Consider the following 144,179-nt stretch of genomic DNA (forward strand, 5'->3'; position numbering starts at 1 on the left):
TAAATCAGGAACAAAAACAAAGTTGCTGGAAAAGCTCAGCAGGTCTGGCAGCATCTGTGAGTGTAAAAAGACAGAGTTAACGTTTCGGGTGCAGTGCCCCTTCCTCAGAGCGACTTATTAAAACCCCAGGATCGCTAATGTAACAATCTTTCTCATCCAGTTCTCAGTCTCATTTGTCTCAAAATGCAACATTGTGACGACCATCATTTGCTTCTGACAATAACAACACAAAACACTGCGCATGCTCCAGCTCATAATGGCGTCTGGATGATTGATGTCAGTGCGCGACCAATACGAGCACAGAGATGCTGTGCAGGGCCGGGCGGAAGTCCCTGCCCTTCTAGCCAATCGGAATGAAGAAGGGGCGGGATCGGTGAAAACCACGTGACCATCCACGAGAGCGGTCCAGAGTCGCTGAGATAATCAGAACTGCAGATACCAGAGACTCCGAGATAACACGGTGTGCAGCTGGATGAACACAGCAGGTCAAGCAGCATCAGAGGAGCAGGAAAGCTGACGTTTCGGGCCTAGCTCCTTCGTTGAGACCAAGATTTGTGCAATTGAGGTAAGAGCAGGACACGGTAAAGAAAGCAAAACGGCAGAAAGCGGGAGGGGAGTGATATTCGTATGGATTTGGAAGTTTTAGAAACACTTAGTGCACGTCGGAAAACACACGCGTTTGAAACTCCCAGACTCACGTTTGCAGAAAAGAAATCAATGCCTCAGATGGCGATAGGCCCGTGTGACCGCCACCATCTTTATTAGGGGCAATGATCCGCCGGGCGCATGCGCGGCAGCTTTGAAACTTTGGAAGGGCCAAGCTCAAGCTGGGCGCATGCGCAGCCGCCTCTGGCTTAAAGTGAGAGAACAAGCTGTGGGGCTGGACGACCACAGCAGGACAGGCTGCATCAGAGAGGGGCAGGAAAGCTGGCGTTTTCGGGCCTACACCCTTCAAAAATGGGAGAGGGGAAGGGGTTACTGAAATAAATAGGGAGAGAGGGGGAGGCAGGTGGAGAGGAGACAGACAAGTTAAAGAGGTGGGGATGGAGCAGGTAAAGGTGAGTGTAGGGAGGGGATAGGTCAGTCCAGGGAGGACCAACAGGTCAAGTGGTTGGGATGAGGTTAGCAGGTAGGAAATGGGGGTGCAGCTTGAGTTGAGAGGAGGGGATAGGTGAGAGGAAGAACAGGTTAAGGAAGTGGGGATGAGCAGTTGTTTCGTGCGACCTGAGCGTAGAAGTTCTGTAACGTGGTCCCCAAGCCTCTGCTTGGTTTCCCCGATGTAGTTGAGGCCACAAAGGGTAGAGCGGATGCAGTATACCACATTGGCACCTGCAGTCCCCATACAGATGGCCTAAAAGCCCTACGCTATTTTCTGTCCTGCGGGTCTGATCAGTACCCCTCCACTGACCACCCCCCTCCCCCCAACCTTAGGTGCTTTGCCAAACTCATTCTCACCCTCAACAACTTCTCTGTCAACTCCTCCCACACCCTACAGACAAAGAGGGTGGCCATGGGTACCCGCATGGGCCCAAGCTATGCCTGCTTCTTTTGAACAATTCCTCTTCCGTACCTACACTGGCCCTGAACCCCACCTCTTCCTCCAGTACACGGATGACTGTATCGGTGCTGCCTAGTGCTCCCATGAGGAGCTCGAGCAGTTCGTCCACTTCACCAGTACCTACCACCCCAAACTTTAGTTCACCTGGACCATCTCTTACACCTCTCTCACATTCCTGGACTTCTGTTTCTGTCTTGGGCAACCATCTAGAAACCTATATCCATTTCAAGCCCACTGACTCCCACAGCTACCTAGAATACACCTCCTCCCACCCACCGTCCTGCAAAAAAGCCATCTCCTATTCCCAATTCCTTCACCTCCGCCGCATCTGCTACCAGGGTTCCACTCCCGTACATCTCAGATATCCTTGTTTTTTAAGGACCGCAACCCCAGCCCCCACTTCCCCTCCCCCCCCGGAAGTAATCAAGAACGCCCTTCACTGTGTCTCCTGCATTTTTCAACAACTTCTCCCTCACAGCCCGTCCCTGTAATAACAACCGAAAAAGAATCCCCTCTCATCCTCACATATCACTCCTCCAATCTCCGGATCCAACGCATCATCCTCTGACACTTCCGCCATCAGCAATCCGACCCCACCATCCAAGACACTTTCCCCTCCCCACCCTTGTCAACATTCCAGAGGGACCGCTCCGTACGTGACTCCCTTGTCTGCTCCGCACTCCCCTCCAGCCCCGCCACACCTGGCACTTTCAACCGCAACTGTAGGAATTGCTGCACCTGCCCCCACACCACCTCCCTCACCCCCATCCCAGGCCCCAAGAAGACTTTTCACATCAAGCAGATGTTCAACTGCACATCTGCTAATGTGGTATACTGTGTCCCCTGTACCTGTTGTGGCCTCCTCTACATCGGGGAAACCAAGCGGAGGCTTGGGGACGGCTTTGCAGAACATCTACGCTCGGTTCGCAATAAACAACTGCACCTCCCAGTCACGAACCATTTCAACACCCCGTCCTATTCCTCAGACGACGTGTCCATCCTGGGCCTCCTGCAGTGCCACAGCGATGCCAGCCGAAGGTTGCAGGAACAGCAGCTCGTTTTCTGCCTGGGAACCCTGCAGCCCAATGGTGTCAATGTGGATTTCACAAGCTTCAAAATCTCCCCTCCTCCAACCGCATCCCAAAACTAGCCCAGCTTGTCCCCACCTCCCTAACCTGTTCTTCCTCTCTTGTATATCCTCCTCCCACCTCAAGCTGCATCCCTGTTTCCTGCATACTAACCTCATCCCACCACCTTGACCTGTTCGTCCTCCCTGGACTGACCTATCACCTCTCTACCTCCCCGCCTGTCCTCTCCTTCACTTGCTCCATGCCTGCTTCTTTGACTTGTCTGTCTCCTCTCCACCTATCTTCTCTCTCCATCTTCATTCTGTCTCCCCCTCTCTCCCTACTTAGTTCAGAATCCTTTTCCCCTCCCCCATTTCTGATGAAGGGTCCAGGCCTGAAACGTCACCTATCCTGCTCCTAAGATGTTCCTTGGCCTGCTGTGTTCATCCAGCTCCACACCTTGTTACCTTGGATTCTCCAGCATCTGCAGTTGCTATTATCTCTTATCCAAGTGTTTGTTCCTTCTGGATTTCTTTCCCAGAGTGTGGGATCATAGCAGCTCGCACTGCTCCTACTCAGGTCTGTGCTCCCTGATCACCTTTGTCGGTGTCGGTCTCTAATGATGGGTATATTTGATCTCTGTAGTATTTTACTGTTAATTCCTTTACCTTTTTTGTGAAGAAATTTTCCACTGCTGCCCACCCCCTCACCATCTGCTGCTGTCTTACCAGATTAATTTTTGAATGGTATCTTTTACAGCCAGGACACACATTCCCAGAAAGAGAGTGCATTTTTCTTCCATTTCAGACCACCAAATTCGACAGCATTTTTGTTCTCGTCATTAAATTTGCACTTCAACATTTGCTCTGTTTCTCCTTCCACAGATGCCAGCGATCGTTGCCAAAGCCCTGTTGCCTGTGGAGAAGGTGATATTTAACTTTTGTGTGCTGCTGCAGTTCGTATGATGAAGGTGCTCCCACAATGCGGTCATTTGAGAAGTTACAGATCGTTCATCTCCGATACTGAAGAGCTGATGGTGTGTCCAAATCAACAAACAATTTGTATTTTTATCATGTTTTATAATTTCACAAAAATATTGTCCAGAAACTTTTGACATAAGGCCATATTAGATCAAGTGACCAAAAAGTTACCAAATTTGCAGGTTTTCCTGACTATCTTAAAGAAGGAAAGCAAACCTAAGATGTTTATCATGGGAATTCCAGACCATGTTGCCTGGCAACTGTAGAAACAGCCTCCAGTCGTGAAGCAATGACAAAGCGCATTGTTGGAGTCGGAAACTAAATGAATTGTCGAAGCCTTGAACGTTGTGTAGTGCAGGGAGATAGGGCTCATCACAGCCAGGAATTAAATCAAGGATGAGAATTTTAAATTGTTCCTTATGAATAGGAGCCTTTGTGGGCCAGGGAGCACAGCAGTGATGGTGAACAGGTCTTGGTACAAATGAACTTGTGTGCAGCAGAATTTTAGGTATTCTTGAGGTTACAGGGACGTCGAATGTGGGAGGCCAACTGGCAGTGAGTTTGGGTAGTTACGTCTAGAGGTAACACAGAAATAGATGAGAGGTTCAGCAGATGAGCTGAAACTAAGGTGTCACTGTCAGATCACTTCCACTGAAGTGGAAATAAGTGGTTTTTGTGCAGGGCTCTGCAGTTACCCTCACCTCACCTCAGGAATTCAGCTGTTTGTGAATTTGTGGATCAAGTCTGTAATAAGATCAGGAACCGACTGCCCGCTGTGACCCAAACTGGGTGTCACTGAGCAGGTTACTGCTGAGTAAGTGCTGCTTAATACCGCGGTTGTCAACACCTTCCATCTCTTTACTGATAGAGAGTAGACTGCTTGTGGGGAAACTGGTCGGGTTGGATTTGCTGTGTTTTTGTGCTGAACAGACCTGGGCAGTTCTCCAAATTGTCAGTAGATGCTAGTGCTGTAGCAGGACTGAAACAGTTTGGCTTGGCGCTAGCAAGCTCTAGAGCACTAGTCATCGGTCCTATTGCCAGAGTGTTGTCAGGGCCCATAACCTTTGCACTATCCATCCATTTATTAATACTATTTGAAATGAATCAAATTGGATGAAAACTCATATCTCTGATGTTGGGGACCTCTGGAGAATGCTGAGATGGATCATCCGGTTGGCACTTCTGGCTGAATATTGCTGCAGTCTTATCTTTTGCATAGTTTGGGCTCCTCTGTCAGTAAGGATTGGGATTTTTGGCATGCTTCCTCCAGTGAGCTGTTTTAATTGTCCATCACCATTCACAACTGTGTTTGGCAGAACTGCAGAGCTTACATCTGATCTATTGGTTATGGGGTGGCTTAGCTCTAATTCTATCAGTGATAATGGGAACTGCAGATGCTGGAGAATCCAAGATAATGAAATGTGAGGCTGGATGAACACAGCAGGCCCAGCAGCATCTCAGGAGCACAAAAGCTGACATTTCGGGCCTGGACCCTTCATGAAGGGTCTAGTCCCGAAATGTCAGCTTTTGTGCTCCTGAGATGCTGCTGGGTCTGCTGTGTTCATCCAGCCTCACATTTCATTATCTTAGCTCTAATTCTTGCTGCTGATGTTATTTGACATGCAGATAGTCCTGTTTGGTAGTTTTACCAGGTTGGCACCTTATTTGTAGGTATGCCTTGTGCTGTTCTTGGCATGCCCTCTGATGCTATCCATTCAACCAGTGTTTGTCCCCTGGATCAATGGCTGACTGTAGGATATGCTGGGCCATGAGGTTACAGATTGTGCTGGAGAAGGTCTGCTGCTGTTGTAGTCTCTCACAAAGCCTCATAGATATCTGGTTTTGAGTTCCTGTGTCTGTTCAAAGTCTGTCCTTTTCAGCCAAAGTTCGTGCCACCCAATGCAATGGGCGGTATTCTCCAGTTTAAGATGAGGCTCTGTCTCCAAAGGACTGTGCGGCGGTCGCTGTTATCAATCCTGTCATGGACAGATGCCTCTGCAGCTGGGAAATTGGTGACGATGCGATGAGCTATGTTTTCCTCGTTTGGTGCGTCACCACCTGCTGCAGTCCCAGCCAGGCAGCTTTGTCCTTTAGGACCCGACCAGCTTGATTGGTAATCCTCCTGCAAACTACTCCTGAAGGTGGGCATTGAGTACATTTAGTGCCATTCACACTCAGTGCTTCCTCCAAGAGCTGTTCAACATGGAGGAGGTTTTTTTGTTTATTAAATTTCACTCTTGGGATGTGGAAATCACTGGCTGGACCAGCATTTATTACCTGGAAGGCAGTTAAGAGTCAACCACATCGCTGTGTTTCGAGTCACATGTGTCATCCTTACCTGGTCTGGATGACATTTCCCGCAAGGACGTAAGCGAACCAGATGGGTCTTTCCTGATAATTGGCAATGGTTTCATGGTCATCATTAGACTCTTAATTTCAGATCATTATTTAATTCAAGTTTCACTATCTGCCATGGAAGGATTTGAACCCCGGTCCCCAGAATGTCGTCTGGGTCTCTGGATTAATAATCTAGCGATAATACTGCTGCCGAATTATCACCAGAGGGAGGATGGTTCATGGTAATCAGGAGGAGCCATGAGACTTCCAGGCATCAGAGTCAATGAGTACTCCCAGGTCAAATAATCCAGTTGGAATAGCACTGTTCTGCCACGTCTGCCGGGACAGGCCTTCACTAAGGACAGTGATGGTGATGTGTGTCATTGTTTGTAAGGTGTTTCCATGAGCCTGACGCTGTTTCTTGACTCGTCTGTGAGTCGGCTCTCCAAACTTTGCCACCCCAGATATTATTAAGCAGGAGTTTGGGGGGTCGATAGGGCTGATTCTGCAGTTGTCTTTCCTAGCTCCCTGGTAGATGCCAAGTGGTCCACCCAGTTTCATTGATGAAGGGTCTAGGCCCGAAACGTCAGCTTTTGTGCTCCTGAGATGCTGCTTGGCCTGCTGTGTTCATCCAGCCTCACATTTTATTATCTTGGAATCTCCAGCATCTGCAGTTCCCATTATCTCTCTCACCCAGTTGCATTGCTTTGTTGAGACTTTGCAGTGATTTGCAACTGAGTGGCTTGCGGAGGTTGGCAAATTTCTTTCCCTGAAGGACAATAGATTTTTTTTGTTTTCTGCCATTAGCAATAGTTCAATGGCAACAGTTGATTCTTAATTCTATTTTTTTAATTAAATTCAAATTCCACCTGATTTCATGAATTCAAATTTCATCTGCTGAGATGGGATTTGAGGCTCGACTTCTGTCGTACATTTTAATATTCTGGATAAAAGTTAAATTCAACAGGTTTGTTAGCTCATTTTTAAATATCACTAACACAGGCATTCTTTGCAAAACACGTCCATCATCCAGTCTCCTCCATCCTCCCCTCCAACAGCAAGTGAGGGAGACACATGGAGTTTCTATGTCACTAAGATTGAGACAATCCAATCAGCTGCCTCTGCTGCTTCCCTCTCTTCCACGAGCCCACCAAACCAAATTGCCTGGCACGTTGCTCCTTGTTTTCGGCTTAAACTTGAATCTTTGTCCAGTCTCATGTCAAGCCTTATCAGAGCTCAACTTAACCCTTTGCCCTATTCTCGCGAAATTACAAATATTCCAACTCTTATTTCTTCGCCTCCTCCTCCTTGCCTCTTCCCCCATGCCAATTCACAGATATTAGAACATAGAACAATACAGTGCAGAACAGACCCTTCAGCCCTCAATGTTGCACCGACCTGTGAACTAATCTAAGCCCCTCCCCCCACACTATCCCTTCATCATCCATATGCTTATCCAAGGATTGTTTAAATGCCCCTAATGTGGCTGAGTTAACTACATTGGCAGGCAGGGCGTTCCACGCACTTACCACTCTCTGAGTAAAGAACCTGCCCTGACATCTGTCTATCTATCACCCCTCAATTTGCAGCTACGCCCCCTCGTACAAGCCGACATCATCATCCTTGGAAAAAGACCCTCGCTGTCCACCCTATCTAATCCTCTGATCATTTTGTATGTCTGTATTAAATCTCCTCTTAGCCTTCTTCTCTCCAATGAGAACAGACCCAAGTCCCTCAGCCTTTCTTCATAAGGCCTTCACTCCAGACCAGGCAACATCCTGGTAAAGAGATAATGGGAACTGCAGATGCTGGAGAATTCCAAGATAATAAAATATTGTTACTTGTTCTGTCTGTTTCTCTTTTCTGGTTATGTCCTTCTCGCCCATTCTATTTAAAACCAATGTTTGACCTCACCATCACTGGAAAATCCCACTCCATCTCCACTCTCTCTTTCCTGTCTGAAATCCACGTAGTAAATGCCCCTCAAGGATCTATCCTTGGCCCATGCTGTTTCTCACCAACATACTGCCAGGAGCTGAGATCTTCCACAAACACACTGTTAACTTTCACATGTATTCTACAATGTTCAGATCTGACTCGTCTCCATCACTTTGCTCCACTGTAACCCAATTATAAAACTGCTTATCATGCTTCCACTACTTGATTAGCTGAACTTTCCTCCAATAACACTTTGTGATAGTTAAACACATTGCCTTCAGTTATTATTACAAATTATTTTTCCTTAGTACTGTACTGAATCCATCCCTCTCACTGGGAACTGTCTGAGGCTGAACTGCACCCTTCTCAATGTTCTCATGTCTGGTCTCAAGATGAACATCTTACCGTACATCTTCTCAATCACAAATGCCAGAAATTTCAATCTCTCAAATGCTCCTTCTCTCCACCTCAGTCCGGCTCATTTGCGACTGAAACCCCTTACCCATGTCTGTGTTGCCTTAAAACTGACGATTCCAAAAGAGAACCGTCTCTTCTCTGCCTGATCAAGAATCCGCTCCCACAATGAGAAATATTCTCTCAGCATTTATCCTGTCAACTCCTTTGAGAAACCTGTATTTTTAATTAGATCATCTCTCATTCTTCAAAAAAAATCTAGTTAGTATACTCCAGGCCTGTTTAGTCTTAGCTTAAAACATAATCCCTCCAAACCAGTGATCATCTTAGTTCATCTTCTTTGAAATGCCTCCAGTGAAGTTATATACTTGCTCGAATAAGTGGACCAAAAAAGCTACTCACGTTCTTCCAGATGTGGTCTTGCCAGCAAGTTGTACGTTTGTCCTGAGACATGTATTCCAAACTCTTATACTGCAAACACCTTGACATAAGGGATAACATCCCATGACCCTTCCCGATTACCTGTTGCAACTGTGTGCTCGCTTCATGCTTCCTGCGCAGTTATTCCTGAATCCTTTTTGTGTTGCAGTTTTCCACAGATTTTACATTTTTAAATAACACTGTTCTTTGGTCATCTCAAAAATTAGCAACTTCACGTTTTCCCATATTATACTCCATGTGCCAACTTGTCGCCCATTTATCAATATCCGTTCATAAACTCTAACCCTCATGGAACTTGACCGTTATCCCTTTTTATGAGATCCTTCCTCATTCTTCTCATCTTTTTGTTGGGAGCACTGGGCAACATGACACATATGTAATTGCTACCTTTTTAAGGGGCGTTTTTTCAAATGACTGGGAGAAGCTGACTGCCCATTTCTCAGAATCGAGACAACTTGTTCATCAAGTTGCATTGGGCTGGAAAAGCTAATGTCTCATTGTGGCAGTGCAGCAGCACAGAAGGAAAGAAAAGGAAGCAAATCCTGCTGCCTGCATCTCACTAAATCTTGGCCATTCTTTGCCATCTGTCAAAAACCTGTTGATCTGTTCAGTGACGTGAAGCCCCAATGTGGAAATTCCTAGAAACCCAAATAGATTTTCCGCGAATCAACTGTTGACCTCCACAAGGAATAATGTGCAGCAGGAACAATGCACAGTTATCCTCGGCCAGGAGGAAGGGATGTTGTGAATTTCTACTCGGACTGTCAGTGATGGATTTTATGAATTTATGTTACAGGATATTACAAGTGGACTTTCAGGTGGGAAGCTCAATAATTATAACACCAAACTGACTGAATTACTCACTTCTTCAGGATCTGGATATTCACATTGTGTGTGAGTATTGTGTTCCTGCTCATTCCCATTTGCCATGAAAAATTTCTCTCTTATTACTCCATTCTCTCAATAGATCTTTCCTACAACTTTCAATATATGTCCTGTAGTCCTTTTTATGGCCAGTTGTGTACGTTTTACCATTCTAATGTTTATCTTTTCAAAACACCTCCTATCAAAGGTCCCCTCAAAATCCTTTGTTACAAGGAGATCAATCTTAGTTTCTCCAAGCACCTTATTCCCCAATGACTGTTTGTTTCCTGTGTGTAAGGCACTCATCCGGATTGTGTTGGAACATTTTCCACTTCCCTGCATGAGCACAGCCCCAACAATATTAAAGAAAGGTAACATCCTCCAGGTGATGCAGTGTCAGTGTGGTATCCCATCTGCCACATTCAACATTCCCCCCCCCCCCCCCCCCCCCCACACACCACCGAGGCACAGTGGCATCACTGTGCCAAAGGTAAAGTTACCATTGTCCTACCTGACCATAGGGCTGGTTTAACCTGAAGATTACCGCACCCCAGGCGAGGGGAGAGGTTGAGAAGGAGAGTCCATCTACAATAGATGGACATTCTCAATATGTACCAGCAATGCCTAAGTCAGATGAAAGAATAATGTTTTAAAAACAACTCTAACCATGCAACTAAAAACCTTCTTCCCTACAAACCATTCTGTTAAATCTCCTCTGCCCCCTATCAGGGACCCTCCCGTCCTTCACAGTGTGTGGGGGATCTTTGGTTTGCACAGACTCAGCTCGTCTCTGCTCCTGTCTGTGATATCATCATGCTGTGACAATGGCACTGAACCTCACTGTCTGTGAGGGTGGTAGGCACAGAGATCCTCATAGCGTTTAAGGCATATTTAGATACACACTTGTGATGCCAACACAGACAAGTCTATGGGCCAAGTGCTGGAAAATTAGATTAGAATAGTTAGGTGGGGTGGTTTTTAACTGGCACAGGCTGGATGGGCCTCAGAGCCTTTTTCTGTACTGTAGACCTCCAAGACACTTCACATAGGAAGATGCCCAGCAATATTTCAAGCCATTTCAGAAAATGAGATATCAGAATAAATGACTCATGATTGGTCAGTGTTTTCGGGAGAAAAGTGAGGTATAGAGGTAAAGCAGTTTACCGTGAAATTCTGGGGCCTGAAGCCCAGGAAATTGAAAGTACCGCCATCAAGTGGATGAATAAAAAAATAAGGATTGTATTAGAGGAAAGAAATGTCGTTCTTGTGTCATCCATTTATGAGGCTGGACAATATTAGAGACAGGAAGGGTTCTGAGACTGGAGAAGACTACACAAATAGGGAAAAGTGAGCTTGGATTACAGAAATGGGGAAGATTGTGAGGCTGGAGGAGACCTCAGACAAAGGGAGGTTTGTGAGGCTAAAGACAATTATAGAGCTACAGAAGTTTGTGGGCTGGAGGAGATTAGAGATAAGGTGGTTTGTGAGACTGGAGGAATCTGAATAGATGGTGTGAGTTGACACTAGTGGGGGATTCCAACGATAGGCAGGTCGTGAGGCTGGAGAGGGATTCCAGAGATGTGAAGCGTGTTGAGGCTCGAGGGTGATGCCTGCAGTAATGCAGGTAGTGAGGCTGGAGGGCACGATCGGGTGGGTAGTGAGGTTTGAGGTATGATGCCTGCAATAGGGAGGGTGGTGAGGCTCCAGCGCGGATTATCATCCAAACAGCACAGTGGTGTACTTCCAGCAGATGGAGTGCAGCAGTCATAGAAAGTACCACTTTCTCCAAATCGAATAAAAATGGGCAATCAATATTAGTCTGGGCAGCGAAGACCACATCCCATAAGTAAATTAAAATTATGGTGGGTCTCTGGTTTCGAGAGAGCTAACAGAAGCTCAGATAACTCTCCATTGTAGCAATGTTTGGTAACCATAGAATACAACATTCAGATAATTGGCAAATAATGCAGGGTGAAAATGTGAAGATTACTCGACTCAGCAAGTTCCCTGGATCTGGAGCAGTCTGAATGGCAGCTGGATGCAGATTTAGCAGTTATTCCCAAGAGAGTTTTCAAGGAATGATGGACAAATGGCGGGGGAATTGGGTCAGATTTGCAGCACCTCCCAGAGTGAGTGTGAAGCCTTTGACCGGGTTCCACATGGTAGACTAATGAGTCAAGTTAGATCTCACGTGATTCAGGAAGAGCTCGCTAATTGGAAGCGGAGTTGGCTTAGTTGTCAGAGAGAATGTGGTGTTGGGGGATTTTTCAGAGTGGAGTTCTGTGACCAGCATGTTCCACAGCAATCGGTACAGGGGCCACTTTTGTTTCTCGTTTAGATTAATGATTTGGATGAGAATTTAAGGGACAAGATTAGTAAGTTTGCAGATGATACTAGAATTCGTGGTTTGTGAAGGTTAACTAAGATGACAGGGAGATCTTGATGAATTATGTCAATGGGTTGAGGAGTGGAGGATGAAGTTCAACCTGAATAAATGTGAGATATTGTATTTTGGTAAAATGAACAATGGTAGGACTTGCACAATTGATGGTTGCACGCAGGGTAGTGTTGTGGAACAGAGAAATGCTGAGATTCAGGTACATAATTCTTTGAAGTTTATGTAGACAAGTAGTCAGGCTGGTTAATATGTTTAGCACACTTGCTTTCATTGCTCAGACCTTAGAGTCTCAGTTGGGATGTTATGTTGAGGTTGTATAGGACATTGTTTAGGCTTCATGTGAGGTATTGTGTGCGGCTCTGGTCACCCTGTTACAGGATGGACATTTATTATTGAACTGGAGACAGTTCAGAACAGACTTGCTGGGATGTAGCCAGGAATGGAGGGCTTGATTATCAAATAGACGGCCAAAGCTAGGACTTTTCTCACTGGAGCATAAGGGGTTAAGGTGTGACCTTACAGAGCTTCATAAAATCATGAGGGCACAGATTATGCGACTAGCAAGGGTTTATTCCCAAGGTTGGGTGATTTCAAGACAAGGGGACGTGTGTAAGGTGAGAGGAGAAAGACATATTTAAAAAGACATGAGGGATATTTTAATTTTTACGGAGTTGTCCATGTGTGGAACAAACTTTTAGAGGAGGTGGCAGATACAGGTACAGTCACATTGTTTAAAAGACATTTGAATAAGGACATAAATAAGAGATGTTTGGAGGAGTGTATGCCAGATGCAGGCAGATGTGATCAGTTTAAATATGAAACTTATTTATTTAATGTACATTTCAAAATTCTAAATTGGAGTAAGGCCAACTTTGACATTATTGAGCAAGAACTTGCAAAAGATGATCGGGAGAGGTAATATGCAGATCAAGGAATGCTTGGAAAGTGGGAGGCCTTCAAAACTAAAATAAGGAGAGCCCAGGCACACTATGTTCCTGTTCAGGTGAAGGGCAAGGCTGGTAAATGTAGGGGATACTGGCTGACTGGAGAAATTGAGGCTGTGGTCAAGAAAAAGGCGGCAGCACATGTCGGGTATTGACAGCAGGAATTGGGTCAGTCGCTTGAAGTATAAGGGCAGTAGGAGTATACTCAAGGGAAATGAGGACGGCAAAAAGGAGACATGAGCTATCTTTGGCAAATCGAGTTAAGGGAAATCCCAAGAGATTCCGAAACTTTACTTGGGACAAAAAAGCAACTAGGGAGAAAATATGGCCCCTTTAAAGATCAACAAGGCTGTCTGTGTGGAACTGCAGGCTGAGATAGTAAATCAGTATTTTGCATTAATATTTACTACAGAGAAGGATATGAAAGTGAGAGAACTTGGAAACATAAATAATGAGTTGCGAAAAGTGTCCATATTACAGACGTCTAGGTGCTGGACGTCTTAAAATGCATAAAGGTGGATAGGTTCCTGGCACCTGATCAGGTGTTACCCACAAACTCTGGGAGAAGCTGGGGAAGTAATCGCTGGCCCCTTGCGGAGATATTTGTATCTATGACACTAGCGAAGTGCCAGAAGGCCGGGTGGCTAACATGGTGCCATTCTTTAAGGAAAGGCCAGAGGACCATCGACCGTTGAGCCTGATGTCAGTGGTGGGTAAATTGCTGGAGGGGATTCTGAGGGACAGGATTTGCAGATGTTCAGAGAAGCAAAGATTGATTAGGGATAGTCAACATGGCTTTGTGAGTAGGAAATCTTGTCTCACTGACTTGGTTGAGTTTTTTGAAGAAGTGACAAAGAAGAATGCTGAAGGCAAAGCAGTGGACACTGTCTATTATGGACTTCAGCAAGGCATTCACCAAAGCTCCACGTGGTAGACTGGTTGGCAAGATTAGATCAAATGGGATCCAGGGAGAGTTAGTTATTTGAAACAAAGTTGGCATGAAGGTAGGAAACAGGATCATGGTGGGGGGAGGGTTTTTTTCAATCTAGAGGACTATAAACAGCAGAGTGCTGCAAGGATTGGTGCTGGGTCTACTGCTTTTTTTTAGCGTTGATACAAATCATGTGGAATGAATATTGGAGGGATGGTTGGTAAGTTTGCAGATGACACTAAAATTGTTGTTGTAGTAGAAAGCAAAGGAGTTTACCTCCAAGTACAATGGGAACGTAAACAGATGGGTCGATGGGCCGAGGAGTGATAGAAGTAAGTTTAGCTCAGATAAATGTGAGCGATTGCATTATGGTAATGAAAATCAGGGCAGGGCTTAAATAGTTAATGATGAGGCCCTGGGGGCTGTTATGCAACAGAGACTCCTTGGGGTGCAGGTGCACGGTTCCTTGAAGGTGAATTGCAGGTACAGAAGGTAGTGAAGAAGATATTTGCTCTGGTTGCATTTATTGGTCAGTGCATTGAGTGTAGGAGTTGGGAGGTCAATGTTATAGGCTGAACAAGGCACTGATTATGCTGCGTTTGGAATACCGTGTTCAGTTCTGGTCTCCCTGCTGTAGGAATGATGCTGTTAAACTTGGCAAGGTGCAGAAAAGATTTACAAGGATGTTGCAAGTGATGGAAGTTTTGAGCTGGAGGGAGAGATTGAATATGCTGGGGCTATTTTCCCTGGAGCATTGAAGGCTGAGGGGTGACCTTATAGAGGTTAATAAAATTACGGTGGGCATAGGGTGTATGGCGAAGATGGTTTTCGCAGGTTAGGGGAGATGAGAACAAATAACACTGGCTTAAGCTGACAGGGAAAGTCTTAAAAGGGAACCAAAAGAACTGCAGATGCTGTTAATCTGAAAAAAAAAGTGGCTGGAAAAGCTCAGCAGGTTTGGCAGCATCTGTGGAGGAGAAGTGTTTCGGGTTCTGAGGAAGGGTAGCCGTTCCCGAAACGTTAACTTTTTTTTTCCTCCTCCACAGATGCTATCAGGCCTGCTGAGCTTTTCCAGCAACTTTCTTCTTTTTAAAAGGGCAAATGGGTGGTGCCTGTGTAGAATGAGCTGCCAGAGGAACTGGTGGAAGCTGGTACAGTTACAAAATTTAACAGGTATCTGGATGGGTACGTGAGTAGGAAGGGTTCAGAGGATAATGGGCCAAATGTTTGCAAATGGGATTAGATCAATTTAGGATATCTGGTCAGCATGGACAACTGGGACCAAAGGGATTGTTTTGTGCTGTACAACTCTGACTAAGCATTTTATTTTGTTTTCATTTCAGATTTCCACAATTTTACTTCTGCACCATTATTCGTCTTTGAAGGATCGAAAGGTTGAGTTACAGATCTATACAATGCCTGTCCTTCCTCCCTGGCTCTCCCACCTCTCTCTCTTTTGGTAGTTTTGTGCAAACATTGACTGGATCCTTTAACTGGAGGATATTTATGAATTGAATTTGTTCTAATGATAATCCAGAATATTCCCCAAGTATCGCTCCACAAATGTCCAGAGAATTTCTGTTTCACAATCTGTGTTCGTCTGGTTTCTTATTCACTGCACTTAGTTGCTGTTTGAAAGTATAGTTGGACAAACTGGCAGAAAGCTAGCCACCACGATACATGAACATCAACTAGCCACAAAACGACATGACCCACTATCACTCGTATCCTTCCATACAGACAAGGAAGGACACCACTTTGATTGGGATAACACATCCATCCTAGGACAAGCCAAACGGAGACACTCACGAGAATTCCTAGAAGCATGGCATTCCAACCGGAACTCCATCAACAAACACATTGATTTGGAGCCAATCTACCATCCCCTGAGAAAAAGAACAGGAAGTGACATCACCAATGCAGGAAAAGACATCACCAACCCAAGGCAACCTAACCAGATAAATAGAAAGTGGGACATAACACCAGCGCTTCGTCGGAGGCTCACTGATGATGTTACCTAGAATGGTGACGAAACGTCTGAAAACTAACCTTGCAGCTCAGCGATCAAACTCACATCCAGTATAGTCTGCAGTTGGAGAATTCGAGCAGTTCCACATCCAGGTCTGACAGTCACTTTGTTTATCACAGCCTAATTTTCTCAGGATTTTGAACATTGAAGGAAAAAGCAGCACTCACATTGGGGAGAAATGCACACGGTCTGTGTGTCGAAGAGTCTGTAAACATTCATCTGAAATGCCCGCATACCAGAGTAGTGATACTGGAGAGAGACTGTGGAAATATGCAGATTGCAGGAAGGAATTTCTTCATTCATCCCAGCTAGAAACTGACCACCAGAGTCACACTGGAGAGAGACCATTCACCTGCTCTGATTGTGGAATGGGATTCACTCAGTCATCAAACCTGCTTAAACACCAGAGAGTTCACACTGGAGAGAAACCATTTACTTGCTCGGAATGTGGGAAAGCATTCACTCAGACACTTCAAATGCTGATACACCAGTGAATCCACATTGGAGAGAGAGTATTGACCTGTTCTGTGTGTGGAAAAGGTTTTGCCGACTCGATTCCCTGCTGATACACCAGCGACTTCACTCTGGGGAGCGACCATTCATGAGCTCTGAGTGTGGGAAGGGATTCACTGTCATCCAAGCAGGTAACACACCAGCGAGTTCAGAGAACCACAGTGAAGGACTTTGCTGTCACTCTCACTATCAAATGAAACATGGTTTTGGGCTGTTGGTACAGATGTCACTGATCCCTGCTCAAGTAAGGGTGCTGGTATTGTGAATAAAATGTTAGTAACAGTTGTGTAAGGTAGAGCTTGGAAATCGTCACGTTGTCACGATACAGTCACGCTGACTGAAGATTATCCACCCGCACAGTATGTGAAAAGGGATTTCCCGGTTCATCAGGACTGGTTAACTACCAGCAAATTTCTGAATGAGTTGATTGGTTTGAATACAGCTAACAGCAGAATCAAAAACCATGTGTTTTGGGCTTGTTTCTAGAGATCATAGAATCCCTCCAGTGTGGAAGCAGAACACTTAGCCCATCAAGTCCGCACTGAACTTACGATGAGTGTCCGACCCAGACCCTGCCTGCGTGGGTTTCCTCCAGGTGCTCCGGTTTCCTCCCACAGTCCAAAAATATGCAAATTAGGTAGATTGACTATGCTAAATTGCCCATTGTGTCAGGTGTGCAAATCAGGGATAAGGTCGGGTGTGAGTGTAGGTGGGATGCTCTTTGGAGGGTTGGTATGGACCGAATGGCCATCTTTCACACTGTAGGAATTCTGTGATGATCTCGATGGCCCTTTTGTTAGTTATGTCTGCACACCTTTTACAATGACGGATTTTGTTGCTCTCCACAGATACTTGTTTATTGGAAGCAATGTAATCTTTCATTTTGTGGATTAAAAATCAAAGTTTTTTTTAAATCCAAACAAAGGATTGGGATGAGTCATGTACTGTTATCCCTTATTGCATTTTCCCAATTGGCTATGAAACCTGGTGACCATTGTGACTCTGTCCGGGGGGTGGGGGAATGCAATCTCTTCAGCTCTTTACCTGGCGTCTATAGCAGTCACGGATCTCATGGTGAATACATAAACCAAGACACTATGATTTCTAGTATATATTTTCTATTTAGTCTTCTGTCAGTTACTCCCTAAGGACTGAGATACCGTTCTGGGGACCTAGGTTTGAATCCATCTGAAAATAAGAATCTGACCGTGAATCCATTGTCCTTTAGGGAAGGAAACTGCCATTCTTATCCAGTGATGTCATCATCCCATGACAGATTTTTTTTTAAAAATCAATTTTAAAAAAAACTCCTGCAAATTTACTTATCTCTCTTAATTTATTTGACAGCTAACAGTTCAAACTGCTTGATGGTCACTTTTGATCAAGTTGTGGCCATTTCATGGTTGAAACCATAGCTGTTCTTGTAGGAACAATGCATGCTCTGACATATTTGAAAACAAAATCTCCTCCCACTTACGAGCCAGATATCCAAGTTGACCATATCCCGATGCTGCGTACCATGAAAGTGAAATTCTTCACCGTCTTATCCACTTGTGTTGCTATTTCAGAGAGCTATGGACTTGAACCTCCCAAACTCCTGAACACCTTTTGAGAATTTCATCAAAATGACCCCCAGTGGCAGGAACGGACAGGGTCAGCTTGGATTGATGCTCATAATTCAGGCTCGACAAGTCTACTGGAGCATTTTGAGAGTGTAATTAGTGGTGAGTGTGGCCACTTTGCTGTACTGTAGTGATACAGATTCCCTGATCCAGATTAGCCCCAAATGGCTGGCTGACAGTGTCAAAGTCCCTGGGCTGATATCGAATGATTCCTTGGAAATGCTATGTCAGGATCTCGTGACTGAATCCTGTCTCCCTTGCCCTGACTGAGAACTGTTTCCCTGAGAATTTGAGATGTGACCATTTGTTTGAAACAAATGCATTTGTTGCCACAGCTGCTGACCAGCCCTTGACTGACTGCTGGTAATAACAATGCTAAGCTGCCTGGCTTATGCCTGTGATAAACAACCAGGCAAGACAACAGCACTGTGAGACATTAGGTTCTAGTTGAAACATCAAACTGCAAAAATGCCAGGGAAAGACAGAGATCTTGTGCCAGGCCCTGAGCAGAACATGTCTCAGGTGCTGAAAAGCATGTAGAGTTCTGACAGCAAGAATGCACTTTGTGGACAGGCATTTCTGCATCTTGATGTAGTATTTTTATTTAACTCTGGCTCATTTTGTGAGATGTGCAAATATCTATTGGTCTGGCTAATGTGGGAATTGGCTTTCGGCGTAATAAGCCACTGACTTGGTCATTTGCAATTGTGTCCCACATCAGTGAGTCAGTAATCTGATTAAACTCACAGGCCTCGACTTGAGAAAAATGAAGCAGCCACATGCACACCTGTTTGATTGCTCTTGCACTCAGTTGAAAAACATGCCTTGCCTATGTCATAACCTTTCCTGGCTCAGTGTTCTCAAAATCTATCGTTCAATACATCCAAGTCATCATCATCAAATTCAAAATTAGTGAATACTTCGATAGCATTTTTTTCTGAAATGCTATTTGTAATGAGGTAGCGTTGGCAGGTGATTTTCTTTGACTTCTGATGCCCTGTGTGAATATTCAGGGAGGGTGTTGGGGGGAAGGTGCAGCATGTACCAGGGATGAGGCGATAACATTCAGAGCAAGTGCTGAACATGCAGAAAAGGAGAGATTGACGTTTACCTTGGAACAAGCATATTTAGAGAAAGTTGGGTGGAAGTACTGAGAGAAAGCTTTTTGGTGGCACGGTGGCTCAGTGGTTAGCACTGCTGCCTCACAGCACTCTGACCCGGGTTCGATTCTACCCTTGGACGACTGCTTGTGTGGAGTTTGCACATTCTCCCCATGTCTGCATGGGTTTCCTCCCACAGTCCAAAGATGTGCAGGTTAGGTGGACTGGCTATGCTAAATTGCTTGTTGTATTCAGGGAGGGGTACATTAGGAGGGTTAAAGGTCTGGCTGGGATGCTGTGAGGTTTGGTGTGGACTTGTCGGGCCGAAAAGCCTGTTTCCACACTGTGGGAATTCCCTGATATTGGTTCCAGAACATTGAGCATATCCCAGCATAGAGTTCTTCCAGGATAGTAGGAACTTCAAATGTTGGAGAATTTGAGATTACAAGGCATTTAGGCTGAGGATTTTTCAAGTTTTGATCAGTCTGCTTTTAAAATTGGTTTAATAAGGCGCTGAGCCTGACACTGTGGCAAAGAAGGGAAGAGGGCAGAATAGAAAAGTACTCGTGGTAGGGGACTCTATAGTTAGGGGAATCGACAGGAGATTTTGTGGTCAGGATCGGGATTCCCGGAAGGTATGTTGCCTCCCTGGTGCCAGGGTCCGGGACGTCTCCGATCGGGTGTATAAGGTTCTAAAAGGGGAGGACGAACAGCCAGAAATCGTGTTACATATTGGCACTAATGATATAGCCAGAAAAAGGATTGAGGATATAAAAAGTGATTTCAGGGAGTTAGGATGGAAGCTGCAAAGCAGGACGAACAGAGTAGTGTTCTCTAGTTTACTACTGGTGCCAGGTGATAACGAGGTGAGGCACAGAGAGCGGGCGCAGCTAACACGTGGCTGCGCAGCTGGTGTAGGAGGGAGGGCTTCAAATATGTAGATAATTGGGATGCCTTCTGGGGAAGGTGGGACCTGTACAAGAAGGATGGGTTACATCTAAACTGGAAGGGGACCAATATCCCGGGTGGAAGATTTGCTGGAGTAGTTCCAGAGGGTTTAAACTAGTATGGCAGCGGGGTGGGAACCTGAGCTGTATACCGGAGGTGAGAGTTGATGCAGGTGAGCAAGAGGTAGAACAGCTAGTGGGAAGGATTTTCCTGGGAAGGAACCAAGGGATCAGTTAAAGTGTGTTTGCTTTAACGCAAGGAGTATCAGGAATAAAAGTGATGAACTTAGAGCATGGATCAGTACCTGGTGCTATGATGTTGTGGCCATAACAGAGACATGGGTTTCTCAGGGGCAGGAATGGTTGCTGGATGTTCCAGGGTTTAGAACATTTAAAAAGAATAGGGAGGGGGGAGAAAGAGGAGGGGGTGTAGCACTACTAATCAGAGAGGGTATCACAGTTACAGAAGCTTCCATTGTCGAGGAAGATCTGCCTACTGAGTCAGTATGGGTGGAAATTAGGAACAGCAAGGGAGTAGTCACCTCGTTAGGGGTTTACTACAGGCCCCCCAATAGCAGCAGGGAGATTGAAGAAAGCATAGGTCGGCAGATTTTGGAGAAGTGTGGACGTAGTAGGGTTGTTGTAATGGGTGACTTTAACTTGCCTAATATTGATTGGAACCTCCTTCGATCAGAAGATTTGAATGGAGCTGTTTTTGTAAGGTGTGTTCAGGAGGGTTTCCTAACTCAGTACGTTGACAGGCCGATGAGGGGAGAGGCCATTCTGGACTTGGTGCTCAGAAACGAGCCAGGGCAGGTATCACATCTTGTGGTGGGAGAGCATTTTGGTGATAGTGACCATAACTGCCTCACATTCTGCATAGCTACGGAGAAGGAGAGGATTAGGCTAAGTGGGAGGATATTTAATTGGGGAAGAGGAAACTATGACGCGATTAGACATGAGTTAGGAAGCATGGACTGGGAGCAATTGTTCCATGGTAAGTGCACTATAGACATGTGGAGACTGTTTAAGGAACAGTTATTGCGAGTGATGAGTAAATATGTCCCTCTGAGACAGGCAAGAAGGGGTAAGATAAAGGAACCTTGGATGACGAGAGCGGTGGAGCTTCTCGTGAAAAGGAAGAAGGTAGCTTACATAACGTGGAGGAAGCTAGGGTCAAGCTCAGCTCGAGAGGATTACACGCAGGCGAGGAAGGAGCTCAAAAATGATCTGAGGAGAGCCAGGAGGGGGCACGAGAAAGGCTTGGCAGAACGAATTAGGGAAAACACAAAGGCATTTTACACTTATGTGAGGAATAAGAGAATGGTCAAAGAAAGAGTAGGGCCGATCAGGGATAGCATAGGGAACTTGTGTGTGGAGTCTGAGGAGGTAGGGGAAGCCCTAAATGAGTTTTTTGCTTCTGTCTTTACGAAAGAAACGAACTTTGTAGTGAATGAAACCTTTGAAGAGCAGGTGTGCATGCTAGAATGGATAGAGATAGAGGAAGCTGATGTGCTGAAAATTTTGTCAAATATTAAGATTGACAAGTCGCCAGGCCCGGACCAGATTTATCCTCGGATGCTTTGGGAAGCGAGAAATGCAATTGCTTCGCCACTTGCAAGGATCTTTGCATCCTCTCTCTACTGGAGTCGTACCTGAGGACTGGAGAGAGGCAAATGTAATTCCTCTCTTCAAGAAAGGAAATAGGGAAATCCCTGGCAATTACAGATCAGTAAGTCTCATGTCTGTCGTCTGCAAGGTGTTAGAAAGGATTCTGAGGGATAGGATTTATGGCCATCTGGAAGAGCATGGCTTGATTAAATGCAGTCAACACGGCTTTGAGAGGGGCAGGTCATGCCTCACAAACCTTATCGAGTTCTTTGAGGATGTGACTAGAAAAGTTGATGAGGGTCGAGCTGAGTTGGAGAAAAGGAGGAGGAGTGGGGACCTAATTGAGGTACACAAGATAATGAGATGCATAGATAGAGTTGATAGCCAGAGACTTTCCCAGGGCAGAAATGGCGAACACAAGGGGTCATAATTTTAAGCTGGTTGGAGGAAAGGATAGAGCGGATATCAGAGGCGGGTTCTTTACGCAGAGTTATGAGAGCATGGAATGCGTTGCCAGCAGCAGTTGTGGAAGCAAGGTCATTGGGGTCATTTAAGAGACTACTAGACATGCATATGGTCACAGAAATTTGAGGGTGCATACATGAGGATCAATGGTCGGCACAACATCGTGGGCTGAAGGGCCTGTTCTGTGCTGTACTGTTCTATGTTCTATTAAAAAGGCACATTAGCCAACTAAGCCTCAGCACCACACAAGCTGCTTCAGCTCCCATCCATATGTTCATGAACTTAAACACCCGAACACAGAAACTTTTTTTCTATCTCAATGTTAATCAGTGAGAATTTAAGTCAAGCACCATTTTTTTAAAGACAGACAGTTCACAGTTGAACATTTCCAGTGAAAATGCACAGAAAGATACAATCTCCTCTTACACTGCTTTAAAACCGATATTTTCACAATTTAAACTGGTGGGATAAAGCGGATGTGTTCATCCTCTCTGTACCCATTAACACCCGTTAATACACACAGACGAAACCTCGCAAACTGCATTCATTCCTCTTCTCCCTGCTCAAGGAAAGATGAAAGTGTTTCCAGAGAAGTTGCCAGGGTTGGAGCAGATGATCCGGAAGGAGAGGCTGAATAAAATCGGGTTCTTTACACTGGAGTGTTGGAGGCTGAGGGGTGACCTTATCGAAGTTAATAAAATCATGAGGAGTAGCGATCAGGTCTTTTTCCCAGGGTAGGGGAGTCCAAACTTCAGGTTATAGGTTTAAGGTTTGAGGGTAAAGATTTTAAAGGGACATAGGGTGTAATGTTTTGACACACAGGATGGTGTGTGTATGGAATGAACTCACACAGGAAATGGTGTAGGCTGGTATAAACACAACATATAAAAGGCATCGGCATGGATACATGTACAGGAAGGGTTTAGCGGGATATGGGCCAAATGTTCAAACAGGAGGAGATAAATTTTGGAAATCTGGTCGGCATGGACGAGAATGACCAAAGACACACTTTCTGTGCTGAATATCTCTCGGACTCGATAATTGCTTTAAGTTTAGAAATGGTTCACTCAAACATCCTACCTGCTACACACCAGTGAGGTCACACTTAGCAGATGTCGATAAATGCTCCAAGTGTTGGAAGAGATGTAGCCAGTCTTTCCATCAGGTCTCACACCAGCGAATTCACACAGGAGAGAAACCATGCATTTGTTCTGAGAGTGGGAAAGGATTCAATCAGTCATCCCACTTACTGAGACACCTTGGTCGCCACACAGATGATAAATGTTTTAGTGGCCTTGATTGTAGTTGTTCATTTTTATCAAATATTGTGTACACATTCTTTGGTGACTGGAGAACTAATAACTGGACACTTGCAGACACCGAGCAGAGTAAGGAACTACACACCCATAATGTTGAACTCTGTAAATAATCTGTGCCAAGAAAAGAATGGCTTCTGATTTTTGCTTCACTGTAAAGCCCCTTTTTTGTGAAGGTGATAAATTTCAGAGAAAAATGTTTCCATAACTGTTCAAAGAGGCAAAAGATGCATTTGGGGTAGGATGTGGGATGTGGGTCATTTAGTTCTGGTAATGTGCAATGTGGCAGGTTTAATGAATTACATCAAGTTAAAAGATCTCTGAGAGAACAGTGCCCATCAAATAGTGTACATTAGAGTACGGTGGGTGAGTTGTGGGGTGTGGGTATTTCAACATGAAATATACCCTTTAATCCCGATTCTGTGTGTTCTGTTAATTAAACAATAGGAAGTCCATGCTCAATTATTAGCCAACACCATGAACTCTGACCTTGTGCTATGATCTTTTTTGACCCCTTTTTGAGTGCTGTGGAAAATTCAAGTAGTCTTCATCTGCGGGCTCCCTTTATAAACTCTGCTGTTAATATTAACAAGCATCTCTTGGTTAATTGTTAAGGCAATGGATTTCAAATCCATTTGGGGTGTTTTTGCACGGGTTCATATCCTGCTGACTGTGGGCAAAAGCTGGGAATGAATGCGAGGGCTGTTTGCTTCCTCCGTTTTGCTTGTGACAGGAATCAAAGCAGCAGGAAAAAAACATTTCACTCAGACCACCAACAGTGGGAAAAGGTAATTCACTGCCTGTCATAGCAGAACCAGCACAAACCTTCATAAAAGTTAAAGAGCTTTAAGATATCCACTTGCCAGGCCAACAGGTGAGGCTGTGAGCCATGTCCTGGGAAATAAGTCTAAAAAGTCAGTTCTGAGAAAGGTTCACCCAACCCTAAACAGTAACCCTGATTTTCCTTCACAAATACTGCCAGACGTATTGAACTTTTCCAGCAATTTTGGTTCTTTTCCAAGAACAATCAAGGTCAAGGGATTATGTTCAGGAAACTGTTTGATCCTTGGAATTCCTGAAGCATTGTGGGATGTACGTCACGCAAAGCGAGTCCCAGCTGGTTGAGGATTGCCCCCTGTGGTCTACAGATGGCTCGTTGGTCCAGGGGTATGATTCTTGCTTTGGGTCTTACAGCATTTATAAATGCCAGAAGTCCCAGTTTTACATCTAAACAACCACACGTGTTTCGCCAAAGTACCCAATTAATTATCTCAAAAAGCAGCTTCGTGAAATGAAGTTGAACTGCCTGACTTTGGGATAGGGTAGATGTCCCATTGCAGCGAACACGGCCAAGGGATACACTTGTTCAAAGGAAGAACAAGAGTTTTAGAATGTTAACACAGGCAATCCGACTCTGAATGAATTCTTAGGCTGAAGCATTGCTAATCATGAACATGAAACCTCAGAAAGTGGGAAAGTGAAGTGATTGGGGATAGTGCTGAACAGGTTCATGTGAATTGTAGACAAAGAGGAGACTGGAAGAACAAAACAGTCCAGGCCGCATCAAAAGAATTGTTTCTGGAGGCAGAGAAGGTGTTGTGAGTAAGGAGCATCGAAGATAGGTCCAAATATTGAAGGTTTAAAATGTATCTGTATGTCAGAAATGAAGATGGGTTGGAAAGTTGAGACAGTTCTCCTTGGGGAATAGAAGGCTGTAAAATGATCCGAACGAAGCTGTCCAAGTCACGAGGGGTCTAGACAGTGGAAATAAACGCGTGAAAGTTCTACCACACCACGCCTGAAGGGATTGAGAATGATTAGGCAGATATTTGACGGCACGAGGAAAACGAAGTGAAAGTGACTTGAGGAAGAACGTTCTCACACAAGGAGTGGTTCGGGTCGGTAAATCACGATCTGACAGCAACAGAGGCAGATTCAATTAACAAAAATACAATTGGACAGCTATGTTAAAAGGACCTGTGCAGATGTTACAGGGAGAAGGCAAAAGATTGATACTGAAAGTGATAATTAGTTGCTTATTGGGAAGACGTGACATAACTAAGGCAGGGTGTATGGCCTCCATCTGAGCTGTGACAAGTTTTGTGATTCTGAGTGAAATCATAAATCGACCAACAGAATGTGGGAAATTAGACAACGGTTAGACTTACACAGCTGTGACACGTCTGTGCACGACAGTGAAAAGCTTTGAACATCAACATCGAAAGGAAATGCTGCACTCCAGATGGAAAGCTGAATACTTGCCTGAGACACAGGTGGTTCATGGTAGCAGAGTGGCGCAGTGGAAGTGTGCTGGGCCCATAACCCAGAGGTCGATGGATTGAAACCATCCCCTGCTATTTTCTATTGGTCAGTGCTGTGGCTTGCAGTGAACTGCACTGTGCATTTTCATCAGCTGCCTGCTTCCCTCCGCTTCACGTATCTGAAATAAATACCTCATGTTGATGCACTGGCCAAGGCCACACAGGACAGCTGATACACTTGCGAAGATCTGAATGGTCTTCTCCTGTTCTCAGTCGGTCTGTTCCAAACGGAATGTAAAACTTCCTCTCTGAGATGGGAATAAACCGATGAAGTGGAAACACGTCGCTTGCAATATTTTTGTCACAGTGAGTTTTGAGAAGATTTGTAGCTCAGGTTGAGGTTCTGGATGTGAGTTTGCTCGCTGAGCTGGAAGGTTAGTTTTCAGACATTTCGTCACCATTCTGGGTAACATCATCAGTGAGCCTCCGACGAAGCGCTGGTGTTATGTCCCGCTTTCTGTTTATCTGATTAGGTTTCCTTGGGTTGGTGATGTCATTTCCTGTTCTTTTTCTCAGGGGATGGTAGATTGATTTGGAGCCAATGTGTTTGTTGATGGAGTTCCAGTTGGAATGCCATGCTTCTAGGAATTCTCGTGCGTGTCTCTGTTTGGCTTGTCCTAGGATGGATGTGTTGTCCCAATCAAAGTGGTGTCCTTCCTTATCTGTATGTAAGGATACGAGTGATAGTGGGTCATGTCGTTTTGTGGCTCGTTGATGTTCATGTATCCTGGTGGCTAGCTTTCTGCCAGTTTGTCCAATGTAGTGTTTGTCACAGTTCATGCAACGTATTTTGTAGATGATGTTTGTTTTATTTGTTGTCTGTATAGGGTCTTTTAAGTTCATTAGCTGCTCTGTTAGTGTGTTGGTGGGTTTGTGGGCTACCCTGATGCCAAGTCATCCGAGTAGTCTGGCAGTCATTTCGGAAATGTCTTTGATGTAGGGGAGAGTGGTTATGGTTTCTGAGCCCGTTTTGTCTGTTTGTTTGGGTTTATTGCTGAGAAATCGGCGGACTGTGTTCATAGGGTACCCATTCTTTTTGAATACACTGTATCGGTGATTTTCCTCTGCTCTGCGTAGTTCCTCTGTGCTGCAGTGTGTGGTGGCTCATTGGAATAATGTTCTAATGCAGCTTCGTTTGTGGGTGTTGGGATGGTTGCTCCTGTAGTTCAGTATTTGGTCCGTATGTGTTGTTTTCCTGTAGACGCTGGTTTGAAGTTCCCCATTGGCTGTTCGCTCTACTGTGACATCTAGGAATGGCAGTTTGTTGTTGTTTTCCTCCTCTTTTGTGAATGTTATGCCAGTAAGGGTATTATTGATGGTCTTGAAGGTTTCCTCTAATTTGTTTTGTTTAGTGATGACAAAGGTGTCATCCACATCGCGGACCCAAAGTTTGGGTTGGATGATTGGCAGAGCTGTTTGTTCGAGTCTCTGCCTTACTGCCTCTGCGAAGAACCCTGATATCGGAGATCCCATGGGTGTACCGTTGGTTTGTCTGTAGGTTTAGTTATTGAAAGTGAAGTGGGTGGTGAGGCATAGGTCCACTAGCTTGATGTTTTGTCCTTGCTGATGAGGTTGGTGGTGTCTGGTGTATGTGTCTTCTGTTCTTCGAATAGTGTAGTCAGTGTTTCTTTGGCCAGGTTGATGTTGATGGATGTGAACAGGGCTGTTACGTCAAAGGAGACCATTATTTCATCCTCTTCTATCTTGGTGTCTTTGGTGTTCAGGAATTCTTGGATGGAGCGAATGGAGTGGTGGGAGTCTTCTACTAGGTGTTTTAGTCTTTGGTGTAGTTCCTTGGCTAATCTGTAGGTTGGTGTTCCAGGTAGCGACACTATGGGCCTGAGGGGGGGCTTCTGGTTTGTGAATTTTGGTAGTCCGTAGAGGCGTGGTGTGTTGGATCCATCTGGTTTCATTTTTTGGATGTCTCTCTTGTTTAATTCTCCAGATTTTTGAAGTTTTTTTGAGTAAGGCTGTGATTCAGTTCTCTAGTTGTGGGGTCGGGTCTATCGCCACCTGTTGGTAAGTGTCGGTATCCGCAAGCAGTGCGTTCGCTTTCTCAACGGAGTCTGTTCGGTTTAAGATGACTGTCAAGCGTCCTTTGTCTGCAGGTAGGAGAACGGTGTTTTTATCTTTTTTGAGTCCTTTCAGGGCTTTCCTTTCTTGTGTATTGAGTGTGTGTCCTTCCTTTTTTCCTGCTTAGTGTTGGTGCGACTGTCTGTCTGATGGTTTGCTGGGTTTCTTCTGAGAGTTTGTTGTCTTTCAGTGTTGTTTCTAACGCTGCTAAGAAATCTTTCTTGTCCGCATCCTGGAAGTTGTAATTTAATCCTCTAACTAAGACGGCTTTTTCAGTGTCTGTTAATGGTCGGTCAGACAAGTTTTTTTTTTCCATGTTTCTGTGTTGTTATTTTGTGTGAGTTTGTCTGGTTTTTTTCGTTTTCTGTGTTTGCCGCTGTCTGATGTCTATGGCTCGTTGTGCTGTGCCTGTCCATTCATGGTCTGTCGCGTTAGTGAGTAAAGATTTTTGGCGCGAAATTTCCCGGTTGTATTTACGGAGTCTGTTGTGGGCATCATTGATCATTTCTCTAAGCATTCTGTGGCCGTTTTGCTCTGCTATTCTTTTGGCTAGTGGGGTGTTAAGGGGAGGTTTGTATTTGAGACATTTAGGTAGTACCTGTTTCGTTAGGCATTCATGCAGCATGTACAGCTGTTCGCGGGTGGCACTCTGTCAGATGGCACTGGTTTCCCATCTTCGGGCCAGTTTTAGCGTATTGCGCCCATAGGTGCGAGCGAGTTTTGAGAAGATTTGTAGCTCAGGTTGAGGTTCTGGATGTGAGTTTGCTCGCTGAGCTGGAAGGTTAGTTTTCAGATGTTTCATCACCATTCTAGGTAACATCTGAAAAGATGTATTTCCAGTTCTCAGTCTAGCCGACATTACCACAATTCCCACATGACCAACTGGGAAATCTCGAGGAGGTGTAAATGACAGGAGGTCATCCAGGAAACTAAACTGTTTAGAGCATGCTGCAGAGATAATGGGAACTGCAGATGCTGGAGAATCCAAGATAACAAAGTGTGAAACTGGATGAACACAGCAGGCCAAGCAGCATCTCAGGAGCACAAAAGCTGACGTTTCGAGCCTTGACCCTTCATCAGAGAGCATCTTCATCTCTCATGAAGGGTCTAGGCCCGAAACGTCAGCTTTTGTGCTCCTGAGATGCTGCTTGGCCTGCTGTGTTCATCCAGTTTCACACTTTATTATACGGGACTATCAGTTTTTTTTTCCATGCAGTGTATTTCAATGGCAAATAACTGTGGACAGGACAGATACAAACCATGTGCAACCTGCCTTAGCTGCAGTGAATCTTACTTATTTTCTGATAAAAGCTTGAAACATATGTTGTTTGCTGTTCCAACTGTTTCAGCTGCCTCTGCAGAAATGGACAATACGTGCTGCGACAATGCGATCCTCTTCCAAATTATTTTTGGTTTTCAGTTCTTCATTCGTTCACTACACCTAATCACTATAGAGGCCAAACCAACCCTGTATGAAGAACTGAATATCCTGCTTGCTGCAACTCACATATTCCAACAAAAATTTAACAGGGATGAGGAATGGCTGTTTCAATAGTTAAGGGTCAGCTGTTGAAAGGCTGATGTTTTCCAAGCCGTTTGATATTACTGGGACAGTTTTTTTGTAATATGCAAAAAACAATTAATCAGGCCTTTCACAGGCCAACTCAACCTAAATGTAATTAAGCAAAATACTACAGATGCAGGAAATCAGAATGTGGGGAAGTTGGGGAAAACAAAGTGCTGGAAATACTCAGGCAACATCTGTAAAGAGACAAAGCTAACATTTCAGGGTTCAATCCTTCGCCCTGCTTTGGTCCTAGATGCATTTTCCAATAAAACAGCTGACCCACCTCAGAGCTCAAACTGCAAAAATGAACATGCAGCTTTTGTTTCAAGAAAAGGGAACAAGATGTAAGCAATGAGCATCAAACATCATTTTGATAAAAACCTTGTGACCAAAGCTTCTTCACCAGGGGGTAGCTAATGCTCTAAACAGAGCTCAGTATACAGAAGTTATAAAGAGCAGAATTCAACTGCTAATCTTGAAGAATAATTTCTACTTTGCAGAAAATATTAAGGTTGTATGGACAGGGAGCCTTGCTGAGGAATTCAGTAACGAGCAGGAACTGGTTGGGGAGCTTTATCAAACATATTGTGATCAGCTGATTTGATAAATACCATAATTTGCCTTCATGTACCTGCCATTTGTGTTCTGAAACTGTGCTGATGACTGCCAAACGTGATGCAGCGGAGATTATATCAATACACCCATGTTGGAATTCTTGAGAAAATCCCCCATATCAGTTGCCATGGGTCACCTTCACAACTTGAGCAATTAGCTGGATCCCCTGCAGAACAGGACACATCACATTTGCCACTGCAGTCAAGTTAAATCTTTTAGTGGGGATGTCTGAGCTCAGATTTTTGCAAACATCTGTATCAGGCCATGGGAAACATACATGACTGAAAGCAAGTTTGCATTTCATATTTCCACTTAAGGATTGCAGGAATATCCACTAGTTCCAATAATGAAGGGTGGTAATATAAACATTCAACCTAGAGCATTTATTAGAGTCTCAGAGTTATACAGCACAGAAATAGACCCTTCAGTCCAATTTGTCCGTGCTGACCAAGTTTCCCAAACTGTACTAATCCCATTTGCTTTCATATCCCTGTAAAGTTTTCCTCTTTGGGTAATTGTCCAAATGTCTTTTAAACTTTGTAATAAGCAGAATTCAGCTGTACATGTATGCGCCAATTCCTCTGGCAGTTCATTCCACATGCGATCCACCCTCTGTGTGAAAATATTGCCCCTCAGGTCCCTGCTGCTTCCCTCATGCAAATAATGTGTTTGGGCCTTCAGAAAACATCAGTAAGATTTTGAAAAATATAATTAAATAGGTTATTACTCAAAATTAGACCTTGGGATTGGGGTTAAATATCAACACTTATTGGAAATTTCTTGAAGGACTTAAATTTGACACCAGGATTAAACAGGTTTGTTTGTGGATGATATGAGGGACTTAAGGGGAGGAAAGAGAGGAGGGGGAGTGGTGATTTTGGTTTGGGATAACATTATGGCTGTACTTAGCGAGTACTTAGGGAAGATTCCTGGGAGTTTGCCCAAGGAAATTATTTGTGTTGAACTATGAAATAAGAAAGGGATGACCATCTTGTTGGGATTGTACAAAAGGCACCTGCAGTAGTCAACAGGAAATTGAGATGAAAATATGAAAGGAGATCTCAGATATCTGTGAGAATAACAGGGTTGTAATGGTTGGGGATTTTAACTTTCCAAACATAGACTGGGCCTGGCACAGTGTTAAGAGGTGGAATGGGAAGGAATTTGTTCAGTGTATGAAAAAAAACTTTCTTATTCAGTCTGTGGATGTACATACAAGAGAAGGAGCAAAACTTGACCTGTTGGGAATAAGGCACGCAAATGATTGAGGTGACAGGAAGGGAGTACTTTGGGGCAAGTGATCATAATTCCATCAGTTTTAAAATAGTTATGGAAAAGGACAGACTGATCAAAAAGTTAAATTGGAAAAAAAAAACAATTTTCATGGTATGAGGCAGGAACTTTCCAAAGTTACGAAAACAGAAATTGCTGGTAAAGCTCAGCAGGTGTTGCTGCATCTGTTGAGAGAAATCAAATGCTCTTTAGTGACATTTAAGGAACTGCTGGACATGCACATGGACAGCAGTGAATTGAGGGGAATGTAGGTTAGGTTATTTTATTTTTGTATTAGGGTTAATCCACAGCACAACATCGTGGGCCGAAGGGCCTGTACTGTGCTGTACTTTTCTATGTTCTATGTTTCAGGTCGATTGACCCTTCCTGAGCTCTGAGGGAGTTTCAATCGATCTGAAACACAAACACTGATTTCTCTCCGCAGATTCTGCCAGACTTTTCCAGCAATTTCAGCTTTTGTTTCCAATTTAGAGCATCCGCAGTTTCTTCCGCGTTTTTACTTTCAAAATTTGACGGGGAGAGATTATTTGCAGGTAAAGATTGGGAATCAGGACTCCTTTAAAAAAGAGATAAGGAGAGTCCAGAGACAGTTTGTTGACGGTAATGTGGAGGGCAGGGCTGGTAGGTGCCGGGAATGCTGAAAATAGAGAAATTGAGGGTCCGCTTAAGAAAAACGAAGCATGTTGTGTTGTGACAGCTGGGATTGAGCGAATCCCTGGACGAACATAAGGACAATAAGTGTATATTTAGGACCGAAATCAAGAGTGCATAAAATGGACATGAAATAGCTTTGGCAAGTACAGTTAAGGAGCATCCAAAGAGATTCTAGAACAATAATAAGGGCAAAACAGTAATGAGGGAGAGAGTAGAGCCCTTTAAAGATCAACAAGGCCGTCTGTGTGTGAAACCGCAGGAGATGGGTGAGATACTAAATGAATATTTCACATCAGTATTTCCCCTGGAGAAAGACATGGAAGCTAGGGAACCTGGGGAAATAAACAGTGATGCCCTGAAAACAGTCCATATTACAAAGGAGGTGCTGGAGGTCTTAAAACGCATAAAGGTGAATAAATCCCTGGGACCTGTACAGGTGTAACCCAGAGCTTTGTGGGAAGCTCGGGTAAATTACTGGGCCCTTTGCTGAGGTATTTGTATCATCAAAAACCATGTGCAAGGTGCCAGCAGACTGGGGGTTGGCGAACGCGATGCCATAATTTCAGACAGGTGGTAAGAAAAACCCAGGGAACTATAAGCTGGTGAGCCTGACTCCAGTGGTGGATAAGTTGTTGTAGGGGATCCTGAGGGACAGGATTTACAGGTATTTGGAAAGGCAAGCACCGACTGCAGATGGTGAACATGGCTTTGTGCATGCGGAATTGTCTCTCACGAACTTGTTTGAGTATTTTTTAAAGAAGTCATGAAGAAGATTGTTGAAGTTGGAGCAGTGGATGTTGTTTATATGAACTTGTCAGGCATTCAACAAGGTACTGCATGGGTAGACTGCTAAGCAACGTTTGATTACGTGGAAAACGGGGACAGCTAGCCAGTTAGGCACAAAATTGGCTCAAAAGTAGGAGATAGGGTGATAGAAAGTTCCTTTTCGGACTGAAGGCCTGTGACCAGTGGTGTACTACAAGGATTAATGCTGGCTCCACTGCTTTCTGTCGTTTATGTAAATGGTTTGGATGTGAACACAGGAAGTATGGATAGTAGAAATGTGGATGACACTGAAATTGAGGTGTAGTGGACAGCGAAGAAGGTTACCTGAGAGTACAACAGGACATTGATCAGCTGGGCCAGTGGGCCAAGGAGTGGCAAATGGAGTTTAATTTAGATAAAGGTGAGGGTCTGCATTTTGGAAAGTCAAATTACAGCAGGGCTTATAAACTTAGTAGTAAGATCCTGGGGAGTGTTGCAGAACAAAGAGACATTGGGGTGCAGGTGCATTGTTCTTTGAAAGTGCAGTCGCATGTAGATAGGCTATAGGAAAGATGTGAAACTTGACACGATTCATATACCTGTCATTACGAGGATTCATTACAAGGATGTTGCCAGGTTTGGAGGGTTTGAGCTATCAGGAGGGGCTCGGGCTATTTTCCATGGAATGTCAAAGACTGAGGAGAGAGATTTTTAAAAATCATGATTGACATGGGGAGGGTGAATAGCCAAGGTTCTTTTTCCCAGGGGAGGGCAGTTGAAAACTACAGCACATAGGTTTAAGGTGAGAGGAGAAAGATTTGAAAAAGACCTAATGGGTAATGTTTTCACGCAGAGGGTGTTGCATGTATCGAACAAGCTGCCAGAAGAAGTGGTGGAAGTGGGTACAATGACAGTTAAAAGGAATGTGGATGGGTATATAAATAGGAAGGTTTAGAGGGATATGGGCCAAATGCTGACAAATCGGACTCGATCAGTTCAGGATATTTGGTTGGCATGGACAATTGGACCAAACGCTCTGTTTCAGTGCTGTACAGCTCAATGACTCCATGAGTACCAGAGACCAAAGTCCTCCTCACCTCAGGCTTAGGCTGAGGAGTAGGACCTGTCCACTCTGTCCATTTCTTTTCTGTTTCTTCCCTTTTTTTTTTTTGCTGCTTTCTTCTCAGTAATGTCCTGAATGTCATGCCTCAGTGTGGGTCCGGCAAGGTGATCTGTCAGCTGACATGCCCTCAGCATGGACTTCTGGCCTTGAGGTGATTCCAGAGCAGTCTCCCGGCCTCGAGAGGCTCAAAGTGAAGCCTGGCATGGTCAGGTGTCAAAACTCAAACTGGAAGCTCGGTGCCAGCGCGAACTGGGTTAAAACGACTGACATTCTGAACTTTACATTTATATTTTAAAATTTATTCGTATGATCTATCATGGTGATTTTTTAAAAATTTACTGTTCTCACTTATTCCTCTGATCTATAATCCTGGAACTTTTCTTTCTTTATTTTTCTAATTGTCTTCCTGACCAAGACTTTGTACTTAAGAATCTTAACCTGGGTACTTCTGGACCTAAAATGGCCCAGTACTTGGCATTTGAGTACATGTGACAATAAAGCTACTTCTCAGATTCATTTCTCACATGGCACCTTATATTTGGGGACTACGCCATCTGGTCATATAGTCTCCCATGAAGGGAATATCCTTTCAACATTCACCCTGTCAAGCCTCTTAAGAATCCTGTACAATTCAACAAAATCACATCCTCGTTTTTTTTTAAATTCCAGACAGTCGTGTCCCAATCTGTTCAGCCTTTGCTCATAAGGCCATCCCAACACCTTGGAGATCATCTAGTGAACCTTCTTTGTGCTGCCTCCAGTAAAATGATATCCTTTAAATAAGGGAGGAAAAACTGCTGACATAGTCCAAATGTGTCCCACCAGCACACCTCCCTCGTCTTACATTCCAACCCCTTCAAGTAAGGGCCAATATTCGATTTGTCTTCATGTTTACCTGCTGCATCTGTGTGCTAGCTTCCTGTGTTTTGTGCACAAGGAACTCAATTACCTTTGTTGCAGATTTGTTTTTTTTTTCATTTGAATAAAACAACTCCTTTATTCTCTTTCCAAAAATACCAAATTTGCACTTTCCCACATTATAGTCCATTTACTTTTTGTCTACTCAGATAGCAATATTTCATTGTGAACTGTTTGTATCTCTCTCACAACCCGCCTTTCTACTTATTTTTATGTTTTCTGCAAAGTCGGCCCAGGTACTTACACTTCATTACCCCAAGTTATTTATATTTGTTGTAAACATTTGCCGTCCCAGTACTGATCCCTGCGAAACTCCACTGGTCACCAAGTTGAAAAAGAACCTCTAATTCCTGCTCACTGCTTCCTGGCTGTTAGCCAATTCTCCATCCATGTCAACTTATCACCTCCAACACCATGGTTTTTATTGTGAGGCACCTTGTTGAACGCCTGCTCGAAGTCCAAATACAACAGATGTACTGGTTCCTCCCTAACTGCTCGGTTCAGCATTCTTCAAAAAACTAATAGTAAGACATGATTTCTCTTTCATGGAGTCATGATGACTCTGTTTAATTAGATTATTGCTTTCCAAATGCACTGTTATTATTTCCTTAATGATTGATCCCAACGCCTTTTCAACATTAAATGTTTGGCCTAACGTTACCTGCCTTTTGCCTTCCTCTCTCTTTTTGAATAGGGGTGTCACATTGGTAGTTTTCCAGATACTTCCCCAGAATCCAAAGATGAGGAAAACTACAACAGTACAGCCACTATTCCTGGAGCTAACTCTTCTATCTGTCCCACCAATGCTTGTGCCAGCACGAGTTGCCCCACAGCGCTGATGTGACAGTCACTGCAAACACCATTATACAACAGTCTTGCACAGAAATTCTTTGAAAGTGCATCTAGGCCAATGTGGCCTTTGCACTGAAGCTTGCATTTTACAAATGGCATGGGGTCAGTGATGCAAGTGAGCAGATGGATGTCAGAGGCCGTTTTTAATGGAGGCACCTTTCCCACACATTGCAAACAAACTGTTCCAATCCTGGCAGAGCCATTATTTTTCAACCAGTTTCTCCATCAGCTGCACCCCCCCCAATAGAGATTTCCTGTGTGGTGCCAAGGTACCTGCCTTGCTCTCTAGGATTATGACTGTCAATTGCCCAGATACATGGTTCGTGGAGTGAGCTCTCAACACAAATTGCTGATCGGAGGTTATATTTAGTGAAGCAGCGCTAATTGGAGATGAAGTATACTCCATCAGCCCAGAATTTGTCTTCTACTTCAAAAGAATGAAACAAAAGATTGCAATTTAAGTTTTTTAATTTAAAACAAATGTACGAACATTGAAAACATTTACTGAACACTATTTTTAGAAACGAAACTTAGACAAAGAACTGAGATAATTTCCTCTTCTACCTGTGGCTGGTATTGTTGGCATAGCCTCGATGTTGAACCATTTTGGTTTTAAAGTGGTTATGTGTAAATGTCTAATTAGTGAATCCTATATCGAGCACCAAGTGATTTACAGAAGGAGAAGGAAATAAAATATATCCAACCTCTCAAAAATCAGGGCGGTGAGCTCCTTAAAGCCCTTCCTCACCAGAGCTCATTGATTCAGATTGGGAAGGAGGCTTGAACATTGCCTGTGGAAGAAAGGAATGCCAGAAATGTTAAAGTGTTTGGTGTTCCTGGCGTTAATTTATACATAGTGCAAATGTGAATTTGATAGAAACTCAAATACTGTTTAAAATTCCTGACATATTGCTACTTTGAATGGATTATTGTTTTGGATCCATTTGAAAAGTGAATATACATAACCAACGTCCTGCACGTGAGATGTGATTGCATGAAGATGAAAAGGTCAATGAATGAGTGTCAGATTAGGCTGTTAACCAATGAGACCCACTTGAAACAATGACAGGTCTGAGTAATGGAACATGAGCAGATAAGCGAGGAACAACAAGTGTATTACAGTATTCATGTCTGAGGTGATCTGGTCCCCTGTGCATCTTTTAAATACCTGCTATCCCCAAAATGGTTCGCACTTTACAAATATATATGTTCTCTTACACACGCGCGCACATCTCACAATATAACCATTCAAAATAAATTCATTATAAAGCTGAGCATTAATTAAAGTCTCAAACAAGTACAATACCACTAGCAATAATAAACAGTGCTGTTATTTCTTGCAGTTGCAGTGAGTTCAAAACATATCAATGGTTTTTTTAATCCAGAATTAGTTAAAACCACTGGAAACAAAAGGTTGGCTGGAGACTTTAAAGGCCAAGCCAAACAGTCCAGCTGAAGTACTCCTCATCCCCCCCTAATGGTCTGGATAAATGGTTAGTTTGTTAGTTTTTTTTCCCCCTGAGATGGCATGCACTTTACTGATATATCCTCTCATACACACACTCTCTCACTCTTACACTCTGACAGTTTCATTCAGTCTCACACTTACGCACATCGTCTCACTCAGCCTGTTATAGTCACTCACACACACTCAGTCAGTCTGACTCACACTTCACGCAGCCTCACTCACACAGTTTCACTCACAAATAATCGACTCATTCACACACGTGGACTGACTCACTTCCCACACACGTGGACTGACTCACTTCCCACACACTCTCTCACAGTCTCATTCACACTCAGTCTCACACAGTCTCACTCATACAGTGTCACGCTGACTTTGCAGTTTCACTCTCAGAACTAAACGCATACACATCAGTCTCATACGTAGCCTCAATGACTTTTTCACTCACGCACATGGTCTCAGTCTCACACATACAGTCCCATACTGACTTTGCACAGTCTCATTCTCACTTCATACAGTCTCACACACGTAGTTTGACTCACTCCCACACAGACACTGACATTGTGTCACACGCACAAACTCAGGGTTAAACACACACATGCTCAATCTTGGCTCTCACACACCAACTCAGTCTCACTCACACAGGCTGTCTCTGACACTCTTAGTCAGTCTCACTTTGATTGCGCAGTCTCAGTCGAACACAGCCCCACCCACACACAGCCCCACCCTCAAACAGCCCCACTCGCACACACATTCTTAGTCACACACATGGTCTCACTCTCACAAATGCATGGTCTCATTCACATACAAATCCCGATTCTCTCTCTCTCACAGTCTCACTCACGCACATGCTTTCACTCACAGTCTCACTGACTTCATACAGTGCCACTCTCTCACACCCACTCACACGGAAACTCTCAGTATCGCTCACACACAGTCTCATACTCACTGTCATTCAGTCTGACTCACACACACGGTCTTACTCTAACTTCACACAGTCTCACTCTTACACATCAGCTCACTCTGACTCTCACTCACACGGTCTCATTAATGCATACCGTCTCACTCTGACTTCCCATAGTCTCTCACACTCACACACACACTTTCACTCTCTCTCACTGACTTGGCACTCACTCACACACATGGTCTGACTCGTACTCTCACAATCTCACTCACGTAATCTCACTCTCACACACTTGGTCTCACTACGTAGCCCGTATAATAATTTTATATTAAATTTCTGTAAAATTGAACATTAAGTAAAAACAGTTAAAGTCTCAAACAAGTGCAGTATCACTGGCAGTAATAAACAACTCTATTATTTCTTGTAGTTGCCCTTTGTTGAAGGCATGTCAATGGCATTCTCTCCAAATTAGCTTAAATCACTGGAGAAATAAAAATATTGAAGGCAGGAATGGAGTACTGAAGAGTTTAAAGGCCAAACCAAACACTTCAGTTGAAGTATTCGTCATCCTGCCATTGGCTGAACAAATGGCTGGTTTGCTTTGTAACCAAACAACCATTGAGGAAACCAAGGAAAATTCAATCACAATTGGTCAACAAGATTGATATGTAAAAGATTCTTTTTCTCATCCAACCAATTGATACATGACTGTGATGTTCATAGAAGACAGGCAGTAGGGTTCAATTCTCCAGCCCTCCAGAAAAAATAGCTGATGTGCAAGATGTTTGAAAAGGACAAACAAGCACTGGACTCAAAAGTTAATGTTAAGCAATTGTCTGAAGTCAAGTCACTCTATCCAAATTGTCCAATAATTTAAAGTAGAAAACTGCCAAAGTAATTTATTCATATATTGCAGGGTTTTTGATACTGAGCAGAGATTTTAGATCCAACAGAGTCCCATGAAACATAGAACATAGAACAGTACAGCACAGAACAGGCCCTTCAGCCCACAATGTTGTGCCGACCATTGATCCTCATGTATGCACCCTCAAATTTCTGTGACCATATACATGTCCAGCAGTCTCTTAAATGACCCCAATGACCTTGCTTCCACAACTGCTGCTGGCAACGCATTCCATGCTCTCACAACTCTCTGCGTAAAGAACCTGCCTCTGACATCCCCTCTATACTTTCCACCAACCAGCGTAAAACTATGACCCCTCGTGCTAGCCATTTCTGCCCTCGGAAATAGTCTCTGGCTATCAACTCTATCTATGCCTCTCATTATCTTGTATACCTCAATTAGGTCCCCTCTCCTCCTCCTTTTCTCCAATGAAAAGAGACCGAGCTCAGTCAACCTCTCTTCATAAGATAAGCCCTCCAGTCCAGGCAGCATCCTGGTAAACCTCCTCTGAACCCTCTCCAAAGCATCCACATCTTTCCTATAATAGGGCGCCCAGAACTGGACGCAGTATTCCAAGTGCGGTCTAACCAAAGTTTTATAGAGCTGCAACAAGATCTCACGACTCTTAAACTCAATCCCCCTGTTAATGAAAGCCAAAACACCATATGCTTTCTTAACAACCCTGTCCACTTGGGTGGCCATTTTAAGGGATCTATGTATCTGCACACCAAGATCCCTCTGTTCCTCCACGCTGCCAAGAATCCTATCCTTAATCCTGTACTCAGCTTTCAAATTCGACCTTCCAAAATGCATCACCTCGCATTTATCCAAGTTGAACTCCATCTGCCACCTCTCAGCCCATCTCTGCATCCTGTCAATGTCCCGCTGCAGCCTACAACAGCCCTCTGCACTGTCAACGACACCTCCGACCTTTGTGTCGTCTGCAAACTTGCTGACCCATCCTTCAATTCCCTCGTCCAAGTCATTAATAAAAATTACAAACAGTAGAGGCCCAAGGACAGAGCCCTGTGGAACTCCACTCACCACTGACTTCCAGGCAGAATATTTTCCTTCTACTACCACTCGCTGTCTTCTGTTGGCCAGCCAATTTGATACCTGGATTAAGTGTGTGATAACATGAGGAAAGTTTGTACGAATCAGCTTGTAGCCATCGGAGTCTGGAAGAGCGTGAGGGATATCTTGACTGCACTGCATAAGATCCTGAACGATCTTGACAAAGTAGAAAGTGAAAAGGATTATGTCTCTTGTGAATGAATCTAGAACTAGGGAGAATTGTTTGAAAATCAAGAGTCGCCCTTTTGAACAGAAGTGAACAGATGTGATGCTTCTCAGAACTTTCAAGGACATTGGAACTGTCTCCCTCAAAACAGTGGTCATGAGGTCAAGGAATATTTTAAAGACGGAAGCAGATAAGGTTCTTGTTATGCAAGGTAATCAAAAATTATCAAGGTAGCTGGAAATATGGAATTCACATGAGAAACACACCACCCAGGTTCCTGCTGAGTGGCAAAGCAGGTTCAAGGCACCAAATGGCTTACTTCTCCTCCTAATTCATATGTTATTTTGCATAACCTTAACAAATTCAGCCCACATTCTCAAAATAAAGCTGAAAACCTTGAATCAAAACTAAACTCACTTTTCAGCAACAGGTTTGGCAATATTTTCAAAAATTTCCTCTTGTTTTGCTCCTTGATCAATTCTTACAGCTAAAACTTGCATAGACATGAAGATCTTCTTTCAGTGAATCTCAGGATGAAGCCATGATTCACTTTCTTGTTCATTGCATAATACAGGATGGCATCGGCCGGAAGAATGAGCACTGAAAAAGCAGAGGGAAAGCATATTATTATTCACACGTGTTTTCATCATATTGATTGTGCACAGGTCCAACTGCTTCCTGGATATGGAAATATCGATGGCTGGGAGGAACAGAACAAATGTACTGCAAGGATTCAGAATGTATTACAAAACACAAGAGAAAGTCTTGGAGTTATACCATCCTTAGGTAAACTCAATAACTGAAAACCATTATATCTGAGACCCATTCTAAGGATGAGCATTGTTGGCCAAGACTAAAATCCATTTCAAACCCCTCGCTCTCCGATGGCACAGGCCTTCTTCATGACAGTTTGTACAATTGACTGGCTTTATTAGGCTACATATGAGGCTATGAAGAGTCAGCCAAGCATACAGTAGCCCAGGTAAAGATGTCAGATTTTCCTCTTAGAACAATGCAAAACCCCAACTGATTCACGAATGACCCAGCAGCTACAAGGTCACTTCTGCTGATACCAGCATCAAACACAAAAAGGTGCAGTGTGTTCAACGTGAAAACACTGAGAAAAGCTATCCTCTCCTTCAGCATTGTGTTGGAATCTTGAAACTAACACCACTGAGGGCACCTAAATCAAACACGAGTTAGTGATCCAGTGTATGGCCATTTTCTGAGGGCAATGATGGATGCAGAATAAATACCAGCTTTGTCAGTGAGGCTTGCATCCAGGAGATTGATTTTTCTTTTCTGTGAAAACTGACAGGGATCGCATGCTGCAAAGGCATTGGGACCTTTCATTTTCATAAGGCATTCTGCTTAACACAGCCTGGATGGCACGTATTAAACCCATGAGTCCTCGTTTCTACTTTTCACCAGGAAATGGAGTTGGGGGAGGGTTGCGACAGATTAGCAACTTGACAGCAGGGACCCCATCCATGTTTCTGGTCTCTCAGCCACGGGCCAAAAAGAGGCGAAGAACAGATTAATTTCAGCAACAGGAAACATTTATTTTGGAATCACCAGTTAAAATAAGAATGAACAAAGCAATGTGAATAATGCCACAACCAAATCCTGATGTACATCCTTCACTCAATATGGCTTTAAGTAGCTTTACAAAGGGGCTACTGGACTCCAAACACTAACCCTGACTTCTCTCTACATGTGCTGCCACTGCTGCTGTGCTTTTCCAGCAGTTTCTGATTTCCAGCATTTGCGGTTCTTTGTTCTGATTTGGCTTTGGGGCAATCTGATGAAATAATTTGCTTTTATTAGGTGCAGGTATTAGTTGTTTATTGGCTTTACATTCCTCAGAGTTGAATCCTGCTGAATATGCTTGGGTATGTTCAATGATACAAATTTAGATATCTTCACCTTTTTGGTGAAATCAAAAGAAAATATCAATTCCCTTGCAGTGGTTATGCTGTTCAGAAATAGATTTAACTTAAATTGAAGCAATTTCCACTGCTCACCTTTATTTGGTTCAATGATGTGTGCTAGAGCAAATTGCTGCGGACTCTCGGGTTCAAATTTGAGCGCGGTCATGGCTTTGTTGAGAACTTCAGATACACGATCTTGATTAGTCACCTAATTAAAACAACATTCACTTTTCATTAATGCATTATACACACACACACACACACACACACACACCAAATGAAATATGTAAAGCCTCAATTTCCAAAGGGCTTATAAATATAGCTGCTTTCACCCAGAAAACTAATTGGGACATTACAATGAAAGCTGTAAAAGTTACATTAATAAAAGAATATCTGGTAGGACTGTTATTGTAAAATCTGCATTCGATGCTCCATAACACAGTTACTGTGAACAGTAAAGGTTGGAATTTGATTGGAAACAGAGCCCAGTGATCAAGTTTACCTATACACACAGTTTGAAACAAGTAACTAGTGATAAAATTCATAATTTAAATAATCCACTTCCAGCCCCTCCCACCCAAAACCCCCCATACCATTTGAGATAATGGGAATTGCAGATGTTGGAGAGTCCAAGATAACAAAGTGTGGAGCTGGATGAACACAGCAGGCCAAGCCGCATCTCAGGACCACAATAGCTGATGTTTCGGGCACAGACCCTTCAACAGAAAAGCTTTGTTTCAAGGCTGAAGAGATGACAAGAGAGTTGCAGTGGGAAAGAGATCCACTGAGGTTTTTCCGGAGGGACGAGTGTAACTTCTTCAGGTTAGGCATCCCTGGAAGAGGCTTCGCAATGAGGTTAAAATTGTATCAGAGATAATGGGAACTGCAGATGCTGGAGAATCCAAGATAACAAAGTGTGGAGCTGGATGAACACAGCAGGTCAAGAAGCATCTTTGGTGCACAAAAGCTGATGTTTCAGGCCTAGACCCTTCATCAGAAAAGGGTCTAGGCCTGAAACGTCAGATTGTGTGCTCCTAAGACGCTATGCTGCTTGGCCTGCTGTGTTAATCCAGCTTCCCACTTTGTTACCCCCATACCATTTGCCTGCTTTTAACATTTATTGTCATGACAGCAAATGGCTCAATGTTGTTTGTGAAGTCTGACATTTCCTAATGCAATGCTTATTCGTACAAATTATTCATAAAATTGCTTTAACAGTTTGAAACATTTAGCAATTTGTGATTTGAAGATAGTACAAATATTTAATATTCAATCAATGTGGCTGTACAGGAATAATATTTGATAGGCAGGATATTGAGAAGACCAACTTTTTGGGGCAATTGTCTGCTTTTGTTTAATTCTGTGTTATATTTGGAGATTGCTTTTCTCAGCTCAAATTTGAGCAATGACCTGGAAGATGAAATGCACTCGCAAATTTTCTGTTTCTTCTGGAGAACTCCAATGTTTTCTGGTTGAGTAGACTCACACTTAATTCTACTTTAATTGTGCTATAGTTCATGGCGAAAAAAAATACTTTTGCCACCCAGTCAAAAGCAAAGATCATAATAAATATATTAATGGATAACAAATCTGAAAAATCCAACAAATGTAGTGGAATTAAATTCCTGAGGAAGTGGCAGATGTAGACACAATTACAATGTTTAAATGACATTTGAATAAGTACATAAATAGGACAGGCTTGGAGGGATATTTTGTTCGGTATGTCTCTACAATTCTATAAGTGGCAGAGTCAAATATTACACAACTAGAGATTAGATGAACTACATTATCTTTCTAAAGAAGAGTCTAGGCCCGAAACGTCAGCCTTCCTGCTCCTCTAATGCTGCTTGGCCTGCTGTGTTCATCCAGCTCGACACCTTGTTATTTTACATGAACTAACATCCCCAAAAGTGATCTTTTTTGAATTACCAATACCTTTTCCACTCTGTATGCTCACACTTTAAATGATTAATCACTAATTTTAGTGATTAATTAGTGATAAATTGGATTTTCTAAATTATGTTCGAAGAAGTGCCACACAAATGTGCAAGCAAAATTGAAGCCTGTGGAATGAAATGGGCAGTGGCAGTATAGACACAAAATTGGGTGAGGATTAGAACATAGAATCATGAAGAACAGTCATTTGCTCAGGCTAACTAAAGTAAATGAGGGAAACTGTTTACTGGTCCTTCTGACACTATGTACTAAGGTCAAAATCTAAGGTCATTGGTGGGGAGAAAAAGCAAAAACAAAAAAGAATTCTGCTTTTTCCAAACCGCAATATCCGAATAGGTGGTTAAAGCAGATTAAATAACTTTCTAAAGACAACTGAATAATTACATGGAGCAAAATTTGCAGGGCAGGGGTAAAAAGGGCAATGGTGTTGGTGGTGGTGGTGGAATGGGGGGGAGGTGGGTGGCAAATTTAGCTACTTCTTACTGAGATTTAGCACAGACACAATAAGTCAAGCTTTTTTTTTGCTTTGTGATAACATTCCACAATTCTCTAGTTGGCCTCTCATGACTGTGTTAGTTGGCAACAATTTGTTGCACATTCATCAGGAGACATTATCGTCATTTTGGTTGAGAATTTTGTTTTCTGTGTTTCATAGATGTCCAATTTAAATAGGCTGTTTGCCATTTGCTTATCCAAATTCTGCCTCAGATCTTAGGCTGGTTCTGCCCCATCTCCAGCTCACTGACAAGCTAACAAATATTCTCTTCACCAGAGTAAAGAGGCGCTGTTTGTCAACAATATTTAAACACCAGAAGCAATTTCCACGCATCACACTGACCTCTGTGGAGGAACAATCAGAGTATGACTGATCCTTTCAAGGAAAATACATGATCAAACAAAACAACCTATGTGCCTTCTAATTTGGCCAATATTCCTTCGGCTTTCCTGAACTAGCCAGTAGGCAGCTATTCTGTTTTGGATTGCACTCTTGCTATTGGAACACTTTGCTTGCAACGGTAGTAGATTCGCCAACTTTAAGTACATTTAAGTCGACATTGAACAAGCATATGGATGTACATGGAATAGTGTAGGTTAGATGGGCTTCAGATTGGTATGACAGGTCGGCACAACATCGAATTCCGAAGGGCCTGTACTGTGCTGTAATGTTCTATGTTCTTCTCCAACCCATTTTTGATGTGCTTTCTTCCATGTACCAGCCTTTTAAATTTCACATGAGCCAAAACCAGGAAAGAAATATTCAATATCTCTGCTAATGTTACTCGATTAGTTTACAGATGGGCCAAAGTGCTTGTGGTCAGCTAACTGAAGATCTGGTACGTCATTGCTGATTTATTGTACAGTTAATGATACGTGTTAGTTTGTGATATTTCCTCTTCAATAGTTATCGGTTCATCCACAAAGTGGGGCAACAGAGTGCTGCACCTTGCCAGGAGAAATGCAAGGAAAATGTGTTCAGGCCTAAAACCTAAACATTACTAGTGCATTACAAAACAGGATCAAAATGACGGTCAAAGCACTCCTATTGACCAAAAAAGACTTCAGCAATGTGGAAAATACACAATGAATATGACTGCATGGCAACAAATAATTGGGATAAAAAAAAGTCCTCTTGCGATACTGGCAGAAAGCAATGGCAATTATTTGGACCGAGCATGACGAGAGCAAACAGTCCAGGGACTTACCAAAATCATTTTGAATTGTTGTGCTCTGTCCTCCTCTAATCGGACTCGGATGAGGCAGCTTTTCTCATTCTGGCGGTTGTCCCTCCGACGTGTTGCACACCAGCAGCTGCCCAAACCTGCACGCCTACCAGACTTGGCTGTGTCATAATTTGGTTTTGCTGGTGCACCACTGTTGGATGAACCTCCAGAGGAGGCAGGATCCACGGATTTTAATGACTGTGGAATAATTATTTTGTTTAAGAAGACGTTTGTCAATTGTTGCATATTAGAAACTTCCCCCTTTCCAGTTATATTTATTATTACACAAAATATGCTCTCCTGCTGCCCAGAAAGGTGAAGGCATTCTGCGCAAGACAGCTTAATTGCAAGAACATGATGTTGTACATGAATTCTTGGTCGTTGCTGTCTTGTGAAATTTTTTACTTGCAGTTCTTTCCTCTACCAGTAAAGATCACTTCTGAGGAATTATAGTCCTGTTTGTGTTTACTGGCTGTTCAGTCAACATCAACAATTCAGTACACAGCACACCCATAAATTACTAATTAGTTTCCCTCAGCACAATAACATTGTGGTCATTTCACTTGACCATGTAAACTGGTGCTTCAAATCTAAGTTTGTCAGATAAACCCTTTGGGGTTTCAGTTTGCACTCAGTATGTGAACATGCTTACATAAATATTTATTTGCCCACTTCACCCTGCTACGCACAGAAATCTTGAATACAACTACAATGTTTGAAGTTAAAACACACATTTATGAAGTGTGGGTGACTGCGAATGGGCCAACAAGTGTATGGTGCAGGTCAGAATGTGTGCGGCACAGCACCACTGGCAGAAAGAAAGAGAGAGATAGCAACAGCAAAACACAGAGATAGAGAACTAAAGAAACCGGAAGCGAAATCATCCAAGTCACTGCAGCTCTTAGTTTATTATTAATATAGAGGCAGTCACAACACTAAACAGGAGAATCTATAAAAAGGAAGAGGGTATTTTAAAACAAAAAATACTACTCCAAAACACCCAAATGTGACCTAATAATACTTAGCCCAATTCATGGGAGAATACATTGCGAAAACATTCCTGGGACAAGTCCTAGACATATTCTATAAACAATAACCATAACACAACTCTGATAATCATCCAGAATACAATGGTGTTTGGAAGAGAACACACTAATCAACAGCTCAAAGCCCAAATATTGAAGAAAAACAAAACATGCAGTCACGAGGACTCCATGCAGAGAGCTGCATTACTTTGTTGCAATTGCTGGATCAAGACCTGTCCAACATACTCTAAATACTGTTTTTGTGGGCAGTGCGCTTCAAGCTGCGACAGATGTACCCCATGCACTAAAATTTACTGTGTAGAAATTAAACATGCTGTGAATAATTAAAGATGAAATATTTTGGTTATTGATATGGCGATCTTTAAAAAAAACACGTACAGCTTCCTTTGTACATTGTTAAAACCATATAAAATATCTAAACAATACAAAGCAAACCACACCTGAAAAAAAAATCAGCTCTCACTTCATGAGCGAATAATATCTTTTCTGGAATCAAATGCTTCAGTAACCAGCACAAAGGTTGAATTATGCTGGGAATTGCACAGCTGTCTTGCCTTCGTTCTGAAAGCAAGTAACCCAACTTTGGCAAGTGGGACCTGGGATGGAAAATTGCTGGCAGCAGCCAATTATGAAGATGCTTGATGGAACGGCATTCAAATTAAGGATTTCAGTCTGGCTGAAACATCAAAATGGCTATTAGGCTAATAGCTCTTAAAAGGAGAAGGAGATTGGCCAGGCAGTCATCCAGCTCCAGTGGCTGGGACGGTATCACTGAGTACCCCTGTGTCCTCTTGACTGCCAAAGTGTAGTCAGGATAATAAACGGCAGGAAGACAGAAGAAAGGAAGGAAAGAAAGAAGAAAAAAAGTGTCTGGACATTATTAAACAAACCAGTGTCTCCAAGAACAACATATTTTATGTGATGAGTGCCTCGCTGTCTCACCTTTTTGCGAGGTGCTTGGCTCTTCCATTTCCAAGTGTCTGGCTGAGGTAATGCTCTCGTCTGAATCCTCATTCCGAAGGGATGCTGGCTGCTCAGAGCTTTTAGTTGGAGCGCTGTGTACTTTAACACCTCTCCTTGAAAACAGGCTGCACAAGGGAAAGGGGACACAACAAAATTATGGAAACGTCATTGCATTCTAGACAAACTGTCAAAAAAATTAAACGAGAATGAAGGTATATTGATGATGAGAGTACCAGGAGTTTGATGTTCGCCACATTTGACTTGTGAGAAATTAATAGTGGCACACTCATACCAAGAGCTTGCATTACTAGTACTGAACACCGTTACATTGTCTAATAGTTAGGGAGTATATGAATAGGTGATAATGTTTGCATATTCAGATGGCACGAAAATCTGGACTTCTTGCAATGTTATTCAACCTGCTATCAACCTAGATCTTATGAAAGGCAAAGTGTAGACTTGAATACCCAGAGAGTGGAAAATTTCCCCCAACCTGGCCACATGCTAGTGTGTACATAATTTCTTCCCGAAAGCTGAAGTTTATTAAAAATAAAACATAAAACGTAAAACACAGTAACACCATTGATAATTGATAGAAAACTGTACACAGCACTTTGTAATGTAGGACAGTGAACTCTGAATTTGGCCTTCAGTATATTGGTACTGCAAACGTTAGGATTTCCATTCAGTAACTTTCATTTATATTGCACGTTTAACATAGAAAATTTTCCAAAACTCTCAAAAGAAGTACAGCAGATGGCATGATAAAAAATTCCCACACTGAAAATCCTGATTGTTGGTATATTGGGCATTAAATAGTACAGGGAGCAAGAGCAGATGGCTGCTGAAATGTGAGATTGCACACTAATGCTGCAATGTTGATTGCCTGCACTTCGAGAATCACAATTAAGCCATGGAAGCCTAAATCACATCCATGTAACATCCACACTCAGGTAAAGAGAAGATATCCCAGGAAGTGAATAAGTGTTTCCCTTCTCTTTCTTGGTTTCTATATAACAATAGTCACATGTCACAGTCCAGATCGCTGCAAGGCACAACACAGCAACAAGGCATGGTTTTTTTCTCTGAAACTCTACATGGGTAGGTGGGGGAAAAACCTGACTTTGCTGAGTTCTGGTCAGTCCTTGCCTATTGAACAGAAATATAAGATAATATCTCCAACTCAGGAACATTACTGAAAACAATAACTTTGAAGTCTTTACACATGTATGCGTGACAACACAAACACATAATTTCATGTCAACTTCTACATGGAAAGAGATTTGAGTTTTGAGGTGGAGTTTCAAATGTGAGAAGCATGGCTGATAATTTTTCAACAGAAGATATTTCTGCTGCCTGCTGACCCACAAAGTAGCACACAAATCTGATTTTTCACTCAAAATTGTTAAACATTGCTAGTTTTCATTATACAGGCCCACAAATATGCAAATTTAATTCACTGTAACACCTTTTTTGCTTACTTGTCTCTCATAAACAAATTCATAAATTTAGCCATGGTGCAGATACTTCTCAGTGGATAAATGAGAATCGCGAGGCAATACCAAGCTCATCACAGGTCCACATTCTACATTCATGGCCATAGCAAAGAATCTGTATCAATCAGTCTACACTAGACACATGCACGAGGTGAGAATAACACCACCACTCCTTGCATCGTCTCAAATTACTCGACCAGTTACTAAAAACATCCCACTCCAATGAAACAATATTGACCACGCATCAAATGTCTCTATTTGTCAAGGAACAGATGTACTTATCTTTCTGTCCAATCATCCTGATAAAAAAGGAAATAATGAGATATCTGAGGTGCTTAACATGGGATACTTACCAGCTGAGGCGCTTCAACACACTCTTTTTGGGCTTTGGCGGTTTCTCGAGTTCAGAGGAGCTGCAGGACAGCAGATAAACATGTTCAGACAAGATTCATTTGAAAAGAATCAGGTGCCTTTGTTCAATACTCTCAATATTTTTGGCAAAATGAATCATTTGCAGAGAATTGAAACTGCATGAATGATAATTTTGTTTGCAAAAGGCACGTGTTTTCAGGCAAGAAAACACTGAACATTACTTTGACTTATGAGCAACAAAATCTCTTCTGCGGGCACATCAATCTTTTCTGCTTTATGAACAGCAGATCAAGACAATAAGAATTCTGAAGAAGTGTCACCAGACACGAAAGTTAACTCTGCTTTCTTTCCACAGATGCTGCCAGACCTGCTTAATTTTTTTCAGCAATTTCTCTTTGTGTTTCTGATTTCCAGCATCTGCAGTTCCTTTGGGTATTTTTTTTTTACCAAAACGATAACCGTCTTAATCTTTTTGCAGAACACATGGAATTGAAAAAAATTTGATGCAACATGACAGAATTGATTCATTGAGCAACTGGCTTTATCCTCATAGGTCAGAATTCATTGTCAAAACTTTGAAACCAAGGAAAAGGAAGACAGTAAGTAAACTGGCAGCTCACTAGCATTAAACAGCAATTATAACTGGAGAAGATTTCACACACAACCCTTAACTGTTTTACCTGCACACTCTTACAATACCAGTTACGTACTCGCTATCCTCACTTAAGTATTGTTGCATAAAGAACAAGTCTAGAAAATTCTCGTTTGAACGAAGGGTGTATGATGAGCAAGCAAACTGCAGGGATTTGATACCCAAAATTATTTCATATTCCTGAAAGAACACAAATAAATAATGAACTGTTAAAGAAAGTTTAAACTGCTATAATTGTTCCTGCTAAATCCTAGTCCGTGGTATTCTGAACAGCATCGATAACTTTATTCAAAGTGCACAGTACATCATGTCACAAAAATATTTCTGCTTTGGAAATAAATGACACGAACGTGATTTTTGAAGGAGATATTTCTGTACAAATTATCCAGGATGGTTTCAGGACACTAATTCCCAAAACAGTGCTTCAAAGATGGATTTTTTTTTTAAATGATTCACTTAAGAACAATACGCTGATTTCGGGTGAAGACAAGAAATGTAATGAAAGATCATTCATCGACGCAAAAGGAAGTCTGCCAAGTACAAAATATGTGGCTGATCTATAGTAACTGGTACCAAGACAGACGGTGAAAATGTTGAGTTAATTTTTCAAAGTTGCACCACCACGAAATTGAATGGACCATGAGCAGCTTGAAGTTACTGGACTATTTTCTTTCAACCACAGTGGCTTCTTGGTTGAATCTTGTCACGATTTGACATGTAAAAAGGGGCAGGCCTCTCTAAGTCAAACTCTGACAACATGTTACTGCCAAGTTGTAAAGTGCCAGCCAGTTTTCAACAGGTCAGTGAAAAGAAACACTTGACTACATCCACATCAGCCACTACAAATGGCGGGCCATTTGACAGATTACATTCCAAGCAGGTGAATTGGAGTCACACAGCGTTGGATGCCTATTTTGCCACCCAGCTGATTTTACATCACATGGCCCAGTTTGGCAAATTCAGCATCAGCTGCTTCTGATCGGAACCTATTCTATCCATAGGGATCTCAAGTTACAGCTTTGTTTGTCATAAGGTCAAATTCCTCTGAAATTAATATTCCCAGGTTGCCTGCTGAATGTTGCAGTACAAGACGAAAATACAATCTGTGTGGGTTTCCTCTGGGTGCTCTGGTTTCTTCCCAAGGTCCAAAGATGTGCAGGTTAGGTGGGTTGCACATGCTAAATTGCCTGTCGTTCCCAGGGATATTTACGTTCAGTGGGTTAGACGTGGGGAATGTGTCTGGGTGGGACGCGCTTCAGAGTGGCCATGTGAACTTGTTGGGCCGCATGGCCTGTTTCCACACTGTGGGGATTTGATGATACCTTCAACAGTAACCATGGCAACAGGGATGTTTGAGAATTTGGTATTACCAAATTCAGAAATATGGAGTAAAAAATACTGCCCAGTCAGTGAGAACCCCAACAGCTGCAATCCCTCAATTTCTGACATCCCATGACGAAATGATGCCTCTCATCTAAAGGAAAATACTAATATGGAGAGATTGTTTACCCAGTGTCTTCAATAATGAAATAGCTTCCATGACACTGAGATTAATTGAACAACATCTTCACTCACATAACGCCTGGCATATCCTGTACGTGGCTGTGACTGCTCAAAGGTAAATTGCAGCACATTAGCAGCGCAAAAGCAAGCCATTTGGCTGAACTGCTCCATGCTGATCTTAACACTTCTCCCACCTTGCTTCAAACTCTTAATATGCCTCTTTGTGTCCTTTCTGACAACTAACTTTCTCTCAAATACATCTGTGCTCATCCTCTCAACGAGTCCTGGTAGCAGCAGCTTCTGCAATCTGGCTGCTCTGAGCAACAAAGCATCTCCTTAATTCTTTATTGGATTTATTAGTGACCATATACATTTAGGATGCAGTTGTAGACTCCCCCTACACCCCCATCAAGCAAATAAAACAGCACAAGAGTGAAAAGCATGCTTTTCCCCTTTCAGACAATTCCAAACATTTTGCACAATGCAATTTTCAGTACTAACTTTTTGTCTCTTGTCAAAGTTGATCCAGCCATTCTGTAAGAGATAAACAAGGACAAAGAAAATTAATTCAATATGGACAAAGATCAAATGGTACTACACGATCATGAAATTTAAAAGATCAGAAGTGAAATACAAGCTCTGTAAACTTGGTTGCATTTTAGAATATCGTCAAAGGTCAAACACAAATGATCTATCATACCACCAGGTCCAACTTTGGACATTACATAGAGCCCTTTGCTCCAGTCAAGTAGGTCAGTGCCAAGCTGGTGGCATTCTCAGCTGCTTAACTGCTCAATAGGCAGTGACATCCAGGTACCAAATTTAGCTGTACAGAATAAAAATGATTTGCAACTTATCCAACTTTTTGTAAAACTCAACCCATATTCAATTAACTGCAAAATGAATTGAATATTCCTTTGTTTACAAATTGTTTGATTCACAGCACAAAGCATCAAATTAATCTGATCAGGGTGATTAATCAAATTCAATTGTTTTTTTTTGTTGCTTTGATTCTCATCTACAAGCAGTTTGCAATGAAACTGTAACAATAGCGGTCACCAGCAAATAAGGAATCCAAATCTTGTAAAAGAGACTTACTGAATGGTAATTAGGGAAAGCTGAATCCAGCACTGAAAACTCTGTTAAGAAAGTTCCCAGGTACGGCACAATTCCCTGAACTATATCCTAGAAAAAGAGAGGTGAATTTGTTTAATCCATTGTGAATTCAGTGTCATATTTCCCAAACATACGACTCCATGTCTTATTTACTCCCTTGATCATGCAACTAAATCTATTTAGAATCAAAACTTAGAACTCAAAATTTTAGACTGTCATACGGTGGAATGCAAAGTTGGAGTTATAAAGGCCAGACAAGTTCAACATTTGATCCCTGATCTGTGAACTGTAAACCAAACTCAATATTTGAGTAACTTCATCATTGGGAGATTGGAAATTTTCTATGTAATGTGCAATTTCGCCTGAAGATAAAAACAATTTACCTCACCAGATCTCCAAAACTTTGCTCAACAAGTTTAAATGTAATTTTTTTATAAACTCAAGAATATAATTCTTCTCAATGTCTTTTCATAGGACACCTCTCTTACCCAAAGAAATAATTTAATGGTCTCAGACGATGGGTTGGTTAAGAACCTAAGAGCCTAGGAGATCTATCGGAATTGGCAAATTGGAACCAATATTGGGTTTGTGGCAGGAAGTAAATGCGATTTTTGAGGGGCTTTTCGGCAACTTGATGCTTTCATCCAGCAGCATACCAGAGGGTACAGTAATAGTTCTTACTGTGCGTACATTAATGTTGAAGACACGAAAGCTCCAAGTATGAACAGCCGGTTCACAGATGACACAAGAATTGGACGGTTGTAAACAGCAAAAAGCCTTAGTCTCTCGGGTTACACATATGGGCTGGTTAGAAGGCTTGAACAGAGGCAAATAGAATTCAATCCAGAAAAGTGTGAGGTGAAGCATTTTGGGAGTCTAATAAGTCAGGAGAATAGATGTTTAATGAGATAATAAGGTGTGGAGCTGGATGAACACAGCAGGCCAGGCAGCATCAGAGGAGCAGGAAAGTTGATGTTTTGGGTCTGTATGACAGAGGATCAGAAGGACCTTGGTGTGTGCATAAACATATTCTTGAAGGCAGGAGGACCTGTGGATAAGTTGATAAAATATTGGATACTTGCCTGAATATAAGAGCAAAGGGGTAATGATGGAACTGTAAATAACATTAGTTGAGCCACAGCTGGTACAATGTGTGCCGAGAAACTAAGGCATTTTGCTACTTACTACCGCTCCAATTCTTGTGTCATCTGTGAACCTGCTGTTCATACTTGGAGCTTGAACATTAATGTACACACAGCAAGAACTATTGCGGTGCCCTGCACCACTGCCAAAGCACATTTGTGTAAGATGCTGAAAGATTAGCAAACCATGCACTGTAATTCACTGCATAATCTGGGAGAAAGCTTTATGGAAATTATACAACTGTCCAATCATGAACTCACATTTTCCCCGATATACTTACAGAATTTTGCACCACAAAAACAATCATCATGCAGAGCACACATTTTTGATTATAAAAGCAAACCTACTTTTAGATTCAATCTAGATCAGAAAAATATGTTGAAATTCTGCACAGTGCACCAATCACAACACACAATAAACAAAGTGTGACAGCAGGGCAGTAGAAATTCTGGGGCAAACATCTGGAAAGCAATGTAAAAAGATAGTTCACTGCAACTAGAACATTGAGCAGTTTGAAACATGGAGTGTCTGTCAAACTGACAACATGCTAGCATGATTACTGCATTTCTCCCTCTTCAAACACCAGCTTAAAAATGCTTCAATTCCATCTAAGAATGATTTAGAGAATAAGAAAACTTTGACTATTTTCTGAGCTGGACAACTAGTTTGGTAAAGTGGCACCAAAATATTTATATCTGACCAATTATTTTGTTATTTTGTCAAATTCAGGAGCAAAATGAGTGGACAAAGAGCATGATAAAAGGAGTGAGGAGGAATGGCTAGAAACTTGTCAGTTTTGGTCCAAGCTAGTTGAAACGAGACAGTTGATGTCTGAAATACTGAACAAACAAAGAGATATGAATATCTCTCCATTCCTACGCAGCAAATAGTTCTTACTGCGGAGAACAATAAAAGGAAGACATGGTAATTGAGTAAAAACACTTATGAGAACCAGTTAAATCTCTTAACGATTTGCCTTGGCCTTTATTAATTACAAGGCCCTTGAAGTGTACAAAGAAAAAGAAATTGGCACATATTGCACTTTAGACATTGCTTCAGTTCAAATGTCCAAGATAATGAACACTGAGAAAGATAATCTATGAAGGCTGCATCACTGCATCATAGACATCGCTTCAGTTCAAATTTCCAAGATAAAGAACACTGAGAAAGATAATCTATGAAGGCTGCATCACTGCAGTATAACCAAATTAGATGTTGATTAAAATGTTAACTGCAATATCATCAGCAATTACAAGAATCATGTCAAAACAATCTTGGAAGACTTGAGCCAAACTAGACCACCTGGACTGCAATACACATATTCCTGTTGCATTGTTGATTGACAGCATCTGTACGCATTCAGTCACCAACTTAGTTCATTGCAGATATTTTACTTGAAAATGTTGATCGTGCCCTGAATATAGTCACACTGGGCCAAGTGCAACACCTTACCTCCATTAGCAGCTCTCTACTTGCTATAAAGTTATCTTCTTCATTATTTGAAAGGTCTTCAAATGTTGTCTTACGGCTCCTAGTCAAGAGAATGAGACAAATTACTCTTGACAGAATAGAGTCAAGATAACAAACAGCTGACATAGAATCTGACAAATGAGCAAGTAATACAGACAGTGAACGGCAGTGAAGCATTTTTACAGTAAGTATTGTTCAGAAATGTTTTGGCAATCTCTGGGGCAGGTAGAACTTGAACCCTGATTGTTGAAACCCAGGGATGGGGATACTACCATTGTGCCGCAAAAGCTCTTGAGTGCAGTCGTTTTGGTGAATCTCATTGTAGCAAGAGAGATTTCATTCCCAAGCTGCCTACAAAAACACAACCACAATGGTCTGAGGCACACGAACACAAACTACAGGTGTGCACTTCAAAGTGTTATAGAGTGCTTTCTTGGGAGATTAAAATAATTGTTGTCTTTGTATTTTAGTATCCCACACAAACCTCTGGCTTATATCACCCCATCACAGCATATCCACAGGAAACTGTGTTACGTTCCATCCAACAGCAGATCAGTTTTGGAACATGATATTGAAATATTTCGAGTTGCCAAACAGTTTTCTTTTTCCACTTAAACAAATTAACTCTTTGCTCCTTCGTGTAAGAATGAAAGATTCTGCCAATTAGCCAATTGTTAGGATTGCACTGTAGTGCCTCTGGTAATCCTGTTAATGCACCGAGCGTGTGAAGCTCACTTGTGCAAGTAAACCTGGAGGTCAACCTGCAATTTCCTACCTCATAGTTATTAAATAAAAATTACATGGCTCTTTCTGAACAATGACTTACTTTGACACAGCTGCCCAAGTCTTCTTCAAATTGAACACACTATTCGATTGCAATGCCGTGGTAATTGCATGCACTGACGAGAAATTCTGCAAAATCCTACATTCCTGTCAGAGAAAAAAAGCCGTGAGTTCTGTGGAAAAAGCAGTGACTCCCCACTACCCAACACCTCAGACTTTTTAAAAAGGTTCTATCAGAAAACTGTTAGCTGAGAAAATAACAGCAACAAACTTTTTGACGGAAAGAATTCCATGATTCTTGGCAACTCAAACCTTGATATTCGTTTTGTATCCCTCTGAGACAACCTTTTCAGTTCCCTTGCTGCCAGCCTGTGACTGATTAGATATGATTACTGACACCAAAGGAGAGCTTAAAATGAGTAGGATTGAGACATGGACATCTGAGTGGTAGAAGTGGCGAAGGTAGAGGGGTGGAGGCGGGGTAATCATCTTTGTTATATCCATCACATTTAGCTCATAAATGAATGATAGGTTGTATTATCTGTCAGAATAGGAGGGCAGGACCAGTCACGTGAGATACTCATTTGAGGCAAAACAGACAAATCAGGAAATTGGGTCTACTTTTATGAATCACTACGTTATTGACACTGAGTTAACTAATCTTACATAGATTAGCAGCTGAATGTCCTTCATCTGTTTGCCACCACCCCCTGCCCAACTTGTTGGAGGTAGGGAGAAAACTGGATCAAATCAAACCTCCCAAATGTGTACTTTGGGGTGTGGTGGAGATGAGGAGGAAGCCTGTGAGTGTTTGTTATCAGGTCTCAAAGCCACTTCTGCTTGGGGAGGAAGGCCAGGGAGGGGCAGGGTGATCACACCATTTGGGATTTCTTTCGAGGTGCGTCAATTGGCATAATCATAAGTGCCTTATCTGATTAAGGCCAGCAGGTATGTTCTCCAGCCCAGAGTCTTCCGGCTTCAGGGAAATAAAGCTGCTGCAGTAAAATGGAAGTAATGAAGGGCACTTCAACATGGAAGCCACTCCTTGCCAACTATTATAAAAACTCAAAATCAGAACTAGAAAAGTCAGCCAAGTGATCAAGTGATTCCTCTTCAGAATAGCCTTTGATAGCGTCAGTGGCTATGTCAGGAACTCTTTCATCCATGTCTACTACTGGGAGTCAGCCTACATTCGGTTGAACTGCTCCATATTGTAAAACTGGAGACAGACTTTCAAATCCCCATCAAGGTCCCATTAATGCCTCAAGACTCTTAATGAGTCAAAACTGATGCAGGCAGTGTTGCCAAGACCCAAACCAGACTTCTCTAAATTAGCTGGCAACAGAATTATTGTGAACTTTCATTCCAAACCTTACTAATGAATGAATATTTTGTTGTCATGTGTATACGGGAAAATACATTGAAAGTACAGTTTTGTTGCAAAATCCAGTGCAATTTTGGATTATAAAATCAGTAAGAATCAATTACTTCCTTTACTTAATTAGTTAATTACTCGGTTCCTATCCTGATCCTTTCCAAATGTACGAGTGGGAATGCCACATGTTGGCGACAAGTACAAACCTGGTATCAGATCTGACAGCCCTTCCTCACTCTTTTCCCGATTGCTGACTAACGTGCTGAGACAAATTCCTTTGGCAAACACATAGGAGACAACCAGGCAAGTTACTGAAGGGCCGTCATGTAGGCGCACAGAATGCAGAACATTGGGAATAAAATGTACACTGTTTCATAAACTGATTACCGCTTGGAAGGGAGGCAAATAACACTATGTAATGCCCAATAACTAACTTCATTTTTGAAGGGCCAGTAAAAATCTGAAATCAGTTTGCCTTTTTTATCCACATAAATATTTTTGATTAGAAAAAAATACATGAATATTTCAATGCAACTGTAAACTGAGGCAAGAACGATTAGCAGCCAGCACTACAGAAATTATGAATGCGAGGATTTTCCATGAAGCATTCAACTCTTATTCAGAAAAGTATTCTGCTTGCCAATTCAAGAGGCTTTCAAACCTCGGACATATCAACACATAGTGTTAATGGCTTGCTCTCTTCCACCATGTTGTTTCATGCACTGTGGACTTTAACATGTCACAAAGGCTAAAAACCAATAAAGAATTGTGTACCTGGGCAACATCAATCCATTTCTCAATGATTTTAGCCGCCTGCTGTGGTTTCAGCTGTTGAGGTCTTAATATGGTGCTGGTGACATATTTTGTAACATTATTGAACTGTGTAATGGTGGCCTGGACGGTTGATACCAGATGCTGTTTTGCTTCCTTCCCTCGTTGAGACCAGATGGACCCTAAACATTGGCTGGGCACAAGTTTCCGAAAAAGATCCTGATCAAAAATAAAAAGGAAACAAAGGTTAAAGGTGTCAGTCGTGCCATGTTTTAAGCAATGAACGACAAACAAGATTTGTCCGTCCATGGGTACATTCGTCCTGCTAGTTTGCAATTGTACATTAAAACTACATGCTATATTGTCAACGACTGGGTACATACTGCTCACATCAACACACAAGGGCACATAGGCTATTCAGACAGATCAAAACCCTTGAATTTTCAGTCATCTGCTCCCTATTTGTAAAATCACTGGTTATCTCCACCCAACTCCGACTGTTGGCTCCACGCACTCCATCAATGCACGGCTCTGCTGGCAATAGTCACTGCTACTGATGCTCAGCCCTGGTGGCCCACAGGCTAGACAGGCTGGGCATCAGTATAGCGGCCCTGCATTACGTCTACTTCTCACACCAAGGCAGGTTGACAGAACACAATGGCAGCCTGGACCTCTGTTGGTTCAACAGACCTCAATGTCAACACTTCCCCACTGTTGGTTTTATGCTGAACACGAATATTGCCAAACGTCCAAGCTTGTCATCTGGCCATTCAGATTACATTGTGTCCTTCTGTCTCCCTCTTCAAGATGAGCAACTCCCATCAACAATTATGCTCCGACAGTGAACGTTAACACAACCGGCAAATAGCTCCTTCAGATCCCCGTAAACTCATTCAGAATGGAGAAATTTGTCAGTCTCATCACTTTCAAAGCCAGAGTTGGCTGTGACAGGCTGCAGTAGAAAGGAGTGCTCAGAAACCATCGAGTGGCAAACTGTTGCATGTTTATGCAAGCATGGTGGGCTCTCACTTTTAACAGTCTGATCACGTCAGCGATCATTTCTGGCAAGGAACAGCTTAGGCTAACCCTGCTGCCTCGACAGTAAACTACACAATAAAACTCCTGCTGTTTAACATTTCAGCCCCCTGGCCCTGCATGGTAAAGAAAAAACCTAGTGATGAGGATCAAAAAAACCGCTTTAATATTCACCAGGTCAAACCACTGATTTGAAAAAGACTCACAGCCCTCACTGCAGATCTCGATGGTTCAACAAAAGAAAAGCAGCTACATTCCTCAACAGACACCCAGCGAGGTTGCTTCCCACCAAAAATGGCTGTTGTCATCATTATGTCACATGATGAGACTCTAAGTGTCAGTCGGTATATACATACACATATGCAACAGAGACTGCAGTCAAAACAGACAGTTACCTTTGGAACTCTGTGCAGAAAAGCAGCTGCCCCTAAACAAACTGAGATAACAAAGTGTGGAGCCGGAGGAACACAGCAGGCCAAGCAGCATCTTAGGAGCAACTGTGCTCACCCAGCTCTGCACTTTGTTGTCTCGGGTTCTTCAGCATCTGCAGTTCCCATTACCTCTTATCCCATAACCAAAACCTACTTTTGACAAAGTGGTCACTTCCAGATGAGATAGCTGCACCCCTGTTCTGAACACTAACATACGCTTGGGATTTTTGAGACCAAGAGGACTACTTACATTCTAGAGTCACACCCAATGCTGTCATACAGACCACTGAACTTCCACTTCAAGCCTAAGCCTATGACCAGACTTTGACATAACTCAAATTTTGATTCAGCAACTACGAGTCTCATTTTGTAGAGGTAGACATCAAGCCACCTTGGAGACTAGACTGGAATACCCCGTGGCTGATCCCACTCCAGAAGATTCTGGGAAAACAACAAAATTGCCATCTTGGATACTTCAAACAAAATCAGTGGACTCTTGAAGAAACAGTGACTGCAATGATGAAACAATTAAACTTTTACCCTGAAATACTATTCATTTTGCAAAGGCTCAACACTAAGTTACAAAGGATTTTCAGTGCTCTCTCGGGTCACTTATTTCACATGAAGTTCATTCAAAACAAATGACAAGTGTTGAAGTTTTAGTTGGTAGGTATTTCAAGCGAGATACTGAAGTTACACATCAAACAACACATTTTAACATCTTGGAAGACTGCATTTTTAAGGGAATTCAGTTATAATGACCGGTGGAACAGTAATAGCAGTAAACAATACAGAGAGATTCAGATGCATACTGCTGACTGAAATATCTTATTCAGAATGACTGGGCCCCAGATTCCTGTTTACTCACAGCATCCATAAAAGTCAGCTGCTCTGAAATGAAGCGTGATGGGTAGGACAGGAACTTTTCGTCAACTTGTTCGATGGTTTGGTCGTGTTCTTCTCCCACAGAGAATCTGACTCTTCCACGGTAGCCTTCTGTGCAAGTGAAGATAGACATTTATTTTGTGCCCAAAGTTCACGCTGCTCTAAAATATCTCACAAACTTGTGAATAGAAGTCATGCATTGGTTTACAATAGTTATCTAATATTCATACTTCTAAATCTAGATTTGATGAAATTAATATGATGTTGCACTGAAATCCTCTTGTTGGGAGCATCTCAATTGCAAAAGAAATTGTATTTAATGACAGATTCCCATCCCAATTTCTGGCTTCAGGAAATCTTCCGAATCACAACCTATTGTTTCACAATAACTTGCAAAATTATTACATCTGATTATAAAATAAAATGTCATTGACGGCAACAGTTCAAAAGGAAATTGTCCAGATAGTCGCATCACATGCTGCTGGGTCTTATCGGACCATATTAGAGTATCAATTCTATGCAGAATTTGGTCTTGTACATCATGCAATTAGTACAGGGGTAATCACTCAGCAATAATTTTAATTAACTTCGTTTACCCAAAAATTTGGAAGTAATTTTGAAGCTTGTCAAAGGAAACCAAAATGAACTAAATCCTGAGACAGAGGGGCAAGCCGCACACAAACTTGTAGGGAGGCTCCCAGAATTAAAATCACATTTTTGCAACATAATTATAAATCTTACTGAACATCTCTTTCTCCGCTGTTTCCTCCGCCAAAAAACGACTCAGGAGTTTCTGGGCCCGTTGTTCAGCATCTGACCCTGGCACTGTCTGGTTCAAGTAGGAAAGTACCTTCCGGAGACAAGAGTAAGTTGGAACTTGACGAAAGTCTTCGGCAGACTCCTCCAGCCAGATTTCGAGAATTTCATGAATAGCACTGGAAATGAAGTCAGAGTTAACAACTGTTCATCGGGGAAGCAAATCGTGTGGAAAAAAAATACTTCTAATTCTACAAATGTAAATGCAATAGATTAAAGTTGGAATATGGGGTCATCATGCTCACACAGGAGATGAGCTGCCATCTTGAACTGCTGCAGTGCACATGGCAATGGTGATCCTGCTGTGCCATCAGAGGGGGGCTGTGTGGCACTTTGACCCAATGATGAAGAAATGACTGTCCAAGTTCGAATTACGCTAGCCATGGATGGAAACTGCAAGTTGCCCATGTTTCCAAGTTTTCTTCTTTGTAGATTGCACAGGTAAGCTTAAGGGTCACATATAAAGTGATTTCATATGTGACTGAGGTTACTTATTACACCAGCAGGACCTCTTGGTGTTTAGAGTTTGCTAGTAAAGAGAAAGTGAGCTTTAACAAAAAATCTTCTTTATAAAAGTCAAATGGGACAAATCAGATGAACAAAGAAAAACACAAGGATAATGATGATTTGTTTGTCTTTGTTCTGGGAGTTGCATTGCCAGCAGTTGGATACCTCGGGAACATGGATACATTGGGTCCAGCTGAGGATGAATAATGAAATACTCCAAATAAGTCAGCTTTCAATTCACTTATTTTAACTGCCTGGCTAATACTGAGAGGCCACGTAGCATTATTTCACAGGTAAATCAATGGTTACTTTTTTGCAACAAGACATCAGCTGCACAGAGAAGTCATCACACCACTGAAATCGAACCCTATGCACAGACAAACTCCCCAGGGCACTTCACAGCAGATTAACCAGACAAAAACTGACAAAGGAGGCGATATTCAAACAGGTGACCAAACATTTGGTAATAGTGACTTTTCATGAGTTTCTTAAAGGCGAGAGATGGTGATGTGTAGAGGAAGGCACTATACATCTGCAGGAAGTAGCACTAACGGTGGTGGGCTGATGAAAAAAATAAGAAGTACACAGCACACTGGACTTGGCAGAACAGAAAAGTTCCAGGCAAAGTTTGGGACCTAAAATAATTCCAGACAAAAGCAAAATAAGAACATGAAAGGATGTGAACACAAGAATTGAAAGTTTTTTCGAAAAAAAATCTAAAGTTCAGACATTGGTCAACCGAGAGACAACGTGGGCCAGCAAACATCAGAATGATGAGTCTTGTTGTGAATTAGGAGATGGACTGAGTTGCAGCTATGGTCTATGATGCAGTAGGTAGGAGAAACCTTTGACTTTCCAAAGACTCCAAAAAGTAAACATTTGTTTGATTAGCATCCCCAATTTACATGGAATATTTTACACTGAAAGTGCTGTTCTAGTTTTTAATTTGGAATTTCCTTATCTGCAGCCTTACACTGAAACAGATGATCACTTATTTGAGTCCGTTCATAATAGATCATTACAGCACCGAAATTATATGATGTGAAACGTCACTCACAGACATTGGGGTTTGACTCAGACTTGACAAGCTCCATTCCTGTTAAACAGTGGTTGGTGTAGGAAGTGCTCGGCAGCCATAGTGCCATATGCAGCAATAGCCTCTTGTTGTTTGAGAAAGATATACGACTTAGAAATAGTTTACACTGGAGGGACTATTTTGACTTCATCTGCTTTCAGATCAGTTGGCATAGGTCGTAATCTTTTGCAATGATTCAAAAACTCAGCTGGCCCACACTGGTAAAGTGCTGAATGATATTAAGTAGTGAACATGGCAAATTATGAAATGAGGTGACTCATTTTTGGAAATGTCAAGAGATTGTTTTTCAGTGAGGTCAGAAGAATTATAAAAAGCTTGATGAAAGGTGAAGTTTTTAATCAGCTTTTTAAAAAATGGAGAAAAGCATACAGTGTATTTCAGATTTTAGAGTCTAAACAGCTGAAGCCATGGCTGGTAACAACAGGACAAACATAATCTGGGATAGGCAAAGAAGTGAAACTGGACAGGAAAAACGAGAAACATCTGAAGTGGACACAAGGAAATTGCAGAGATGGAGGGTCAAGTCTGTAGAAATGTTCTTTGTTATGTCACCTCTCGGAAACAGTGACTAACTGAAACACACTGGAAACGTGACCTAAGGAAGTTGCCTGGGCTCATTTGGTCCTGAATCTTTCAGAAATGCTTAGATCACATTACAAACACTTGAGCAGTAACCCTCCAAAAATATATATAAAGAAAAATCAATTCAAAAGATCACAAAACCAAAAAATTCCATATCCTACTGAAAGCCTTCGTGGCTGGGAAATAAGTTGCTGAGCTAAAGAGCCTCTACCCTGCTGACAATATGGTAGAACTTAATTAGGACTGTGCAGAGTCCAAAATTTGACCCAAAACACTTTTCTGTCGTCCCACTAGAATTAAAGTCTCTGTTTCCAATAGATTCATTAACAAGTTACTACATCCCTAACGAGTAATCTGAAACCTCTCATCAGCTGCAGTGTACAACATCATTTCATTTAATTACTCGTTATCATCCTTCCACCATCTAAAAGGATCATTTCCTAAAGCGAGCACAACATAATCTTAGATTGCAAAGGCACTGGAGAGAAGTGTATTCTTAAAGTATCAGAGTATTCCAGAATTGAAATAACTATGTACGGGTGCACTTTTGTCTTTCTTTTCAATTCTGGCCACTTGCGCATCTGAGATTAATTGTTTCACCGATGACAACTTCACTGGATATATTCCTGCCACTTCTGCCCTCACTCAAGATGTTCCTTTAAAACCATGCTTTGACCATGCTTTTACTCAACCCCTAAATATCTGTGTTTTCTTCAATGTCAAACTGACAGGTTGTAAGCTACTATTCTGCAGAAAACAAAAATGATAATTTTCTACTTTACTCAACCCAAAAAACTTGAATTCAAAAGGAGATTAACATACCAAATAACATACCAAACCAGCACATTACTTTCATGAGGATTACACTGTTCTCAATCGGGGATCAGGATAATTTAGGTTCCTTCATACACTTCATCCCCATATGTCCCTTGAGACATTAGTACAGGAATATTGTGAAATTAATCAGGACCAATTTGGTATCCACAATTAGCTGTGTTCATCCAAACACGAATAGCTAGGTGTTGGAGAAAAATGTCCAGATAACTACTAATCCCTGTGGCTTAGATTTCTAAAACTTTGTTTCATTTACCCAAAAAGACAACTGGGTGGGTTAGAGTGAATAGCAATGCACAAGGCATCCCAACTGTGTTCTGAGTTAGTAGGTACTGCTGATGCTGGAGTCTGAGATAACAAGGTGTGGAGCTGGATGAACACAGCAGGCTAGCAGACTAGGAGCTCAGGAAAGCTGGCATTTCAGGTCTGGACTGTTCTTCAGAAAATTTCTGGAGGAGGGCCCAGACCCGAAACATCAGTTTTCCTGCTCCTCTGATGCTGCCTGGCCAACTGTGTCCTATTTGTTTGATGAACAAGAGGGATTTTTCCTTTGCTGCATTTTTCATAAATTGTTTGAGCTTTCTTTCAAACTTCAGTGCAGCCCAGTTGTGAACGCTTGCTATTGACTCTGAAGTAAAAATATTCCCTGAAAATCCTCACTCCCTCAAATTGACCATTTTTCTCAATGCAATACCGCAAAAATTTGCCTTTATATTTGCTCACAAGTAACTTATCTGTGCTTGGCCTTTCAGGCATTGGCTTTCTTGATTATAAAAACGACAAACAATATCAACTCAAGAAAACAAAATAAATGAGTAAGCAAACCATGTACAAAAGAAAATAAATCACTGTATATATAAAGGTAAGAATCTCAAACTTTGAAGTCCCCAAGTCCAGCCCAGCACTCAAATCTATTGGATAAATGTTCTTTTGTCTCAATCGAAAAGCACAGAATTTAATCGAACGGCCAGACAAACCAGTATAATCCCATCTTTAACCCCATGCTGCCAAAGTGTCATGCAGGGCAGCATGGTGGCTCAGTGGTTAGCACTGCCACCTCACAGCTCCAGGGTCCCGGGTTTGATTCCAGCCTTGGGCGACTGTCTGTGAGGAGTTTGCACATTCTCCCCATGTCTGAGTGAGTTTCCTCCAAGTGATCCAGTTTCCTCCCACAGTCCAAAGATGTGCAGGCTGGGTGGATCAGCCGTGTGCTAAATTGCCCTTCGTGTTCGGGGAAGGGGTCTGAATGGGATGCTTCAAGGGACAGTGTGGACTTGTTGGGCCGAAGGGCCTGTTTCCACACTGTAAGTAATCCAATCTTATTCAGAGCAGTAAAACAACCTCAGCAATCTGGTACAGCTCAAAAGTAACCAGACTTCCTGCTAGAGATGCATTTGTGCGATGCTTTCTACAGTCAAATATCTTTGAATGCACTTAGTTAACAAACTTCAAACATGAAAAATCATTTCACAAGATCATTTGGATTTCATAGATTCAGGAAGTATTAATTCAAGATCAATTATGTGCAAAACGTACAACAGCAGCATGGAGTCGGAGGGTTACCAAAGTCAGGACACCACAAACAAACCACTTGCCAAGTATATGACTGCTCTAGATAGCAGTATCATTCGGTTTCAACTATTCACAGGACGTTTGCAGGATAACTTCTAATAAAGTGGTGTGAAGAGGAAAACCATTCCTGCAATAATGCATCATTTGAGGGGGTGCACAAAACATTCACAAAAAATATTACCAGAGATGACAAACTAGACAGCCCTGTGGACAGGCTGAAGAAGCTCGGGCTGCACTTGGAGAAGACTAAGAAGTGATTTTAAAAGTGTTCAAAATCATAAGGGATTTGGTTAGAATGGATAAGAACAATCGGTTCCTTGTGACAGAAGGCTCAAGAAGAAAAGGACACTGATTTAAGATGATCAGCAAAAAGAACCAATGGTGACAAGGATTTTTTTTTTTAAATAGCATCATTAGAAACTGGAAGCTCTGCCTAATAATATGGTTGATGCAGCTTCAACTGAGGTCTTCAAAAGTGAACTACAATTTTCTAAAGGAGAGCTTTCGCAGTGTTACACAGTAAAAGGACTTAGGAGTGAAGGTAGGCAAGTCCCTCTTTGAGAGCTGGTACAAACATCAAATCATTGTCTCTGGGCTAATACCATTTGATGGCTGTATAACATTGCACAAACTGCTAGCTCCCCAGCTATTTCCTACCGCTTTGTCATATTTTGAATAATGATTCACTTTGTCATGCATGCAATTAAACTTACTCAGCAATTATTTCGCTGGATCCTGAAGAACTACAACTTCCATTTTCCTCACCATTTGCACTGTCAACATTTCTAGAACTGCAATTGATCAAAGAGGACAAATTAAGTCATTTAGAACAGGCAAACTCATCCAGAATTAAATCCAACCCAATTCAACAACAAAAAATCACAGTCTTGAGAGAGGGGTTCTTTTGACTTCCACAGGATGCCCACAGGCCTTCATACTGAGGCAGTGCTGGGGTGGAGGTTGGAAGAGACAGAGCAAGGCAATAAGGAGAGAAAACCATTTCTTCAGTAGAAAGTTGAAAGTTGTTTCTGCGCTGTGCAAGAACTTGATACTGAAAGACAAGCAAAATTCAGTCTACCATTGAAAAGCTTTGAATGCTTTATGCTAATTCAACATTATTCCGTCTCTTAAAGTAAGCCAAACATTGCAGAAGCAGTCAAGCAGTTGCTTCATGTGATTGCTATTGTCTAGATTGGTGCTCACTGCACTGCCAATTGGGGTATCTTCCTGAGGCAACCCTGACATAATCTGACAGCAAATCCCAACAGTTTGCTTTCACAGTATTAGATCTCAAATACTGAACAACAGGTTTAATCTGACGTCACATCAAATTTACTTGTCAATTATTCCTTCAGTTTCTGACAAACTTAGGTTTCCACCCACTACACAGTGTGACAAGTCAACATTTTCACAGCTGCAACTGGTCACAAAACACCAAATAAATCATTTTACTTGTGCATGTGATCACATTTTTAATTACTGGCACTCTTATCAACATTGGGATTTTTGGCTGTGATGGGGAGCCAGTGGCTAGATGAGGAGTAAAGAGGACAAATAAAGAACCTCCACACTGGGACAGACAATAAACATCCCAAAAGAGACGATTTAAGTTTAACTTCCTCATCTCTGACAAAGAAACTCAAGCTCTTTACAGACTATTGACAATTCAACCCTCACAAGCACAGCTTGTAACTCATAGTTTGATTCGGAGCACTGATGTAGGAATTTGTCATTGCTCAAATTCACTGAAGCTTAAGGTCAGATTAGTCACCATTGGCTGTTTTGCTAAAAAAAAATCATTTTTCTTTCCTGCTCCTTTAACAGTTCTGAGTTTCCTTAAAGACCTGGACAGAATAAACTCAGGATTAATTCCAGGTCTCTGACTTCGGAAAGCGCCTGACTCCATGGATACAAATGGCAGATGGCCAACTTAGATAATTCAAAATGCAAATTATTCAATGGCAATATTGTATGGGAGAAATACCAAGGCTCGGACACGGGGAGCAGGTCACATTCTTAATTGTAGAAATATTTCTTCAAATGTCATGGAAGTTTGGAGGACACTTCAATGAACTTGGAGGACGTTTGTGGGGAGGGTGCAGCTGAAGCAGGAAGGAGGAACACAGAGAAGTGCTGAGGTGGGGTAGAGGAGATTAACACATTTCTTTAGCATTTTTACCATAGCCACATTGTCCAGAAATATAACCTCAATATTGATCTGAAAACCATTTCCCATCTAAGTGTTTTAGATGCTTCAATGGTGATGCTTTCATTTAAGACAACAGTCTCTGTTATAAATTTTCTAGGAAGGCAGCCCAGCAGACACTTTAATGTGAGTGCTATAGTCTGGAGTGGCATTCATCACATTGCACCAAAAATGTTGAAGAAATCAATGATTCTCCATCATTCCCTTTTCACACTGCTGCATTCCAAATGAAGCAGAATTAAAACACGTCAAAAGTATTTCCGATCAACCTTGCTTCCTCATGGTTTCACAGATGCCTGGCAAACTTTGATTCCCACCCACAAGACAATATATACGGCCAAAATATCTGCAGCTGTAAGTGCACATGAAGCACAAATTAAGAAAAGGATTTGCATCTACAACTGACTTGTAAACATTGAAAATAAATTTTGAATCCGAAAATGCTCTGTATTTCAAGTCCCCATTAGGTCAATGTCCAGATGAATGACTACACTAGATGGTTTGCTTTCCACATTTTCAGAGAAAATATGTAGGTCACTCCAGTTACATAGGCTGGTGCATTTGAGGGGAGGTGGGAGGTTTCGCAGTTTAGCATTGTTGCAAGTTAGACCACCAAGATTTGGATGTTGAGGGCCAACCAATTTTTCACTGAACATTTTTGAGTGTTTTCTATGGATCAAAGGCTGAAATGTGTCATTGATTTAATTACTGGCAATGGCCGCAGAAGGAGTAAAGCTGTTTCTTTCATGTGATTTTTATCATCTCGAATGACGACATAATCTTTCAAGAGCTACTATATTCACAGCAATTTATTTTCATGTTATGTACTATGAATGAAGCAGAGAAGGATGAAACTTATTCTGAAATTTCTGCAGTCGCTTTTGGTGAACTTGGTTCTTCAACTTTATCAGAGTTTGGGCCGTCAAAGGTTTTGGACCTGCAATTAGTTAAGACCATAAGACATTGGAGCAGACATTAGGCCATTCGGCCCATTGAGTCTGTTCTGCCATTCAGTCATGGGTGATAAGTTCCTCAACACCATTCTCCTGCTTTCTCCCCATAGCCCTTGATCCCCTTGATAATCTGTCTCAGTTTTAAATGTACTCAATGATCTGGCCCCCACAGCCTTCTGTGGCAGTGAATTTCACAGATTCAACACTCTCTGGCTGAAGAAGTTTCTCCAAATCTCCAACTGAAAAGATCTCCTCTTTATTCTAAATGTGGGCCCTTGGGTCCTAGTCTCTCCTACCAATGAAAGCATCTTCCCAACATCCACTCTGTCCAGGCCATTCAGTATTCTGAAAGTTTCAATTAGATACCCCTCATCCATCTAATCTCTAATGAGTATAGTCTCAGAGTCCTCAAAAGTCCCTCATATTTTAAGCGTTCCATTCCCTGGACCTTTCTCATGAACCTCCTCTGAACCCGTTCCAGGGACAGTGCATACTTCCTGAGATACGGGGCTCAAGTCTGTACGCAGTACTCCAAGTATGGCCTGACCAGAGCCTCATAAAGCCTGAGGTACAGCCCTACTCTTACATTCAAGTCCTTTCAAAATAAATGCCAACATTACATTTGCCTTCCTGACTATATAAGGCAAAAATTAAAGACATTGTAAACAAGCACTTGCACCCAGAAATGGCTTCCTTACTAAACGAACATTGAAAAATTTCATGTGGAATCTATAAGACCTTAAGATATCTGGGCAGAAATAGCTCATTCGGAATACTGAGTCTGTTTTGCCATTCGATTCTGGCTGAGATCTTTCTCAAGCCCAATTTCCAGCTTTCTTCTCGAAACCTTGATCCTCTTATTAATCAAGAACGCTTCTCTCTCTCTATCTTAAATAGACCTAATGACTTGGCCTCGATGGCTTTCTGCAATGTTTTCCTCAGATTAGCCACTCGTCGACTGAAGAAATTCTTTCTGACCTGAGTTCTAATGGTTGGTCCCTTCACTCCACGACTGTGCCTGCATGTCCTAATCTCTCCTACTCGTGGAAACATCTTCTCCGTTCCACGTGCAAACCTTCCAGGCCTCTCGGTATGCTGTAAGTTTCAATGAAATTCCCTCCCATCCTTCTAAACTCCATCCTGTACAGAACCAAAAGCCTCAACCACTCTTCAAATGAGAAGCCCTATCAAGTTTTCAAGTACTTATCAACTGGATTTGTTAAACAGGCAACATTTCTGATGTATGTAACTACAATAGATCGAGATTTGTTTTTCCCTTCCAAGCTGTAACTGGCGGTATACAAGTGATTGTGACTGAGTCTGGAAGAGTAGCTGGGGGATGCTGCAAGGAAGAAGGAATTTCACCTTTCACACAAGTTTTCAGAACACCACGGTCTGATTATTTTTGGGCAACGGGAGGAGGTGGGGCATGTAATAACACTGGAAAGCAGAGAGTTAGAGAGTCAAGTTTTTCAATACTTTTACCTGCATTGCATAGTCCAACGTTTGGAAAAGAAACATTCCATTAAAGATCGTGGGTAATGCATGCCCAATTATTCACTGGCAATTAAATTGAAGGTGAGAGGATCAGGATAATGGCAGGGAGGGAGTTTACCACCAACACATTGCAAAGCTATGTTGACATGGGCCAGTTCTCTTTGACACCTGGACTCTCCTTGACTTCTAAGGACTGCCTCCCTCATTTCCCTGATGGCACCCACATACACAACCTCAGTGACAATCAGCATTAACAGTTGGGCTGAGAAAGATGCTGATCTGCCATCCCCTTCACTGGACCAGCAGCTGTCAAAACTGAGCCAAACCGTCAACTGGTGAGTAACGCCGGCAGCAATCTCTGTATTGGTCACCGCTGGAATCGGCCAAGGCATCCAGGTTTCAGATCCAGCAGAAGGCCTGCAGGAAGAACCACAAGCTTCCATCTAAAATTTCTTTTTACAACACTAAGAACAGAGCAAATATTAGAACAACAGCCAACTGTTTCTTTAATGTCAAAAAAAACAAACTACGGACACCGACAACCGGAAAGAAAAGCAGATGTTTCTGGAGAAACTCTACAGGTTTTGCAGCATCTGCAGACAGAAAACAGAGTTCAAGTGAAGCCAGGTGACACTTCTTCAGAGGTGTGAAGTTCTGAACAGGGGAACCTTAACTCAAAACGCCCACTCTGCTTTCTCTCCACAGATGCTGCTCAGTTTCGGGAGATACCCTCTCCGTAATGCTCCTGAAAATGCCAGACCTCCAGCAGCTGCCCTTCACATAGTTGTATTCTGATTAAAGCATCATTTCCTCACACATTGGATCAATACTTACTTTCTGGTCTCAGCAACTGTCTCTGGAGGAATTGGATTTTCAAGCTCCTCACAGCTCGGAATGTTAGCATTGTTCCCGCTGCTGAAATTAGTTGTGAAGAATGTCATTTTAAACAAATACTTGTACCCAATAATTCTTAGCTCATCGGCAGTTTGCTTTGTATTCCTTGTACTCTGAATAAAGCAAAACCTTAACCACTTATTGTATTCAAATTTACTCTTTCATGACAGATTTTAGAGTGCACGGTCTCCCATCTACCTTGTAGTTTGCACTTTCAGGTGATCTGCAAATGGTCCTAAAAGTGTTATCAAGTAAATTTGAGCAAACATCCACATCAACAAGAAAATTATCTTCATACGCCTGAAAGACATTGAGTCGGCATTTGGTACCATTGACAGCTAATTTTCTAACAACGGGTCAAGACGCAACTACAGAATATGATGATTGGTCTTCCCAAAGCCCTCAACGATAGTTTGCAGGATAAGACCATGAGACTGGAGTGTGGAAGTAAAGAGAGAGAGAGAGAGAGAGAAGGATGCAACAAATCCATTTCTTCAACATTTTATATTTGTTGCAAAGTCTAAAAATATCTCAAACAAAGAGCTCCAGGCCCAAATATAGAAAGGCAACTAACTTTCCAGTGAAGAATTTCAGATAGCGTCTCTACATACAGGGCTGAATTTCCCAAGTCAACTGGCCTTGGCCTGAGACATGACATTCTTGGCAAAGTGGAGGGGAGTTCAGGAGGAAAGCTGAACTCTCTTCTGCACCATTATACTGTATTGTCAGCGGTGGGCAAAGTAGCTGGTTTAATGACTCACTGGGCATGAATCACGTCACCAGCTGACAGCCACTTGTGTCTGTCTGTCTATCTGGTTAATATTAGAGTTCCTCAACTCCTGCAGTGGACATTGGCCTGCAAATCTCTTTTGTATAAGCTCGGCAATGCCAACTGTAATGACAGCAAAGAAAAGATTGCAGCTCTGCCTCTATTTCATCCTTTTGCCAACTGTTTTTATGAAAAAGATCACCCTCCAGGTTTAGTGTGTTCATGGACAGCAGTAGGTTTTTCTTCAAAACCTTCACAGGAGATTTGAAAGACACCACAGGCAGACTGAGGGGAGGGGAGGAGGTAGGAACCTCAATTCTTCGACATGTTGTATCCTTAATTCAAAGTTCAGCTATCTAAATGTTTGGCGACAAATGGAGATCTGAATAGTGAATGGATAAGCAATTTTTCACTGAACACTTTTGGATCTTTTCTGTTGATACAACTTTTCTTTTTAAACAAACAAAATCTGTGTAGATTTTTGATACAATCAAACAACTTTGTTAATGTGACTGCTGCTGTCTAGTGTTTGCTGCATTGCTGTGGGAGGAAGGCCCTCCACAGATCTTACAGGAAGTGCCAGCAGGTTTTTTAACATTGTTGTATTTTGGATGAAACTTAATTAAGTCACACATTAGACTAAAGCTTACTTTGTGCTCACTGAATCGATTATTGGAATCTCTTCTGCCTCTGAGGTGTCAAAGCTTCCATATCTGCAATTGTTCAGACAGCACAAACTAAGTGATTTTAAACAAGCTTGAATCTGCAATTTGCATTCAGCCACTGAAAAACATCTGAAGGTTCAGGGTTTCGGCATTTGAAGCCTTGATTACCAAGTTTGTTAAAACTTTGCATTGAAACTCCAATTTGGCATTTTACAGCATACCTGCCTCATCCCCTGCCACAGAGAAGAGTAAAAGATTCAATGTGGTTTTGTCTCATCTGATCGTAATTTCAAATCTACATTCCTGCCTCTCCTAATGACCTTTCACCTCCTCTCCCTCAACACGTATCTGTTTATCTTTGCATTTACAATATTCCAGTGCTCTGCTTTTACCATCTTTACAGGAAAAAAACTTAAAAGAATATCCACATTTTGAGATTTTTTAAAAATCACTGTTTTAAATTGTCAACCACTGAATTTTAGACACTCACCCTTCATTCTAGGCTCTTCTGTAAAAGGAAACATTGTCTCCATATCTATCCTGTACAAATGCTCAGGTTTTTTTCTTTCAATCACATTGTACCTTCCTCCCTAAACATCGACTGATGCAAGACTTGCCTATGCAAATTTTCCTTGTGAGGCAAGTCACTTAGTCTCGGTATTATTCTGATAAACCTGCTCTGAACTGCCTCTCATATATTTACGTCCATCCTTAAAAAAGACTGACCAATACAAAGAATATCATTCAAGATGTGGGCTCACCAGTGATCCCTACTTTAGTGCTTAAATTCCTTCATGATAACATGAAAACATTTATTTGCTTTCCTAATTACTTAATGTATCTGTACATAAGCAATTTGTGATTCATGCATGAGGATACCCAGAATCCACTCTAAATCAGAGCTATGCAATCTCCTTCAATAATAAAAACTGTTATTCTTCCGACCAAAATGGACTTCAAATTTACCCATGTACTACTGTCTTTTGTCAGATCTTTGACTACTTGCTCAACCTCTCTTTCTCTGCAGTATTTCAACGTTCTCTGAGGTTAATTTTTCAATGCATCTTTGTCTCTTCAGCAAATCTGTCAGTCATAAATTCATTCCTTCGTAAGTCATCGACTGTTCGTCAATACTTGGAAAACTTGGGCAGAAACAGGTTATTAAAATTATATTGAAATTATGTGATCCAAACAATTTTGAGCTCCAGTTAATTCTCTGTCTCAAATGAACACCTAAGTAAATGAGAACACTCACGTTAAACGGGATGAATTCCTTGGATCGAATTGCAGAAAACCAAAATAACTGTCGCATTGAGTCAGACTGTTTCTCCCTCACTACGGATACAGGAAAATTTTGAAATGTGGGATGTGTGTGAGGTGACTGGATACTATTAGCATCCATTGAATTATGATGATCTTTTAGCCGAATTAAAATGGTTGACTCAAACACTAATCTTAAACACAACATCTGTCCAATTGGTAAAATGGATTTGAACTTTCGAATGGCATGGAAGCCATTTTGTTCTTGACTTTTTAAAAACTCCAAGAATCTCCCTGCAGATGGAGACTTTCACCAAAAGACAATGGACAAGTTAGAGATCTAAGCAGCCAAAGTAATAAACAGCTACACTGTGAAAGGAGGAGATAGTAAATATAACAGATGATTGAATTAACCACAGCTATCTCACACTTTAATGAGAACCAACCTCCTCAAATTTCAACAAACCACATTTTGCTGAGATTCCTTGGCTTTACAAGTTTTTCGCATGACTTTTAAAAGAATACCATCATCAAAGATGACGACAGGCACAACACAATTGCAAATAAGAAAGTAATAACCTGCGAAGAATCTTTATGCACTATTGAACCTCTGAGAGATAATGTCAGACACATGAGTGAGCTGTCATGTTTAAAATTCGAGGGCAAGTATGGGTCATCTTTTTCTTTAAAACTCAAAAGCTTATTGGTGGAATTATTCTGCTGGAACATTTATTTACTTGGGCAAAGAAAGAGAATATTTTGGCCACAGGCAAAAAGAGAAACCCAAATTCCCTTTTGAAAGGTCCAGCTGGATCAATTTCTGCAATCCACTGGGTTCATGAAAGCCAGCTCATTAGCTTACTGCTTTGAAGAAAAATCTAATCACCGCTGGTTATTTGCTGATCTTCTCAAATTTTATAAGCATAGCGCATTTGTGAAACTTTTCATCCCTGGAGTGTCCCTGTAATGTCAGAGGCACATCAATAGAAGGTCAGCAGTGGTGAGAATCGCTTGTTCCCGAACAGAGTTTTGATCAGTTACCCCAAAAAAAATTTGTGAATTGCATAAACTGTTAAATACTCACCAACATTTAGAAAAATAATGTATTCAAAAAAACTGAGGTGACAAGAGGTGACATCACTAATGCCATTTGAAAAACATTTCACCCACTATTACAGAATTGCGGTACTCCTGCATATTTCAGTGGTAAACAGACATTCATTTGACCAACATTTCAGTTTTGCAAACTTTGATTGTTCTGCCCAACACAGACTGACAGAAATTGACAGACTTTTTTCAATGACAATAACAATTTTCCATTCACTGCATGCAGTAACTTATACATCCCAAACATTGTTTCAGGAAGCTCCAAACTACATAAAAAGTATGGAAGGAAGTCAACGTCACTGTTTATCTTTAATACCAAAGTCTAGTCGTCACCCTAACTCATTCACCGCATTTTTTAAACTTTGTGTTCTACTGGATCAAAATCACTTCATTATGCGAAAAATTAATCAGCAATACGTGGCCACCTGTTTCTGGATGATGTTTTGTGAGTATGTTTTATTCACTTCTGTCCCAAACCACTAGCGGGGTGCTTAATCATGATTTGTGCCACCATTTGGGATCAGGGATATTGGAAGGGGATAGGGGCACAAAACAGGAGAACCGAAGGACTGCTTTGCCTTGTTGTAAAGAAACAAGTTCATCACAGGATGTTGTCAAGGATTCCTGCAGGAAATGGGGGGGCTCAAAATAGTTAGAAGTTCATCTTCGAGAAAATAAAATCTAATGTAAATGTCGGGGAAGCAGAATGAACGTCACACACTGGGATTTCCACAACTCTTTTCTTTTCATTTTGAAAATTAGAACAGTTGTGTATTGCCCGTGAAATCATTCTGACTACATTAATATGGCACATTTTTTTGTGGGAACTTTAAATCTCTTACACATGCAAATCCACATTTAGCAAGAGATGGCTGAATGCTGCAAGGCACCTGAAAATGTTTGCCAGTCTCCTTTCGTTCTACACTTCCCTTCTGAAGTACCTATATCTAACTCTGTACACATTGGGGTCATCAATAATCCTCATCATTTGTACCATTTGCTACTCTCTCCTGCTTGTGGGAACACTCTGAGACTGTCACTAAGCAACCTCCTGCTGTAAGACAGACTGCTGTTCCATTGCAGTTTTGCCTGAACTTGTGTTCAAACTTACTTGCTGCAAACACCTTCTTGCTCCTTTTGAAGTTGGACCTCCTCCAAATCAAAATTATTCTGGATTGTTCCTTCCTCTCTTCTGGAGCCAAAATAAATATCTTATGACATGGTGCTTTCTGAAATGATCCATGTCTGATATTCGATATATAGTGTATGTGTGCGCTCGAATTATGGAAGTGGTAGTGCAGGTTGAAGATATCATCAGGATTCTGAACTTTAAAAATTGGAGCATTGTATGAAAAACAAATAAGTTCTGACAAATGTTTATTTAAAAATACTCCTGATTTGCCCTCAACTCTGGTATTTACCAACCACACTTCAGGAAGGGATGTGAGAGGGTGCACAAAACATTCACAAAAAATATTACCAGAGATGACAAACTAGACAGCCCTGTGGAGAGGCTGAAGAAGCTCGGGCTGCTCTTGGAGAAGACTAAAAAGTGGTTTTAAAAGTGTTCAAAATCATGAGGGATTTGGTTAGAATGGATAAGAACAATCGGTTCCTTGTGACAGAAGGCTGAAGAAGAAAAGGATACTGATTTAAGATGATCAGCAAAAAGAACCAATGGTGACAAGGATTTTTTATTAAATAGCCTATTTAGGAACTGGAAAGCTCTACCTAATAGTGTGGTGGATGCAGCTTCAAATGGGGTCTTCAAAAGTGAGCTACAATTTTCGAAAGGAGACGTTTCGCAGTGTTACACAGTAAAGGGATTTAGGACTGAATATCAGCAAGTCCCTCTTTGAGAGCTGGTACAAACATTATCAAATCATTGTCTCTGGGCTATTACCATTCGATGGCTGTACAACACTGCACAAACTGCTAGCTCCCCAGCTATTTCCTACCGCTTTGTCATATTCTGAATAATGATTCACTTTGTCATGCATGCAATTAAACTTACTCAGCAATTATTTCGCTGGATCCTGAAGAACCACAACTTCCATTTTCCTCACCATTTGCACTGCCAACGTTTCCAGAACTGCAATTGATCAAAGAGGACAAATTAAGTCATTTAGAACAGGCAAACTCGTCCAGAATTAAATCCAACCCAATTCAACACAAAAAAATGACAGTCTTGAGAGATGGATTGTTTTGACTTCCACAGGATGCCCACAGGTCTTCATACTGAGGCAGTGCTGGGGTGGGGGTTGGAAGAGACAGAGCAGGGCAACAAGGAGAGAAAACAATTTCTTCAGTATTTCACCCTTGTTGAAAATTGTTTCTGCGCTGTGCAAGAACTTGATACTGAAAGACAAGCAAAATTCAGTCTACCATTGAAAAGCTTTGAAAGCCTTATGCTAATTCAACATTATCTCACCTCCCAAAATAAGCCAAACATTGCAGAAGCAGTGAAGCAGTTGCTTCATGTGATTGCTATTGTCTGGATTGGTGCTCACTGCACTGCCAATTGGGGTATCTTCCTGAGGCAACCCTGACATAATTTTACAGCAAATCCCAACAGTTTCCTTTCACAGTATTAGATCCCAAATACTGAACAACAGGTTTAATCTGTCGTCACATCAAATTTACTTGTCAATTACTCCTTCAGTTTCTGACAAACTTAGGTTTCCACCCACTACACAGTGTGACATGTCAACAATTTCACAGCTGCAACTGGTCACAAAACACCAAATAAATCATTTTAATTGTGCATATGTTCACAATTTTAATTTCTGGCACTCTTATCAACATTGGGATTTTTGGCTGTGAGGGGGAGCCAGTGGGGAGATGAGGTGTAAAGATGTCAAATAAAGAACCTCTGCACTGGGACAGACAATAAACATCCCAAAAGAGACGATTTAAGTTTAACTTCCTCATCTCTGACAAAGAAATTCAAGCTCTTTACAGACTATTGACAATTCAACCCTCACAAGCACAGCTTGTAACTCATAGTTTGATTCGGAGCACTGATGTAGGAATTTGTCATTGCTCAAATTCACTGAAGCTTAAGGTCAGATTAGTCACCATTGGCTGTTTTGCTGAAAAATTAATTTTATTCATTTTTCTTTCCTGCTCCTTTAATAGTTCTGAGTTTAGTTAAAGATTTGGACAGAATAAACTCAGGATTAATTCCAGGTCTCTGCCTGACTCCATGGATACAAATGGCAGATGGCCAACTTAGATAATTCAAAATCCAAATTATTCAATGGCAATATTGTATGGGAGAAATACCAAGGCTCGGACATGGGGAGCAGGTCACATTCTTAATTGTAGAAATATTTCTTCAAATGCAACAGAAGTTTGGAGGACACTTCAATGAACTTGGAGGAAGTTTGTAGGGAGGGTGCAGTTGAGCAGGAAGGAGGAACACAGAGAAGTGCTGAGGTGGGGTAGAGGAGATGAACTAATTTCTTTAGTATTTTTACCAGAGCCACATTGTCCAGAAATATAACCTCAATATTGATCTGAAAACAATTTCCCATCTCAGTGTTTTGGATGCTTCAATGGTGATGCTATCATTTAAGGCAAATGTCTCTACCATGAATTTTCTAGGAAAGCAGTCCAGCAGACACTTTAATGTGACTGCCATAATCTCGAGTGGCATTCATTACATTGCACAAAAAGTTTTGAAATCAATGATTCTCCATCATTCCCTTTTCACGCTGCTGCATTCCAAATGTTGCAGAATTAAAACACATCAAAAAGTATTTCTGATCAAACTTGCTTCCTCATGGTTACACAGATGCCTGGCAAACTTTGATTCCCACCCACCCGACAATCTATACGGCCAAAATATCTGCAGCTGCAAGTGCTCATTAAGCACAAATTAAGGAAAGGATTTTCATCTACAAATGACTTGTAAACATTGAAAATAAATTTTGAAGCCCAAAATGCTCAGTATTTCAAGTCCTCATTTGGTCAAAGTCCAGATGAATGACTACACTAGATGGTTTGCTTTCCAAATTTTCAGAGAAAATATGTAGGTCACTCCAGTTACATCGGCTGGTGCATTTGAGGGGAGGTGGGAGGTTTCGCAGTTTAGCATTGTTGCAAGTTAGACCACAAGGTCTGGATGTTGAGGGCCAATCAAATTTTCACTGAACATTTTTGAATGTTTTCTATCGATCAAAGGCTGAAATGTGTCATTGATTTAATTACTGGCAATGGCCTCAGAGGGATTAAAGCTGTTTCTTTAATGTGATTTTTATTGTCTCGAATGGCGATATAATCTTTCAAGAGCTACGATATTCACAGCAATTTCTTTTCATGGTATGTATTACGAATGAAGCACAGAAGGATGAAACTTACTTTGAAATTGTTGCTGTCTCTTTTGGTGAACTTGGTTCTTCATCTTTCTCAGAGTTTGGGCTGTCAAAGGTTTTAGACCTGCAATTATTTAAGACCACAAAACCGTAAGACATAGGTGCAGAAATTAGGCCATTCGGCCCATTGAGTCTGTTCTGCCATTTAGTCATGGCTGATAAGTTCCTCAAACCCCATTCTCCTGCATTCTCCCCATAACCCTTAATCCCCGTGATAATCAGGCACCTATCTGTCTCAGTTTTAAATTTCCTGGCCTCCACAGCATTCTGTGGCAGTGAATTTCACAGATTCAAAACTCTCTGGCTGAAGAAGTTTCTGCAAATCTCCAATTTAAAAGGTCTTGTCTTCATTCTAAGGCTGTGCCCTCGGGGCCTCATCTCTCCTGCCAATGGAAGCATCTTCCCAACAAACATTCTGTCCAGGCCATTCAGTGTTCTGAAAGTTTCAATTAGATCACCCCTCATCCTTCTAAACTCCAATGAGTATAGTCTCAGAATCATCAACCGTTCCTCATATTTTAAGGTTTCCGTTCCCTGGACAATTCTCGTGAACCTCCTCTGAACCCGTTCCAGGGACATTACATCCTTCCTGAGATATGGGACACAACTCTGCACGCAGTACTCCAAGTATGGCCAGACCAGAGCCTTATGAAGCCTCAGAGGTACAGCCCTGTTTTTAGATTCATGTCTTTTCACAATAAATGTCAACATTGCATTTGCCTTCCTGACTATGTAAGGCAAAAATTGAAGACATTTTAAACAAGCACTTGCACCCAGAAGTGGCTTCATCACAAAAGGACCAATGAAATATTTAGTGTCAAATCCATAAGACCATAAGATATAGGGGGAGAATTAGCTCATTCAACCTCCTCAGTCTGCTTTGCCATTCAATTCTGGCTGTGATGTTTCTGAAGCCCAATCGCCAGCCTTCTTCTGAAACCCTTGATCCCCTTATTAATCAAGAACCCATCTCTCTCTCTATCTTAAATAGTCCTAATGACATCGGCTTCCTGCAATGTTTTCCTCAGATTAACCACTCCCTGACTGAAGAAATTCTTTCTTACCTTAGTTCTAAAGGTTGGCCTCTTCACTCCGCGACTGTGCCCGCATGTCCTAATCTCTCCTCCTAGTGGAAACATCTTCTCTGTTCCATGTACAATCCTTCCAGGCCTCTCAGTATTCTGTAAGTGCCAATGAAATTCCCTCCCATCCTTCTAAACTCCATCCTAAACTGAACCAAAACCCTCAACCACTCTTCAGATGACAAGCCCTCTCAAGTTTTCAAGTCCTATTCAACTGGATTTGTTAAACAGGCAACATTTCTGATGTATGTAACTACAATAGATCGAGATTTGTTTTTCCCTTCCAAGCTCTAACAGGTGGTTTGCAAGTGACAGGAGTTGAGTCTGGAAGAGAAGCTGGGGGAGTTGCAAGGAAGAAGGAATTTCAACTTTCACACAAGTTCTCAAAGCACAATGGTCTGGATTTTTTTGGGCGATGCGGGGAGGTGGGACATGTAATAACACTGGAAACAGAGTTAGAGAGTCAAGTTTTTCAGTATATTTACCGGCAGTGCACAGTCCAATGTTTGGAAAAGAAATATTCCATTAAAGACTGTGTGTTAATACATGGCCAGTCATTCGCTGACAATTAAATTGGAGGTGGGAGGATTAGGAAAATGGCAGGGAGGGAGTTTACCACCTACACATTGCAAAGCTATGTGACATGGGCCAGTTCTCTTTTTCACCTGGGCTCTCCCTGACATCTAAGGACTGCCTCCCTCATTTCCCTGATGGCGCCCACTTACACAACCTCAGTGACAATCAGCATTAACAGTAGGGCTGAGAAAGGTGCTGATCTGTCATCCCTTTCACTGGACTAGCAGCTGTCAAAACTGAGCCAAACCGTCAACTGGTGAGTAACCCGGCGATGATCTCTTTATTGGTCACCGCTGGAATCGGCCAAGGCCTCCAGGTTGCAGTTCCAGCAGAAGGCCTGCAGCATGAACCACAATCTTCCATCTAAAATTTCTTTTTACAACACTAAGAACAGAGCAAATATTAGAACAACAGCCAACTGTTTCTTTTATGTACAAGAACAAACTACAGAAGCCGACAAGCTGAAACAAAAGCAGACATTGCTGGAGAAACTCAACAAGTTTTGCAGCATCTACAGACAGAAAACAGAGTTCAAGTTGAGCCAAGCGACACGTCTTCAGAGATGCGAAGTTCTGAACAGGGGAACCTCAACTCAAAATGCCCACTCTGCTTTCTCTCCACAGATGCTGCTAAGTTTCAGGAGAAAGTCTCTAAATAATGTTCCTGAAAATGGCGGCCTCCAGCGGTTGCCCTTCACATAGTTGTATTCTGATTAAAGCATCATTTCCTCACACATTGGATCAATACTTACTTTTTGATCTCTGCAACTGTCTCTAGAGGAATTGCATTTTCAAGCTCCTCACAGCTCGGAGTGTTATCATTGTTCCCGCTGCTGAAATTAGTTGTGAAGAATGTCATTTTAAACAAACACTTGTACCCAGTAATTCTTAGCTCATCGGTAGTTTCCTTTGTATTCGTTGTACTCTGAATAAAGCAAACCTTAACCACATATTGTATTCAAATTTACTCTTTCATGACAGATTTTAGAGTGCATGGTTTCCTTGTAGTCTGCACTTTCAGGTGATCTGCAAATGGTCCTAAAAGTGTTATCAAGTAAATTTGAGCAAACATCCACATCCACAAGAAAATTATCTCCATACACCTGAAAGACATTGAGTCGGCATTTCGTGCCATTGAGAGCTAATTTTCTAACAACGGGTCAAGACGCAACTACAGAATATGATGATTGGTCTCCCCGAAACCCTCAACGGTAGTTTACAGGATAAGACCGTGAGACTGGAGTGTGGTAGTAAAGAGAGAGAGAGAGAGACAGAAGGATGTAACAGATTCATTTCTTCAACATTTTATATTTGTTGCAAAGTCTAAAAATATCTCAAACAAAGAGCTCCTGGCCCAAATATAGAAGAACTTCAGATACTGTCTGTACATACAGGGCTGAATGTCCCAAGTCAACTGGCCTTGGCCTGAGACATGACATTATTGGTAAAGTGGAGGGGAGTTCAGGAGGAAAGCTGAAGTCTCTTCTCCACCATTATACTGTATTGTCAGCGGTGGGCAAAGTAGCCGGCTTAACGACACACTGGGCATGAATTAAGTCACCAGCTGAGAGGTGCACATGTCTGTCTCTCTGGCAAATATTGGAGCTCCTCAACTCCTACAGTGGACATTGGCCTGCAGATCTCTTTTGTATAAGCTCAGCAATACCGACCATAATGACAGCAAAGAAAAGATTGCAGCTCTGCCTCTATTTCATTCTTGGTCAACTGTTTTTATAAAATAGATCACCCTCCAGATGTACTGCGAGTAGGTTTTTCTTCAAAATCTTCACAGGAGATTTGAAAGACACCACAGGCAGACTGAGGGGAGGGGAGGAGGTAGGAACCTCAATTCTTCGACATGTTGTATCCTTAATTCAGTGTTCAGCTATCTAAATGTTTGGTGACAAATGGAGATCTGAATAGTGAATGGATGAGCAATTTTTCACTGAACACTTTTGGATCTTTTCTGTTGATACAACTTTTCTTTTAAAACAAACAAAATCTGTGTAGATTTTTGATTCTTTCAAGCAACTTTGTTAATGTAGTATCAGAGATAATGGGAACTGCAGATGCTGGAGAATTCCAAGATAATAAAATGTGAGGCTGGATGAACACAGCAGGCCAAGCAGCATCTCAGGAGCACAAAAGCTGACGTTTCGGGCCTAGACCCTTCATCTGCTTGGCCTGCTGTGTTCATCCAGCCTCACATTTTATTAACTTTGTTAATGTGACTGCTGCTGCCTAGTGTTGCTGCATTGCTGTGGGAGGAAGGCCCTCCACAGATCTTGCAGGAAGTGCCAGCAGATTTTTAACATTGTTGTATTTTGGATGAAACTTAATTAAGTCACACATAAGATTAAATCTTACTTTGTGCTCACTGAATCGATTACTGGAATCTCTTCTGCCTCTGAGGGGTCAAAGCTTCCATATCTGCAATTGGTCAGACAGCACAAACGAAGTGATTTTAAACAAGCTTGAATCTACAATTTGCATTCAGCCACTGAAAAACATCTGAAGGTTCAGGAGTTCGTCATTTGAAGCCTTGATTACCGAGTTTGTTAATACTTTGCATTGAAACTCCAATTTGGCATTTTACAGCATACCTGCCACTTCCCATACAAGCAGGGAAGAGTAAAGCATTCAATGTGGTTCTGTCTCATCTGATCGTAACTTCAAATCTACATTCCTGCCTCTCCTAATGACCTTTCACCTCGTCTCCCTCAACAAGTATCTGTTTATCTTTGCATTTACAATATTCCAGAGCTCTGCTTTTACCATCTTTTCTGGAAGAAAACTCCAAAGAATACCTACATTGTGAGAGATTTTAAAAAATCACTGTTTTAAATTGACAACCACTGCCCTTTAGACACTCACCCTTCATTCTAGTCTCTTCTACAGGAGGAAACATTGTCTCCATGTCTACCCTATCCAAATCATCAGTTTTTTTTTGTTTCAAACACGTTGCCTCTTCCTTCCCCAAACACCAACTGATGCAAGCCTTGCCTGTGCAAATTTTCCTTGTAAGACAAGTCACTTAGTCTCGGTGTTATTCTGGTAAACCTGCTCTGAACTGCGTCTAATATATTTACTTCCATCCTTGAAATACACTTACCAATACAGAGAAAATCATTCAAGATATGGGCTCACCAGTGATTCCTAATTTTGTGCTTAAATTCCCTCATGATAAAATGAAAACATTTAATTGCTTTCCAAATTACTTAACGTGTCTGTACACGATCATTTTGTGATTCAGGCACGAGGATACCCAGGTTCCACTGTATCTCAGAGCAATGCAATCTCCCTCAATAAAAACAAAACTGTTGTTCTTTCTGCCAAAATGGACTTCAAATTTACCCATATACAACTCTATTTGTCAGATCGTTGACTACTTGCTAAACCTATATTTCTCTGCAGTATTCTGAAGTCCTCTAAGGTTAATTTTTTAGCGCATCTTTGTCACGTCACCAAATCTGTCAGTCATAAATTCATTCCTTCAGAAGTCATGGACTGATCGTCAACACTTGGAAAACTTGGGCAGGAACAGATTTTTTAAATTATACTCATACTATACGATCCTAACCATTTTGAACTCAAGTTAATTCTCTGTCTCAAATAAAAACCTCAGTAAATGAGAACACTCACGTTAAAAGGGATGAATTCCCTGGATCTAATTACAGAACACCAAAATAACTGTAGCATCTAGTCACACTGTTTCTCCCTTTCACCACGGATAAAGGAAAATTTTGAAATGTAGGGTGCGTGTAAGGTGAACGGAGACTATAAACATCCGTTGAATTATGATGATCTTTTAGCCGAATTAAAATGGTTGGCTCAAACACTAATCTTAAACACAAAATCTGCCCAATTGGTAAAACGGATTTGAACTTTTGAATGGCGTGGAAGCCATTTTGTTGTTGACTTTTTAAAATCTCCAAGAATCTCCCTGCAGATGGAGACTTTCACCAAAAGACAATGGACAAGTTAGAGATCTAAGCAGCCAAAGTAATAAACAGCTACATTGTGAAAGGAGGAGACAGTAAATATAACAGATGATTGTCTTAACCACAGCTACCTGAGAGTTTAATGAGAACCAAACTCCTCAAATTTCAACAAACCACAGTTTACTGAGATTCCTTGGTTTTATGAAATTTTCGCTTTACCTTGAAAAGAATACCATCATCTAAGATGACCTCCGGCCTAACACAAAAGCAAATAAGAAAGTAACAACCTGCAAAGAATGGTTGTCCACTATCTCACCTCTGAGAGATAACGTGAGACACATGAGTGAGCTGTGATGTTTCAAATTCTACGGCAAGTATGGGTCATCTTTTTTTAAAAAGTCAGAAGCTTATTGCTGGGGTTATTCTGCTGGAACATTTATTTAGTTGGGCAAAGAAAGAGAATATTTTGGCAACAGGCAAAAAGAGAAACCCAAATTCACTTTTGAAAGGTCCAGCTGGATCGATTTCTGCAACCCATTGGGTTCATGAAAGCCAGGTCATTAGCTTACTGCTTTGAAGAAAAATCTAATCATCTCTGGTTATTTGCTGATTTTCTCAAATTTTATAAACATAGCACATTTGGGAAACTTTTCCTACCCAGGGATATCCCTCTAATGTCAGAGGTACATCAATTGAATGTCAGCAGTGGTGAGAATTGCTTTGTTCCCGAACTGAGTTTTGATAAGTTACCCCAAAAAACCATTTGTGAAGTACATAAACTGTTCAATGCTCACCCAACATGCAAAAAAACTAATGTATAAAAACTGAGGTGACAAGAGAAACCATCACTGATGTCATTTGAAAAACATTTCACCCATTATTACAGAATTGCGGTATTCCTGCTTATTTCAGTTGGAAGCAGACATTCATTTGACCAACATTTCAGTTTTGCAATGAAGGTTCCTCACCCTGAACTCAGCTTCCAAACTTTGATTGTTATGCCCAACACAGACTTACAGACAATTGATCAGAGATAATGGGAACTGCAGATGCTGGAGAATCGAATTAACAAAGTGTGGAGCTGGATGAACACAGCAGGCCAAGCAGCATCTTCGGAGCACAAAACCTGGGTCTTGGCCTGACACGTCAGCGTGTGTGCTCCTAAGATGCTGCTTAGCCTGCTGTGTTCATCCAGCTCCACACTTTGTTATTACAGACAATTGATAGGCTTCTTTCAATTAAAATAACATTTTTACATTCACTACATGCAGAAACTTAAACATTCCAAACATAGTTGTAGGAAGCTCCAAACTACATAAAAAGCATTGAAGGAAGTCAACGTCACTGTTTATCTTTAATACCAAGGTCTAGACATTGTCCTAATACATTCACCACACTTTTTAATCGTTGTATTGTACTGGTTCTCGATCGCTTCATTATTGCGAAAAAATAATCAAAAATACATTGGCACCTGTCTCAGCATTATGTTTTGTGAGTATGTTTTATTCACTTCTGTCCCAAATCACTAGCCGGGTGCTTAAACATGATTTGTGCCACCGTTTGGGATCAGGGATATTGGAAAGCGATGGGGGCACAAAACAGGAGAGCTGAAGGACTGCTTTGCCTTGTTGTGAACAAACAAGCTCATCAGTCCCACTGCAGTCTCTCTTTATGAAGGACTTCAAGTCTAATTACTTTTAATCAAGTTATTCAAACTTATTATGACACATGACATAGGAGATAGAATTTGAATCTGGACGTTTTAGGCAGAAGGTGTAGGATAAAACCATCTGTGTGGAGGATAAAATCCTCCAGAATACTTTAAAAAATGTGAACTTTTCTGATGAAACTGGATGAAAGTTAAAGCCCAAATTTGCAGAGCTTAACGTCCAAGGGATTGGGGTGCAGGCAAGTTCGTGTCTTCAATGAACAAAAAATAGTCTCCCTTACTGAGGGTTGGATGGAGATTCTCAGTTTACTGAGAGTTTGTTTCCATCCGGCTAGTTTCAGCGATTCATTGCCAGAAGGATTAATAACAAAAATTACTCGACAGAACATACTTTTCTATCATTACCATTAAACAAAGGAGATGCTCATAAGATTTATGCTCACTTGTCCAGGAGGATGTACAACACACTTTCAGCAGTGGTATATGCTTTGTATGTCGAAAAGAATGTGCGGATGTAGAAACGCTCCTTGTTCATGAGAGCGATTACAAAATTTTCGACGAGTCTTTTTGAGGTCTCAGAGTTAAGAATTTGAACGTTGGAGGTATCGACAGCGAGATGGGATGGAAGCTCATCTCCTGATGCCTACAGAGAATACAAATTTAAAAAGTAAATGTGATGCAGGAACACCGTTTATTTGCATAGATCTCTGACATGGTAGAATTATTTCAAAATGCTTCACATTTACATAATCATTTAAAAATCGCTCCAAGATTCATGAAGCTAAAACTAGGGCAGGTCACCAAAAGCTTGGTCAGAAAGATTGGTTTTGAGGACAAAGAGGAGATGTTTTGGAACAGTGTCCCAGAACTGGGTAGCTGAACACACCAATGACAGAATAAAGAAGATCAAGCATGCAGGCAAGATCAAAGTGGCCGGAATTAGAAGTGCAAAGATATGAGCATTGAAGGGTTGGAGGGGAATACCATTGACGAGGAGATACAATATGTTCAATCCAATGATAAAGCAGCTGGTCACTTCATGTATTGCTTGAACCATTAAAAAAAACACAAAGTTAAAGTCAAAACATCACAGAAACATGGCCAGCTAGATTCATACAAAACAGAAATTTGAGCCTTGGAGTTATTTTGTATCGATCTCAAGAATATTAAACCATCATTTTAAGTGAATAAACATTTAATATTAAATCCCTTCAGCTGACTACCCACTATTTCTCAATTTCTACTTTAATCCAGTCATCAGACGGGCCAGAAAGTTTCCACAACAGAGAAAATGTGGAATTATGTGCAGCAAGATCTGTCTACAGCTCGAGGCCACAGCAAACAACAGGAAACATGACAGTCTGGCTTCAATCCTGTTTGAATTCTCTGCTAACAATATCACTGACTTCACATTTCTGAACAATATTGTTTTGAGGAATCTAATTACTCTTGAAAGCCAGCTTACATAACTGGAAGGAAAGCAGAGAGGTGTAAAATGTTTGCTGACTTGGCGGAAAATAGAAGGAGGGAGAAACTGAAGAAAAAGGAAACCTCTGTTTTTTTTTTGTTCCACAACTCATGCCATGCAAGGTCTCTTCCAATGTGCTGCCTAAGGGTTATCATACTTGATACTGTGGAGTGTGCAAAAGAAATTACGAACTCTCACAAAGAACTTCATAGTTCAAATCACATCAAGCACCCCTATATCAAATTCAGTTTCCTTCATGTCAGCAGATGAATATACCTTTGGAATTGGGCAGGGGTCAGGGTGGAGCATGTCAGCAAAGGAAGCAATTGGAGCACTCTTGAAGGAGCCTGATTTGAAATTTGAAATCCAATGTGAACCTTTCAACTTTGCCAGAGTAGCTGACCGGTTCTGTCAGAATTATGAATCGTCTGTATTCACAGGAAATGTATTTCCAAGATTGTTCCAAGTAATAGAAAATTGTACAAAATGTGTTTCAATTAAATGAAGTTGCCGTTTTAAGAACTTTACCCCACACAAGTATAAAAAAGCATGACTGAAGAAAAGCATAACCTCAAAACAAAGATAACAAAGTGTGGAGCTGGATGAACACAGCAGGCCAGGCAGCATCTTTGGAGCACAAAAGCTGACGTTTCGGGCCTCGACCATCCATCAAAAAAGGGGGAGAGGGAGAGGGTTCTGAAATAAATGGTTAGAGAGGGAGAGGTGGATCGAAGATGGGTAGAGGAGAATATAGGTGGAGAGGAGACAGACAAGTTTCGAGGCAGGAATGGAGCCAGTAGAGGTGATTGTAGGTGGGGAGGTAGGGAGGGGATAAGTCAGGTTGGGGAGGTCGAATAGGTCAAGTGGGTGGGATGAGGTTAGACAGAAGGAAATGGGTGTGTTGCTTGGGGTGGGAGGAGGGGATAGGTGAGAGGAAGAACAGGTTAGGGAGGTGGGGACAAGGTGGGCTGGTATTGGGATGCGGTAGGGGAAGGGGAGATTTTGAAGCTCAAATTGTTTATGTGTCATCATATTTTGATCCAGTAAGACAAATAACATTAAAAATAAATTGATGTTTTATGACCATGATGACAATCTCAGTAAGAGAAATTATGTAATGTCCATGTTTAAATATTAAAAGAGCAAAACTATTGAATGTTTGCAATACATTACTAAAATAAAGGCTACCAGCTGTCAATACATTGCCTTCGACATTTTTAATGGTGAAATCTCTGTTCCTTTCTCTCTCACCCTTCTACTCATTCCTTCCACCTGTTCTGCTGTTGTGGTAAAAGGCTATCAGCTCCCCTACTCAAATTTACTACATAATCATTCTTCCCGCTCCTTTCCTTCCCATTCATTGCACGGTGTAACAGAAGAAAGGGCAGGATATCTATGGAAGGATGTGCCCTCCAGTGTTCTAAGTTTTCACAATGCCAGCAAAAAGGAAAAAAAAATACAATCGAGCGCAGTAAATCACGGTCCCTCAACGCACAGTTTTTGCGGCGATAAATCAAAACTGGTGTGTTTTCTCAGTATATTGTACACATGCAGTCAGTAAGCAATCAACAGGCATGGAGGAAATCTCTCAAGCAGATATTAATATGTCAATAAAAGCAGAATGGAAGAGTTGAAGTTAATTATGCAGCGGAGAGAATCAATTGAAGTGTGCACATTCAGGTTTCAAATATTAAGTAGAGTTCCGCATGAACATTGTTTTATTTCCCTCTCGTAGTCAAAATGCCACAACACACTAGCTTGCCTGACAGATGACATGTTCTTTTCTTGTTTCGAATTCAGGAATTGGTTTGCAAATCTGGTTCAAATTTGGACTTTGTTCACTGAAGGTTGCCAGGCACAGCATGTGGCAGAGCAGTGGAAAGTGGCCAGTGATTGAAACACCATCTAATGCCCACTCTTAACCCCTATTAACACACTCCAGTTTGTGGCTATAAGTTAGTTCTAGTCATGATGAGTGTCAAAAATTTATGAAAAACATGACAGTTATTTTCACCACCCCCACTACACTACATCAAGGGACACAATTCCTCTTCATGATTATATCGTTGCTCTATGTTCATCATGAATGTAAATTGGGTGACTATTCTATCTCAGTCTTAAATTGAAAAGAAGAATTTGCACATGTCGCTTACTTAATTAATACCAATTAGAAAAGTTTGAACAGATCTCTATCCTAGTACACAGCATACTTTTGTTACTCCATTTGTCTTACAGTTTGCTTGCTGAATATCTCAGAACTTAAACTATATTTTTTGAATTCATAGGAATAAGGTCTCTTGAGCTTGCTCCATTGTATCACATCATGATGCATTTCTCTCTTAACTCCATTTATCCATTTACCGTGAAAACACGAGCATAACATAAATGGCAGTCTTGAAGTTCTGAATGAACCCAACAGACTCCAACTTCAGAACCTCCAATGGACAACATTTTTTGGAAAAACGTCTGTCGCCAGATTTCACACCCATCGGACGTAGCTCGGATTTGAAAAGTGCAGCATTAGATATTTCCTGACATAAACAGTCAGTAATTATCACAAAAAAACCCAGCTTGTCTGTTCCAAAGTGACCCACCTTTCGAAAAAAAAGTCACCATTACCACACCACATCATAGGGCTGTGCCCACATGAGCAAGAGAGAGAGAGAGAGACAGCTGGTGGTTGTTTAACCTGCATGTCAGGCACGGGGAGAAGTTGATAAGGACAAACCCTCATGGTCAACACAAATGTTTATTTACTCTTTCAATATCACCTTGCTCTTCCTTAGAACAATTGAAACTTTAAAAGGCCAAGTGAGCAGATGAGAGCATCAGCCTTCAAACATTTCAGCTCCCTCAAAATGAAACGGGACAAATCTGTGACCAAATATATAAAACATCTTGCACATCGTGGAAGAATGTGCGAGTGAGTGAGTGTTGGATGGTATATAGGAATATGAAGAATAAGTAATCAGGGGATTGGAATTTGTTGTGTGTGAAAAAGCAAGGATAGTACATACCATTTTTATTCTGAGTAGTATGACGGAAATCTGACTGCTTCGGCAAGCTGACTGACCGGAAACAACAGTCAAATCTATAAGATAAATGAAAACATCATGAGAGACAAAACCAAATTCAACATGTAAAGAGAAAGACTGCCATAAAAAAATTAAATACTGGACCAAAAAAGATAAAATGCTGACTTCAGTGTAGTTACATGTGTCCATGATCTGTTTGCTCTTCTGATATCATGTTGCTCTTGCTCAGAAAACACAACTTTAAAATCCTAACTGAGCCAACACGGACGTCAGGATTCAGACTTTTTAGGCCACTCAAAATAAAAATCAACAAAGCTTTCACATCAATTATGAATAAAAATCACTCTACACACCCTGGAAGCACTGTCTCAGAATCTAAAGGGAGTAACCCAGAGTCAAAGCAAGGGAGGCTGACTTCATGCAGGATAGGTTCACCAAGAGCAGTCTCTGGCATTAATACAGGGTAATGGGCTCTGCCAGATGGACACCCGAGGCAGTCAGCTTCTCAGAGTCCACACCTCTGCAGTCCAGTGAGTGGGACACAGTCAGCCCAGTGGGAGACCGAACCCGGTGTGGGGAGTGGGGAGAAAACAGCTGGGAAACTGTAGAGATATCAGTTAGATGTCGGGTCACCTATTGCTCAGTCTGTCAAGGTCGCAAAAGGGGGCTGCCACATCAGTCCTCATTGTGCTCAGTGATATTACACTGAGAACTGTCTGACTCCAGGGTCAGGCTGCTGTCATTGATGCAAGGCTGACAACTACTACTTTTCACAGGTGTCATGGACCGCTGCTGTTTTAATCTCGTCGGATACGGGAGGCACGGTGGCGCAGTGATTAGCACTGCAGCCTCACAGTGCCAGGAATAAGTGAGTCGATGCCTGACTGAACACAGGGAGACAAGGAACTGGATTGAAGCTTGTGCTTTGTGAAAAATTAATGATAACTCATACCTTTCAGAATCAAAGTGGGTTGGAGTCTGAGGAATGAGAAAGGTGAAGTATCGTCAAACCTAAAAGACAAATGAAAACACCATAAAAGTAAAAACCAAATTCAACATGAAAAGAGAAAGAGTACGATCACACTTAAATACTAGACCAAAAAATATGCTGACTTCAGCCTCATTACATATGTCAAATATTCATTTGCGCCTTCACTGTCTACTTGGTCTTCCTTCAACAATTTAACATTTTAACTTGTCAACTGAGCAGCCAGGACATCACCCTTCAGATACTTCAGTTCAAAATGAAACTCAACAAAGCTTTGCTCTAATCCAACACCTTGAACTCTGGAATGATTTCCCAAAGGGCCTTTTTCATCTAAATACTATTTTTTTGGCTGCTGTAATGTAGGAAAGGCACTGGTTAATGTGCAGAAAGCACGTTTTAATGAATAACAATTGGTAATGATTAGCTTTTCCATTGAAACAACATTCACTGAGGGATAAATAGTAGATGATTTATACGGGAGAATTCCATTCTTGTTTATTTTGCGAATTGTTGTGATAATGGGATCTTGTGGTCATCCGAGATGAACATTTTTCCTGCTAATATCACCTTCAGCAAAGACCAGAAGAAACATTTTGCTCCATCAAAGAGCGGACACAAAAATGTGGCCAATATAATTTTGGTTTTGGCAAGTACTGGAACCATTACGACCCACAACATACATGCATTAATTCAATCGGGTTACCCCAAATTCACATCATTTTTCCAGTTTTCCCGTCTTTGAAATTCGTACTAAAATCCAATTTCTTTACAAATAGTGTCCAGTATATATTGAATTCAAATTACCTCAAAACTCTTCTCACAACCAAGAGTGATACCACGAAGGTATTGCTCCTTTCCCTCCGCTTCAATTAGTGTTAGTTCTAATTACACTGATGAGGGAGAGAAAAGAAATAAGCGATTCGCACTTGAAACTGCAGAGCTACAAGTCTGCAATGTTCACCTCACGTTGTCTCAACATGAAGTGAAGACACACAGCAGTTTTTGTTTATTCTTGTTTGTGTTTGTGACATCACAGGCAAACCATTGTGACGTCACTGGGCTTATTCTTTTTTAAAGAAAACCTTCCTGAGAAAGAACACAAAACCTGTTCGAGCAGTTACCTGCTGTTTTCCACTTCATCTCCGTGTACGCGGTTGTCATGTGGGGAGGGCTTGTTTGTAAACGTGGGCATCATGTCATGGATGCAGTTTCCCATCTTCACCATCTTCCCTTAACAGCCTTCCTGGAATATTGCCCATGGAGGTGAAGGCACCAGGAGGCCTGCCCACATGTGACCAATATGTCTATTAATTTATTTGGTGGCCAGACTGGCTGGTCAGCTGTCAAGAGGATGGATGGTCTCATCTGTCCTGCAAGTCCCTTAAAAACATCCCTGAGGTTAATTTAACCTTTATATTCACCTTCGAATCCTTTGCACTCCTCTCATCACAGGCACAACAACACTTACTGTTATGTCCTGCATGTTCACCAACTCTCTATTCATGCTCATACATTACCTTCAGTTCCAGAGCCCTTATCTTATCTATTAGCCACCAGTGTGACACCCTACAAAATGCCTCTTGGGAATCCAAGTGTTATGCAGCTGTTGGTTTCCTCTTTGCGACCTCACTTGTTTGACTCTGAAAAAGGAATGAAATTGTCAAACATGCCTGGCCCCAGGGTGACCTTGAACTTACCTGCAACTGCCCTGTCTCCATCATGGAATGTCTTCTTCTGGATTGACCACGTTGATTTAATCAGATGATATGATTTTTGTTTTAAAAGCATTGCTGAAACATACTTAATGAAGGGACATTATTAAGCACTTTCCCAACTGATTGAAGTCATGTTAACTGGCTTTATGCCTTATTTTTGCTCCTCCTTCTTTCTTACATAGCAGTGTTACAACTGCTAATTTCTACTGAACTCAGACTTTTCCAGAATCCAGGATGTTTTGGTAAATCAGAAACCAAAATATCTACAATGTCTCAAGCTGGGCTTTAGGCATATTCAGTTTCTTGGAAGGACTGACAAGAAGGAGGAGGTAGGTCAGCATTGCTGGTTACGGAATAAAATTAATATGTAATACAATGGATATTAGTTCTGGTGAAATGGAGTCTGGGTACAGTTTAGAAACATCAAGGGACAGAAATTGACAGCGGTCGATGTATATACACCCCAGTCAACTCGCGTGGTAATTTTAGCAGAAGGCACTAAAAAGGAAATTGAAGACACCAGCAGAAAGGGAGAGCTCTAACTATGATGAAAGGTCACTGACTTCAAGAGTCAGGTGACTTCAGTCTGCATAAAGATTGGGCAAAGCAAATCAGTTATCATTGCATACAGGAGGAATTCCTGACGTACTTTTTAAATTCATTCACGGGATGAGGGCATCACTGGCTAGGGTAACATTTATTACCAATTCCTGAATGTCCAGAGAGCAGTCAAGAGTGAACCACATTGCTGTGGGTCAGGAGTTACATGTAAGCAAGAATGCCAATTTACTTCCCTTAAAGGATAACGGATTCATGCTCATCATTAGACGCTTAATTCCAGGTTTGTATTGAATTCAAATTCCGCCGTCTGCTGCAACGGGATTCAAACACAAGTCGCCAAAGTACTATCTGGGTCTCTGGATGAAGTGTCCAGTGATAACAACCTCAGGCCATTGTCTCCCCAATGAAGTGTGTGCTGTGCGGGTTTCTGGGTCAACACTTTGAGGAACCAACAAGCAAAACTGAAGTTTGAGGTGGGAAGACTGTGTCCATGCCCCCTCGGGGAAGTGAACCTCATTTTCACCCACAGAACGAAACTAACAAGGACACCTTCCACCAAGAGTGCCAGAGGCTTTCGGAGAGAGCAACCCCCAGAAAGCAGAACTTCATTCACTTGGCTCTATTGTCCCATTCCAGACTCCAAAACTAGAACCTATTCACAGCAACAAATGGAAGTATTTGATGGATGCCCTGGGTTTGTGCTCCTCCCCCATTGCTCACCTACAGTTTTCCTGCTTCACCTTGTACTTCCAGCCAAACATCACTGATGTCAGCTGCTTCCTGCCATTCCAAATGCTGCTCCTCTAGTGGAAGGACAAACAGCAATGTGGAAATTCACACACATTTCCGACCTGTGGAGGAAATGATACTGTTATAATTTCAGATAATTTTTAAAGGGCTCTTTTTGACCATTGAAGCAGGGGGTGTACAAACACTATCACAGGCTCGAACTCACAACCACTTGTTTCTGAGACCAGTGCTCTGACCACTGAGCTGTGGGGCCAGGCGCAAGACATGGAAAGAGGGTCTCATGTATTGGAAATGGCAAAAGAATAGATAACTGGAGACTATTATATATCAAGACGTAACAAAACCGAAACAGAGCAGAGGGGCATCATGTGCAGAAGGTTGGGAGAATGCAAGGCCGAATCAGACAGTGTCCTGAGTGCCATAAACTGATCTTTCCTGCTGGTCCAGTGATTACGATTCAGTGCCTTCACTGTCGTAGCCTGTTCATGGTTATCATTTAAAGTAATAAATCTGAAATATTGACTGATCTTGAGAAGCAGAATTATGTCATTATCAGTCAAAATCGATTCACTCCATGTTACAGTTCCACATCAGCAATGCCAGCTGAAACTGCCTGATGTGCAATCAGTTTAAAACAAGAACAGAGGGGAGATCAGGAAAGGTGAAGGGCAATGGTAGTTTGTGAGAGGTGACTGGAGGCCAAGTGGAGCCAGGTTCAATGTGGGTGCTGAAGACCAGCCTTCACTGTTACCCTGGCATACAGATCATACTGGATCAATCACACAAGGATCCTCCTTCGTCTGTTGTCCTTTGCACATCACAACTCGGGTCAGTGCCTCGAGGGGCTCGGATACTTTTAATTTGGCAACTAACTCTGGTCAGTGGTGCACAAACTAAGCTGTGTCGGGACACTATTTAAACGGGCCACCACTCATTGCAATGACCAAGAACTATGCAGAAAGAGGAAGAACACCAATACAAAATCTTCGCTTTGAATGGCTATCCCTGCAATTTCATCCGCAGGTACTGACTAAACAGCAACACGAAGAGGACACATTATGCCCTAACACACTGGACACACTGCCACACATCAAGAACATATCAGAACTGACAACTCCTATGACCACTAGGAGTTACGGTAGCACACAAGCCCAAAGCCATGCTACGACAAACATTCTCAAGGATTAAAGACACCATAACCACAACATACAGCGCTGACATTGTTTACAAAATACCGTGCAACGATTGCCACAAACATTATATCAGACAGACAGGAAGGAAACTAGCCATCAGTATGCGTGAACATCAGCTGGCAGCAAAATGACATGACAAACATTCCCTAATATCAGTACACCCGGAGAGTGAAGGCCATCAGTTTAACTGGGACAACATAACTGCAGTAGTGCAGTCCAAACACAGACACACATGGGAATTCCTAGAGGCATGGTTCTCAATCCATAATGTAGTCGGCAAACAGAGAGAATTGGACCCCATATGCAACCCATTCAAACAGAATGTGAAATGACAGAAGTCGCCGGAACAGGCCGGGCAGTATAAATTCCAAGTTGAGGAGAACAACATCGCTTCTTTGGAAGTCTCACTCATGACGTTACCTCGCATGGTGACAAAATGTCTGAACGAAAACAAGCCAACTGGGCGAGCAAGTTTACAACTTTACTTGTCAACTTTACTGTTTCATGTGTGGTTCAGTGTCAGTCTTTGTGATATTACACACACACTGTTCTACCCGCTTCTCCCGCTGTACACAAGGTTTCCCGACAAAAGGCAGCTTTATGTGGAACACAAGGAGTTTCTCCTGACAATATGTACTGTTGCCATGAGGTGGGATATGAAATATACAATGAGCTGAAGTAGCCCCACGCTCATGTTACTCATTTACCTTTCAATTTCAATTTTCAATTTACAAAACCCAGCAATCCATTCACTTCAGGTGCTGGGAACCTGACAAAAACAGCGCTGGGCAGACATTCCTCTTCGGGAGCGTGTGTCAATTTGCAAGGGTAGAAAAACTGTCAACTTCACTCAAGTGAGAGAGGATACAATATTCCAAACTTCCAATTCAAATTCAGATGCCGTATCAATTACACCACTGGCTCCACACATCTTGCTGTAGCTTTCATCCTGTCGATTGTGATATAATCAGGGATATTGGCGGAAAAACCATTTGCAAGGTGAATATCCAGCAAAATAATCACCGTCGCTGCTGCACTTCAATGTTCTCCACTTTGTGAAACGGTGAATGTCACTGGCAAACGAAACACATTAGCCCTCACATGCCTGCTTCACTGTCACCTGTTTCTTTGCCACCTGTTTCTCTGCTGCAACTTGCCATTGTTTTATTCACAGTCATTGCAAAGTTCTGCCTCACATATCTTTTTTATTAAATTATCTCCTCGCAACTTAAAAACATCCCCTAGTCTTGAAATCTCCCATCCTTGGGAAATGACAACCTCAATTCATACTATCTGCATGTCTCATTATTTTATGAACTTCTAACAGGCCGCCTCTCAAACTCCTAAGCACCAGCGAGAAAAGTCAAAGTCTATCTAACCTTTCTTTATAAATCAAAGCTTCCATACCAGGCAACATCCTGGTAAACCTCTTCTTAACACTCGCCAGCTTCATAATGTGCCTCCTGTAATTGTGTGACAGAATCCGCACACTGTATTCCAGAAGAGGTCTCATCATCCTGTGCAACCTCAATATGACTTCCCAACTCCTAAACTGAAACAATTGAGCAATGAAGGCTGCCGTGCCAAAAGACTGTTTAACCACTGTCTAAATGGGATGTAAACTTCAAATAATCATGTACCTGGATCCCCTAGGACCATGAGTAGGCACCTTAACAGTGAGAGAAAGTCTGTGGGAGGATGAGGAATAGTTTTGAATTTCTTTGACCTCACATCTGAAGAAATTTATTGTATACATGCAGCTGAATAAATTCAACAATTCATTCTCCGTGAAGAACTATAAATGAACCTGAGCATTTTTCAATTAAAAAGTAAAGTTAGACCCTCTCGAGTCAGAAGGAAGCCATCGCTGTTCTGTTTCTGAGCTTATATTACCCAACAAGTTCTGCATCATGTCCATATGAAGATGGATAAGGGAGAACCAGTGGATGTAGTGTACCTGGACTTTCAGAAAGCCTTCGATAAAGTCCCGCATAGAAGATTGGTGAACAAAATTCGGGCACATGGTATTCAGGGGCAAAGTACTGAGTTGGATTGAAAATTGGCTGGCTGACAGGAAGCAAAGTGTAGTGATAAACGGGTCCCTTTCAGAATGGCAGGCAGTGACCAGTGGGGTACCACAAGGTTCAGTGCTGGGACCGCAGCTGTTGATGATATATATGAATGATATAGACGAAGGCATTAGAAGTGATATTAGCAAATTTGCTGATGACACAAAATTGGGTGGCAGTGTGAAATGTGAGGAGGATGTTATGAGAATACAGGGTGAGTTGGACAAGCTAGGTGAGTGGACGGATGCGTGGCAGATGCAGTTTAATGTGGATAAATGTGTGGTTATACACTTTGGTGGCAAGAACAGGAAGGCAGATTACTATCTCAATGGAGTCAGGTTCGGTAAAGGGGAAGCACAACGAGATTTGGTGTTCTTGTACATCAGTCAATGAAAGCAAGCATGCAGGTACAGCAAGCAGTGAAGAAAGCTAATAGCATGTTGGCCTTCATAACAAAAGGAATTGAGTACAGGAGCAAAGAGGTCCTTCTGCAGCTGTACAGGGCCCTGGTGAGACTACAACTGGAGTATTGTGTGCTGTTTTGGTCTCCAAATTTGAGGAAGGACATTCTGGCTATTGAGGGAGTGCAGCGTAGGTTCACGAGGTCAATTCCTGGAATGGCGGGACTATCATATGTTGAAAGATTGGAGCGACTGGGCTTGTATACGCTTGAGTTTAGAAGGATGAGAGGGGATCTGATTGAGGCGTACAAGATTATTAAGGGATTGGACACTCTGGAGGCAGGAAGCATGTTTCCGCTGATCGGTGAGTCCAGAACCAGAAGACACAGTTTAAAAATAAGAGATAGGCCATTTAGAGCAGAGTTGAGGAAAAACTTCTTCACCCAGAGAGCGGTGGATATATGGAATGCACTGCCCCAGAAGGCAGTGGAAGTCAACTCTCTGGATACTTTCAAGAAAGTGATAGTTAGAGTTCTTAAAGATAGTGGAATCAAGGGTTATGGGGATAAGGCAGGAACAGGATACTGATTGTGGATGATCAGCCACGATCGTAATGAATGGTGGTGCTGGCTCAAAGGGCCGAATGGCCTACTCCAGCACCTATTGTCTATTGTCTATTCATTCACCATATCCTGATACATGAACTTTGGATCACTTTCCACAGGTATCAGTAAATATTGCCAATCCTCAGTTACATCTGGAGTATTTGATGTTTGACCTTTCTGAACCAGTACAGGTCGTGTGGTGAAGTCGCACTTGCATTGATATTCGATAAGGAGTTACCAAATGATCGTGAAGGATTAGTGATGTTTTCCAAAAGAACAATTTAAATGTTTTCACATTTTTGATTCAATCCAATGATCTGACATATTACACAAGGTTGTCACAAAACAATATTTGATACCAGGCACTTATTAGGACAAGTGACCCAAAACTGGCCAAAGAAGTAGGTTACAAGGAATATCCTGAACAAACAAAGGGACTTTGAAACCCAGGGATGGTTAGGGAGTAAATTCAAGATGGCCTTGGAAACAGAAAACATGAGAAAGGTGGGAGAGTTAAAACCAGAAATCTACTGGAGGTTGGAAGTCAGGTGGAACAAATGTCTTGAAGGAAAAAGCAAAAGAACAGTAGATGCTTGAAAGTAGTAACACAAGCAGAAATTGATGTAAAGCTCAGCTTATCTGGCAGTGCTTATGGAGAAAGAGCAGCATTACTGTTTTGTGTCCAATGACCCTTCTTCAGATATATCTCAGAGGGGGTTGCAGCTGGAGGGACTATCAAACGAAGGAGGTGTGATGACAAAATTTCAAAATAAGGATATGAATTTCAATACCTTGATGCTTTGCCACCCAGAAAATGTGTATGCTAACGAGCACAGGATGGCAAACTCGAAGATGCTGAAATGGGTGAGAGTAAACACATGGGCAGCAGATTTTTGGATCACCTCAAGATTTCAGGGAAGTAGAATTAAGAAGCCGGCCGGGAGTGTGTTTGGGGAGTTAAGTCGAGAGGTAACAAAAGAATGGATAAGAGTTTCAGCAGCAGATGAACTGAGATGCTGTTGAGGTTGAATTGTATGTGGTCTTTGTGATAATGAGTGTGGGGGTGAATAATGTGGTTAGAAGCTCATCTTGGGGTGAAATATTGCACCATGACTGTGAGCAGTGTGTTAGCAGCCAGTTACCAGGGGCAGGGATGGAGTCAGTGGTGAGGGAGTGGAGTTTGGCTGCCGGCCTGGATTGATATTTAGCATTGTCTATTTAAATGGGATCTACACCCCTTTTCAAACAGGAACGGACTTGGCAGCAGAACTAATTTGTGAACCAACTGTCAGCTTTATTGAGACAAAGTGTGGAGTTTATCTGTTATGAAGTAAACTATAGTGACAAACTCAGACAGCTATTTCCAGGTGAATGTGGATTATAGTGCTGATGCCAATAACTAGGCAGTAGAGCAGTGATACAACTTATTGGAGTTTTTGCAGCCTCGGTCTTGAAACTTTGTCTTCTGTCTTGGGCTTTTATCTTCTGATTCTCGTTGCTTTCCATTGCACAGACCTTTCTTGAGAATCTCTTTGCTGCTCGTTCTTTTTTGATTAACCTCCCTCGCTGCCCAATCACAGTTCATATGAACAACACTCGCCTCACCACCACGTGGTGTTATTCATATTCATAATTATTCCCTTTACATCTTACCTGAGGACTGCTAGACCTGTATTTATTATCCTTATTTCACCGCCATTTCTCTATTCGCTGACAGAGCGGTATCAAGACTATCTTTAGCTTTGAGCTGCAGGAAGCCTTTTCAATCGCAACTTATGAAAAAAAACAAAAGAACTGGGATGTTGTAAACCAGGAACAAAAACAAAGTTGCTGGAAAAGCTCAGCAGGTCTAGCAGAATCTGTGAAGGTAAAAAGACAGAGTTAACGTTTCGGGTGCAGTGCCCCTTCCTCAGAGCGACTTATTAAAACCCCAGGATCGCTAATGTAACAATCTTTCTCATCCAGTTCTCAGGCTCATTTGTCTCAAAATGCAACATTGTGACGGCGATCATCAGCTTCTCACATTGCCAACACAAAGCACTGCGCATCCTCCAACTCACAATGGCGTCTGGGTGATTGAGTCACTAGGGGCCAATAGGGGCACAGGGGTGCCGATCATGACCGGCTGATGGTGCTGCCATTCTAACCAATCAGAATGAGGAGGGGGCGGGATCGGGGAAACCACGTGATCAGCCACGAGAGCAGTGCAGAGTCGCTTTGATAATATGAACCGCAGATGCTGGACAATCCGAGATAACATGGTGCAGAGCTGGATGAACACAGCAGGTCAAGCAGCATCAGAGGAGCAGGAAAGCTGACGTTTTCGGGCCTACACCCTTCAGAAATTGGGGAGGGGAAGGGGATTCTGAAATAAATAGGGAGAGAGGGGGAGGCAGGTTGAGAGGAGACAGACAAGTTAAAGAGGTGGGGATGGAGCAGGTAAAGATGAGTAGGTGGGGATATAGGGAGGGGATAGGTCAGTCTAGGGAGGAGGGGATAGGTGAGAGGAAGAACAGGTTAGGGAGGCGGGGATGAGCAGTTGTTTATTGCGAACTGAGTGTAGGTGTTCTGTAAAGTGGTCCCCAAGCCTCTGCTTGGTTTCCCCGATGTAGAGGAGACCACAACGGGTACAGCGGATGCAGTATACCACATTAGCGCTTGCATTTCCCCATACAGATGGCCTAAAAGCCCTACGCTATTTCCTGTCCTGCAGGTCTGACCAGGTCCCCTCTACTGAACCCCGTATGCGCTTAGGTGAACTTGTCCTCACCCTCAACAACTTCTCTATCAACTCCTCCCGCCTCCTGCAGACACAGGGGATGGCCGTGGGTACTCGCATGGGCCCAAGCTGTGCCTGCCTCTTTGTCGGAACAATCCCTCTTCCGTACATACACTGGCCCTGAACCCCACCTCTTCGTCCGGTACGTGGATTACTGTATCGGTACTGTATCGGCACTGCCTCGTGCTCCCACGAGGAGCGCGAACAGTTCGTCCACTTCACCGACACCTACCACCGCAACCTTAAGTTCACCTGAGCCATCTCTTAACACCTCTCTCACCTTCCTGGACCTCTGTTTCCATCTTAGGCAACTGTCTAGAAACCAATATCCATTTCAAGCCCAATGACTCTCTCAGCTACCTAGAATACACCTCTTCCCACCCACTGTCCTCAAAAAATGCCATCTCCTATTCCCGATTCCTTCACCTCCGCCGCATCTGCTCTCAGGATTCCATTCCCGTACGTCTGATGTTGTTCCTTTTCGAGGACCGCAATCCCCACCACCCACCTCTTTTCACCCACACCCCTCCCGCAGTGATCGAGAATGCCCTTGACCGTGTCTCCTGCGTTTTTCCACAACTCCTAACTCGCACACCGCCCTGCAATAACAACCGAAAAAGAGTCTCCCTCATCCTCACGTACCACCCCACCAATCACTGGAACCAACACATCATCCTCTGACATTTCTGCCATCAGCAATCCGACCCCAACACCAAAGACACTTTCCCCTCCCCACCCTTGCCTGTTTTCCGGAGGGACCACACTCTCCGTAACTCCCTTGTCCGCTCCACACTCCCCTCCAGCCCCACCACACCTGGCACTCTTCCCTGCAAACGCAGGAAGTGCTACACTTGCCCCCACACCACCTCCCTCCTCCCTCACCCCCATCCCAGGCCCCAAGAAGACTTTCTACATCAAGCAGACGTTCACCTGCACATCTGCTAACGTGGTATACTGCATCCCCTGTACCCGTTGTGGCCTCCACTACATTGGTGAAACCAAGCGGAGGCTTGGGGACCGCTTTGCAGAACACCTACACTCGGTTCACAATAAACAACTGCACCTCCCAGTCGTGAATCATTTCAACTCCCCGTCTGTTTCCTCAGACGAAATGCCTATCCTGGGCCACCTGCAGTGCCACAACGATGCCACCCAAGGGTTGCAGGAACAGTAGCTCGTATTCTGCCTGGCAACCCTGCAGCCCAATGGTGTCTATGTGGATTTCACAAGCTTCAAAATCTCCCCTCCCCCAACTGCATCTCAAAACTAGCCCAGGTTGTCTCTGCTTCCCTAACCTGTTCTTCCTCTCTCCTATTCCCCCTACCACCTCAAGCTGCACTCCCATTTCCTGCCTACCAACCTCATCCCACCTCCCTGGACTGACCTATCACCTCCCAACTCCCCACCGATACTCACCTTTACCTGCTCCATGCTGGCCTCTTTGACTTGTCTGTCTCCTCTCCACATATCTTTTCTCTCCATCTTTGATCTGTCTCCCCCTGTCTCCCTGTTTAGTTCAGAAACCTCTTTCCCCTCCCACATTTCTGATGAAGGGTCTCGGCCCGAAACGTCAGCTTTCCTGCTCCTTGGCCTGCTGTGTTCATCCAGTTCCACAACTTGTTATCTTGGATTCTCCAGCATCTGCAGTTCCTATTATCTCTTATCCAAGAGAAATGTTTGTTTCTTCTGAATTTCTTTCCCAGAGTGTGGGATAATAGCAGCTCGCACTGCTCTTAGTCACTTCTGTGCTCCCTGATCACCTTTGTCGGTGTTTAATCTCTTCAGTCTCTAATGATGGGTATATTTGATCTCTGTAGTGTTTTACTGTTACTTCCTTATACCTTTTTTGTGAATAAATTTTCCACTGCTCCACACCCCCTGACCACGTGCTGCTGTCTTACCAGATTAATTTTTGAATGGTATCTTTCACAGTCAGGCAATGTATTCCCAGAAAGAGAGTGCATTTTTCTTCCATTTCAGACCACCAAATTCGACAGCATTTTTATTCTGTTTCATTCATTTTGCACTTCTGCAACATTTACTGTTTCTCCTTCCACAGATACCAGCGATCGTTGCCAAAGCCCTGTTGCCTGTGGAGAAGTTTAACCTTCGTGTCCTGCTGCAGTTTGTATGATGAAGGTGCTCCCACAATGCGGCCATTTGAGAAGTTACAGATCATTCATCTAGCGATACTGAAGAGCTAACGGTGTATGTCCAAATCAACAAACAATTTGTATTTTTATCATGTTTTATAATTTCACAAAAATATTATCAAGAAACTTTTATCGTAAGGCCATATTAGGTCAGGTGACCAAAAAGTAACTAAATTTGCAGGTTTTCCTGACTATCTTAAAGAAGGAAAGCAAGCCTAAGAAGTTTATCATGGGAATTCCAGACCATGTTGCCTGGCAACTGTAGAAACAGACTCCAATAGTGAAGCAATGATTAAACACACTGTTGGAGCTGAAACTAAATGAGTTGTCGAAGTCTTGAAGGTTGTGTGATGCAGGGAGATAGGGCTCATCACAGCCAGGAATTAAATCAAGGATGAGAATTTTAAATTGTTCCTTATGAATAGAAGCCTTTGTGGGCCAGGGAGCACAGCAGTGATGGTGAACAGGTCTTGGTACAAATGAACTTGTGTGCAGCAGAATTTTAGGTATTCTTGAGGTTACAGGGACGTTGAATGTGGGAGGCCCACTGGCGGTGAGTTTGGATAGTTAAGTCTAGAGATAACACAGGAATAGTTGAGATGTTCAGCAGATGAGCTGAAACTAAGGCGTCACTGTCGGGTCATTTCCACTGAAGTGGAAATAAGTGGTTTTGGTGCAGGGCTCTGCAGTTACCCTCACCTCACCTCAGGATTCAGCTGTTTGTGAATTTGTGGATCAAGTCTGTAATAAGATCAGGAACAGAGTGCCCGCCGTGGCCCAAACTGGGTGTCACTGAGCAGGTTACTGCTGAGTAAGTGCTGCTTAATACCGCTGTTGACAACACCTTCCATCACTTTACTGATGATAGAGAGTAGACAGGTTGAGGGGAAATTGGTCGGGTTGGATTTGCTGTGTTTTTGTGCTGAACAGACCTGGGCAGTTTTCCAAATTGTCAATAGATGCCAGTGCTGTAGCAGGACTGAAACAGTTTGGCTTGGCGCTAGCAAGCTCTAGAGCACTAGTCATCGGTACTATTGCCAGAGTGTTGCCAGGGTCTGTAACCTTTCATTCATTTATTAATATTATTTGAAATGAATCAAGTTGGATGAAAACTCACATCTGATGTCGGGGACCTCTGGAGAAGGTGAGATGGATCATCCAATTGGCATTTTTGGCTGAAATTTGCTGCAGTCTTATCTTTTGCGTGGATAGGTTGGGCTCCTCTGTCAGTAAGGATTGGGATTTTTGGCATGCTTCCTCCAGTGAGTTGCTTAATTGTCCATCACCATTCTCAACTGGGTGTGGCAGAACTGCAGAGCTCACATCTGATCTATTGGTTCGGGGTGGCTCAGCTCTAACGCTTGCTGCTTGTGCTATTTGGCATGCAGATAGTCCTGTTTGGTAGTTTTGAGGTTGGCACCTTTATTTTTAGGTAAGCCTGGTGCTGCTCTTGGCATGCCCTCCGATACTATCCATTCAACCAGTGTTGATCCCTTGGATCAATGCTAATGATTGACTGTAGGATATGCCGAGCCAGGAGGTTACAGATTGTGCTGGATTAAGTTCTGCTGCTGTTGATGTCCCACAAAGCCTCATAGATATCTGGTTTTGAGTTCCTGTGTCTGTTCCAAGTCTGTCTCTTTCAGCCGAAGTTCGTGCCACCCAACGCAATGGTGGGTATTGTATTAGTGATAATGGGAACTGCAGATGCTGGAGAATCCAAGATAATAAAATGTGAGCCTGGATGAACGCAGCAGGGCCAGCAGCATCTCCTCTGATGAAGGGTCTAGGCCCGAAAAGTCAGCTTTTGTGCTCCTGAGATGCTGCTGGCCCTGCTGTGTTCATCGAGCCTCATATTTTATTATCATGCAATGGGGGTATTCTCAAGTTTAAGATGAGGCTTTGTCTCCACAGGACTACGCGCTGGTCGCTGTTATCAATCCTGTCACGGACAGATGCATCTGCAGCTGGGAAATTTGTGACGATGAGACCAGCTATGTTTTTCCCTTCTGTTGGTTGTGGCACCACCTGCTGCGGTCCCAGCCAGGCAGCTTTTTCCTTTGGGACCTGTCCAGCTTGATTGGTAATCCTGCTGCAAACTACTCCTGATGGTGGGCATTGAGTACAAGTAGTGCCATTCACACTCGCAGTGCTTCCTCCAAGTGCTGTTCAACATGGAGTTTTTTTTCAATTAAAATTCACTCTTGGGATATGGAAATCACCAGCTGGACCAGTGTTTATTGCCCTGAAGGCAGTTAATAGTAACCGCATTGCTGTGGGTTTGGAGTCATATGTATTGCAGACCAGGTAAGGATGGCAGATTTCCTTCCCAAAAGGATACAAATGAACCAGATGAGTCTTCCCTGAAAATCAGCAATGGTTTCATGGTCATCATTAGACTCGTAATTCCAGATAATTACTTAATTCAGGTTTCACCATCTGCCATGGCAGGATTTGAACCCAGGTCCGCAGAACGCTATCTGGGTCTCTGGATTAATAATCTAGCAATAATACTCCTGCCAATTTATCAACCGAGGAAGGATGATACATGGTAACCAGCAGGAGCCATGAGACTTCCAGGCGTCGATGTCGAGTACTCTCGAGACAAATAATCCGGTCAGAATAGCACTGTGCTGCCACGTCTGCCGGGTCTGTCCTGCTCGTGGGACAGGCCTTCACTGAGGACAGTGGTGATGTGTCGTTGTCTGTAAGGTTAGTTTCCATGAGTCTGACGCTCTTTCTTGTCCAGACTTTGAGTCACCTCTCCAAGTTTTGCCGCTAGCCCCCAGATATGAGTAAGGAGGAGTTGGTGGGGTCAATAGGACTAATTCTGCAGGTGTCTTTCCTTGTGCTTTGGTAGATGCCAAGTGGGCCACCCAGCTTCATACCTTTGTTGAGATTTTGCCACTGAGTGGCTTGGTTGGCAAATTTCTTTCCCTGAAGGACATGAGATTTTTTTGTTTTTGTTTTCTGCCATTAGCAATGGTTCCATGGCAACCAGCTGATTCTTAATTCCAGTCTTTTTTAAATTGAATTCAAATTCCACCATTTGCTGAGATGGGATTCGACCCAGACTTCTGTTGTACATTTTAATATTCTAGATAAAAGTTAATATCACCAATGCAGGCTTTGTTTCTTTGCAAAACGCTGTCCATCATCCTGCCTCCTCCATCCTCCCCTCCAACAGCAAGTGAGGGAGACACATGGAGTTTCTATGTCACTAAGATTGAGTCAATCCAATCAGCTGCCTCTGCTGCTTCCCTCTCTTCCACGAGCCTACCAAACCAAATTGCCTGGCACGTTGCTCCTCATGTTAGGCTTAAACTTGCATCTTTGTCCAGTCTCATGTCAAGCCTTATCAGAACTTATCCTAACCCTTTTCCCTATTCTCTTAAACTCCAAACATTCTAACTCTCTCTCTCTCTTATTTCTCCTCCTCCTTACCTCTCCCCCCGCCTCCGCCCCCCCCCCCACCCATGCCAATTCACAGATATTGTTACTTGTTCTGTCTGCTTCTCTTTTCTGGCTATGTCCTTCTCACCCATTCTGTTTAAAAACCAATGTGTGACCTCACCATCATTGGAAAATCCCACTCCATCTCCACTCCTGCCTGAAATCAATGTCGTCGTTGTCCCTCAAGGGTCTATCCTTGGTCCATCCTGTTTCTCACCGACATACTGCCAGGAGGTGAGGTCTTCCACAAGCACTGTCAGGTTTTGCATGTATTCTACAATGTTCAGATCTAACTCCCCCCTCATCACTCTCCTTTGCTCCACTGTTACTCAATTATAAAACTGCTTATCATACTTCCACTACTTGATTAGCTGGAATTTCCTCCAATAACACTTTGTGATAGTTAAACACGTTCCCTTCAGTTATTATTAAAAATTACTTTTCCTTACTACTGTACTGAATCCATCCCTCTTGCTGGGAACTGTCTGAGGTTGAACTGCACTCTTCTCAATAATGTTCTCACATCTGGCCTCAAGATGAACATCCTAACATACGTCTTCTCAATCACATGTCAGAAATTTCAATCTCTAAAATGCTCCTTCTCTCCACCTCACTCCAGCTCATTTGTGACCGAAACCCCTCACCCATGACTGTGTTGCCTTAAACTTGACGATTCCAAAAGAGAACCCTCTATTGTCTGCCTGATCAGGAATCTGCTCCCACGATGGGAAATATCCCCTCAGCATTTATCCTGTAAACCGACTTAAGCTAATTAAAAATATAGGATTCTTGTCTCTCCATCTTCAATATTCTAAATAGTAGATTCCAGGCCTGTTTAGTCTTAGCTTAAATGATAGTCCGTACAAACCAGTGATCATGCTAGTCCATCTTCTCTGAAATGCCTCCAGTGAAGTGATGTACTTGCTCGAATAAGTCGACCAAAAAAGCTGCTCGCATTCCTCCAGATGTTGTCTTGCCAGCAATTTGTACATTTGTCCTAAGACTTGTATTCCAAACTCTTATACTACAAACACCTTGACATAAGGGATAACATCCCATTACCCTCCCGGAATACCTGTTGCAACTGTGTGCTCACTTTGTGTTTCCTGCACAATTATTCCTGAGTCCCGTTGTGTATTGGTTTTCCGCAGATTTTACCTTTTTAAATAACACTGTATTCTTTGGTTGTCTCCTCAAATGAACAACTTCACATTTTCCCACAGTTGTACTCCATTTGCCAACTTGTCGCCCATTTATCAATGTCTCTCCATAAACTGTAACCCTCATGGAACTTGACTGTCATCCCCTCTTTTTAAATGCGATCCTCCCTCATTCTTTTTGTTGGGAGCACTGGGCAAGATGGCGCATATGTAATTGCTATCTTTTTAAGGGGCATTCTTTCGAATGACCAGAGGCTTACTGTCCATTGCTCAGAATCGAGACAACTTGTCCATCAAGCTGCATCAGCTTTTCCGGCCCAATATCTCATTGTGGCAGTGCAGCAGCACAGAAGGAAAGAAAAGGAAGCGAATCCTGCTGTCTGCATCTCACTAACTCTCGGGCATTCTTTGCCATGTGTCAAAAACCTGCTGATCTGTTTAGTGACACGAAGCCCCAAGGTGGAAATTCCTAGAAACCCCAATACATTTCCCCCTGAATCAACTGCTGACCCCCACAAAGGATAATGTGTAGCAGGGACAATGCACGGTTATCCTCGGCCAGGAGGAGGGGATGGTGTGAAATTCTAACCGGACTGATTGGATTTTATGAATTTGTGTTACAGGATATTGCAAGTGGACTTTCAGGTGGGAATCTCAATAATTGTAGCACCAAACTCTGACAGAATTACTCAATTCATCAGGACCTGGATATTCGCATTATGTGAGTATTGTGTTCCTGCTCATTTCCCATTTGCCACGTAAAATTTCTCTTTTATATCACCCCATTCTCTCAATAGATCGTCCCTTAAACTTTCAATATATGTCGTGTAATCATTTGTCTGGTCAGTTGATGAGCGGGTGTACGTTTTATCATCGTAATGTATATCTTTTGTAAACATCTCTGTCAAAGGTCCCCTCAAAACCCTTTGTTACGAGGAGAATAATCTCAGTTTCCCCAAACACCTGATTCCCCAATGACTGACTGCTGTCGATAAGGAACTCATCCGGCTTGTGTTGAAACGTTTTCCACTTCCCAGCATCAGTGCAGCCCTGACAATATGAAAGAAAGTGAACAGCCTCCAGATGAAGCACTGTCAGAGTGGTGTCCCATCTACCACATTCAACATTGCCCTCCACACCACTGAGCAAAGTGGCATCACTGTGCCAAAGGTACAGTCACTGTAGTCCTACCTGACCATAGGGCTGGTTTAACCTGAAGATTACCACACCCCAGGCAAGGGGAGAGGTTGAGAAGGAGAGTTCATCTATTGTAGATGGATATTCTCAATATGTACCAGCAATGCCCAAGTCACATGAAAGAATAATGTTTAAAAAAAACAGCCCTAACCATGCAACTAAAAACCCTCTTCCTACAAACCATTCTGTTAAGTCTCCTCTGCCCCCTGTCAGGGACCCTCCCGTCCTTCACGGTGTGTGGGGGATCTTTAGTTTGTACAGACTCAGCTCGTCTCTGTTCCTGTCTGTGATGTCATCATGCTGTGACAATGGCACTGAGCCTCACTGTCTGTGAGGGTGGTAGGCACAGAGATCCTCATAGCCTTTAAGGCATATTTAGATGCACACTTGTGATACCAACGCAGACAGGTCTATGGGCCAAGTGCTGGAAAATTAGATTAGAATAGTTTTTAACTGGCACAGGCTGGATGGGACACAAAGCCTCTTTCTGTACTGTAGACCTCCGAGACACTTCACATAAGAAGATGCCCAGCAATATTTCAAGCCATTTCAGAAAATGAGATACTAGAATGAATGACTCATGATTGCTCAGTGTTTTCTGGAGAAAAGTGAGGTACAAAGATGAAGTGGTTTACCAGGAAGTTCTGGAGCTTGAATCCCAGGAAATTGCAAGTGCCACCATCAAGTGGAGGAATAAAAATGGGGCATCATCATTAGGACTGTATTAGAGGAAGGGACATGTTGAGATTTGTGAGGCTGGAGAATATTAGAGACAGGAAGGGTTCTGAGACTGGAGAAGATTACAAAAATAGGGAAAAGTGAGGTTGGAGGAGGTTACAGAAATGGTGAGGATTGTGAGGCTGGATTAGATGGCAAACAAAGGGAGGTTTGTGAGGGTAAAGACAACTACAGCGCTGAGGAAGTTTATATGGGCTGGAGGAATTTACAGAGACAGGAGGGTGTTGAATAAAGAACGAAGAAAATTACAGCACAGGAACAGGCCCTTCGGCCCTGTAAGCCTGTGCCAATTCAGATCCTCTATCCAAACCTGTCACCTATTTTCCAATGATCTGTATCCCTCTGCTCCCTGCCCATTCATGTATCTGTCTAGATACATCTTAAATGATGCTATCGTGCCCACCTCTAACACCTCCGCTGGCAATGTGTTCCAGGCACACTCCACCTGCTGTGTAAAGAATTTACCACACATATCCCCCTTAAACTTTCCCCTCTCACCTTGAAATCTGGAGGAGATTACAGAGGTGAGGTTTGTGAGACTGGAGGAATCTACAGAGATGGTGATAATTCAGAGGCTAGAGAGGGATTCCAACGATAGGCAGGTCGTGAGGCTGGAGAGGGATTTCAGCAATGTGGAGGGTGGTGAGGCTCGAGGTGATGGCTGCAATAGTGCAAGTAGTGAGGCTTGAGGGTCATTCTCATGATAGGGAGGGTGGTGAGGTTTGCGATATGATTCCTGCAATAGAGAGGGTGGTGAGGCCTCAGGGCAGGTTATCGTCTTAAACAACACAGTAGAGTACACAGCACATGGAGTGCAGCAGTTACAGGAAGTGGTTCACCATCACTTTCTCCCAATCAAATAAAAATGGGCAATCAATATTAGTCTGTGCAGCAAAGGCCACATCCCATAAGTAAATTAAAATTATGGGTTTCTGGTTGGAGAGAGCTAGAAGAAGCTGAGATAATTCTCCTTGGGGCTAATTAGCAATGATTTTGTTGAGTTGTAGATTTGTTTCCAGGATATTAGTTTGCAGAGAGAGAAAAATTGTTAACAGTGTCAATGTTGGTAACCGCAGAATACAACACTCAGATAATTGGCAAATAATGCAGGGTGAAAATGTGAAGATTACTTGACTCAGCAAGTCCCCAGGACCTGGAACAGTCTGAACGGCAACTGGAAGCAGATTTAGCAGTTATTCTCAAAAGAGAGTTGGGATTAACTTTTAAGGCATGATCAAGAGGGCAGTGGACAAATGGCAGGGGAATTGGGTCAGATTTGCATCACCTCTGAAATGAGAGTGAAACTTTTGACAGGGTTCCACATGGTAGACTGATGAGTAAAGTTAGATCACATGTGATTCAGGAAGAACTTGCTAATTGGAAGCAAAATTGGCTCAGTTATAGGAGAGCAGGTGGTGCTGGAGGATTTTTCAGAGTGGACTTCTGTGACTAGTGTGTTCCACAGCCATCTGCACATGGTCCACTTCTTTGTTCTTCAAATATAATTGATTTGGATGAGAATTTAAGGGACAAAAGTAATAAGTTTGCAGATGATACTGGAAATGGTGGTTATAGAGGTTACTGAAGGTTATCAAAGGTGACAGCGAGATCTTGATCAATTTGCTCAATGGGTTGCGGAGTGGAGGATGAAGTTCAATTTGAATAAATGTGAGACATTGTATTTTGGTAAAATGAACAAGTGTAGGACTTGCGCAATTGATGGTTGCACCCAGGATAGTGATGTGGAACAGAGAAATGCTGAGATTCAGGTACATAATTCTTTCAAGTTTCTGGAGACAGGTAGACAGGGTGGTTACCAAGTTGTTTCGCACACTTGCCTTCATTGCTCAACCTTTGGAGTCTCGGAGTTGGGATGTTGTGTTGAGATTGTACAGGACATGGTGAAGCTTCATTTGAGGTATTGTGTGCAGTTGTTACAGGAAGGATGTTATTATTAAACTGGAGACAGGTCAGAAAAAATTTGCTGGGATGTTGCCAGGAATGGAGGGCTTGATTATTAAAATAGACTGCCAAAGCTAGGACTTTTCTCACTGGAGCATAGGAGGTTAAGGGGTGACCTTACAGAGGCTTATAAAATCATGAGGGCACAGATTATGTTGCTATTAAGGGCTTTTTTCCCTACGGTTGGGCAATTTCAAGACAAGGGGACACGTGTAAAATGAGAGGAGAAAGACATATTTTAAAAAAAGACATGAGTCTGAGATAGTAAATAAATATTTCACATGAGTATTTACTGCAGAGAAGGATATGGAAGCTAGAGAGCTTGGAGACATAAATAATGAGTCGTGAAAAGTGTCCATATTACAGTGGTCTAGGTGCTGGACGTCTTAAACTGCATAAAAGTGGCACCTAATCAGGTGTTACCCACAAACTACCCACAAATAGAGAGGGTGGTGAGGCTTCAGGGCATTTCCCTTTTGATGTCCTGGAACATGTACTACCGCTGGGTCCCTTGCTGAGATATTTGCATCACTGACAGACACTGGTGAAGTGCCAGAAGGCCGGGTGGCGAATGTGGTGCCATTCTTTAAGGAAAAGCCAGAGAACTATCGACCGTTGAGCCTGATGTCAGTGGTGGGTAAATTGCTGGAGGGGATTCTGAGGGACTGGATTTGCATGTGTTTAGAGAAGCAAAGACTGATTAGGGATAGTCAACATGGCTTTGTGAGTGGGGAATCTTGTCTCACTAACTTGACTGAGTTTTTTGAAGAAGGCAAAGCAGTGGACATGGCCTTGCTGAAGTCCATATAGACATTCACCAAAGCTCCACATGACAGACTGGTTCGCAAGATTAGATCAAATGGAATCCAGGGAGAGTTAGCTACTTGAAACAAAATTGGCATGAAAGTAGGAGACAAGATCATGGTGAGGGGGGTCGTGTTGTCTATTTTTTCAGTCTGGAGGACTATGAACAGCAGTGTGCTGCAAGGATCGGCGCTGGGTCCACTGCTTTTTGTCATTGATACAAATCATGTGGAATGCATATTGGAGGAATGGTTACTAAGTGTGCAGATGACACAAATTGTTGGTGTAGTAAACAGCAAAGAAGTTTGCCTCCAAGTACAATGGGAACTTAATCAGATGGGTCGATGGGCCGAGGAGTGACAGAAATCAGTTTAGTTTGGATAAATGCGAGCTATTGCATTATGGTAATGAAAATCAGGACAGGGCTTAAACCCTTAATGATGAGGCCCTGGGGACTGTTACACAACAGAGACTCCTTGGGGTGCAGGTGCACAGTTCCTTGAAGGTGGATTGTAGGTGCAGAATGTAGTGAAGATGATATTTGCTCTGCTTGCATTTATTGGTCAGTGCATTGAGCGTCGGAGTTGGGAGGTCATGTTATAGGCTGAATAAGGCATTGATTATGCTTTGTTTGGAATACTGTTCAGTTCTGGTCTCCCCGCTGTAGGAATGATGCTGTTAAACTCGGCAGGGTGCAGAAAAGATTTACGAGGATGTTGGAAGAGTTGGAAATTTTGAGCTGTAGGCTGAATACGCTGGGGCTGTTTTTCCGAGAGCATTGAAGGCTGAGAGGTGACCTTATAGAAGTTAATAAAATTATGGTGGGCATAGGGTGAGTAGCCAGTTTAAGCTGAGAGGGAAAGTTTTTTTTTTAAAAGGGAAAGTGGCTGGTGCCTGTGTAGAATGACCTGCTGGAGGAACTGGTGGAAGCTGGGACAGTTATGACATTTGAGAGGCATCTGGATGGGCATGTGAATAGGAAGGGTTTCGAGGAATATAGGTCAAATGCTTGCAAATGGGATTAGATTAATTTGGGATATCTGGTCAGCATGGACAACTGGGACCAAAGGGATTGTTTCCTGGTGTACAACTCTGACTAAGCATTTTTTGTTTACATTTCAGATTTCCACAATTTTACTTCTGCACCGTTCTTAGTCTTTCGAGCCCTCTGAAAGACTGAGTTACAGATCTATACAATGCCTGTCCTTCCTCCCTGGCTCTCCCACCTCTCTCTTATGGTAGGTTTGTGCAAACACTGACTGGATCCCTTACCTGGAGGATATTTATTTATGAATTTGTTCTCATGATAATCCAGCATATTCCCCAAGTATCACTCCACAAATGTCCAGAGGATTTCTCAGTTTCACAATCTGTGTGTGTTCTTCTGGTTCCTCGCTCACTGCACTTGCTTTCTGTTTGAAAGCTTAGTCTACAGTTGGAGAATTCAAACAGGAACACATCCAGATCTGACAGTTACTTTGTTCATCACAACTCAATTACCTCAGGATTTTGAACACTGAAGGAAAAAGCAGCACTCACAGTGGGGAGAAATGCACATGGTCTGTGAAGATTCATCTGAAATGTCCTTACACCAGCTCAGTGACACTGGGGAGAGACCATTCACCTGCTCTAAATGTGGGAAAGCATTCACTCAGTCATCCAAACTGTTAACACACCAGTGGGTTCGCAAAGCAGCACAGTTGAAGGATTTTGCTGTCACTGTCACTATCAAATGAACCATGGTTTTGGGCTGTTTGTACTGATGTTACTGATCCCGGTTCAATTCAAGGTACTGGTATTGTGGATAAAATGTTAATCAGTTGTGTATCTGTCAGGTAGAGCTTGGAAATAGTCACGTTGTCATGACACATCGACACATTCACACTGACGAAAGACTATCCACCTGCACGGTATGTGAAAAGGGATTTCCCGGTTCGTCAGGACTGGTTAACTAGCAGCAAATTTCTGAGTAACTGTTAAGTTGGTTTTTGATTCTGCTGTTAGCTATATACAAACCATGTTTTTTGGGCTTGTTTCTGGAGACCATAGGATCCCTCCGGTGTGGAAGCAGACCATTTAGCCCATCAAGTCCACACTGAACTTATGAAGAGTGTCTTACCCAGACCCTGCCTGCGTGGGTTTCCTCCAGGTTCCTCCCACAGTCCAAAAATATGCAAATTGGGTAGATTGACTATGCTAAATTGCCCGTAGTGTCACGTGTGTAAAATGCAGGGACTGGGTAGGGTGGGATGCTCTTTGGAGGGTTCGTGTGGACTCGATGGACTGAATGGCCATCTTCCACACTGTAAGAATTCTATGATGATCTTGATGGCCCTTTATTTGTTAGTTATGTCTGGTCAATATGTCTGTGCACCATTTACAATTACGGATTCTATTGCTCTCCACAGACATGTTTCAATTTTTAATAGATATTTGTTTATTGGAAACAATGCAATCTTTCCTTTTGATTTCTATCCACAAAATGAAAGTTTTAAATCGAAACATAAAATTGGGATGAGTCCTGCACTACAATCCCTGATTGGGGAAAATGCAATCAGCTATGAAACCTGGTGACCATTGTGACTCTGTCCGGGGGAAATGCAGTCTCCTCAGATCCTTACCTGTTGTCCATAGCAATGATGGATCTCATGATGAATACATATACACTAGATATCACACAATGTCTTGGTTTATTTTCTATTTATTCTTCTGTCCATTACTCCACAGAGACTGAGATAACGGTCTGGGGACCTAGGTTTGAAACCCACCATTCCAGATGGTAGAATTTGAGTTTAAACAAAAAAATCTGAAATAAGAATCTAATGATGACTGTAAATCTGTTTTCATTGTTGGAAAAACCTATGTCTTTTAGGGAAGGAAACTGCCATTCTTGTCCAGGGATATCAAGATCCCATGAATGAATTTTTAAAAATTAATTTTAAATAAAACTCCTGCAAATACATTTATCTCTGTGTCTTAATTTATTTGACAACCGACAGTTCAAACTGGTTGATGGTCACTTTCACTTTCATGGTTGAAACAAAAAAAATGCATGAATGGAACCACAGTTGTTCTCGTAGGAACAATGCATGCTTTGATGTGTTTGAAAAAAATACCTCATCTCACTTATGAGCCAGATATCAAAGTTGACCAGATCCAGATGCTGTGTACCATGGAAGTGAAATTCTTCACCGTCTTATCCGCTTGTGTTGCTATTTCAGGGAGCTGTGGACTTGAACCTCCCAAACTCCCGAACACCTTGAGAATTTCATCAAACTGACCCCCCATGGCAGGAATAGACAGGGCCAGCTTGGATTGATGATCATAACTGAGGCTCAACAAATCTACTGGAGCATTTTGAGAATGTAATTAGTGGTGAGTGTGGCCACCTCTCTGTACTGTAGTGATACAGATCCCCTGATCCTGCTTGCCCCACATGGCTGATATTGAATGATTCCGTGGACATGCTGTGTCAGGATATCCTGACTGAATCCTGTCTCCCTTGCCCTGACTGCGAACTGTTTCCCTGAGACTTTGCGACGTGACCATTTGGTCGAAACATGTGTTTGTTGCCACAGCTGCTGACCAGCCCTTGACTGTCTGCTGGTAATAACAGTGCTAAGCTGCCTGGCTTATGCCTGTGATAAACACCAGGCAAGACAGGAGCACTGTGAGACATTAGGTTCTAGTTGAGACTTCAAAGTGCAAAAATGCCAGGGAAAGGCAGAGATAGTGTGGCAGAACACATCTCAGGTGCTGAAAAGTTTGTAGAGTTCTGTCAGCAAGAATGTACTTTGTGCACAGGCAATTCTGCATCTTGATGTAGCATTTTTATTTAACTTCTGGCTCATTTCACTAAATCTGCAAATATTTGGCAGCACAGTGGCTCAGTGGTTAGCACTGCAGCCTCACAGCGCCAGGGACCCGGGTTCAATTCCAGCCTCGGGCGACTGTCTGTGTGGAGTTTGCACATTCTCCCTGTGTTTGCGTGGGTTTCCTCCGGGTGCTCCGGTTTCCTCCCACAGTCCAAAGATGTGCAGGTTAGGTGGATTGGCCATGCTAAATTGCCCATAGTGTTAGAGGGGTGTGTGGGTTATAGGGAGATGGGTCTGGGTGGGATTCTTCAAGGGGCGGTGTGGACTTGTTGGGCCGAAGGGCCTGTTTCCACACTGTAGGGAATCTAATCTAATCTAATCTAATCTCTTGGTCTGGCTAATGTGAGAAGTGGTAATCTGATGAAACTCACAGGCCTTGACGTGGGAAAAATAAAGCAGTCGCATGCACACTTGTTTGATTGGTTGCTCTTGCACTCAAATGAAAAACATGCGTTGTATACACCATCTTCTTTCCTGGCTCAGTGTTTCCAAAATCTCTAGATCAATACATCCCAAGTCGTCATCATCAGAGTCAAAACGAGTGAATACTTCGATAGCTTCATTTTTTTTCTGAAATGCTATTTGTAGTGAGGTAGTGTTGGCAGGCTATTTTCTTTTACTTCTGATGCCATGTGTGGATTTTCAGGGATGGTGTTGGTGGGAAGATGCGGCATGTGCCAGGGATGAGGCACTAACATTCAGAGCAAGTGCTGAACATGCACAAAAGGAGAGATTAACAGGTACCTTGGAACAAGCATAGTTGGAGAAGGTTGGGTGAGAGTACTGAGAGAAAGCACTTTGGTGGCAGCACCAGGACACGTGTTTGATTCCAGCCGTGGGTGACTGACTGCCTGTGTGGAGTTTGCACATTCTCCCTGTGTCTGTGGGTTTCCTCAGAGTGCTCCCACAGTCCAAAGATGCGCAGGTTAGGTGGATTAGCCATGTTAAATTGCCTGTAATGTTTAGGGAGAGGTAGTTCAGGTGGGTTATAGATCGGGCTGGGATGCTCTGAGGTTTGGTGTGGACTTGTCGGGCTGAAGGGCTGTTATGGTTCCAGAGTGTTGAGCAGATGGTGGAGAATCTGAGATAACAGGCCAACTAGGACTGAAGGAACAGGAAGTCTGATGTCTCAGGCCGAGACACCCTTCTTCAAGTTTTGATCAGGCTGTTTTTTAAACTTGGTTTAATGAGACTGTACCGTTCCTGGAAACACTGCAATACCAGGATGATGCGTGGAGAGGATGGAGCAAGCCCCTGTTCCAATTCCTGCTCCAAAAATCAGTTTGACATAGGGTCCTTAAGTAAAGGACATGTCACATATTAAAGCTGATAAGAACAGATTTTTTTTATTTGAAAAAATATACTTCATTCATAAGATGTACAAAAAATAAAACACATTTATACACCTACCCAGTCATGCAAGCTGCTCCTGGTTACCCAGGGGGCTACGTACACCAACTAAAGGAAAAAAACAAAACAAAGCAAAAGCAAAACAAAAGAAAAAATACCCTGGCAGTCGTCTCCCGGCACAGTCCCCGTTGGCCCCCTGACCAGTTGGGGAAGGCGTAAGCTGGGCCCAGTTACCAGATAGGGCCCTTTTTTCTATTCTGGACGAGGGGTTTCATACGGTGGTCTTTCTCCACCGTGCCTTGGCGTTAGCTGCCCCAAGCTTTCATGTGTCCCTCAGCACGTAGTCCTGAGCCTTGGAGTGCGCCAGTCTGCAAAACGCGGTCGGGGTCAGTTCTTTCAGCTGGCAGACCGGCAAGTCGTGGGCAGACCAAAGAGCGTGTTTCACCGCATTGATGGTCCTCCAGGCGCAGTTGATGTTGGTCTCGGTGTGCGTCCCGGGAAACAGCCCGTAGAGCACGGAGTCCCATGTCACGGAGCTGCTCGGGATGAACCTCGACAAATACCACTGCATCCCCCTCCAGACCTCCTGCGCATAGGCACACTCCAGAAGGAGGTGATCCACAGTCTCGTTACCCCCCCCCGGCACCGCCGCAGCTGCCTCGGACAGCGTGCGGTGGCGCAGAGATTCCGGGCATGCATAAAGGATCTCACTGGCAGAGCCTCTCTCTCTGCCAGCCAATCAATGTCCTTGTGCTTGTTTGAAAGTTCTGGCGATGAGGCATTCTGCCAAACGACTGTGGCAGTCTGCGGGGGGGAGCCACACGACGGGATCCACCCTCTCCTTTTCTCGAAGGGCCTCGAGGATACTACGTGCTGACCACTGCCTGACGGCCTTGTGGTCAAAGGTGTTTCCTTTCAAAAATTTCTCCACGAAGGACAGGTGGTACGGGACAGTCCAACTACTCGGAGCGTTCCGCAGCAATCAGGCCAGGCCCATCCTTCGCAATACCAGGGACAGGTAGAACCTCAGTAAGTAGGGACACTTGGTGTTTGCGTACTGAGGATCTACGCACAGCTTGATGCAGCTGCACACAAAGGTAGCCATCAGGGCGAGGCTGGCGTTCGGTACATCCTTTCCCCCATTTTCAAGGTCTTTGCACATGGTGTTCCTGTGGACCTGGTCCATCCTTGACCCCCACATGAAGTGGAAAATGGCCTGGGTGACCGCAGCGGCGCAGGTCTAGGGAATAGGCCAGGCCTGGGCCACATACAACAGTACCGAAAGCCCCTCGCACCTGACAACCAGGTTTTTACCTGCGATCGAGAGGGACCGGAATGTCCACCTGCCTAGCTTCTGCCTCAGTTTGGAGATACGCTCCTCCCAAGTCTTCGTGCACGCCCCAGCTCCACTGAACCAAACACCCAGCACCTTCAGGTAGTCTGTCCAGACGGTGAAGGGGATGAAGGAGCGGTCGTCCCAGTTCCCGAAGAACATGGCCTCGCTCTTACCCCTATTGACTTTGGCACCCGAGGCCAGTTCAAACTGGCTGCAGATGCCCAACAGCCGACTCACCGACCGACGATCAGTGCAGAAGATGGCGACATCGTCCATGTACAAGGAGGTCTTGACCTGAAGGCCTCCGCTGCCTGGGATAATCACGTCCTTCAGGCTCACGTCCTTCCTGATGGATGCAGCGAAGGGCTCCATCCAGCACACGTACTCAGCAGGAGAGAGCGGGCAGCCCTGCCTGACTCCAGATCTGACGGGAAGACTGTCCGATTCCCACCCGTTGATCGAGACTGTGCTAATGATGTTGGTGGAGAGCAGTCGGATCCAAATGCGGATGCCCTTTCCAAACCCCAATTTGGAGAGGATGTCCCTCATGTAAGCATGGGAGACCCTGTTGAAGGCCTTCTCCTGGTCCAGGCTGACGAGGCTGGTGTCCACCCGCCTGTCCTGTACGTAGGCGATCATATCCCTGATGAGCACGAGGCTCTCGGCGATCTTCCTGCCCGGCACAGCACAGGTTTGGTCAGGGTGAATCACCGACTCCAGGACAGACCTGACACGGTTGGCTATGACCTTGGCCAGGATTTTGTAGTCCACGTACAATAGTGAAATGGGACGCCATTTCTTAATTTCTTCCCTCTCACCCTTCCTCTTGTAAATGAGGGTGATGATGCCCTTCCTCATGGACTTGCACATTTCCTCTGCCCGAAGTGCACGATCGCACACCTCCAGCAGGTCCTGGCTGACCAGGTCCCACAGAGCGGAATACAGCTCGACCAGTCTTATTCCGTCGCTCTCGGGATTGTTATTCCTCTCAAAGGACTTGAGGGCTCTGGTCAGCTCGTCCAGGGATATCATCCGGTCCAGCCACTCCCTTGTGCCGTCGTCTAAGACCTCCGTGATAGATGACAGGAATGACTCGGAGGCTGTGCTGTCCGTGGGCTTCGCGTTGTACAGTCTGGTATAGAAGGATCTGCCGATCCTCAAAATGTCAGGCCAAGACGATGTCACCGAGCCGTCGTCCTCCTTCAGCCAGCTAAGCACAGAGCTCTCTTTGCGCACCTTCTGAAAGAAGAACCGCGAGCGTGTCTTGTCGTGCTCCACAGAGCGGACCCTGGACCAGAAGATTATCCTGGCGGCCTCCGCGACGAAGAGGGAGGCTTGCTGGCCCCTCACCTCACGGAGGTCCTCCGTGACATCGACCCCCATCGACTGCAGAAGGAGCAGGTTCTGCATCCTTCTCTGGAGTCGCGACAGCTTTCCCTGCCTCTCTCTCGCCTTCCGAACACCCTTGAGGACAAAGAACCCCTTGATGTTCTCCTTCACCATCTCCCACCAGTCGCCCAGAGACTCAAAGAGGGGTTTCACGGTTCTCCAGCCAGCATACTCCCTCTTGAGCTCCTCGACGTTCTCTGGGGTCAACAAAGTTGTGTTGAGCTTCCACGTCACCTTGCTGGCCTGCTGGTCGTCCTGTAAGTGACAGTTGGCCAGCAGGAGGCAGTGGTCAGAGAAGAATACCGGCTCGATGCTGGTGGACCTGACCGAGAACACCTGCGACACAAACAGGAAGTCTATCCTTGAGCTGACAGACCCGTCTGGCCGTGACCAGGCGTGTCTCCACTGCACTCCATCTGCAGGGATGCAGAAGACGTCGAGCAGCTTGGCGTCCTTCACCGTGACCATCAGGAATCTGGACGTGACACCCAGCTTACTCCCCCCACCTGCTGTCCCCAGGCCGGATCTTCCATCTGTATCGATGATGCAGTTGAAGTCTCCACCTAGGATGACCGGTGTGGACGTCGCCAGCAGAGGTGGAAGGCACTGCAGGACGGCCAACTGCTTACTCCATACTGCTGGGGCATACATGTTGATCAGCCTCAGGGAATCGTTCCTGTAGGTGACATCAGCCACTAGGAGGCGCCCCCCACCACCTCCTGAACTTGAGAGATGGTGAAGTTGTGCCCCCGCAGCAGAATAGCCAGGCCCGAGGAGCGACAGTCGTTACCCCCCAACCAGATCGAAGGCCCACAGGTCCAGGCTCCCGACCATTTCCCGTACCTGCTGAGGTGCGGTATCCCACACTCCTGCTGAAACAGGAGGTCTGTCTTGACGGTGGTCAGGTAGGCCAACATGGATGCACATCTTGCTGTGGACTTGACCCTGTGCACATTAACACTCGCAACTCGTACCCCCATTGTGGGCAAGGACCACAGTACCCTCCCCGAGTCCAAGGTCCAGTCCCTCCATCTGTCCCTTCATGCCCATTACCCAGGCGAACTGCTGGATGCTCTCTGGGCTCAGGAAACCATCCGTGCTGCCTTCCGGGTCGCGTCCCACCGTCGGGGGTTCGGAGGCAGGAGAGTCCGGCTCTGGGTCAGACTGGGGACACACTGTTCCCTGCTTCCCTTCTGATGGTTCCAGAGGGCCCTCCAGGGCCCCAGTGGCGCGTGGCTGGGTGTCGGAGGGAGCCTCAGGATGCCTCCCGTCCCCTGGAAGCCGGGTGCTGCTTTCCTTCTCCCTGGAAATCTTCACCTTCTGCTTTGGGCGGACCTCCTCTGAATCCCCCTCGTCAGAGGAGCTCTTATAGCACCCCTGTAGCTGCCTCTTCCCGCCTGATGGTTGCGGTGCTGGGGCCCGCCTTCCTCCTTGCCTTCCAGACTGTCGTCCACTACCATGAGTCATCTGTCGCCTCCTCCATCGACTCCGGGTTGTTGGCGGGGGGGTGCAGATCCTGCAGGGGCGCTTTGCTGGCCTCGGGTCCATCCTGCGGGGCTTGTCCCTCCTGCACGACCTGGCCCTCCTGCACACTAGGGGGTCCTTGCAGGGGCCTGGTGCCTTCCTCTCCTCCAGGGGGCTGGCCTGCATTGCCCCTGCCGGCGACCTGGGCGTAGGTGGTCCCCCGGCATGGGCATGCCCTGTAGAGGTGGCCCACTTCCCGACAAATGTTGCAGCTTTTTTTCTTTTGGGCAATCCTTTGCGAGGTGTCCCTCCTCCCTGCAGTTCCTGCAGATGGTGGCTTTGCAGTCGGCCGCCACGTGACCTGACCTACCACAGGCATGGCAGACTTTGGGTTGCCCTGCGTAGGTCAAGTAGCCCCTGCTCCCGCTGATTGTGAATCTGGAGGGTGGGTGTATGATGTTCCCATCCGCGTCCGTCCTCAGCGTCACCCTGACCTGTCTTTTCTGGTCCAGATCCCGAAGGGTCCATTATGTTGGGTAGGTCCCCTTCCACCTTCACGTACCTTCCAAGGAAGGTCAGGACATCAACTGCTGGCACATGCGGGTTGTCCATGTGTGCAGTCACCATACGGCTCCTCTGCACTGGCATCACGAACAGCGGGACGGCTGTCAGTACAGAGAGGAGGCCCTCACCACTTTTCTCCTTGAAAACCTCCAGGAAGCGCTCGCAAAGCTTGGCACTCCTGAATGTTACATCAAAGAATTCTCCCCCGGGGATATCCTGCAGGCAGTAAATGTCCGTGGCACAAAACCCACAACAGTCCAACAGGACCCTCTTCTCAAAGAAGGTCCGGTCCACAGGTGCACCTTCATCCACTTTCTCCACAGAAACTTCCACAGTGTTCTGGACCCCCTGACCGGGGACACGAGCCCTCGCCACAGCCATCGTTGCAGGTCAGCTGCTCCCGTCATTGCCTGCATCATTCTCTGTCATTGTCTGCATCAGCTGTCCTTACGGGCAGCTTCACCAATCCCAGCCGCTGTGCTCTTCCTTCTGCCCTGTAAATTTCTCATCATGCAAATCTCTCCTGAGGGCCACGAATGATTCTATTTCCAGTGCCCTCACAGGCAGTGCATGGCTGGCAGGAACCACTTGATGATGGTGGGTCTACTTCCCTCGATTAAATATGACTCTTCAGTACAAAAAAGACGAATCACCACCCCTTCCCTCCAAACCCATCCCACCCCATCTGTTTCTTTGGAATGTGTAACTGCCTGCAGTGTCAATGTGCCTGCAGTTGCTAAAAGGGTCTGATTTTGTGCTGTTCTATTCTGTGCACTAAACAAACTGAACTGTTTGCAAAGCAATAAATGCCTGCCTCTTCCCAAATCAAATCAAAGCAAATACTTGAAACAAATTCTAATTCTGATCAAGTTATATCCCTGTCAGGAAGTACTGGGTCACAATTATAAACAGAATTTCTTAGACTAATCCATCTGACCGAGAATATATGAACTCTGGTCCCCAAACCACTCCAACATGTGGAACATCACTCCTCTCCCTTCATGGAAATGAACAGCGTGATGGTGGATATTAAGTTCAGTACATTGAATAAGTCACAAATGGTTTGGCTTCGACTCCATACATTCCAATTACAATCTGCTAATTTAGAATTGCAAATTAAGATCCAAGAGCTGTAGAGATATAAAGGATGGAAACAGACTGATTGCTGCAACTTGTCTATTCGAACCAGATATCCTAAATTATTTTAGTCCCATTTCCCAGCATTTGTCCCGTATCCCTCAGTCCCCTTCCTATTCATTTACCAATCCTGGTGCCGTTTAAGAGCTGGGATTGTACCACCTCCTCCATACATGCAGCATTCTGTACATGTAAAACTGTCCCTCAGGTCCCTTTTAAATCTTTCGCCTCTCAACTTAAACCCATGCTGTCAGGTTTGGATTCCTTTCCCTGAGGGAAAGGTTTTGCCAATTCACCCTATCCAAGCCCCTCATGATTTTATAAACCTCTGTAAGGTCACACCTCAGCCTATGACGTTCCAGGGAATCAGCCCCAGCCTATTCAGCCTCCTCTCCCTGTCGCTCAAACCATTCATTCCAAGCACCATCCTTGTAAATCTTTTTTTTCTGAAACCTTTCAGTTTAACAACTTTCCTGTAACAGGGATATTATAACTGAGTGCAGTATTCTAAAAGTGGCAATGTTCTGTACATCTGCATCGTAACGTCCAAACTCCGCTACTCAACACAATAAAAGCAAGTATGCCAAATGCCTTCTTCGCCACCCTGTCTAACTGTGAGTCCACTTTCAACGAACAATGCATCTGCACCCCAATGTCTCTTTTTGGTGACACTCCACAAAGGCTGACCATTAACCTGTAAGTCCTGCCCTAGTTTGCCTTACCAAGTCGCATCACCTCACATTTATCTGAACACTGCCTGCCACTCATTGGCCCATTGGCCCATCTGATCAAGGTCCCGTTCTACTCTGAGATAACATTCCTCACTGTCCACAACAACATGAAATTTGGGGCCATCTGCAAACTTACTAACCATCCCTCCTGTGCTTCCATCTAAATCATTTATATAAAATTATGGACAAGCAGTGTCCCAGCACTGATTCTCGTGACACACCACAGGTCACAGGTCTCCAGTCCAATATATAACACTCTACCGTCACTCTGTGCCTCCTGCCTTCAAGCCAGTCTTGGATCCAAACCACTAGCTTCCACTGGATTCCATGTGATCTAACCAGCCTACCATGAGGAACTTTTTCAAACACCTTTCCGAAGTGCATCCAAACAATGTTTACCCTCTCTGCCTTCATCAATCTTCTTTGTCACCTCTGCAAAATACTCAAGTTAGTGGGATTTGATTTACATCACACCAACACCAGAGTCAGATGACTGGGAACAGCATATGAAGCAAAATGTGTACATGAGATAACAAAGTGTGGAGCTGGATGAACACAGCAGGCCAAACAGCCCACAGCCAGCAGCCCCAGAGGACACAGCCACGCTGAGCCCTGCCAAATTTTCACCATTCCCCAGACCTCCCACTGATGAGGTCAAACGGTTAGTCCCCAATAAGGGTCTCACCTTTGTCCCCATTCACCCACACATCCACGAAAGGCAGTCATGTTGGGACATCGAGCAGTTTTGTTTTTCTGCCACCTTTGCCTCTCCAGCTATCTTCTCCTCTATCCAAGATAATAAAGTGGGAAGCTGGATGAGCACCACAGGCCAAGCAGCATCTCAGGAGCACAAAAGCTGACGTTTCGGGCCTAGACCTTTCATCAGAGAGGGGGATGGGATGAGGGTTCTGGAATAAATAGGGAGAGAGGGGGAGGCGGACCAAAGATGGAGAGAAAAGAAGATAGGTGGAGAGGAGCGTATAGATGGGGAGGTAATGAGGGGATAGGTCAGTCCAGGGATGATGCACAGGTCAAGAAGGTGGGATGCAGTTAGTAGTTAGGAAATGGAGGTACGGCTTGGGGTTGGAGGAAGGGATGGGTGAGAGGAAGAACAGGTTAGGGAGGCAGAGACAGAGTGAGCTGGTTTTGGGATGCAGTGGATGGAGAGGAAGGGCTGGGCTGGTTGTGTGGTGCAGTGGGGGGAGGGGACGAACCGGGCTGGTTTTGGGATGTGGTGGGGGAAGGGGAGATTTTGAAGCTGGTGAAGCCCACATTGATACCATTGGGCTGCAGGGTTCCCAAGTGGAATATGAGTTGCTGTTCCTGCAACCTTCAGGTGGCATCATTGTGGCACTGCAGGAGGCCCATGGACATGTCATCTAAAGAATGGGAGGGGGAGTTGAAATGGCTCGTGACGGGGAGGTGCAGTTGTTTATTGCGAACCGAGCGGAGGTGTTCTGCAAAGCGGTCCCCAAGCCTCCGCTTGGTTTCCCCAATGTAGAGGAAGCCACACCGGCTACAATGGATACAGAATACCACATTGGCAGAGGTGCAGGTGAACCTCTGCTTAATATGGAAAGTCATCTTGGGGCCTGGGATAGGGGTGAGGGAGGAGGTGTGGGGGCAAGTGTAGCATTTCCTGTGGTTGCAGGAGAAGGTGCCGGGTGTGGTGGGGTTGGAGGGCAGTGTGGAGCGAGCAAGGGAGTCACGGAGAGAGTGGTCTCTCTGGAAAGCAGACAAGGGTGGGGATGGAAAAATGTCTTGGGTGGTGGGGTCGGATTGTAGATGGCGGAAGTGGCGGAGGAAGATGCGTTGTATCCGGAGGTTGGTGGGGTGGTGTGTCAGAACGAGGGGGATCCTCTTTGGGCGGTTCTGGTGGGGGGCGGGGTGTGAGGAATGTGTTGCGGGAAATGTGGGAGATGCGGTCAAGGGCGTTCTCGACCACTGTGGGGGGAAAGTTGCGGTTCTTGAAGAACTTGGACATCTGGGATGTGCGGGAGTGGAATGCCTCATCCTGGGAGCAGATACGGCGGAGGAGGAGGAATTGGGAATAGGGGATGGAGAACCCTCTATCCATCTCCCCTATCCATCTTTGATTCGCCTCTCCCTCTATCCCTATTTATGTCAGAACCCTCTCCACATCCCCCTTTTCTGATGAAGGGTCTAGGCCTGAAACATCAGCTTTTGTGCTCCTAAGATGCTGCTTGGCCTGCTGTGTTCATCCAGCTCCACACTTTGTTATCTCGGATTCTCCAGCATCTGCAGTTCCCATTATCTCTGATACAAAATGTGTACACTACTGGTTAAAAATACTGAAATAATTTCATTGTCTTCAACTTTAAAATCAAAGGCTGGAGTCTGCAGCTCCAAAGATATCAGAAGCACTGGGGTGAGGGGAAGCCCACAGTTCAGGAAATGCCCAGGAATCAGGGTGATGTCACTAGGCAATTGCCTGTGTGTGATAACATCACCCACTTGAACACAGAGCATTCGGGTCTGCACAAACAGGTGGTCTGCACGAAGGATGTGAGGGTGTGTGGAGTGATCAAAAGGATATTGATTAGAATGATTCAGGAACTGAGGGATATTAGTTGTAAGGTCAGGTTGGAGAAACTGAGGTTTTTCTGCACAAAGCGAACGAGACCGATGATCTTTGACAAAGATGTCAAGGTCTATAATACTCCTGAACATCCCAGATGTCTTCTTTTTTCAAAAACTGCAACTTCCCCTCATTTCCCGCAAGTCATCCCTCTCGCCCACTATTCACAATAATAACCAAAACAGGGTACCCCTCGTCCTCACGTACCACCCAACCATCCTCCAAATCCAACGCATCATCCTCCGCCATTTCCGCCATCTGCAATCCGACCCCACCACCAAAAACATTTTTCCGTTCCTACCCTTATCTGCTTTCCAGAAGGACCACGCTCTCCGTGACTCCCTTGTCTGCTCCACACTCCCCTCCAGCCCCACCAAACCCTGGCACTTTTCCCTGCAACCGAAGCAAGTACCATACCTGCCCTATATCTCCCCCTTCGCCCCAATCCCTGGCCCGAGGAAGACTTTTCACATCAAACAGATGTTCATCTGCACATTTGTCAATGTTATATACTGTATCCGCTGTTCCCGTTGCGGCCTCCTCTACATCAGGGAAACCAAGCGGAAGCTTGGAGACCACTTTGCAGAACACCAATGCTCTGTTCGCAACAAACAACTACACCTCCCAGTCGCAAACCAATTTCCACCACCACCCGCAACTCCTCGGATGGCATGTACATCCTGGGCCTCCTGAATTGCCACAATGATGCCACCTGAAAGATGCAGGAACAGCATCTCATATTTCGCTTGGGAACTCTGCAGCCCAAGGGTGTATCAATGTGGATTCCACAAGCTTCAAAATCTCCCCTCCCTCACCCACATGCCAAAACCAACCCAGCCAGTCCCTACCTCCCTAACCATTTTTCCCATCTCAAGCCCCACCCCCATCCCCTATCCACTATCCTCACCCAACACCACCACCCCAACGACCTGTCCGTCCTCCCTGGACTGACCTATCTCCCCCTAACTCCACATCGACATTCACCTTCACTGGTTCTAACCCCAACTCTTTGACCTGCCTGTCTCCTCTCACCCTATCTTCTCCTTTATCCATCTTCGATCCGCCTCCCCATCTCCCTATTTATTTCAGAAGCCCCTTCCCCTCCCCCATTTCTGAAGAAGGGTCCGAACCCGAAACATCAAACTTTCCTGTCCCCCTGATGCTGCTTGGCCTGCTGTGTTCATCCAGCTTCACACCGTGTTATCTCGGATGCTTGGAGACTGCTTTGTGGAGCACCTACACTTCCCCCTCACTGACCAACCCCCACCCCCTCTTCCCATCTAGACTCACCTCACCTCTACTAGCCTCATTCCTGCCTCCTCAACCTGTCTGTCTTCCCTCCCACTACCCGCCCCTCCCTCCTCACTGACCAACCCCCGTCAAATCTCCCTACCTACACTCACCTTTACTGGCTTTATCCCCAACTCCTTGACCTGTCCATCCTCTCTCCACCTATCTGCTCCACTGTCTACCTTCTATTACTGCCTCCCCCTCTCTCTATTTATTTCAGTGCTCTGTTCCCCTACTTTTTTACTGAAGAAGGGTCCAGACCTGAAACATCAGCTTTCCTGCTCCTTTGATGCTGCCTGGCCTGCTATGTTCATCCAGCTCCACACCTTGTTATCTCAGATTCTAGCACCGGCAGTTCCTGCTGCCCCCATCACCATTTATGATTGGCTCTAGCAGGATAGTTGGCCTGTTGATCTTGCAATCATTCCACCCTGTCTGTAATGCATTAGTTCTGCTGTTTGTAATGCAAGCAGTCAAATGCAGTATCTATAACAGTTGGCATCAGTTTTAGGTACACATGGTTCTGACTCCGGCACGTTTGCCTGCACTCGTCACTGAGCCATTGACCAGCTTCATGGGAATCATAGACTGAGGGGATATCCGGGACAAAGAGTCACAGATTCTGGTGGAATACAATTCTGCTTCTGCTGCTGCTGTGGTTTCCATCACCACATGGATGCCCAGTTTGGAGCTGCAATAAGTGCAACGTAATGTCCCCCAGTTCAGACCGAGTCCCCATCGCCCTTGTACGCAGTGACCGACTCTGTTTTCTGATGTGGCAACACTTCCATTTGAATATTCTTATTCTTCTGACGGTCTTTCTGTGCTGTCACGTCTCCAATTTGTTACATTCCTCAAAACACATTTAACATATTCATCTGAATCTTTTCCCTTCCACTGGGGGCACCTTCGGGTGGCACGGTGGCGTAGTGGTTAGCACTGCTGCTTCACAGTGCCCAGGATGTAGGTTCAATTCCAACGGTCTGTGAAGAGTTTGCATATTCTCCCCGTGTCTGTGTGGGTTTCCTCCAGGTGGTTGGCTTTGCACCCACAGTCTAAAGATGTGCGGGCTAGCTGAATTGGCCACGCTAAATTGTGCAGAGTGTTGAGGGATGTGTAGGTTAGGTTGGTAACAAGGGGATTGGTCTGGATGGGGTGCTCTGAGGGTCGGTGTGGACTTGTTAGGCTGGAGGACATGCTTCCACACTGTAGGAAGGTTTTTAAAGTGAATGTTTCCCTCCCTGACCATGACTAAGAGCTCTGCAGTGTCAGTGATGCCAGCGTTATGTCGTTTGGAACCAATGCATTTGTGCACCTTGCGGTGTCACTCACTTCTCGGTGTTTGGTGATCCGTGTTGGACAGGGCAGTTGAGCAACTTTGACACACTTTTTCAGAATTTATTCAAAAACACAAATTGCTGAAGAAACTCAGCAGGTCTGGCAGCATCCGCAGAGTGAAAGCAAAGTTAAGCTGTTGGACCCAGTGATGACTTTTCAAAGCTCCCAGTTTCTGCAGCAATTTTTCTTTCTTCAGATTTCCAGCATGCACGGTGCTTTGTTTTGTTGAAAATTCAGTCAGTGCCGATTCATTTCTGGAGAAACTCAGCAGGTCTAGGAGACAGAGAAACAGAGTTAAGGTTTCAAGTCTAGTGAGACCCTTGTTCAGAACTAGAAAGGATTGGAAAATGATCTTTTTAATACCTTGACAGAGGTAGAGGAGTGGTGACAGGAACCAGAGGGTGTGGGGACGCCGTATAAGATACAATGGGCTTTTAATTGTGGTGAAAGAGGAGCAGATGTACAGTGGGAATAAATAAAGGTGTGAATGGGGGAGATGGGTTCTCTCTATTGAGTGCAATGTTAACAAGACTCAAGCAAGACAAAGTCACATCTTCTGCATCATATTGTGTTCAACATGTCTCCATTAATAACTCTGAATGTCGTGTGCATACATAAGCAATCTTATCTATCTGCACACGCACTGATTAAACAGTGTATATAAAATCATTTCTCCTCCATTCCATTTCAAACTACCGTGTTTTGTTTACATTGTCACTCACCATTCCTTCAGCCAAATTTATTCTGTTTCTTTCTCTGTGTTTTATTTTATTCCGTCCATGAAGAAGAAATTGCCTACTGGGCGATATCACGTTAATCCTGCCCAGTCTGCACAGCCACTGTCCCCTCTCCATTTCTGTTTCTGAATCACTCACATAAATATGTCTCTGACCCTTTAATCCCAATAAGCAAAGCAATTGGAAATGTAATGCTTGCTTTTGGGCGAAAGCCAAAAAATCGGTAAAAGAAAAGCTGTATAAACTGCAAAAAAAGTTGTTTGTAACTTTAGAAGCAAATTATTGAAAGTGTTGTGTTAAAGATAAAATGATGCCCTATTAGGGCAATGAGAGGAAAGTTCAGCGAAATCCACATTTCCTGTCTTTCTCTAGGCAGTTGTGGCCAGAGACAGGGTTTAGATTGGCAGGTGTTGTGGTGGAGGAGACATCAGTGCAGTAACAACCTCTCGATTGGCTCTCAGGAACGCGGTTACATGTGATATCGCATGTGGATGACACGGCAGAATCATTGAGCCTGTGCAGAGAAAGCATCACCTTTCTCCTCTAACTCTATCATTGTGAGAGTAATTGGAGATGGGCACTAAGACCAATAGCAGGCGATGTCAGCATCCCACACAGAACAGGTATTGTTGTTACATTAAAAGTGTCAGAGTGAAAGGGGTTAACTGGAGCTGTTTGTTCCGTGACTGGAATTAATGTCAGTCTCCATGGATACTAACTGTGTCACTGGAGGGTTTCACTCTGCTATTAATAAGGGGTTTCTTCCAATGCGCTATCCCGTAGTATCCGTGGCTGTGTCATCCTCAACACGATTGGGATCAGCAGCTCCAGAGAGAGGGAGAGATCAGAATCTGTGACCAGCAGATTGGGATGTTCCAATAATGGATCAGAATCTCAGAACCACACACCGGAATGTTACAACAATGTACCAGAATCTGGGAGGAATATATTGGAATGTTCCAGCAATGGACAGGAGTTTATCCGATGGCCTTTACTGGCTTTCGATCGATTGGTTCCCGTTAACATGGCGAATAGAAGGTGTACTGATGGTTATTCAGGCTGGTTACTATCCCATCCTCGCTATTGTTGGTGTTCCTGGTAAGTCTCTCTATCTCTGTCCATTCATTTATTCTGTAAAACTTTGTGAACAGCATCTCAATTTCTATGATCTATATCTGGAAAAGATGTAAACTACTGTATTCACTTTCAATTACAAACTCTATTCTTATTCCATGGCTTTTTTCACCTTCACTTACAAACACCCGCGGAGCAACAAAAGTGTTCATAACCAGCATTGGCCCATTTTGTCCTGATCTGATTTATATCACAATATTCCCTTCATCACCAATAATATTCCCACTTTTCACTTCTTATTCAATGCTCTTTCTGAATAAACTGAAATCTGCTCCTTTCCAGTTGCAGTTCTCTTCTGGCCACACTTGCAGTGACTAATATTTTAATTGTGTACTTATTCTTATCTCTCCCTGGTCCTATGTCAGTTGCAAAGTGTGAGGGCAGTTTGATTCTAAAATGAGGTGGTTACAGCTTTGTATCACTGGTTTCAGCATAACCCGTCAATAGCCATGAGTGGGGACCATGTCCATCATCTCCTCAGTGCAGTGCTCCAATGTATTCATTTGGTGACAGAGGACATCTCTCTTCACCTCACCCCCACTGACCCGCTGCTGAGTGGGATACATTACTCTGTCTCCACAGAAGAAGACACAGAAAATCTTCCAGAAATTCCACAGGGCAGAGTGACTGTGAAAATGAGAAACTGTGGAAGATTAGAATTAATAAAGAGGAATTACACAAAACTAATTGAACTGAAGTTTGCTACTTTGCTCTGGTGCGTCCCAGAGTATACATGGAGGTGGCAATAGAGCTAGTGAAAGAGTTACAGGGCTATACAGCTCTTCAGTCTGACCAGTCCATGTCAAACATAATCCCAAACTATCCGAGTCCCACCTGCCTGGGCTTGGTCCATACCTCTCCAATTGCTTCCTGTTCATGCAATTATCCAAATGTCATTTAAAACGTAACTGCAAGAAAGAATTATTTGCTACCATACAGAAGTCTTAAGATTGTGGAATTTCATGTTCCTGCAGATTGGAAAATAACTGTTGTAATCCAGATACAATCCGGAGTGGGAGGGGAAAAAAAAGACTAAAATTTGGGCAACTTGTTGCCATTTATGAGGAAATATTGGAATCTTTTATGAGGACTGTGAAAACTTGTCACTTGGGGAATCATATTATGACTTGGCAAAGTCAACTTAGGTTAGGAAAGGGAAATCATCTTTGATAAACCTGTGGAGTTTGTGTTAATTAAAGCATCCACAAATTTTGGACCTGCGTCCAAATTATCCCCAGAAACATCTTCCATTGCTGCTTCACAGTCTTCCCTGCTAAGATTGTATTCCTCTAATTTTGACCTGTTCGCCCGTCATGTCTTTGCAGTTTCATTCCTCAATTATAATCAAGTCACATCCAAATGTGAGCAATACATTTAAACTGAAAAAGGGAGGCTTGAGAGATAAGACATGGAGAAAGATTGGAGTATTTATTAACTCAGTATATGTCATGTATGTATGAGAGAGAGAGAAAGTGAGAGAGAATATGGATGATGAGATGTAAAAATAGAGAAAACGAGAATATCGTCAGAAGTAGATGTACTTTCCTATTTGTTTTGGCAATTCCTGTGTGTTGTGGTCCTTTATCCAGTGCATGTCCGGCTGAGTAATATGTATATATTGGTTGAAGCATCCACACATGAGAACCAGTGGGAGCGGTGTATTTGAATTAACAGAATACTTTTGATACGGTTGCACACAGGTGAATGAATAAAGCTGGAGTCCAGGGGTAAGGGGGGTCTACTACATGGATTGAGAATTGTTTAGTCGAGACCATACAGAGAGTTAATCCCTTTTCCAGACTGAACACTGTTACGTGTTTGTACCACAGTAATTTGAAAGGCATGCAGACAATTTGGATGTGACCAGCAAGAGTATACATCTCATTTTGTGTTGATTAAATGGTGGGAGGTTGGAAAGTGTTGTTGTCCAAAACGACCTGCCTGTCTGTGATCGCAGGTTGCCAAATATAGTACACACAGGGGTATCAGTAATGAGGGAAGTAAATGGTATGTTGTCCTACATTGTAAATGATTCAAGTACAAAAATAAAGCCATCTTTCTGCACTTGTAGAGCCTTGATCAGAGAGTATTTAGGGTCACTGTGTACAATATGGTCTCTTTTGTAAGGAAAGCTCACCTTCCCACAGGCACGGTGCAGACGAGTATCACCAGTCTCATCCCTGAGATGATGGCACCATGAGGAAACTGGCTGTTTAATCTGTAGAGCTGTGAAAGAATAATAGATAATTCCATTAAAACTTAGGGTTGGCGGTGAACAATTATGTCCAAACAACACATTGATACGGTGAGAAATTCCATACTTTAGCGATGTAAATACATCTTGGTTTTACATGTAAAATTACACAGAGCTCCATGTCGATTGAGATAGTAATGCTGGCTCTGAATGAACTCTTTCCACATTGATGTGTGACCCGACACTGAATGTCATGTTGTTCACAATCCCGACATTTTCCAGAATACCTTACTTTTGAAACATAAAGCCATCCGAACCAGATTCTGACGTCCACAGAGAACACAAGTCTGTCTTCTCGGAGGATGCGAGCTTGAGATTTTGCACAAAACATTAGGCTTCCCACCTCACTTCTGGAAAACTGCATTAAAGTACCACATGTGTACCACGAGCAATGGACACATGAGGAACAGCGTGAAGCAGTCTATCTGTGCAGCCCCTGCCCCATTTGCTTGTCGTGTTGGAGCATCAGTTACCTCACTCTGCTTCCATGTAAGTGACTGGAGGGGCTGAATGGCCTCCTCCTGTTCATATGTCAGTGACTCAAGGGGCTGTACAGCAGGGCCAAGTGCCTCATTGGGCTTCCCCGGGTACCTGTGTAACAGCTCAATGTGCGAACTAGTGTGACAATGCTGTAACTGTATGAGGTTATTTTGTTTTGGTTTCTTTTAAGAGAGGGATTGAGCAAGAGGCACAAAGCTGCCTAGTTAATAATACTTGAGGAAGCAGCTTGAGAGGCTTTGGCTTTTTTCCCAACATCTGTTAACTATTTCACGACTGTATCTCTGAATAAATGTAAACAGAAAGGCACCACAGACTTCTGGGGAAGAGAACTCCCATTCAAAATGGCCTTTTAGAATTTCTTCTCATGCATCTTATAGAATAAGAAACTCATGTAATGTAGCAATGCAATCTGATCTATTCCCATTTTCCAGTATTTGGCCGATATCCATCTAAACCCTTCCTATGCATTTACCAATCCAGGTTCCCTTTAACTGTGTAAATGCACCCGTCCCCATCACTTCTGGCTGCACTTTCTGTACACACGCCACTCTCTGCATGAAAATGTTGTCCCACATTCCCTTCTATATCTTTCCCCTCTCACCTTCAACATAGGCACTTTACTTTTTGACTCCTGGGAAACAGATCTTGGTTTTTCAGACTATTCATGCTCCTCATGGTTGAATAAACCTCTGCAATATCTACCCTCAATCTCCAACATTCCAGGGGAAAAAGCTTCAAACTATTCAGCGTCTCCCTCTCGCTCAAACCCTCAAATCCAGGAGCATGCTTGTCAATCTTTTCTGCTGCTCTCAAGGTTAACAACGTCCTTCCTTCAGCAGAGCCAACCGAAATGTACACAGTATTCTTAAAGTGGCCTCATCAACGTCCTGTACAGGAGCAACATGCCATCCCAGCCCCTATACCCAATGCTCTGACTGATTAGGGCGAGCGTGTCAAACATGTTCTTCAGCATCCTGTCTACCTGCTACTCCACTGACAAGGAACTAAGTGTCTGCACCCAAGGTCTCTTTATCTGGCAACGGTCCCCTGGGCCCCAGCATTAACTGTATAAGTCCTGCCCTGCTTCACCTTACCAAATGCAAAACCTCTTATTTACCTAAATTAAACTCCATCAGCCACACCTTGGCCCATTGGCCCATCTGATCAATGTCCCTTTGCACTCTGAGATAATCTTCACCACTGCCTACTGCACCACTTTTTAATGTTATCTGGAAACTGACTAGTCATGTCTCTGATATTCACATCCACATCCTTGATATTAATGATAGAAAGGAGTGAACTCAGCACTGATACTTGCGGTACACCACTGGTCACTGATCTCCAGTCTGTAAAACAATCCTCTGCCTTCAAGCCAGTTTTGAATTCAATTGGCTATCTCCCCCAGATCCCATGTGCCCTCCCATTCATAAACTGTCTACCGTTCGGAACCTTACCAAACACCATCCTAAAGCACATATAGACAACACTGCCTTCATCAACCTTCTTTATCACCTCTTCCAAATAATCAAGTTGTTGAGACATGTTTTACACCGCACAAAGCCGTGTTGCCTATCTCTAATCAATGCTTGCCTTTCCAATTGCATGTAAATCCTATCCCTCAGAATCCCCTCCAACAACTTACCCAGCTCTCATGTCAGCCTCACTGGTCTATGGTTCCCTGGCTTGGCGGGTCACTGTTTCCTTTTCCAGTCCCACTCCTCCACTGGTCACAGCAAATTTTAAACGCAACCAGGTTGGTGCAGGCTGGGTCAGGGTCGATGTTAGGAACAAGACAGGCAGTTTTCTTTAATCTGCTAAAAAGCACTTTTATGACCAACATAAAGTTACTCAAGCTATGCTGGAAAGAAGAATGTAAAACAGTTTGCGTCTGCAAATATGTACATTGATATTTTTCCTTTCTAAAAATAATGACACACACACACACACACACACACACACACACACACACACAAACACACACACACACACACACACACACACAGACACACACACGCACACACACAGACACACACACACACACACACACGCACACACACACACACACACACAGACACACACACACACATATGGATGTTTGAAGACAAACTGAAATGTTAATTTGAAATAACTTTGTCCACATAAGAGATGAACTGATGATTAAAGGAAAAATATGAGACTTCCCCAAATGTTATTCTGCTTCCAAATATGTTCTGTTCGCACAAGTTGTTGGCAATGAGATTCCTTCCTGGAACAGTTAGATTTGGCTGAATTCCCTTTGCTCCAGGCAGCGGGAGATTCCAGTGAATCGTTGTCATGAATCCTCCACGAGCGGTAAAGGTGACTGACCGGTGTTTAGCTCTCATACATTGCTGAGATGAGGAAGAAGGAATGAGAGAGGGAGCAATAGGCCATTGCTCAACAGGGAGGTTGCATTATTTTTCCCTTTCTGAGTTGAGTCACACAATAATGTTATTCGACCCCCAAACTGGAACATGTTCTGTTTGTCCGAACTATATGTTTCCACCACATTCCTGCTCCATGTCGGTGAATCATTACTGCTGTCGGACACAGAGCCATTTCCTTTGCAACAAGTGGGCCTACTTGATTTAAAGATATGTTATATGTGCCTGCGTAATTTAAAAGTAAAATGTTTAATGTCTTCACAATATCTTTGTTGAAATGAGTGTGTCTTATTCCTGAATAAACACAAAAATTACTAGAAAAGCTCAGCAGGCAGGGAGCATTGATGAAGACAAATCAGAGTTAATGTTTCAGGTCCAGTGAACCTTCCTCAGAACCTGTTTTATTTTTTTAAATTAGTTCCTCAGTTTTATTCTCCCATACACGAGGAAATATCCATCAGGTATTCACCAGGTGCGCCATCTTGAAAATCTTGCATAATCAAAAAGAACATTTCTCGTTCTCAGGCCTGAGCTGTTAATCCTCCAGAACATAATGCCTTCATCCCAGGGCAGTGTATTGAGAAGCATCTTTGAAAATTTTCAAACATTGTCATGTTTGCACTGCACAGATGCAGGGAAACATGCCTAAGATCATACCCGGCACACTTTGCAAGAAACAACATCATTCAATTCACTTTCCAAGTCACTTGCAACTTCTACAGAGCAATATTATATGATTTATGTACCAGGTCACACAAATCCCTCAGTGGCACGAACCTCTGGGTTCCTTCTCCAGTCATATAATTTACTGCTGTTTTATCCTTTCTCCGAAATACAAACTTCCCGTAACACACACTGTGCTGTTTTAATTGCAATGCCGAAAGTTTGCTCATTCTCATCCCCTGCCTACAGCCCGTTGTAGATGCTCTGCCTCCACTTGACATCTTATTGGACGACACTGCTGGTGTACTAGCAAATTGAGCTCCAATCCTCTCAGCCCTTGATCCAAAGCGGTAATCTAGTTTGTAAGCTGTTGATGACCTCACACTGATCCCTGAGGAATTCCAGTAGTTGCAGCTTCCCAAACTGAAAATAAATAATTATCTCTACTCTGCATTTCCTGTTAGCTAACCAGGGCTCGCTGTGTAGCAGCGGGGAAAGGTTGCAGGGCCTCTCCTGTATGATAAAATGTGAGGCTGGATGAACACAGCAGGCCAAGCAGCATCTCAGGAGCACAAAAGCTGACGTTTCGGGCCTAGACCCTTCATCAGAGAGGGGGATGGGGGGAGGGAACTGGAATAAATAGGGAGAGAGGGGGAGGCGGACCGAAGATGGAGAGTAAAGAAGATAGGTGGAGAGAGTGTAGGTGGGGAGGTAGGGAGGGGATAGGTCGGTCCAGGGAAGATGGAAAGTCCGTCTTCCCTGGACCGACCTATCCCCTCCCTACCTCCCCACCTACACTCTCTCCACCTATCTTCTTTACTCTCCATCTTCGGTCCGCCTCCCCCTCTCTCCCTATTTATTCCAGTTCCCTCTCCCCATCCCCCTCTCTGATGAAGGGTCTAGGCCCGAAACATCAGCTTTTGTGCTCCTGAGATGCTGCTTGGCCTGCTGTGTTCATCCAGCCTCACATTTTATTATCTTGGAATTCTCCAGCATCTGCAGTTCCCATTATCTCTAGGGCCTCTCCTGTGGTGTGCAGCTGGTTGTTGAGGTGTTTCTGAGCTCAGCAACACACCATTTGGGCTATTTGTTGTCAGATCATCAGGTAGGCGTTGTACTGTCTATGATTCTTATCCTTGAGTGTTTAAAAAACAAGCACAGAATATAGACTGACATGTGGGTAGAATGCTGCACGGTCAAAAATGCTGCCTTTCAGATGCAGCAATAAATCTAGTCTGCCCTCTCAATCAGGTGCCCAATTTTCCCTGGAAATGTATTGAGGAGGAGGGGAGTTTCCTATCAGTCTGGTTAACATTTGTCCCTTTAACAACACCATGAACACAGATAATCTTAATGATTAATTTCATTTTTGGCTGTGGGTGCTGTGTGGAAAAATGCCACAATTGGTACACAATAAAGTTTTAAAATATGTCTTTGACGAATGACCTTCCAGACGTTTGCAAAGCCATAAGGGGCAGAGAGGTGGAAAGAATCAAGGTCTTTTCCCTGGGGTGGGAGAGTCCAAAACGAGGGGGCACAGCTTTCAGGAGAGGGGGGGAAGGTTTAAAAGAGACTTAAGGGACAACATTTCCATGCAGAGGGTGGTGTGTTTATGGGATGAGCTGCGAGAGGAAGTGGTGCAGGCTGGTACAATTACAACATTTAAATGGCTTCATGATGAGTATACGTTTGGGAAAGGTTGAGAGAGGTATGGACCAAATGCTGGCAAATGGGCCTAGATTTATTTAGGATATTTGGGCAGTGAGGACGAGTTGGATCGAAGGGTCTGTTTGTATACTGTATGTCTTTATGTCTCTCTGACTCGATGTCTGAATACATCATTTTAATCCTGTGTAACTCCTGAGAGAGGAAAAATGATCTCCTATCTCATTGCCAGAACCATCTCATTGTTTGAATGGGGACTTCCTTTCCCTCTGTAACAGCCTTGAGGGTTGGAGTGAGAGAGCAACACGCAGGATACGAGCTGCAGTTGGCAAATTGGACCCTGAAGCCTGCTGCTTAATTTAGAAAGATCATGGCTGTTCAGTTTGTGGCTGAACACACTTTTCCTGTTTATTCCCAATAATGGACTCTCTTGTCCATTCAAGGTCAGTTGAGCTCTGCCTTGAATATCTTCACTAACCCAATCTTCACTGTGCCCTGGGGATGAGAACACCACAGACAGCACAATATTAAAGAGAAAGATATATTCTTATCTCAATGTTAATTAGGAGACTCCTTAAAGTGTGTTAACCTCACAGCAAGTTACCTCCTCTTTAAAGAGCACAACAAATAGGAGCAGATGTCGGCCATTCATCCCCTCAAACCTATCCATATTCCAATTGACTCTGTTCTGTAAAGTATTTACCAATCTGAACCATCACTGCTCTCTTAGGAAAATATTCCTGATACCTTCTGACCAGACAATATAAGAAATTGGAGCAGAATTAGCCATTTGGCCCATCGAATCTGCTCTGCTATTTGATTATGCTTGACATGTTTGTGTTCTCACCGTAACCCTCGATCTGCTTATTGATCAAAACGTATCTATCTCTGTCTTAGAGACATGGCTCTCTCTCTGTGTGTGTGTGTGTGTGTGTGTGTGTGTGTGTGTGTGTGTGTGTGTGTGTGTGTGTGTGTGTGTGTGTGTGTGTGTGTATATACACTGAGATTATTTGCATGTACAGTGGGAAGGGTGTCTTAGATTACAAAGAGATCTTGAACAATTGGATGATTGAACCTCAAGATGTAGCAAATCCTCTGGTTCAACATGTCCATGCTGACCAGATATCCGAATTAATGTCTTCCCATTTGCCAGCATTTGGCCAATATTCCTCTGGACCCTTCCAATTCATATACCCATCCAGATACCTTTAAAATGTTGTTTTCACAAGCCTCCAGCAATTCGTCTGGCAGTTCATTCCTTTTTTTTTATCTTTGCCCTCTAACTTTTGACTCCCCATGCTCTGGGAAAAAGACGTTGACAATTCACTCTCTCCATACCCTTCATGATTTTATACACACATGCAAAGTGCAAGTTTTACTTGAGTCAACACGATTGGCTGTGCTTTCTGTTATCCCAGGCCTGAATTCTGAAATTCAAAACTGATACCGCTTGCTTATCGATTAAGTCCCCATAGTGCAGCACAGTGGCTCAGTGGTTAGCACTGCAGCCTCACAACGCCAGGAACCCAGGTTCGACTCCAGCCTCGGGTAACTGTCTGTGCGGAGTGTGCACATTCTCCCCGGGTCTGCGTGGATTTCCTCCGGATGCTCCTGTTTCCTCCCACAGTCCAAAGATGTGCAGGCTAGTTGGATTGGCCATGCTAAATTGCCCATAGTGTTCAGGGGTGTGTGGCTTATAGGGGGATGGGCCTGGGTGGGATCCTCCAGGGTCAGTGTGGACTTGTTGGGCCGAAGGGACTGTTTCCACACTGTAGGGAATCTAATCTAATTCTAGAAAAAAAATTTCAGTCAACTTGTGCAAACATACTATGAGTCAGCTCCGTGGGATTTGAATCTAGACCTTTATGCCCACAGGTAGGGATATTACCACCACACTGCAATCGTCCCTGATCCCGCAACATTATTCTTCTGTTACCCTGGGGCTAAATTCTGAAATTCAACACTGATGTGGCTTCTTTCTCAATCAAGTCACAATTTTAGAAAAAAATTAACCAACTTGTTCAGAAGTATTATGAAACATATCTGGGGAATTTGAATCTAGACCTTGGGGCCCAAAGGTGGAGACACTAGCACCACGCTGCGATGGCCCCTGATTCTGCGACATTACTCTCCTGTATATTTGCTCATCAGCCTGTTCTAACAGGCTGAGACACAGCTCTGCGACTGGCAGGACTTGAATCCAGAACTTTTGATCCAGAGCTAGTGACATTACCACAGGTTCAGGGATGGGAATCAAATCAGAGCACAGGCACAGAGGCATTGGTGCTACCCATTACAGAAGACCAAAGTCATGCCCAGGTTTTGGGTCACATTTTGCGTGCCAGGTTTCAGCTGAGTTTGGATTTATCAAATTCTGGTTGACTTTACAGATTTATAAGGGAAGACTTTTCCGTGTTGAACAAATGCAAGGCACTTGCCTCAACTACAGGACATTGGATGCCTTCAAGGCAGAAATCGACAAATTCACAAGGAATCAAGGGCTCAGACCATGCTCGGTGTGGCTTCCTCTGTTAAAAGAATGCTCCTCCTTTGTACCAGGCCATCCATCAGGACCTCTGTGTCCCTTTCAACAAATCTTGCTGCAATTGCCCCTTATCTGCCAGGCTCGGCGTAAACTGTTCAGGGTGGCTCCAAACTGAGAAAGTTCAAATGTGTGCCGATTGGCTTTTTAAAGTTGGCACCTGTGCCAAGGGTCATGGGATACCCGGGCCATCCAGGCGATGGGAACTATTACCAGCCATGATGGTTGGGAGAATCAGACTGGCATTGAATGAGAGGAATGGCATGTACTGGGGTAGGTAGATAATGAGGGGAGTTTGATAAGATAGCATCAGAAAACTAGCTCAGCCTCCTGCAGACTATCCCTCTGTCACACTCAATTAAAATGTCACTGAGACAAATTACTGTTAGTTTCAGCCCAATGAGTCAAAGACTGTGCTCACCACACTCTCAGTCACAAATGCAGAACAAATGCTCATTCAAAACTCTCCATCATCTGAACTCACAGCAATATCCTATTCACGCATCATTCCTGAAAAACTGACTCATGTTGCAAGATTCTATCAAAATGTCCACATGTCAGCATTCTAAAACTTGTGAACACATCCTTCCATGGTACTGTCTCTCAAACTCCCCCTCTCTGTCTATATATCCAACCCATCCCATTTGTTCGTATCTAAACTGATTCCCCACCATCTCTCTCTGGCAGTGATTCTCACACACATGGCACCCCTTGTCATGGAACATTGGAGATATGGAGCTGTAAATGGATGGGAGCCGCACACCCTGTCACTTCCAGCATGGGCAGCAAGTTTCCCCAGGCTGGGCAGCGATTTAACGCAGCGTTACTGAGCACTGCACTGGGGTGGTCTGTACAGATCTACACGCTGGGAGGGTAACTGCTCCGGGTTTACAGATCAGTTCAGTGGTGTTCACTTCACAGCCCCCTGTGCTGGAGTGATATCTGGTCCGGGTTTATA

The 144,179-nt window shown here is 43.3% G+C and overlaps 1 long non-coding RNA gene and 1 pseudogene across 2 annotated transcripts; one reads left to right on the forward strand and one right to left on the reverse strand.

Annotated features, from left to right (window-relative positions):
* Positions 1 to 379: 379 nt before the first annotated feature.
* Positions 380 to 117,212, forward strand: LOC132210126 (uncharacterized). Of its 2 annotated transcripts, XR_009446329.1 has the most exons (7): positions 380 to 565; positions 3,510 to 3,661; positions 9,532 to 9,629; positions 15,216 to 16,545; positions 104,843 to 104,991; positions 110,173 to 110,270; positions 115,373 to 117,212. It is a non-coding gene; the product is annotated as an uncharacterized LOC132210126 (long non-coding RNA). The 2 variants fall into 2 exon arrangements; XR_009446330.1 differs by lacking the exon at positions 104,843 to 104,991.
* Positions 117,213 to 119,312: 2,100 nt separating this feature from the next.
* LOC132210269 (U2 spliceosomal RNA) lies at positions 119,313 to 119,487 on the reverse strand (annotated as a pseudogene).
* Positions 119,488 to 144,179: the final 24,692 nt, after the last annotated feature.

Source organism: Stegostoma tigrinum, chromosome 11 (assembly GCF_030684315.1).
Source record: "Stegostoma tigrinum isolate sSteTig4 chromosome 11, sSteTig4.hap1, whole genome shotgun sequence".
In the NCBI taxonomy this organism is placed as follows: Eukaryota; Metazoa; Chordata; class Chondrichthyes; order Orectolobiformes; family Stegostomatidae; genus Stegostoma; species Stegostoma tigrinum.